The 144179-nt window shown below is 43.0% G+C and overlaps 1 protein-coding gene across 2 annotated transcripts; it reads right to left on the reverse strand.

The window, feature by feature from the left end:
• Nucleotides 1–20538: 20538 nt before the first annotated feature.
• On the reverse strand, nucleotides 20539–104245 carry HAAO (3-hydroxyanthranilate 3,4-dioxygenase). Of its 2 annotated transcripts, XM_073628455.1 has the most exons (10): nucleotides 104014–104241; nucleotides 101395–101473; nucleotides 87880–87963; nucleotides 68283–68389; nucleotides 55619–55708; nucleotides 47703–47746; nucleotides 32816–32958; nucleotides 28397–28465; nucleotides 24952–25034; nucleotides 20539–20797 (listed from the first exon to the last, which is right to left on the reverse strand). In XM_073628455.1, exons 1-10 carry the CDS (start codon nucleotides 104094–104096, stop codon nucleotides 20719–20721), a joined length of 861 nt encoding a protein of 286 aa, XP_073484556.1. In that variant the 5' UTR covers nucleotides 104097–104241; the 3' UTR covers nucleotides 20539–20718. The 2 variants fall into 2 exon arrangements, with proteins under 2 accessions (XP_073484556.1, XP_073484557.1); XM_073628456.1 differs by lacking the exon at nucleotides 55619–55708 and having other exon boundaries at nucleotides 104014–104245.
• Nucleotides 104246–144179: the final 39934 nt, after the last annotated feature.

Raw genomic sequence — 144179 nt, forward strand, 5'->3', positions numbered from 1 at the left:
GCGGAGTGTATGGAGGTGGTAGTATGTACAGGAGAGGAGTGCGGAGTATATGGAGGTGGGTGGTATGTACAGGAGAGGAGTGCGGAGTGCATGGCAGTGGGTAGTATGTACAGGAGAGGAGTGCGGAGTGTATGGAGGTGGTAGTATGTACAGGAGAGGAGTGCGGAGTATATGTAGGTGGGTAGTATGTACATGAGAGGAATGAGGAGTGTATGGAGGTGAGTAGTATGTACAGGAGAGGAGTGCGAAGTGTATGGAGGTGGGTAGTATGTACAGGAGAGGAGTGCGGAGTGTATGGAGGTGGGTAGTATGTACAGGAGAGGAGTGTGGAGTGTATGGAGGTGGGTAGTATGTACAGGAGAGGAGTGCGGCGTATATGGAGGTGGGTAGTTTGTACAGGAGAGGAGTGCGGAGTGTATGGAGGTGGGTAATATGTAGGGATGAGCCGAACACCCCCCTGTTCGTTTCGCACCAGAACTTGCGAACAGGCAAAAAATTTGTTCGAACACCGTTAAAGTCTATGGGACACAAACATGAATAATCAAAAGTGCTAATTTTAAAGGCCTATATGCAAGTTATTGTCATAAAAAGTGTTTGGGGACCTGGGTCCTGCCCCAGGGGACATGGATCAATGCAAAAAAAAGTTTTAAAAATGGCTGCTTTATCGGGAGCAGTGATTTTAATAATGCTTAAGGTGAAACAATAAAAGTGTAATATTCCTTTAAATTTCGTACCTGGGGGGTGTCTATAGTATGCCTGTAAAGGGGCGCATGTTTCCCGTGTTTAGAACAGTCTGACAGCAAAATGACATTTCAAAGGAAAAAAAGTCATTCAAAACTACTCGCGGCTATTAATGAATTGCCAATCCGACAATACACATAAAAGTTCAGTGATAAAAAAGGCATGGGAATTCCTCACAGGGGAACCCCGAACCAAAATTTAAAAAAAAAATTACGTGGGGGTCCCCCTAAATTCCATACCAGGCCCTTCAGGTCTGGTATGGATATTCAGGGGAACCCCGGCCAAATTTTTTTTTAAAAAATGGCGTGGGGTCCCCTTCAAAATCTATACCAGACCCTTTAGGTTTTAAGGGGAACCCCACGCCAAAATTAAAAAAAAATGGCGTGGGGTCCCCCCAAAAATCCATACCAGACCCTTATCCGAGCATGCAACATGGCAGGCCGCAGGAAAAGAGGGGGGATGAGAGAGCGGGGACAAGGGGACAAGGGCCTCATCCCCACAACCCTTGCCCGGTGGTTGTGGGGGTCTGCAGGCCGGGGGCTTATCAGAATCTGGAAGCCCCCTTTAACAAGGGGACCCCCAGATCCCGGCCCTCAAAAATGTTAAAAATGACAAGAGACAGTTTTTGACAATTCCTTTATTTAAATGCTTCTTATTTCTTCTATCTTCTTTCTTCTATCTTCTATCTTCTATCTTCCTTCGGTTTCTTCCTCCATCTTCTCCTTCTTCTGGTTCTTCCTCCGGTGTTCTCATCCGGCATCTTCCTCGGCGGGGCCAGCGTCTTCTTCCCTTCTTCTCCTCGGGCCGCTCCGCATACATGATGGCATGATGGGAGGCTCCTGCTGTGTTTCGCTTCTCCTCTTCTGACGGTTCTTAAATAACGGGGGGCGGGGCCACCCGGTGACCCCGCCCCCCCTCTGACACACGGGGACTTGACAGGGACTTCCCTGTGGCATTCCCCGTGATGTCAGAAGGGTGATCCCGCCCCCCTTGCGGAGGAGAAGAAGGGAAGAAGACGGCGCGGAATAAGATGCAGGACGAGAACACAGGAGGAAGAACCAGAAGAACCAGAAGAAGAAGAAGATGAAGGAAGAAACTCCTCTCCTCTGGCAGTACTAACTTAGCCAGAGCCCCCTTACATCCTCTGTGGTGCGCCCTTACATCCTCCTCCAGAATGCCCTCTTACATCCTCCTCCAGAGTGCCCCCTTACATCCCCCTCCAGAGTGCCCCCTTAATATTACTGTACTAAGGGGCACTCTGGAGAAAGTAAAGAGGCACTCTGGAGAAAGTAAGGGGAGAATGTAAGGGGGCACTCTGGAGGCACACAGATAGTACCTCCAGAGTGCCCCCTGCAGAGAATCCCGAGGAGTGATGGCCATTAATCCATGCCAGGTCAATGTTAGGAAAAGCAGAGCACACCACCCACCTCATGGCTGCCCTATTCCAGCCCTGCTTGCTCTCTCCCTGCCACAGCCTTGACATAAGCTCGGTCCAGCCTGTAGTGTATGTCCCCATGTTATCTGTACCTGAATTACTGCAGTTCCTTGTAGGTGTCACTCACTTCCTGCAGCACATGTCCTCGGGGAGGAGAAGATCAGGAACTGGAGTCTGGACACTGCATGTGATGCTCCTCTTCGGTCAGCCTGACAGACTCTGCCACTGGAGAGTGAAGATCACACCAGACTGAGCGGCGCCGTGTGTTCGGTGGAGAGGGGAGTGGCCGATCCGTGCAGCTAACCCGGCTTTAGAATTGTGGAGAGAAGCCGATTCATTGGCTGCACGGATTGAGCCCCCTCCCCTCTCCACTGAACACAAGGGGAACGATCTAGTGGCGGCGCCGGTGGCCATTTTGTTGGAGCCAGCTGCTGCAGAGCCAAACATTTCCGATTTCCCTGGACAAAAAGGCAAAATCCAGAATCGGGACAGCCTCCGATCGGGACAAGGGTCCCAAAATCGGGATTGTCCCGGGAAAATCGGGACTGTTGGCAACTATGCAGGACCTTAGTCGGAGGCTGTGTCTGCCTCCAGAGTGAAGGGATGCAAGCTCTAGTTGCATTCACCAGAGGTATAGTGATTGATTTTTTGTATTTCCAGAAGGGTCTCCATGTCGGGTGCAGGAGGCGCACCACTGGATTCCCACTTAGGTCCACCAATGTCAAACCATAAAAGAGAACACTGCCAGAAGATATGGGACATTGTACCCATCGTTTGGTTGCAACGCCAGCAAATGTCCGGAACACTGCTATTCATTTTGTGGAGCAAGTGAGGTATGCTGTACCATCTCAATAGAAATTTATACCCCACCTCTTGATAATGGTTAGCTATGGACAATTTGTTATTTTTTTTAAGTATAATTCTTTATTCAAAAGATTTTTCCTTTTATAACAAAACATCTACATAATAACAGAAAAAGGAAATAGACCCATTTTATAATGAAAAATAAATCAAAACCAACCTCACAAAACAAATATAACAGATAGACCAGCAGTGACACATATTAAATTCATGGACACAGATAAAGAATAATACAAATTATAAAATAATACAATAATAATGCGCCACCCTAATAAAAATTAATTATCAAATCTTTTTTTTTTTTTTCTTTTTTTTTTCTTTTTGCCACATCAGCCAAGTACTATTCGTGGGAGAATGTTGTTTCAACTTTCCAGTCAAACTTGTCCCTCAATACTTTCACATCATTGTGGCCTTTTCTTTTTGCACATACTCTTTGAATTCCATATGTAATATAAAAATATTACCTTCTACCATTACTGGTTCTTCAATATAATACTACTATATCCCTCCCCTACCCCCCATTTCCCCCATGATCCCCCTGCCCGCCCATCCCCCCCTCCCCCCCCTTACCTCCCCTGAGAGAGTCCCAACGCAGCCTCTCACTGTCTTCAGTCTATTCCTACTGTTCCTAAATCCTGTTTAGGTACGTGACTCAATTCTAAATTTATATATTTTATTTAAGGTGAGTTGTCTACCTTATCCTCCCACACCTCAGCCGCCTGGTTAGAGGCCTTGAACCTAACCCAATCTCTCCATGTCTCCTCGTATTCCTCCATCTCCAGCCCTTCACTGTATCTTGGATATTTCATACAGTAAATTTCGTCTATTTTATCAAACCACTTCCGCATTGAAGGTCTCCTACTGTCCCGCCAGTGTCTGGGGATGAGACTCTTAGCTGCGTTGAGGAGGTGTGGTAACAAAATTTTCCGATATGGCCCTATAGCCTCAACATATACCTGAAATGTAATATTTACATCAACTATTAGTCTCTAATACATTATATTTATATCGCTGCTTAATATCTTCCTTTATTATTCCTTGGCTTATCTACTTTTATGATAATTAAATAAAACTTTCCTCCAGACCTCAACATTAGGGGCCTGGTGACAAAATCTACTAAAAAGAAAACTGATAAACAAACAAAACCAAACAAAATGAAACAAAAGCATAAAGGGCGAGCTGACTAGCTCAGATTCAGAACTTCATGGCTTCTGACCCCCTTGCCCCCCCCCCCTCGGCTTAACCTGTCAAACCCAGCTTGTAATTATAGGTCTTCATGCCTAACCTAGACAGGGAGGCAATCGACATACTGGGGTGTGCAAGCAAAGGTTGTCCATGCCTGCCAGGTATCCCTACATTCCTCCTCTCTACCATAGAGAAAATGCAGGCATATATTCCATTGTCCTAATTTCATCTATTCTAGAAAACCAATGTATCAAAGAAGGTGTAGTGGTAGACTTCCAGAGATCTGGGACACATGCCCGAACAGCATTCAGCATATGAGCTGTCAGCGACTTTTTATAATGATGGAGAGGCAGCTCATTTAGATGCAGAAGGTATCCCAGAGGATCTGAACCAAGGTCAATTGAAGTGAAATGTTTAATCATGGTCCCCACTTCCTTCCAAAATGATGCAATTAATGGGCACAGCCAAAAAATGTGAAGTAATGTCCCTGTCTCTTTATTGCAGCGCCAGCATAACTTGAAAGTTTGCGGATAAAGTTTATTAAGTAAGGCTGGGACCCTGTACCACCTGACCAGTAACTTATTTCCCTGTTCTTGAAAACGGCTTGCTATAGAGGATTTATGATCCAATTAAATGATCCCGTTAATTTTGGATCTTGTAAAAAGAGTCTGAAGATCCGCCTCCCAGTGACGTATATACGGAGGTATATAACCTTCTGAAGGTTCAATAATGTGTTTATACAGAAGTGATAGCAAATGTGGTACATGATTCCCCTCTGTACATAGGTGCTCAAAGAATGTCAATGGACTAACATATAATACCGCTTCCGATATGGACCTTAAATAATGTGACAATTGAAAACCAGACCAATAACTCAGGGGGGGGGGGCTGTGAAAGGGTAGAATGCTCTTGCATAGTCAGCCCTGCAGGGTGACAAAATGCATGCATCTAGTTATACCCAGTCCTATCAGCCCTCGGAGCTATTTATTATCATGCCTGGTCGTAAATTCTGGATTCTGAATCACCGGTGTTAATGGGAAAGGGTAGGGAAAGAGGCCTTGTGATGAGAGTATGTGAGTAAGGACTGCAATAGTAGCCCCAATTGTAGGGTACCTCTTCAAACCCTGTTAGTATTTATGAGCATCCCAAGGAAGTGCAAACAGAAAGATCGATGGGGCTTGTTGTTCCACTTGAGCCCAAAGTTTGGTCTGCAGGGTGGTGCACCATGACACCATTCTAGACAAGTGTAGAGCTCGATAATATGAGGTCAAATTGGGCAGAACAATAACCCCCTAGAGATTCAGGCAAGCCGAACAACAAGTAGCCAATTCTAGCAACTTTGTTGCTCCAAAGGACTTTAATTAACATTTTCTGACACGAGAGAAAAAAAGCTTGTGGTAATTTAATAGGTATTCCTTGCATTAAATTTAGAATCTGGGGGAGCAATGTCATCTTAAATGCATTACACCTCCCAAACCACGTGAGGGTCTGCCAAAGTTGAAAGTATGATCGCATTTTAGATAATAATGGGCAAAAGTTTATCTCATATAATTAGGCCTTGTCCAGTGTCAATTTAACCCCCAGGTATTTCAAAAAGGACTGAACCCATTTGAACCTGTAGGCTCCTTATAGTTTAGCAATACACTCCATTGGAAGGAGAATACTCATCGCTTCACATTTAGCATTATTTATAGAGAAATTAGAAAGATCCCCATATTGAGCTAAACATTGAAGTAGACATGGTAGTGAAACCTCTGGTTCGTTAAGAAAAAATAAAAGGTCATACTCATATGCGGCAATCTTATGCTCCATGTTTGAGACCTGAAGTCCTCTGATCAAAGGGTCCGATCTTACTTTACAAAGGAAAGGTTCTAGGGTTAACACAAACATTAATGGAGAGAGGGGGCAGCCCTATCTCTTCCCAATAGACAGAGAGAAGTACTCTGATCGAACCCCGTTAACCAGCATGGCAGTTGTTGGGCCAGTGTACAGTGCCTGAATCCAAGATTGCATTCATTCCACCAGGCCAATATGTTGAAAGGTGGATTGTAAAAATTGCCAATCCAACTGGTCAAAAGCCTTTTCTGCGTCTGTTGAAAAAGCAGAAAGGGTTGGCTCTCCGAGTGTGCAATATGTATCAATTCTATCGCCCTTGTGGTATTATCCCTAGCCTCTCTCTGAGGGATAAAGCCTGCCTGGTCTGCATGTACGAGCTGAGGGAGATATGGCAAAAACCTGTTCGCTAGGATTTTTAAAAATAATTTTAAATCAGCATTTAAAAGTGCTATAGGCTGATAGTTCCCAAATTGAGTGTGATCTTTATCCTGCTTGGAGATCACAGTAATGTGGGACCTCAAAAATTGTAGGCCCGTAAATAGTAAGGAGAAAGGATATCCTAAAAAGTTTTGTAGTAAGAAAGATTTAGCCCATCTGGACCCAGAGCCTTCTCTGTTTTAGATAATTCTATCGCCGAGGCCAGTTCTTTATTAGTTATAGGGGCTTCCAAACCCGCAATTACCTCTAACGGAAGTGAGGGCATGCCCAATGATGTCAGGAAAGAAGATATCAGATCTGCCTGGGCAGAGCAATCCAGGTGTTGAGAATTATGAAGATTATAAAGCCAATAAAATTTTTGAAATTCCTGGGCTATAGCCGCTGGGTCTGACAGCTTAATGCCAGACTCAGCCATAATTTGAGCAATATGCGGTTTCGTCTGGGACCCTTTTAGTGCCCTAGCTAGAATAACACCTGGTTTATTTCCGTACTCATAGATAGACTGTTTATGTTGGTGCAATCTCTCCGACACTTCTGTGTTTGCAATTTGATTATACTGCTGACGTAGGGAGAGTAATTCTGAATTGTGTTATTCAAAGACTCCTCAGGAATTATTACCACATCTCCTTTAGTTGTGTACTTCCATCCAACCAATGGCACCAATTATCAAAGAATAAACAGGTAATAGTGCAACACCGTTTTAATAAAAACATTTTTTTTTATAAAACCAAGCAACAGTTGTTATGCTTACATTAAAATGTGCCCTGACCGGCACCAGCCTAATCAGCCTGCATAAATGACCCACCAAATGAGTTCCACCAGTACCCGGATATCCAGGCTATTATGTAGGCTGATTAAGCTGGCGCCGGTCAGGGCACAATTTAATGTAAGCATAGCAATTTTTTTTATTAAAATTGTGTTGCATTATTACCTTGTTATCCTAGGCAAGATGCACCAAGAAAAATAAATAAAACTTAAAATTTTTTAAGGACGATATTATATTAAAAAAAAGGATATTATTTACAGTCCAAGTTCAACTATTGATAGCTATTTGGGGTAACATCCTTAGATCTCAAGGGTTCATGCTAGTGGGGGGGGGGGGGTCCCATCCTCAGCTCATGCTGGGAATTGCAGTCTTCACTTGGAGGGGGGGGGTCTACATCCCCCAGAAGCGATGGACTACAAGTCCCAGCATGAACTCTTGAGATCTGAGGATGTTCCCCCCCCAAAAAGAAGGACTACAAGCCCTAGCATGAATCCTAGAAATCTAAGGTTGAGATCCCTTAGATCTTAGGGGTTAATGCTGGGACTTATAGTCCTTCACTAGTTGGGGGGGTCATGTCCTCAGCTCTGAGGTGTTCATGCTGCTACCTGTAGTTCTTCACTTTTGGGGGATCACATCCCCCAAAAGTGAAGTGCTACATGACTACATGTCCCAGCATGAACCCCTGTTATCTAAGGATGTGACCTCCTCCTCCCATTCCTCCGTGGGTGTCACCTATCCCCCTCCAGCAGTCTCTGCCCGGTTCCCTCATGACATATGGCTCCATTCCCGGTGCGGGGCCTCACCTTAGACTATGTAGACTGAGACTTTCAAATGCAGTTGCCTTCCCTCTGAGCAGGGGTGGGTGAAGCTAAGCAGCCAGCAGGGAGAGGAGAATGTTACATTCTCCTCCTTTCTCCGCTCTGAATGCTGGGGCCTGCATTAGGTGACATCACTGAATGCTGGACGCCTGGCAGTCCTAGCAACCAGGCAGTGGGCAGTAGCGCCCAGCATGGAACTAGCAGAAGGGGACACTAATACTGTGAGTGAAATGGCACTGCAGTGGCATTATTTGGGGGGCAATAGAGCAGCTCGGGGGGGGGGGGGACTTGCCACCCTGCCCCATGGCCCATGGCCCAGTCCGCCCTTGCTTCTGTTCCCCCGTCCCAGCCCTGGGGAAACCAGCGACCATGGCTGCGCTCTAGGCAGCTGCCTAGTTCGCCTAGCGGTAGCGCCGACCCTGGCAAAGGTGCTTCAAGAGCAATAGAAAGCACAAGGAGAATAAGAGATCAATAAAGAAGCAATACGGTGGGATTATAGCTATTGTTTTACCACAGCTCTAAAACCACACTATCCCGGAGGAACAGGAACTGTGAAATTACTACAGAAGAAATATGAAACTACCATCTAGCACACACTAAAGTATATGCTAACCAAAGATATTTTTTTGTTTTGGATGGAGATGGAAAGGGTTTGAATCCCTGTTAATCTTTCATTGCTGTTTGCATCTCTGGGCAGAGATTCATCTTCCATATTTGTCTGATCACCACTGTCATAGAGACTGAAATGGAGAGAAAAGCTTCAATTCTGAGTTGTCACTGGAACAGGAAAAGAAGGAAAATCTTACAATTGAGATACTCGTTCTGGTGATCACTGTTTAGGAGAGGCCTTACCTTACTTTGAAGAGTTTTTCTCCTGCTTCCTATTGTTTCAATGGGACAGGAAGTGAAGTAAAATCTCCCCAGTGAACAACAGACAGCAAGAAATGAAAAACAAATATAGCACCCTCTAGTGTGTGCTACTAGAATGAGTGTAGGAAAAAAAAAAAATTCTGGCCAGGAATAACCTGAGTCATTAAATTGGGTCAGGGTTACTAGAGGCCAGGGCTGGATGACTCATCCTGGCAGCTCTCTGGTACCTCCCCCTGGTATTTGGAAGGTTGGAGAACCTTCTAGAACTAGAGGGTGGGGATTTAGGAGGAGCTGCCATGAATATTTACGGGGCTCCAGCCAATTCCCGGCGGTGGGCTGGCAGGGCACTGGCACAACCCCAAACATAGACATGGGCCATGCCAGCAAGGGAAGTCGGGTGGAAGATGGAGATGGAGTGCTGAGGAGAGACTGTCATTGACCCTTGAGGGAACCCCTCTGGGAGGGGGGTAATACCTCTGGCTGAAGGCCCATAGCTGGCCTAGAAGGATCCCACCATAGGAGGCAGCTGGAGAAGAACCTTCAGGACAGGCAGCAGGACAGAGCAAAAACAGACAGCGAGTAAGAGATTAACACTGAACAGGGCCAACACAAGGGGAGAGACTGTCAGCTACAACAGTGCTCTCTGAAGACAGCAGTGGGCTTAGTCTTCATCTTTGCCTGGGGACCAGCCCAACGTTACCTAAGAACACTGGCCCAGGGGGCAAATGTCCCCTATCCCCTAGTCTGGTCGTACTCTGGACCCTGGCAGTTAGTAATTACTTTGAGACCCACATTTATTAGATAGTTCTGATGATAGTGTCTCTATGTCTTAAAATGCTATATTTGGTGACAAGCTATATACAATACATTATTAAAAACATAGCAATTAATGACATATTCCTTGAAAACACCATATTTTCAGAAAATTTGCAACTAATTTAAATAACACCATCTGATTGTTTACCAGCACATTTCCTCAGTACGTCTGTGGGAACAGGTGTACCATTCAGTGAAGATCAATATGCGTCAACAAGAAGCTGTTTTTAGCATTAAGCATATTATTTCTTCTTTAACCACTTCAGCCCCGGAAGATTTGGCTGCTCAATGACCAGGCCATTTTTTGCAATTCGGCACTGCGTCACTTTAACTGACAATTCAATTTAACTGACAATTGCGCGGTCGTGCGACGCTGTACCCAAACAAAATTTGACATCCCTTTTTCCCCACAAATAGAGCTTTCTTTTGGTGGTATTTGATCACCTCTGCGGTTTTTATTTTTTGCGCTATAAACAAAAGAAGTGCGACAATTTTGAAAAAAACAAAAAAAACAAAACAATAACTTTTACTTTTTGCTGTAATAAATATCCCACATTTAAAAAAAAAAAAAACACACACACACATTTTTTCCTCAGTTTAGGTCAATATGTATTCTTCGACATATTTTTGGTAAAAAAAAAAAAAAAATTGCAATAAGCGTATATTGATTGGTTTGCGCAAAAGTTATAGCGTCTACAAAATAGGGGATAGATTTATGGCATTTTTATTATTATTTATTTTTACTAGTAATGGCGACGATCTGTGATTTTTATTGGGACTGCGATATTGCGGCGGACAAATTGGACACTTTTAACACATTCTTGGGACCAGTGACAATTATACAGCGATCAGTGCTATAAAAATGCACTGATTACTGTATAAATGTCACTGGCAGGGAAGGGGTTAACACTAGGGGGCGATCAAGGGGTTAACTGTGTTCCCTGTGTGTGTTTCTAACTGTAGGGGGAGAGAGAGATTGGTGAGTATGAACACACGATTTGTCTCTACTCCCCTGAAAGAACCGGGATTTGTGTGTTTACAGATCCCGGTTCTCGCTCTGTCACAAGCGATCACGGGTGCCCGGCGGTCATCGTGCCTACCAGGCACTCACATTGGCTCCGGGCACACGCTGCGGGCGCGCGACCCTAGCGGCCAAAAGGAAAAGCGACGTAAGGTAATGCTGATTTGCCAAGTCGAGCCAACCTGTCGCAGTAAAACTGCGGAGGCTGGTCCTGAAGTACTTAAGTACAATATATATATATATATATATATATATATATATATATATATATATATATATATATATATATATATATATATATATATATATATATCATTAATTATGATTGTTTGGATCATTAAATGGGAATAGTTTGAATGCCATCTTTCTTCATTTCCAATGTAATTTTTTTTTTTAAAGCTTATATTAAGATTGAGAGAGTTAATTAGTTCTGTATTAATTACATGGAGCCGTGGGGTATTTGGAATTGAATGTGTAAAGGATTTAAAAACTGCCAAGTACATAAGAGTTGATGCTGACTCATTTCCTGAATATCTTATAAACTGTAATCAACCACTACAGTTGCTTAAAGCCCAACTGCAGACAAACTTTTCTTTTGGATTATGGAAGGTTTATAACTCATGTCCAGAGAAAATATTGCTGTCTGAGTCCCTGTTCAAAGGATTTCCTTTTCCCATTCCCTTTATGTGAGAGAAAGTTTAGAACCTCTGTCAGGGATTTTTTTGTTTTTGTTTCCCCATTGGGTAGATTTTACTATGATAATATGTTATCCATACTATGCGGTTGATTTACTAAAGGCAAATAGACTGTGCACTTTTCAAAGTACAGTTGCACTCTGCAAGAGCAGTTGCTCCAGAGCTTAGTAAATGAGGGGAAGCTCTGCTGACTTCCATCATCCAATCATGTGCAAGCAAAAATGCTGTTTTTTTTTTAATTTTCCTTGCACATGATTGGGTATTCTTTCCAAAGTAAAGCTTTATCTCATTTACTAAGCTCTGGAGCAACTGCATTTGCAGAGTGCAGTTGCACTTTGCAAAGAGCACAGTCGATTTGCCTTTAGTAAATCAACCCCATAGTTTACAGAGCTGATACAAGTAGTTCTTTATCATGTAATCACTGTATGACTAATCACAGTGATCACAAATAAAAACCGTCTACTGTTTACATGGTTGTTCCCTCCCCTTCCTCTTACACCAGAGGAAGGAGGGGAAATAGTAGTAATCCATGAATAGGAAATCATACCTCCCAACTTTTTGAGATTGGAATGAGGGACACCTATCAGCAAAAGTATTCAGGCATAGGACACACCCTCTTAAAGGAGAATTGTACAAAAAAAACAAGATTGGTTAAACCCACAAGTGTTTTTTTTTACCACTACTATTCCTTTATATTGGCTTTTGGAATTTACAAATGCAGCAATTTAGAAATCAGATGAAAGGTCTATACCTCGTACACATGACTGGACTTTTCCAACAACAAGACTGTGGAATTTTGTTTGAAGGGTGTTGGCTCAAACTTGTCTTGCATATACACAGTCACACAAATGTTGGCCAACAATTACGAACATAGTGATGTACTACGTGTTTTCTCAGCTCTTTAGCTCCACACTTTGGGCTCCTTCTGCTAATTTCGTGCTAGTAGAAGTTTGGTGAGTGTTGATGCGCGCTTTTCAGTTTGTTTCTGAACGGCTATTGTCAACCAGACATGTTGCTGAATCAGAGGAGATAACGTGTTATTTATTATTGGCCTTGGAGTTATTGCTTTGACATTATTTTTTGGTTGAATAATGATTTGATTTGGTATTTTCTATATTTTTGGGTGCATAGAATCAACTTTTTGGTTAAGTTCTGTTGGCAGATAGCATGTCTAATTTTATTCATTTTGTTTTTTTAATGCACAATAAAAAAACTTGTGTAGAATAATACTCGGCTATGTGTTTTACGTCAAATGACAGTTTGGGAGTAGGCAGTTACATTTAAAAAAATACAATGTAAAATTGACAAGGGACACCTACATAGTTGTATCTTTGTTCTTAAAAACTACAGGATAATGGTGTTGTGGTAACTTGCACAAATAAAAAAAATGAAAAACCACAATAATAATATTCTTGATATCACTAAAAAAAAAAGCCTTTGAAAATTGGTTTGCAATAACTCCATCAGTATCACCAGCAAAGCAGCTTCATTATTATCCCATTAAAGAAGAAGAGAATTGTGCGCTGAATTTACAGATTTCATAATTTGCCGTGTCATGAGTGTTAATTCTCCATTACGAACGCTAGTTTACAAGACCGACCGCTTCTGCTTCTGAGCATGCGTGTTTGTACTTTGGACTTTTGTCCGATGGACTGGTGTACACACGATCGGAAAACCTGACAACAGACATTTGTTGGCGGAAAATTTGAGAGCAAGCCAGCTAACATTTGTTGGCGTAAATTCCGACAACAAATGTTCGATGGAGTGTACACATGGTCAGACTTACCGCCAACAAGCTCACATCCAACATTTCCCTTCGGAAAATCCAAACGGGTATATGTGGCATTAGGGCTGGAAAACACTTTTTGATAGATAAAAAGTGCATTTTATTATCAACTCCAAAGATTAGACCAAAATGAGGGACAAATGAGGAGGAATAAGGGACAGAGGGACATTGCTCCAAATCAGGGACAGTCCCTCAAAATCAGGGACAGTTGGGAGCTATGGGAAACTAATAAATGGATCAGCAACAGCTGTGACATGGGGGTTGATTTACTAAAGGCAAAAAGACTGTGCACTTTGCAAAGTGCAATTGCTCTCTGCAAGTGCAGTTGCTCCAGAGCTTAGTAAATGAGCAGAAGCTCCGCTGACTTTCATCATCCAATCATGTGCAAGCAAAAATGCAGTTTTTTTTATTCTCCTTGCATGTGATTGGTTATTCTTTGCAAAGTGAAGCCTTAACCCATTTACTAAGCTCTGGAGCAACTGCACTTGCAGAGGGCAACTGCACTTTGCAAAGGGCACAGTCTATTTGCCTTTAGTAAATCAATCCCTGTGTCTGTTCAGACAGCAATTTAATGGGTGCAATGTGTGCACAGGTGCAGGGGCGGACTGACAACTCATGGGGCCCCCGGGCAATAGGAGATCCTGGGGCCCCCTGTCCCAGCTCATGTGTTCCCACCCACACTCAAGCCACACCCACACAAATCCCCACCTACATTTTGCACTGCCCACACTACATGCGTTCGTCACAGAATTACATTAAAGAAAGTGCAACAACAGTAACTTTCCAAAACTAAAGTGATTGTAAAGGCTCGTTTTTTTTTTTTTTTTTTAAATAACAAACATATCATACTTACCTTCACTGTGCAGCTCGTTTCGCACAGAGTGGCCACCAATGTAAGGAACATTCTTCCCACTGATCACCAATGTAAGGAACATTCTTCCCACTGACCACCAATGTAAGGAACATTCTTCTCACTGACCACCAATGTAAGGAACATTCTTCCCACTGACCACCAATGTAAGGAACATTCTTCTCACTGACCACCAATGTAAGGGGCATTCTTCCCACTATTTATTTAATCCATATTGTGCACTATATTTGGCTGCTTCTGCTTGGCACACACGCACAATCACAATCACGCACATGATGATGAAGTCATCATCATGTGCGATTGTGCGTGTTTGCCAGGCCTAAGTAGAAGCAAACAGCCAATCAAATATAGTGCTTAATATGGATTCAATAAATATGCATAGCCATAGATATCATAAATGACTACAGGAGATGACCAAAGACTGCAAATGCAACTACAGGAAATAACCAGAGACTGCGAATGCGACTACAGGAAATAACCAGAGACTGCGAATGCGACTACAGGAAATAACCAGAGACTGCGAATGCGACTACAGGAAATAACCAGAGACTGCGAATGCGACTACAGGAAATAACCAGAGACTGCGAATGCGACTACAGGAGATAACCAGAGACTGGGGATGCGACTACAGGAAATAACCAGAGACTGGGGATGCGACTACAGGAAAAAAACAAACAGACTGCGAACGCGACTATAGGAGATGACCAGACTGCAAATGTGACTACAGGAGATGACCAGAGACTGGGGATGCGACTACAGGAAATAACCAGACTGCGAATGCGACTATAGGAGATGACCAGACTGCGAATGCAACTACAGGAAATAACCAGAGACTGCGAATGCGACTACAGGAAATAACCAGACTGTGAATGCGACTACAGGAAATAACCAGACTGCGAATGTGACTACAGGAAATAACCAGAGACTGCGAATGCGACTACAGGAAATGACCAGACTGCGAATGCGACTACAGGAAATGACCAGACTGCGAATGCGACTACAGGAGATAACCAGACTGCGAATGCGACTACAGGAGATAACCAGAGACTGCGAATGCGACTACAGGAAATAACCAGACTGCGAATGTGACTACAGGAAATAACCAGAGACTGGGGATGCGACTACAGGAGATAAGCAGAGACTGTGAATGCGACTACAGGAGATAACCAGAGACTGCAAATGCGACTACAGGAGATGACCAGAGACTGGGGATGCGACTACAGGAGATAACCAGACTGCAAATGCGACTACAGGAAATAACCAGAGACTGGGGATGCAACTACAGGAGATGACCAGAGACTGCAAATGCGACTACAGGAGATGACCAGAGACTGGGGATGCGACTACAGGAAATAACCAGAGACTGCGAATGCAACTATAGGAAATAACCAGACTGCGAATGCGACTACAGGAAATAACCAGAGACTGGGGATGCGACTACAGGAGATAACCAGAGACTGCGAATGCGACTACAGGAAATAACCAGACTGCGAATGCGACTACAGGAAATAACCAGAGACTGGGGATGCAACTACAGGAGATGACCAGAGACTGCAAATGCGACTACAGGAGATGACCAGAGACTGGGGATGCGACTACAGGAAATAACCAGAGACTGCGAATGCAACTATAGGAAATAACCAGACTGCGAATGCGACTACAGGAAATAACCAGAGACTGGGGATGCGACTACAGGAGATAACCAGAGACTGCGAATGCGACTACAGGAAATAACCAGACTGCGAATGCGACTACAGGAAATAACCAGACTGCGAATGTGACTACAGGAGATAACCAGACTGCGAATGTGACTACAGGAGATAACCAGAGACTGGGGATGCGACTACAGGAGATAACCAGACTGCGAATGCGACTACAGGAAATAACCAGAAACTGGGGATGCGACTACAGGAAATGAACAGACTGCGAATGCGACTACAGGAAATGACCAGACTGCGAATGCGACTACAGGAAATAACCAGAGACTGGGGATGCGACTACAGGAAATGACCAGACTGCGAATGCGACTACAGGAAATGACCAGACTGCGAATGTGACTACAGGAAATAACCAGAGACTGGGGATGCGACTACAGGAAATGACCAGACTGCGAATGCGACTACAGGAGATAACCAGAGACTGGGGATGCGACTACAGGAGATAACCAGAGACTGGGGATGCGACTATAGGAGATAACCAGAGACTGCAAATGCGACTACAGGAGATAACCAGAGACTGGGGATGCGACTACAGGAGATAACCAGAGACTGGGGATGCGACTACAGGAGATAACCAGAGACTGCGAATGCGACTACAGGAAATAACCAGAGACTGGGGATGTGACTACAGGAAATGACCAGACTGCGAATGCGACTACAGGAAATAACCAGAGACTGGGGATGCGACTACAGGAAATGACCAGACTGCGAATGCGACTACAGCAAATGACCAGACTGCGAATGCGACTACAGGAAATGACCAGACTGCGAATGCGACTACAGGAAATGACCAGAGACTGGGGATGCGACTACAGGAAATAACCAGACTGCGAATGTGACTACAAGAGATAACCAGAGACTGCGAATGCGACTACAGGAAATGACCAGACTGCGAATGCGACTACAGGAGATAACCAGAGACTGCGAATGCGACTACAGGAAATAACCAGACTGCGAATGCGACTACAGGAAATAACCAGACTGCAAATGCGACTACAGGAAATAACCAGAGACTGCGAATGCGACTACAGGAAATAACCAGACTGCGAATGCGACTACAGGAAATAACCAGAGACTGGGGATGCGACTACAGGAAATAACCAGACTGCGAATGCGACTACAGGAAATAACCAGACTGCGAATGCGACTACAGGAGACAACCAGAGACTGGGGAAGCGACTACTGGAGATAACCAGAGACTGCGAATGCGACTACAGGAAATAACCAGACTGCGAATGCGACTACAGGAGATGACCAGACTGCGAATGCAACTACAGGAAATAACCAGAGACTGCGAATGCGACTACAAGAAATAACCAGACTGTGAATGCGACTACAGGAAATAACCAGACTGTGAATGCGACTACAGGAAATAACCAGACTGCAAATGCGACTACAGGAAATAACCAGAGACTGCGAATGCGACTACAGGAAATAACCAGACTGCGAATGCGACTACAGGAAATAACCAGAGACTGGGGATGTGACTACAGGAGATAACCAGACACTGCAAATGCGACTACAGGAAATAACCAGAGACTGTGAATGCAACTACAGGAAATAACCAGACTGCGAATGTGACTACAGGAAATAACCAGACTGCGAATGCGACTATAGGAGATGACCAGAGACTGGGGATGCGACTACAGGAGATAACCAGACTGCAAATGCGACTACAGGAGATAACCAGAGACTGCGAATGCGACTACAGGAAATAACCAGACTGTGAATGCGACTATAGGAGATGACCAGACTGCGAATGCGACTACAGGAAATAACCAGAGACTGCGAATGCGACTACAGGAGATAACCAGATTGCGAATGCGACTACAGGAAATAACCAGAGACTGGGGATGCGACTACAGGAAAAAAACAAACAGACTGCGAACGCGACTATAGGAGATGACCAGACTGCAAATGTGACTACAGGAGATGACCAGAGACTGGGGATGCGACTACAGGAAATAACCAGACTGCGAATGCGACTATAGGAGATGACCAGACTGCGAATGCAACTACAGGAAATAACCAGAGACTGCGAATGCGACTACAGGAAATAACCAGACTGTGAATGCGACTACAGGAAATAACCAGACTGCGAATGTGACTACAGGAAATAACCAGAGACTGCGAATGCGACTACAGGAAATGACCAGACTGCGAATGCGACTACAGGAAATGACCAGACTGCGAATGCGACTACAGGAGATAACCAGACTGCGAATGCGACTACAGGAGATAACCAGAGACTGCGAATGCGACTACAGGAAATAACCAGACTGCGAATGTGACTACAGGAAATAACCAGAGACTGGGGATGCGACTACAGGAGATAAGCAGAGACTGTGAATGCGACTACAGGAGATAACCAGAGACTGCAAATGCGACTACAGGAGATGACCAGAGACTGGGGATGCGACTACAGGAGATAACCAGACTGCAAATGCGACTACAGGAAATAACCAGAGACTGGGGATGCAACTACAGGAGATGACCAGAGACTGCAAATGCGACTACAGGAGATGACCAGAGACTGGGGATGCGACTACAGGAAATAACCAGAGACTGCGAATGCAACTATAGGAAATAACCAGACTGCGAATGCGACTACAGGAAATAACCAGAGACTGGGGATGCGACTACAGGAGATAACCAGAGACTGCGAATGCGACTACAGGAAATAACCAGACTGCGAATGCGACTACAGGAAATAACCAGAGACTGGGGATGCAACTACAGGAGATGACCAGAGACTGCAAATGCGACTACAGGAGATGACCAGAGACTGGGGATGCGACTACAGGAAATAACCAGAGACTGCGAATGCAACTATAGGAAATAACCAGACTGCGAATGCGACTACAGGAAATAACCAGAGACTGGGGATGCGACTACAGGAGATAACCAGAGACTGCGAATGCGACTACAGGAAATAACCAGACTGCGAATGCGACTACAGGAAATAACCAGACTGCGAATGTGACTACAGGAAATAACCAGACTGCGAATGTGACTACAGGAGATAACCAGAGACTGGGGATGCGACTACAGGAGATAACCAGACTGCGAATGCGACTACAGGAAATAACCAGAAACTGGGGATGCGACTACAGGAAATGAACAGACTGCGAATGCGACTACAGGAAATGACCAGACTGCGAATGCGACTACAGGAAATAACCAGAGACTGGGGATGCGACTACAGGAAATGACCAGACTGCGAATGCGACTACAGGAAATGACCAGACTGCGAATGTGACTACAGGAAATAACCAGAGACTGGGGATGCGACTACAGGAAATGACCAGACTGCGAATGCGACTACAGGAGATAACCAGAGACTGGGGATGCGACTACAGGAGATAACCAGAGACTGGGGATGCGACTACAGGAGATAACCAGAGACTGGGGATGCGACTACAGGAGATAACCAGAGACTGGGGATGCGACTACAGGAGATAACCAGAGACTGGGGATGCGACTACAGGAGATAACCAGAGACTGGGGATGTGACTACAGGAAATGACCAGACTGCGAATGCGACTACAGCAAATGACCAGACTGCGAATGCGACTACAGGAAATGACCAGACTGCGAATGCGACTACAGGAAATGACCAGAGACTGGGGATGCGACTACAGGAAATAACCAGACTGCGAATGTGACTACAAGAGATAACCAGAGACTGCGAATGCGACTACAGGAAATGACCAGACTGCGAATGCGACTACAGGAGATAACCAGAGACTGCGAATGCGACTACAGGAGATAACCAGAGACTGCGAATGCGACTACAGGAAATAACCAGACTGCGAATGCGACTACAGGAGATAACCAGAGACTGGGGATGCGACTATACGAGATAACCAGGTAGCCAGTTTTAAAATTTAAACTTTCAGCAATGCACAGCTATACAGGGGGGTAAACAACATTTCCAGGGATGGTTTAGGGAAAAAAAGGGCCTACAGGCCGTGTATATACAGTAGGCAGAAGGACCTACCTGACCAGTCGGGCTCACCTCCCGCTCTCAGAGGTCCAGGGGCGGAGCTTTCGTCGGTAGGGGGCGGAGCTCTCGTCGGTAGGGGGCGGAGCTCTCGTCGGTAGGGGGCGGAGCTCTCGTCGGTAGGGGGCGGAGCTCTCGTCGGTAGGGGCGGTGATCTTTGTGGTCCAGAGCGGAGCTCTCAGAAGTGCAGGAGAGACGCTCTAATTAGGAACACACTCAGACTACATGAGGAGGGGAGGGGCAGGGTCAGAGCGTCAGTGGAGCTCCCTGCCCCGCCCTGCTGACAGAGCCTCTCTTTCTCTCCCTAAGCCGAGGTCTGCTCGGGCAGCGGGCTGGCCGCGGCGCCGGGAGCTGTTATAATCCGGGAGGACGGGTTTTCGTGCGGTGCGGCGGGCGGCTTTTTTCCGCTGCTGACTGAGCCGCTCATGGGGCCCCTCCTGACGCCGGGCCCTCGGTCGGCGACCGAGTGACCGAATGGTCAGTCCGCCCCTGCACAGGTGATTCCTCCAGAGGCATTAATAAATGGTGCTGGAGAAACAACAATCCACCACTCCAACATTCATAAATGTATGGCTGTAGTGAAGTGATTAATAGCCCCCAAATATCAACACAAAACATTTGTCAGACAGTATTGTTTGCTCCGTCTTCTCTGTGCAGTATATAGGTTACAATAACAGCTGGGACTTTATCACTTCTTTATTTAGCTAAATAATGTTTCTTTAATCTCCACATACTGAATACAAGCATATTAAGGCAATACATTATCAGTTATCAGATTTATTCATGAGCGGGCTGTACAGCTCCGGTGCCATGATGAAAATGCAGCTGCTCCCTTCTGAAAATACTGTGATCGAATGATTAATTATATTCTTTACTTCGAGCAGGATCCTGGCAAACGCAGAAAGCGATGCACCCCTCTTCTCTCTTCCAGAAAAACCTGTTCCAAGTATCAAGAAAATGTTACTACAACTATTCCCGGATAACGAATGTTACATGAATATTTAGCTTTTTATAAACTCAAGCTCACAGCACATTAACTGTTCCTATACTCGCTGCTAAGCCATGCTACTTCAAGTTTAATTCCACTTTTGCTGAGAAAAAAAATCTCCTCTGGGTGATCAATGCACCTTGCAGGGATTTTAACCACTTGCCGACCATCCGCCGTAGTTGTACTGCGGCAGAATGGTATGGCTGGGCGAAACGACGTTATGTAACGTCGCTTTGCCCTGTGGCCACTAGGGGGCGCTCGCCCCCTGACCCGATGCGAGTGCCCGGCGGTCACTATCACTGCCGGGCACCTGCGATCGCTCAGGGCACGTGGAGAACCTGGATCTCTGAGGGGAGAACAGACAGATCATCTGTTCATACAGAGTATAAACAGCGATCTGTCATCTCTCCTGCACAGTCCCCTCCCCCCTTCAGTTAGAACACAAACTAGGGAACACATTAACCCCTTGATTGCCCCCTAGTGTTAACCCCTTCACTGCCAGTGACATTTTTACAGTATTCATCAATGCATTTTCTATAGCATTGATCGCTGTATTAATGACAGTGGTCCCAAAAATGTGTCAAAATTGTCCGATGTGTTCGTCATAATGTTGCAGTCCCGATAAAAATCGCAAATCGCCGCCATTACTAGTAAAAAAAAAAAATTACTAATAAAATTGCCATAAAACTACGCTATAACTTTTGCTCACACCAATCAATATACGCTTATTGCGATTTTTTTTACCAAAAATATGTAGAAGAATACATATCGGCCTAAACTGAGGAAAAAAATATTTTTTTTATATATTTTTGGGGGGTATTCATTACAGCAAAAAGTAAAAAATAATGCGTTTTTTTCAAAATTGTCACTCTTTTTTTGTTTATAGCGCAAAAAATAAAAACCACAGAGGTGATCAAATACCACCAAAAGAAAGCTCTATTTCTGGGAAAAAAAGGACGTTTTGTTTGGGTGCAACGTCGCACGACCGCGCAATTGTCAGTTAAAGCAAGGCAGTGATCAATTGCAAAAAGTGCTCTGGTCAGGAAGGGGGTAAAATCTTCCGGGGCTGAAGCGTTTAACAAACTTTGTAGCAGTGTCCTACCTTTTATTGCTCTGAAGAAATAGCTATTAGTTTCACCACGTCCTTTGCAGTTTTCTCATTAGACACTCTTGGTGTTATAATGAGAAAACTGCAAAGCCTGCATCCCTTTAGAAGTGTTTAACTCTTGGGAAGTGTCTCACAAACATTTCCTATTATGGAGCTTGCTTTGTGCACTGGTCCAGATAATTTGGTGGATGGGGGATTATGGTGAGGGGTTGTTTTTCAGGTGTTGGGCTTGGCCCCTTATTTCCAGTGAATGAAACTCTTAAGCAATGGCGGCCCGTCCATTAGGGGCGCCGCCCCCTCTATCCACGGCCGCCACCCCCATGCTCTATCCACGACCGCTATTTTGCAGGACACCGCCACCCCCTATTCATGTGTCCGGCCCCTTTCAGGATGCTGGGCGCATGAATTACAGCGGCGGGGGTGTTTTTTTTAAGCACCTGATTAGAGCCAGGGGCTCTAATAGGCTTCAAAATAGGGTGGGCTCATGGCGCAGAGCATTGCACCAGGAGCCCACCCAGGTGTTACAACAGTAAATGAATATTTGCTATTGAAACACTGATCCTCAATCTGGCCAATAAGAATCAGGTCTGAGACACATTTTCCGATTGTCTGAAAAAGGAAAGGTCTCAATTGGCCACCGAGGAGGGAGGAAACGGAAGCCGCCGCGATGCCCATGGAGAGTAGGGGAAGGCAAAGCCACCGAGCAAGGGAAGCGGCTGGTGAAGCCAGGAAGAAGCACTGTCCACCATAGATGAGGTAAGTGCACCAGACCCACAGGACCGACCGGTTCATAAAGACATGGATGAGCGAGTTTGGAGTGGAGGAACTTGACTGGCCTCCTGACCTCAACCTATAATCCATTTCAAATGTATGTGTGCCACATTTCAAAATGTTGCAGTAAATCCAACAATTTCAAAACCCATCATAGAGAAACAAATTGGTTTTGATATAAATGTGATTGCGGGTTTATGGGGCTTTGCATTCTCATTCTAAACTGTTTTCTATGTTCAGGGTTGCTAGACAATAAAAAAAAGATAAAAAAGAGGTGGGGTATATATATATATATATATCTATATATATATATATAGATATATATATATATATATCTATATATATAAAAAAGTGTTGGCATCTTCAAGCTAGGTGTGTGAGGTCACTGCAATATTAAAGCTACTAATGCCCCTTATATAGAGACAATGAGGATCCCCCCTTAAAGGGGTTGTAAAGTTAATTTTTTTTTTTTTTTTAAATAACAAACATGTTATACTTACCTTCACTGTGCAGCTCGTTCTGCACAGAGTGGCCCCGAACCTGGTCTTCTGGGGTCCCTCGGCGGCTGTTTCAGCTCCTCCCCGCAAGCATTTACCACCTTAATGCGAGCTCCCTCGCACGGTGGTGAGTGCTTGTGGGCGCGCTCCCGTGATACAGCCGGCGGCTATAGCCGCTCGCTGTATCACTCGGCCCCGCCCCCCGGCGCGCCGCGTCATCGGATGTGATTGACAGCAGCGCGAGCCAATGGCTGCGCTGCTTTCAATCCATCCACTGCAGCCAATCAGCGACCAGGCTGAGCTGCAATGAAGATGACGAGGACAAGCAGCGAAGATTCGAGGCGTCAGGTAAGTAAAACGGGGGGGCTGGGGGCGGCGGTATTGTCAAAAGTTTTTTCACCTTAATGCATAGAATGCATTAAGGTGAAAAAATTTTTACCTTTACAACCCCTTTAATTTGAGTTCCACTTCTTTACCTTCACAAGGGAACCTTCAATCTTAGAATTAACTTGTAGCACCACCTGCTGGCTAAACTGAAAACGTCCATCCAATACAGCCAACAGCTGGTGTGCAGAGGATTAGAGTTTAGTGAGGTCTTTTGCTCCCGACAAACCCAACAAATTGCAGCTCCTGACAGATCAGCACTTTTAGATACTGATCATTTAATATTTATAGTCACATTTACATACACAGCTTTTTTAAAATGTAAAAAGTATAAAGAAAAAAAATACATTAGGCTTCATGCATCAAACAGCTGTACAGTAATACCTATGTACATATCTTGTAGAATAACATTGCAATTATTGTTTGATACATAAAAATTTGTTAAAGAAAAATTGCATGCAAAACCTGAGCAACAATGGCAAGAGGTAACATCGCATTTGGGTTTACTGTTCATTCTACATGAGAGCCGGATTTAAAGGGTAACTCCGCTTTCAAAGGGAAAAAAATAGCAAAAAAAAATTATAATAATATAGTTTATAAATGTGTAACACAAGTCATATTGTAATTGAATGTTATTAAAAATGATCTTTTCTTTTCAATCTGCAACCTGAAGGTGTTCTGTACCCCCATAAATATCATTTCCTGCTTGTGTGATTGGCTTACTAATTTTAACAGAAGTCTGTACTAAGATACAAGTCAGATTTTGGACATCCTCTGCAACAAAAATGTTTTTGGTGATATATTCCCAAAAGTAAATCATGTCTAAAGGGATGCAGACCCTGCCACTTTCCTCGTTGGAGCTCTGCTGGTCTGTAGTGTAAGAACTGACATTTCCTGTGAAGAAACTACATATCCCACAATCCCTGGGACTCTCAGTCTAGTGCTCTGCAGGTAATAGCTAAACAATAATTAGATCTGACACAGACACAAACAGGTAGATCAATTACAGACACACAGAGAGCTCACCGTGCATGTTTTTTTAGCATTAGCACTTCCACATTTGTAATGCAACATAGAGCGGATGGCATTGCACACTGTTTGACCCTGTGGTTCACATGCGGTGGCCTGCACAAGATGGAGCAGAGACCTTTTCCCTGCATTTTCAGGATGTACGGCAGCCCATTCATATAAATATGAATAAGATGCTGTGTCCCTGCAAAACACAGCTCGCAGAACGCACAGGTATGAACCAGCCCTTAATAGCTCCAAGCCTAACAATTAAAACATGAATAACTTAAAATAGTTTTTTACATTCAGCATCTTTATACTATTTGTGCACTTACTGAGTCTTTTCTGGGACGAGAAGGCTGTCCCCATTGGACAATGGCACAACTTTATCACCAAGAAATATGACAGAGGACCCCTCCTGTAATAATAATACAACATAATAGACTATAATTTTTGGAAATACCTCATCCAAAACATAACATACAAAGGTAAGCCATGCGAGCAAAATGAGATACACTATATTACCAAAAGTATTGGGACACCTGCCTTTACATACACATGAACTTTAATGGCATCCCAGTCTTAGTCCGTAGGGTTTAATATTGCGTTGGCCCACCCTTTGCAGCTATAACATTTCAACTCTTCTGGGAAGGCTGTCCACAAGGTTTAGGAGTGTGTCTATGGGAATGTTTGACCATTCTTCCAGAAGTGCATTTGTGAGGTCAGGCACTGATGTGGACGAGAAGGACTGGCTCGCAGTCTCCGCTCGTGTTCATCCCAAAGGTATTATATCGGGTTGAGGTCAGGACTCTGTGCAGGCCAGTCAAATTCCTTCACCCCAAACTCGCTTATTCATGTCTTTATGGACCTTGTTTGTGGAACTGTTCCCACAAAGTTGGGAGCGTGAAATTGCCCAAAATGTCTTGGTATTCTGATGCCTTAAGAGTTCCCTTCACTGAAACTAAGGGGCAAAGCCCAACCCCTGAAAAACAACCCCACACCATAATCCCCCCTCCACTAAATGATTCAGGACAGAGTCCTGACCTCAACCCGATAGAACACCTTTGGGATGAATTAGAACAGACTGTGAGCCAGGCCTTCTTGTCCACATCAGTGCTTGACTTCACAAATGCACTTTTAGAAGAATGGTCAAACATTCCCATAGACACACTCCTAAACCTTGTGGACAGCCTTCCCAGTAGAGTTGAAGCTGTTATAGCTGCAAAGGGTGGGCCAACTCAATATTGAACCCTACGGACTAAGACTGGGATGGCACTAAAGTTCTTGTGTGTGTAAAGGCAGGCGTACCAATACTTTTGGTAATATAGTATATCTCACTGCCAGAAACAGTTGGTGATATTAGTTTGTCCTCTCCTGCCTCCCAACTGGTTTCTAATTGTGAAATTCTCTTCAGGTTAGCCAATCAGATTCAGATACAGTACACGGAACACTTTGTTTCTCTTTCGCTACAGAAAAATGGAAGATTGGTGCCCACCTGCACAGAGATTTTCCAACATATTGGGTGTGACAACAAGCTTTTCTCACCAGAAGTGTTGCCTCCTAGAGAAGTCCTACAGTGCCACATCCTCACCCCACTCCCACAAGTAAGACGTCATCAGTGGAACTGCTGCATCTCTTGCAAAAATTAGATCAACCTTTATGAGCACATTTAACCTGGAGGAACCCTTGGAAAATATGGGGTCTCGGGGAACTTCAACTCACTATACATTTGTGAAGGTTATCTCTTTAATGTAAAATTTGGGCTTGCTTTGGTGTTCAGCGTGTAAGCAGGTGCTTGTGGGGTGTCATTGAATGTATTTCTGCTGTTGTATTTATTGCACTGTGTAGTTATACAGCCAGTTACAAGTTGCCCAGGATATATAGGGGTTAACTGTGTCTAGATTCTTTCCCAGGCTTCCTGAGTCCTGCCCCCTGATGTAAGCCACAGAAATACCAGGGGAGGGCTCAGAGCAAGCTCTCTCTTTCACATGTGATTTACAGAGGAAGGTCTGCACTATGCAGTCCTACTGGAGCAAGTGGCCCCCTCCTGGATCACCCTGCTGGGATCCTCCCTGGACTAGGAACCTACTATCAGTGGACTCTTGCTGAATGGATTTTGCTTCTCTAAAAAGGTATAAACCTGGGCAGCCTGCATTAGTTAGGGCTTGACTCTGTTTCATGTACAGTATGCTGTTGCACTGTGAATTGCTGAATATTCAGTAAAGCTGTTACCTAAAGCCTGGTCTGAAGTTATTCAAGGGGGTACATTGTGGTTAGTGGCGTATCAGAAGAACAGGGCCTGTAAAGCTATGAAGTAAGGCCACTACAAAGGTTAACTCGGCAGGAGAGTTATGCCCTGTAAACACGATTGGACTTTCTGACAACAAAACCATGGATTTTTGCTCAAAGGTTGTTGGCTCCAACTTGTCTTGCATACACACGGTCACACAAATGTTGGCCAACAATTACAAATGTGGGAACATGGTGACGTACAAGACGTATGACGAGCCGATAAAAAGGAAGTTCAATAGTCATATGATATCTCCATTACGAACGCTAGTTTTACAAGACCATGCGCTTCCGGCTCGTGCTTGATTTCGAGAATGCGTGAACTTTTGTGCGACAGACTTGTGTACACACGATCGGAAAGTCTGACAACAAAGTTTTGTTGGCGAACAATTTGAGAACCTGCTAGCCAACATTTGTTGGCGGAAAGTCCGACAACAAATGTTCGATGGAGCATACACACGGTCAGACTTTCAGCCAACAAGCTCACATCCAACATTTCCCGTTGGAAAATCCGACAGTCTGTACGCAGCATTAGAGCTGAAGAGCAGCTGCTATGGATAGCCATAAACTGGTAAAAAGTGTATAGCAGCCGGTCATAGAGAAGGTGAAGGTGACAGGTCCTTCACCAAGGGGGGCGGTGATCTGGCTCCCTCCCTAGCACTCAGTTCCTCAAACTAACCGGGACTGAACCCGCGGTATGGAGACCCAATAGACCTAGCCACATGGTACGGGAGAGTGAAGGAGTTAAGTGCGAGTACGCATGAGGTCGGCGCTAGTGCTTGTCAGTACCCCATTCTGTCACTGGGAGTGAGGTGGCAGAGGTATGCTAGACTTGTGGAGATGGCTCAGGCTCAGCAGTGTTCCCCCTAAATGCCACATACTTCGAGGAAGTTATGTAGTAACATGGGACAACACTTTATAGAGGGACTCTGAGTAATTAAAGAATATGTTCACCTTTTGTAAAATGTTACACTCATATTTAGGCTACAGATGCACCAGCCCCTGCCCCCCCATCTCCATTTTGACAGTGAGCGGGGGAAATTCTCCCTCTGATTGCTGTCACATTCTGTGAATGTGAAAATGTCTAGTCCATTACCACCATTACATTTTCTTGAATAAGAATATGTTAGTGTACTCACAAAAGTAGTAAGAAATAAGCGCATCATAAGACAACTCCAGGGCTCTGAGGAAGGGGACACGCCCCCGAAACACGTTAGCTTTCAGCCGTGCCATGTGTGGCTGGAGTTGTCTTTTGATGCGCTTGTTTCTTACTACTTTTTTAAGTACAAATATTCTTATTCAACAACATTTAATGGTAGTAATGCACTAGGCGTATTCACCCTCCTGTGTGTCTCTACAGTTTGCTGAAGATTTCCCTATCTGAGGAGGGCTGCATCGAGCAAAGCATTACGGTGACACCATTGGATGTGTGGCTGCTTGAATGCTGGAGTGTTTTTCTTACATATCTCAACATGCTACAGTTAAACACACCAGTTGCCAAATCCATGCATCTGTGTCTGATGCATCATGTTTGTTTTCTCCAGATCCATACATCGCAGCCTGAAACACAAAACACAAGTTTATTATAAAGGAGTTAATAAGAAAACATTATGGGTGGCATGGTGGTTAAGTGCTTAAATATTCTTGCCAGGTGACAACACAACATTTGGCTCCTTGTGCTGCTTATCTGTCCACCTCTTTGAGCCCCTTTGTGCATACAGTGGAGTAGACTCCACGAGGCTGATGCCAAGTCAATTTATATTTCTACACTATATAATGTAGCACACCCCTCATAAGAGCTGCTGAGTTAGGGTCCCCCACTACTGCATGCCAGTCACTTAGCATTTCCTTCATTCACTCCAACACAGAAAACCAGTCTTTGGTTTGTTTTGTTGTTCTATTAGGGGATGATGACTGGTGATGAAGTAGGGGCAGGGCTTTTTTTCAGCAGGAACATGGGGGAATGCAGTTTCGGCACCTCCAGCTCTGAATGTATGTAATCACAAGGGGTGATGAATTGTGCTGGACCGAGTCTATTAATGCTGGCTGCTAGGTGATCTATTGTTGCTGGAGCGGATCTATTTTTGAGTGGCAGGCTATTGTTGCTGGTGGTGGATCCATTGTTGCTTGGGCGCCAATTGTTGCTGGAAGAGATCTACTGTTGAACAAGGGGGTCTATTGTTGCTAGCTGCTGGAGAGTCTATTTATGCTGGCTACTGGGAGATCTTTTGTTGCTTCTGGGTTGGTATTTCTATTTTACTGCTTTTCTTCTTATCATTAACAAATGCCATACTAATGACTTAGCCCTACAAAATGATACTTGGTCCTATATTTAAAAGGGGCGCTACTAGGAGGTGGGGTATTGGGTGGAACCAAGGAAACAGGGGGGAGGTATTTGAGAGCTGTCAGGTTGAGTCATCTAGCCCTGGCCTCTAGTAACCCTGACCCAATTCAATAACTCGGGTCTAACCCAGAGCCAGATATATTTTTCTTACACTGCCACTACTAGTAGCACACACTAGAGGGAGCTACCCTCACCTCCCTCTAAAATCAGCCATGTCCCCATTGGCTGGAAACATTTACAAAAAGATGGCTCCTGCGCAAGGGCATCCCATAAGAAAAAGGGGAAGGAGGAAAATGGAACAAACTTGGATGGGGCTTTATACAAATAAATTAGGTGTATCAAAAATATAAAATGTACAGAATTGTTTGCTATATTTTCCCTAAACTGCCACTACTAGTAGCACACACTAGAGGGTGATACATAATATATACATTTTATTTTACTTTTACATCTGCCTGGAGATCAACTTTAACTGGCATCCATCCAAAACTGGTCCTAGCGTGTGTCTATAAAATTGCAGAGGAGACATAAATCTAGACACTATTTTCAGAGCCAGGACTGATAAAAATGGTCTGTGTCCAATATAAAGCTGGGTAAAATTTGACAGAGCTGTAGAAAGGAATAAAATAAATACTTATTATGTTCCGTATATATGATGGCGGTAAAGGCTACATTTTACTGCATTTCTGCAGTCCACCCACACAGTCTGTGTATACCATGGAAGAAAACATATTTCTGTGTATAAATCCAGGGCTTAGAAGCTGAAGTTCATTTATTCCTTGACATCTAAAGCATTCAATGAGCAGCCATTGTACAGACTTCACTAACACTTTTATGCAGAGTACCCTTGTAATTCTTTTCTTCTTTGTTTTCCAGTCATTGTTGATCATTATTTTATGACAGCCACCTAAATTCGCCTTGACTCTTCGCCCAAAGTCTGAAATAGCTTCACTCCCAGGAAAGCATCAATGCATTTGAATTTACATACCACATCCTTTGGGTAACATTATTTCATAATATTAGCAGGATGTGATTGTTAAAACATTAGTCTTCAATTAAATGTTAATTTGCCATTAGTAAAACAGATCAGTAGGATGGTTTATAATTTCAGCTGCTCAGATCTTTGGGACTCCATCAATGAGGACAACTCTCTGGAGTTCGCTGCTTCATCTCTATTGAATATTTTAATGGGCTTTGAGAACAACAAATTAGCCCCCCTGCAGTTTCTTTTCTCATTTTAGTAAATGTAATAATGCTGTGATGGAAGTCACCCATACATTTGCGACTGGTTTTCCAAAAAGCTAATAACAATCCCTGGCCCACAGGGGTCTTCCCAAAACTGAGACATCACTTGTGCCTGTACAGGGCAAACTTTAGCCTTTAAAAAAGAAGTTGTGGTGTAGTCACATTTACTATACACTTGCTTATTCTTCCATGTGTTGTTCATTGCATTGCACATATAGAACTTTAAAGAGGATCTTTACCCTAGAAAGAAAAAATGAAAAATCAGCAGCTACAAATACTGTAGCTCCCGACTTTTAATAAAAGCATACTTACCTGCCCAGGGATCCATCGCTGTCCTCAGTCGGGTTTTTCACTGGTCTTCAGGTCCCTGTCGCCAACATGCTTACTGTGGAAAACCGAAAATGACTCTTTGTGACTTGACAGCTGGCTTCCCACTGCAGATGCTCGAGATGCGTTGCACTTTGTAAATGGTCTTGAAGCCTCCTGGAACCTGTGACCCGTGACATGTCCCAGAAGAGAGGGGGGGGGGCAAACTTCCTAGGTGATCTGAGTGGAAGTAGAAGCTGATGCCTGTCAAAACCAGGTACCCGCTCCCCCCAAAATGATAATGTGCCAATTGTGGTAGAGGAAGAGGGGAGGAGGACATAAAGTGGAACTTTCCCTTTTGAGTGAAGACCTTCTGGAGGCCAATTGTATATCAGTGGATTTGATTGTATTCACTGTTTACAGGTAAATTATTGGGGCCTTTAGAGCAGCAACTAAAGTCCCCTAAGCAAAAAATCAATAGGAGGTAGAGGTTTTTTTGCCAGAAAAGACATGCAAAATCTATTTGCCAACATACCTTTTCCCAGGATCCTAGAGATTTTTTGGTGTTCTATCTATATAACATGGTACATGCACCATGCCGTGAACATCTTGACTTATTCTTGGGATACTAATACCAGGGACAATGTAAATCGTGTGATCAGGTGTCATGCATCATCAATGGCTTTCCAATGGGTGAATATGATCACTGGGAGACCTAGAAGAAGTGACATTGGAGATGCATTGGTGGTGAAAGAAGCACTGACAAGATCTGTATACCCTTCATCACTGGAGGAGAGCCAATAAGTGTTTCACACTGAGAGCTCTCCCCCACCAACAAAGGTTTAGGTCTACGTTAGCCTCACAAAACAGATCCTGATCCTTACAGCAGACACCCCCAGTTCATCTAAACTGCACTTCATTATATCCCCAAATAGGTGACACAATGTCCTGGTCGTGTTTCTAGCCACCACCCTAGAACCCTCCACACCTTCCTATTGACTAACAAATATGACACGTGGTTTTGTAAGAGACAGGAGCAGTGATGTAGCCATTGAGATTGCTAATGTAATTAAAAAAAAAAAAAAATTCTGTTTTTTCTTTTTAGGTCTGACCACCTATGCAGAGACATGCAGCTCTAACCATACCTGCTAATTGGATGACAGCTCTTTGAGTATATCAAGGGTTGTAATATATATATTGTTGGTGAGTTTGAACCCCTAGGGGAGTGTGACACACGCGGTGTGGATCTTGGTGTATGGTGCACGTTTATATATTAATCACTAGGACTACTGCTTTCTGGACTTTTTACTCACCAAGTGTCACTCATCTATTCCTCATATGATCAAAACATATTAATGCCGGTCATTGTAAGGACTGACAGGAGCGCTGCTATAGTATTGGATGGTGCACTAATTTGTGCTTCTGGACTGGATACTATTATTTTATTAATAGTAAGTCTGTTATGTTTCTGCTTCCTTTAAAGTGATTGTAAACGATCACCTAAAAACAACCCACTCAGTTTGAAATAGAAATGAAAGGCAAAACATTTGCATATAGATTTAAAAACAATTATATATAAATACCTTTTTTTTTCCTTTTTTATATGTGATCACATTCCCTTTGTTCTCAGCTGCATAAGAGCTGAGGGGAGGAGAAATAGCATCACACTGAGCTTCCCAGTAAATGACTGTGCAGGGGGGGGGTCATGTCAGGACAAATCTGATCATTGGAGGGGAGCACAGCTAGGGAACTGATCCTGATGTGCTCTCATGACCTAGAGTGGTCAGTTAGGAAAGCAGAGGGACTGGCAGGAACACCAGGAATTTCACATAAATGAAGCAATATAAAGAGAACAAGATACTTTCTCATACAAGTACATGGTACAGCAGGCACATATCAGGAATATGAAGTGTTGGGGTAACAAACACTTTAACAGATCAAGCTGTCCAGTAATAGTGGCAGTTAGACGGTTAAGACAAAGGGGTTGATATACTAAAGGCAATTAGATACCATACCTCTGTCTCATGATCACCTGCAAATAACTTTAAGTATTTTTTCTGAATGATTTCTGAGCGATGTTTATCTAGCCAACTTTGAAATGAAAATGGTTTCATGACTTTTACAGTGCTAAGAGGAAAAGGGAGTTGTGGTGTCCAATCTGTAAAAAAAAAGAAGAGAATTAAATTATACAAATAAACCATCAGCTGATTTGAAGTTTGTCTTCAGATGTAGTTTGTCTTCATTTGTAGGTTACCCAAATTTTAGAAAGCAAAAAATTCCTTAATAAATGAACCAAACCAAGACGGGGAGTGACGCATGTCAGAGAGAATTATTTGGCATAGAATGCTGTTATATTCTGCTATTTGAAGAGCTTTGTATGTAGATATTTTTTTAAGTGTTTGCAAAGCTCAGACTTTTTTTTTCTAGTCGGATGGGGAAGGATTGGAACTTTTGTGAGGTATTTATTGCTGCTTATGTCCAACTTATGTCCAACTAGAGATCTAATTGCCAACATTCGCTGGATCATGGAGAAAGCAGGGGAGTTCCAGAAGAATGTCTACTTCTGCTTTATTGACTACAGTAAAGCCCTTGATTGTGTGGATCACAACAAGATTTGGCAATTATTGAAATAAATAGGAATACCAGACCACCTCACCTGAATCCGGAAAAACCTGTATGCAAGTCAAGAAGCAACAGTTAGAACAGGACAATTGGAACAACCGACTGAGAAAGGAGTGTGGCAAGGATGTATATTGTCATCCTACTTATTTAACTTATATGCAGAGTACATAATGAGAAATGCCAGGATTGACGAATCACAAGCCGGAATTAGGATCGCAGAGAGAAATATTAACAACCTGAGATATGAAAACGATACCACACTAATGGCAAAGAGTGAAGAAGAACTAAAGAGTCTCTTAATGAAGGTGAAAGAGGAGAGTGCAAAAGCTGGCCTGAAATTGAACATTAAGAAAACTAAGATTATGGCAACCGGCCCCATCACTCCTTCGCAAACAGAAGGAGAAGAAATGGAAACAGTGACAGATTTTATCTTCCTAGGCTCCAAGATCACAGCAGATGGGGACTGTAGCCATGAAATTAGGAGACGCTTGCTACTTGGGAGGAAAGCAGTGGCAAACCTAGACAACACTATAAAAAGCAGAGACATCCCCCTACCAACAAAGTGCCGTATAGTCAAAGCTATGGTATTCCCAGTAGTAACCTATGGCTGTGAAAGTTGGACCATAAGGAATGCTGAAAGTTGAAGAATTGATGCTTTTAAACTATGGTGTTGGAGAGGAAGATCAAACCAATCAATCCTGAAGGATATAAACGCTGATAAATCACTGGAAGGACAGATCCTGAAGCTGAAACTCTAATACTTTGGTCACCTAATGTGAAGAGAGGACTCATTGGAAAAGACCCTAATGCTGGGAAACATGGAGGGAAAAAGGAGAAGAGGATGACAGAAAACAAGATGGATAGATAGCATTATCGAAACAATGAACATGAAGTTAGGCAAGGTCCGGGAGGCAGTGGAGGACAGAAAAGCCTGGCACTCTATGGTCCATGAGGTCACAAAGAGTCGGACACAACTAAATGATTGAACAACAACAGCAACAGCCAACTTAGGCTCCATTCACACCTGGGCGTCTTGAATCACGGGAGGAATCGCGGAAAAATGTGGAACGTGTTTCCAGTGCCGTTATTTCCGGATGGTACCCCAAACACTGTGCGATTTTTCTGCGACTGTGACATGACTTTGTTTGCAAAATCGTGCAAACAAAATTGCAGGACGCGTGTTGCCCAAAGTAAGTTCCCAAAGCTCTGTTGGGTGACGCGCGTTCCGTGATTTTGTTTGAGCAATTTTGCCACTATTTGTTGTGTGAAAATCACACCATGTTTAGGGTGCCAGTGAAAAGTAATGGCAGAGCAAACTCATCCTGTATTTTGTCTTGGTTCAAATTGCCCAGGTGTGAATGGCGCTTTGTCATGGGGACTGGAAGTGAAAAATTCTAAATTATGAGTTGTCAAAACAGGAATAGAGGGAAAACTATCCAATGGGAACACTTGTTCCAGTAGCATTAAATACTAGCTTTTCATTACTTTAGAAAGATATTCTCTTACTTCCTGTTGTGTCTCTGGGACAGGAAATAAAGTCAAATCTCCCCAATGGGACACAGGCAGAAAAAAACAAATATATAAACAAATATATAAACAACAAATAACCTTACAGGGGTTCCAAAATATAAAGGTCCGATTAGAGATACCTTAATATTTTAATGAATTGGATTGCTACACTTTGAATAGATTTTTATGTCTGCTGAGGTTATTAAAGCTGAGGATTGGCTGCCAGGCTGCTGGTCCTGCATTTTAGGTGAAGATGTTGAGTGCAAACTACAGATGGCACAACACTTTGAGGGATGGTTTGCACAGCATGGCAAAGGTCTACCAGAGCAAGGAACAAAGTATTACAGCTTATTCTTCTGCTCTTAGACATAATGAGTATTTAACCCTTGTAGTGTGTGGAGGCCCAACTGCTAGGGTATTTTTTTTTTGCTTCCCAGACTGGGGCTTTAAATAAAAGTGGAAAAAGTGGATGTTGCAGAAAAGAGGAAAACGAGCAAATAGAAGAGCCGCTGGCCAGGGAAAGAACTATAAAGGACTAAAAACTTCCTATGTTTATAGAGGTGCCCTTGAGAGTGAAAATATGAAGGTGGTAAATGTAAGTAGTACATTGCTAAAAAGGGGAACATTGACATTTAATGATAGTTTGTGGAAGTCTAAAGAAGAATGGGCCTTTTAAGGTGCTCAATAATACACTTGCGTTTTGGTCCATTTGAGTTTATTACACACAAAACACAATATGCTGCGGGAAAAAAAGTCCCTGGCCCTTTCTAAAAAAGCAGCTGCTGAAAAATGCATATACGTGAACGTGTACAATAGGAAACCATGTTATAAATGGACTGTCGTGTGTTTCTGCAAACTGCACTAAAAAAACGCATAGGTGTGAACCTAGCCTTGATGTGGGTTTACTAACACTTTAAGAACCCCCCCCCCCCCATAAGGTTTTTATTGCTGTCTATTTTTACATTAGATAGATTCACCCTCTCTATGTGTCCTGTTGATCGTTATTACAGTTATATAAGTGAGAGGAAATTCTAATTATTGGGTTGTCGCCAGAACAGCAATAACATGTTTTGCCTTTAGATATAATTTTATGTTATTCAATTATTTTATTTATTTTTTGTTAAATATTGTCTTATTATTAATGCAGGTTTATTAGTTTAGCATTGCATCGATTCACTTAAAAACATTATATTTCTAAGTATTGTATGAGTGCAGCCCCAGGTTCTACAATAGCTCATAAAGCCTTCCTTATATAATTTTGCAACTGAACACTTTAAAAAATGTTTTTAGGCACCATTATCATGTATAGAATATTTTACATTGTATTAATATTATTTTTATCTTTTACTATGTTATTATGTTTTGTGATTAGGTTGGTGAGGCCCTCCGTACATCTAATGTGGCCCCTTGCTGAAATATATTTCTCACTACAACCCTCTGTCTAATTTGGGTTTGACATGTGTGATTTAAATGCATAGTCTTAAGAGATTACATTGTTCACGGATTATAAATTACAAATCTAAACAGATTGCCACTGGCAGCTCCAGAAAATGTTTTTTAGGCTGGAGTTCCTCTTTAAATTTTGACTGATGTAGGATTCCTCCTCAGATAGCGGAGATGAGATTTAACATCAGAATTCTCATTATTTCACCAGAAATAAAATAATACAGTAGTTACATCTCAGGCCTATTGCTTATTCTGCCCAATCTGTATTTCTGTGATTTATTGGCCTAATAACATCTTATATCGTAAAAAAATAATAAATGCCTCTGTCAGTGCATTACGTCTGCAGCTAATGCATATTACACTGCCTGATCTGTATTTCAGCATGGTACTAGAAGTTAGACAAGTCTCGCAACGCTTCTCCCAAACTACTTCAGTGTTTGGAATTCACAAGGGGACACATTGATTGAAGTTTCATCATTTCCAGAAGACATTAAGGGACATTCACTGATGCAAATGAGTTCTAAGTTAACAAAATTACTAAAATGATTTCTGGAAAGTGACATTTACAAACTGTGAGACTCGGGAGACTTGGGTTTGATCAGTGGTTCCTATTTAGTAAAAGAATGTAGAAGTAGCTGCAATTTTAATGGATGCCCGCTTACATTTTAAAGGTGACCTATAATCCAGAAGTGAATAATCAATCATTAAAGAACTACTCCAAAAAAAAACAAATTGAATTACTATTTTCTAGGATCCCGGCAGGAACGTATCATCTAACTACAGTTTGACTGGGGCAAGTATTTTACTGTTGCCACTAGCCTGAGTTTTCCATGTATTCCTATGGGGAGGCTACTGGACAAACAATTGTATTTCTTTCCATTTAGTGGGTTCTGCATTGGTATATAAGGAAAACTGGTGTTGGCAACCTGCCACCACCATGTTTGGAGCCACAGTTCCAAACCACTAATAAAAAAAACATGGGGCAATGGATGGAGGGGATGTCTATAAATGCCCAACTGTGATCATTTATAGAAGCCTGAGGAGCATGCCCCAGTACCCACGAGGGAGGAGCGCAAAGAGTATGCTTTTTGATGGAAAATGGGCTATTAAAGAGGAAGTAAACTTTCCTCTTATGTTTGTACCTATAGGTAAGCCTATAATAAGGCTTACCTATAGGTACTGTAAGTACAGTTGTGCTCACAAGTTTACATACCCTGGCAGAGATTATGATTTGTTGGCCATTTTTCAGAGAATATGAATGATAACACAAAACCTTTTCTTTCACACATGGTTAGTGTTTGGCTGAAGCCATTTATTATCAAACAACTGTGTTTACTCTTTTTAAATCACAATGACAACAGAAACTACCCAAATGACCCTGATCAAAAGTGTACATACCTCAGTTCTTAATACTGTGTATTACCCCCTTTAACATCAATGGCAGCTTGAAGTCTTTTGTGGTATTTGTGAATGAGGCTCTTTATCTTCTCAGATGGTAAAGCTGCCTATTCCTCTTGGCAAAAAGCCTCCAGTTCCTGTAAATTCTTGGGCTGTCTTCCATGAACTGCATGTTTGAGATCTCCCCAGAATGGCTCAATGATATTGAGGTCAGGAGACTGAGATGGCCACTCCAGAACCTTCACTTTATTCTGCTGTAGCCAGTGACAGGTCAACTTGACCTTGTGTTTTGGATCATTGTCATGTTGGAATGTCCAAGTACGTCCCATGCGCAGCTTCCTGGCTGATGAATGCAAATGTTCCTCCAGTATTTTTTGATAACATACTGCATTCATCTTGCCATCAATTTTGACCAAATTTCCTGTGCCTTTGTAGCTCACACATCCCCAAAACATCAGCGATCCACCTCCGTGTTTCACAGTAGGCCAATTTTGGTCTCATCACTCCAAATGACTTTGTGCCAGAAGGTTTGAGGCTTGCCACTGTGCTGTTTGGCATATTGTAAGCAGGATACTTTGTGGCATTTGCGTAGTAATGGCTTTCTTCTGGCGACTCGACCATGCAGCCCATCTTTCTTCAAGAGCCTCCTTATTGTGGATCTTGAAACAGCCACACCATGTTTTCAGAGAGTCCTGTATTTCATCTGAAGTTATTTGTGGGTTTTTCTTTGCATCCTGAACAATTTTCCTAGCAGTTGTGGCTGAAATTTTAGTTGGTCTACCTGACCGTGGTTTGGTTTCAACAGAACCCCTCATTTTCCACTTCTTGATTAGAGTTTGAACACTGCTGGTATTCTCAATTCCTTGGATCTTTTTATATCCCTTTCCTGTTTTATACAGTTCAACTACCTTTTCCCGCAGATCCTTTGACAATTATTTTGCTTTCCCCATGACTCAGAATCCAGAAACTTCAGTGTAGAACTGGATGAAAGATGTAAGGGTCTGTCAGGAGTCCATTTATACACACACTACTTACAAGCAAACAGATCACAGGTGAGGATGGTTACCTTTAATAGCCATTCAAACCCCTTTGTGTCAACTTGTGTGCACGTTATCAGGCCAAAATCACCAGGACATGTAAACTTTTGATCAGGGTCATTTGGGTAGTTTCTGTTGTCATTATGATTTAAAAAGAGTAAACACAGTTGACTGACAATAAATGGCTTCAGCCAAATGCTAACCATGAGTGAAAGAAATGTTTTTGTGTTATTCATATTCTCTGAAAAATGGCCAGAAAATCATAAATTCTGCCAGGGTATGTAAACTTATGAGCACAACTGTATCTCCTAAACTTGGGCCGTTTAGGAGATATTTACTGTATACTGATGATGATAATGTCATTGGCGCATGCGCTCTGAAGGAATGGCTGTCCGTGCCGTTTCTTCAGAAGCCTGTGCCGTGACCAGCGGCTCCCGCTCCACAGACCGCAAGGGAAGACGGGTGAAGATGCATGTGGCCTCGAGTGGGGATGGCAAGGGCTTTATTGGCAGGTAAGTTTCACATAATATGCTAGTATGCGATGCATACTAGCACATTATGCCTTTACTTTGCAGGTAAAGAAAAAGCTAAAGAAAAAAAAAAGAAGACTTTAATTCAGCTTTAACAGCTTTAACGTTACTAATGAATATTTCTCTGCCACCAATACATGATAGAACATTCATACAGACATGAAATTAGCTGAGTTTGCAGATTATACATACATTACTAGTGTTATTATATAGGATTTATATAGCACCAAGCATTTGCACAGCACTTTACAATATAAAGGGGGACAGTACAATTACAGCACAGTTTATTACAGAAGGAATAGGATGGCCCTGCTCATGGAGCTTACAATCTACAGCAGGGGTCTCCAACTTTCTAAACAAAGGGCCTGTTTATTGTCCTTCAGACTTTAGGGGGGGCAGGCGGAGTGGAAATTTTCCTGGTATCAATGGGAGAAAATATCACCACATTTGGTATTATAGGGAGAAATAGTGCCCCATCGTTGGTATCAGTGGGAGAAATTGTGCCCCATTGTTGATGTCAGTTGGGAGAATAGTGTCTGGGAGGAATAATGCACCAGGGGCCAGATAAAAGCAAGCAGAGGGCCACATCCGGCCCCTAGGTCACAGTTTGAAGACCACTGATCTAAAGGAAGGGGGAGATGGTACAAAGGGAAATAGCTGCAGGGGATGATCTGATGGAGGTGACTCAAGTACAGCTTTTTAGGTGGAGGTGGGGTAGGCTTCCCTGAATAAATTATTTTTTAAGGATCGCCTAAAGGTGGACTGGGCAGGGACTAATCGAACATCTTGGGGTAGGGCGTTCCAGAGGATGGGAGAGGTTCTGGAAAAGTCCTGGAGGCAAACATGGGAGGAGGTAACAAGGGAGCTAGAGAGCAAGATGTCTTGAGAGAAGCTGATTGGATGATTTGGGTGATATCTGCAGATGAGGTTGGTAATGTAGCTGGGAGCCATGTTGTGGATGGCCTTGTATGTCGTGGTTGGTATTTTGAATTTATACATTGGGGTATTGGATACCAGTGAAGGGATTGGCAGAGAGGGACAGCAATCATGAATTGGTTAGTAAGGTGTATAGGTCTAGCAGCAGCATTCATAATAGACTGAAGGGGATAGCCTGTGTAAAGGTAGACCTGTAATGAGAGAGTTGCAGTACAGTACTCAAGGTGGGATATAACCAAGGAATAATTTGTAGTGTCGTTGGTCAGGAAGGGGCAAATTCTGGAAATGTTAAGCAGGTAGAGGTGGCAAGATTTAGCTAGTGATTGGATGTGGGCCTAAAGGAGGGGTCAGAGTCTAGGATTACACCCAGCACCCTGGCATGTGCAGAGGGACCAATGGTTGTGCTGTTGATCTCAATGGTAAGTTCATGGGGGGGGGGGTGATCGGGGAGGAGGAAATATTAAAAGCTCAGTTTTAGAACAACTGAGTTTGAGGAACTGGTGTGACATCCTTACTGATATGTCACTCAGTATATTTGTGATACATGAGATCGAGGGGGTGAGCTGGGGAGTGGAGAAATAGATATGGGTGTTGTCAGTGTAGAGGTGGTATTGGAAGCCCTGAGAGGTTATCAACCAGCCCAGGGAAGAGGTGTAGAGAGGGAATAGGAGGGGCCCAAGGACAGAGCTTTGGAGCACCCCAACAGAAAGATGAAGAGGAGCAAAGGAGATGGTGTTGTATGTGACCTTAAAGAGTGCTGAGAGGGAAACTAGGAAAGAGCAGAGTCACAGAAGCCAAGGGAGTGGAGTTTATTGAGGAGGAGTGGGTTGTCAACTGTGTCGGCAGTGAAAATGTCTAAGAGTATGAGAATAGAGTAATGGAGGTTGGCTTTAGCAGTTAGTTGGTCATTAGTGAGTTTTTTTTTTTAACAAAAAAGTTTATTCATATTTTCACAAAAGAAACAATTCACTTCGAATTAGATTTGAATACAGATGACATTCATAGAACAGTTACATGACTTAGTATGAGTAAGGTTCAATTATCACATTAGTTATCCATTTCAGAAGAAGATACTAATATACTCATTAAGGATATTAATATAGAGTGTGAGTGTAAGGGATCTCACATTTCAACCTGGGGCATTCTCTCCCACTCGTATATAGTTTTGAAGGGTCCTGGGGGCCTACAGCCGAAAAGGGGGGGGGGGACCCAAGTCAACGCCAATCCCAATGGGCCCAGACCCAACATTTCATTGCCTTCACCCACGCTGCCCAAATTTTCTCAAATTTTTTTGGACAATTTCTTCCCATATATGTCATTTTATATAATGGTAGTGCCTTATTTATCAGAGATTGCCAGAGTTGTTTGGTGGGCGGTTGGGACTGATTGCACTGCAGTAGGATTGCTTTTCTAGCATATAATGTGGTATAGAAGATGAATAATTTCTTTCCCCATGTGACTTCTAGAAAGTCACAGATAAATAGAAGAGGTATTGGGCTATATGGGACTTGCAGTCCCCCTATAGAGTTGATATCAGCAAGTATACTATTCCAGAATTCCACCACTCCAGGGCAGGACCAGACCACATGAAAAAAATCGGCCTCCCCAGCCCCACATCTAGGGCACCTCGCTGTTCTATCAGGGTATATTTTTGCCAGGCGTATTGGAGAGTAATAGGCCCTATGTAAGAATTTCAGCTGCATAAATCTATCCCTTGCTGAAATTGTCAAGGGTAAATATTGCTGAATTCCCTCTTCCCAGTCCCCATCCGTCAACTCCGGCACATCCACCCTCCACCGCTCACATAGCTGGGAGACTTTAGATGTATCTCGAGTCACAAGCAAATTATAGACGGCGGACAGTGTTCTTCCGCCATCTTGGTTTTTTAATACACTTTCTATCGGTGTCTCCTCCAGAGTCAGCGGACTGGGGAACTGGGACCGGAGCGCATACCTCACTTGGAGGAACCTGAAGAACATATGATTGGGTAGATCCTTTTCTCTTTTTAAAGCATCAAAGGTAATTAGTTGTCCCTGGGTAACTATATCCCCCAGGGTCGTTACTCCATATCTGGCCCATACAACCGGGTCGGGGATGGAGTGAAAATGAGGCAGGCGGGGGTTACCCCATAGGGGAGTTGCTGGGGACCAATTACTAGGTCCCATAAATTGCGCATTAACAGTGTCCCATACCTTAAGGATTGTTTTCATGGGACAGGTCACATCTGGATTGGATCTAGGGCCTCTATGCACCAAATTCCTCAACTCCGCATAGGAGCCGAGCAGCGCCGCCTCCACGGAAGCAGCAGGGTTGGCCGGTTCTTCTGAAAACCACCATTTTACTGTTACCAATACCGCTGCCCAATAGTATTTTAAGAAGCAGGGCAAGGCCAGACCCCCCAGGGTCCCTGGTAGTTGCAATGTTGCCCTGGCTATTCTAGGAGTTTTCCCATTCCAAATGAATGAGGTAATAATGCTAACTAAGTGTCGAAAGAAGGTCATTGGTATAGGGATCGGGGTTTGTCTGAATAGGTATGTAAATTTAGGTAGAATTGACATTTTGATTAAGTTGACACGGCCAACCGGGGTTAGTGGTAGAGATCTCCATGTGTTACATCTTTGGGATAGGTAGTTGACCACAGGGTTTAAGTTAAGGTTGATATACTTTTTTAAGTCTTGATGTATTTCTACCCCTAGGTATCTAGCCTTCTCTGCGTCAAGGGAGGCCACAATTTCATCTCGAGCATCCTCCTCCCCAGAGGACAGGACAGCACACAACCTGCGAATGTTTATGTCCGTGCCCTTTCCAGGCATGAAACCTGATTGATCTTCATGAATTAGAGTGAGTATTATTTTGTTTAACAGCTGGGCCAAAATTTTGGTTAAAATCTTCGCGTCAGAATTAAGTAAAGATATAGGTCTATATGAGGGGCATAATTGGGGGTCTTTTCCCGGCTTTGGCAGGACCACTATAATGGCTTGTGACATGGATAGTGGTATCTCCCCAGTTCGTAGGGTCTCTGTAAACATTGTATGCATCCTAGACGCCACCTCGCCCATATACTGTTTATAAAATTCAGGGGGCAGGCCATCCAGTCCCGGTGTCTTCCCTGTTTGTAAGGAGCTTAGAGCCCGTTGGACCTCTTCCAGGGTTATTGGAGCCTCAAGGCCCTATCGTGCTGCAGCCGTGAGGGTCGGAAGCGTTATTTCGTCTAGGAAGTCCGAGAGTTCCTTCGCTGAGTATTGTGCCCTAGAGGAGTATAGGGACGAGTAATACTCAGCAAAGCAAGCGTTAATTTTCGCAGGGTCTGATACTAGGGTCCCGTCATTCTTTCGGATACGAGCTATTGTGGACACTGGGGATTGCTCCTTGGCCAACCAGGCCAAAAGCCTACCTGTTTTATCCCCTTGCTCAAATATTCTTTGAGTTTGGGCCAATTGGCGTTTGTTCACCTTGGCTACCCTCAGTAGCATTACCTCCCGATAGGCAACCTTCATGTCCTGTGCTATAATAGGGTTGGCCGTAAGGGTGTATCTGGTCTCTAAGTCCTGGGCTTTGGTCTCTGCCTCTTCCAACAGCATCCTATTATTCCTGCGCTCTGTAGCTATGGATGACATATAGCAGCCTCTAATGTAGGCTTTAAAAGTGTCCCATACCATCCCCGGAGTGGAGGAACCAGCGTTAGCCAACCAGAATTGTTTTATCTCTTTTTCTATCTCAATTTCTATAGTAGGGTGTTCAATCCAGAATCGGGAAAGTCGCCAAATTCTGTCCGCCTGTGGAGTGGAAGTCTGCAATGTCATTAGTGAGTTTTAGTAGGGCAGTTCAGTGGAATGTTGTGGGTGGAAGCCAAACTGTAGGGGATCGAGAAGGTTGTTGTCAGTAAGGTAGCAACCTTATGGTTGTGGACCATGCATTAAAGAATTTTAGAGGCAAACTGGAGCGGGGAGATGGGTCTTAAGTTAAACAAGTGGGGTCCAGTGAGGGTTTTTTTTAAGTATGGGGGTAATCAGCGCATGTTTGATTGGAGAGGGAAAGGTGCCAGAGGAGAGGGAGAGGTTGAAGATGTGGGTAAGAGAGTTTAGGACAGAACAGGAAGGTGGCCATAGTAATTGTGAGGCGACAGGGTCCAAGGGAAAGGTGGTGAGGTGGGCCTCAGAAAGGAGTTTGGCAACTCAGCACTCAGCAAAGCAAGCGTTAATTTTCGCAGGGTCTGATACTAGGGTCCCGTCATTCTTTCGGATACGAGATATTGTGGACACTGGGGATTGCTCCTTGGCCAACCAGGCCAAAAGCCTACCTGTTTTATCCCCTTGCTCAAATATTCTTTGAGTTTGGGCCAATTGGCGTTTGTTCACCTTGGCTACCCTCAGTAGCATTACCTCCCGATAGGCAACCTTCATGTCCTGTGCTATAATAGGGTTGGCCGTAAGGGTGTATCTGGTCTCTAAGTCCTGGGCTTTGGTCTCTGCCTCTTCCAACAGCATCCTATTATTCCTGCGCTCTGTAGCTATGGATGACATATAGCAGCCTCTAATGTAGGCTTTAAAAGTGTCCCATACCATCCCCGGAGTGGAGGAACCAGCGTTAGCCAACCAGAATTGTTTTATCTCTTTTTCTATCTCAATTTCTATAGTAGGGTGTTCAATCCAGAATCGGGAAAGTCGCCAAATTCTGTCCGCCTGTGGAGTGGAAGTCTGCAATGTCATTAGTGAGTTTTAGTAGGGCAGTTCAGTGGAATGTTGTGGGTGGAAGCCAAACTGTAGGGGATCGAGAAGGTTGTTGTCAGTAAGGTAGCAACCTTATGGTTGTGGACCATGCATTAAAGAATTTTAGAGGCAAACTGGAGCGGGGAGATGGGTCTTAAGTTAAACAGGTGGGGTCCAGTGAGGGTTTTTTTTAAGTATGGGGGTAATCAGCGCATGTTTGATTGGAGAGGGAAAGGTGCCAGAGGAGAGGGAGAGGTTGAAGATGTGGGTAAGAGAGTTTAGGACAGAACAGGAAGGTGGCCATAGTAATTGTGAGGCGACAGGGTCCAAGGGAAAGGTGGTGAGGTGGGCCTCAGAAAGGAGTTTGGCAACTCAGCACTCAGCAAAGCAAGCGTTAATTTTCGCAGGGTCTGATACTAGGGTCCCGTCATTCTTTCGGATACGAGCTATTGTGGACACTGGGGATTGCTCCTTGGCCAACCAGGCCAAAAGCCTACCTGTTTTATCCCCTTGCTCAAATATTCTTTGAGTTTGGGCCAATTGGCGTTTGTTCACCTTGGCTACCCTCAGTAGCATTACCTCCCGATAGGCAACCTTCATGTCCTGTGCTATAATAGGGTTGGCCGTAAGGGTGTATCTGGTCTCTAAGTCCTGGGCTTTGGTCTCTGCCTCTTCCAACAGCATCCTATTATTCCTGCGCTCTGTAGCTATGGATGACATATAGCAGCCTCTAATGTAGGCTTTAAAAGTGTCCCATACCATCCCCGGAGTGGAGGAACCAGCGTTAGCCAACCAGAATTGTTTTATCTCTTTTTCTATCTCAATTTCTATAGTAGGGTGTTCAATCCAGAATCGGGAAAGTCGCCAAATTCTGTCTGCCTGTGGAGTGGAAGTCTGCAATGTCATTAGTGAGTTTTAGTAGGGCAGTTCAGTGGAATGTTGTGGGTGGAAGCCAAACTGTAGGGGATCGAGAAGGTTGTTGTCAGTAAGGTAGCAACCCATATGGTTGTGGACCATGCATTAAAGAATTTTAGAGGCAAACTGGAGCGGGGAGATGGGTCTTAAGTTAAACAGGTGGGGTCCAGTGAGGGTTTTTTTTAAGTATGGGGGTAATCAGTGCATGTTTGATTGGAGAGGGAAAGGTGCCAGAGGAGAGGGAGAGGTTGAAGATGTGGGTAAGAGAGTTTAGGACAGAACAGGAAGGTGGCCATAGTAATTGTGAGGCGACAGGGTCCAAGGGAAAGGTGGTGAGGTGGGCCTCAGAAAGGAGTTTGGCAACTTCCTCAGTGGTAACAGGGTCAAATGAGGAAAGTATTGAGTATGATGTTGGACCTGGTATGTTGGTTGGAGGAGAATGCTGGACCCTGGAGATCTCATCACAAATTGTATCTATCTTGTTTTTGAAATGACTGGCAATCTTCTGTACCGTAAGTAAGTTGGTGGGTGACGGCAGTAGGGGGTGAAGTAGGGAATTAAGGTTAGAAAAGAGTTGACAAGGATTGGATGAGGGGGTTTTGATGAGAGTGCCATAATAGGTTTATTTAGCGCTGCAGAGACATGAGTTGTATTTAAGAAGGGCAGATTTGTGGAGGGTGAAGTTTTGCAGTGGTTGAGACTTTTGGTGTCGTCCATTTGCCAGGGTTGTAGCAAGTGAGGCGTAGTTATGCGTGTAAAGAGAGGAGAAAGTGTATAAGGGGGATTGTAGTAAGCTGTTGTAGAAGGAGGTGGTCAGGCCTGGACATGATAGGGGTATGATTTTGTCATAAAGGCAGTCAATAGCAGAATCAAGAAGGGAAAGGTTGAGGTGGAGAAGGTTTCTACGGGTAACTGTTTGCTGGTTGGAGGCATGGGAGTTTGGAGACTGGGAGAGTTTAAAACTGATAAGGTTGTGATCAGAGAGAGGAAAAGGGTTGTTAGAGGTGTTGCTGGGAGTGCAGAGGTGGGAGAATACAAGGTTGAGGGTGTTGTTATTGAAGTGAATGGTGGTTTGTGTTCATTATTTTAGGTTGAAGGAGGAGGTAAGGTTGAGTAGTTAAGAAGTGGCTGAGGTGTAAACATTGACTGGAATGTTAAAGTCACCAAGGATGATGCCAGGTACTTCAGAGGAAAAAAAGGGTAGCCAAGCAAAGAAGTCATCGAGAAAGCCAGGAGGTAGATAGATGACAAATTGAATGCACTATTAAAAAAGAGCAGAGGAACAGAAAGGGAGCGGTAGGAAAAACCTGGAAGGTGTTTTGTGGGAAAAGGAGAAGTTCAACTCCACCTCCTTTTGGTCCGCTGGGTCTGGGTGAGTCCAGAAGAGGCCACCATAGGAGAGGCCAGCTGGAAAGGCAGAACTGGATTCCTGGAGCCAGGTTTCAGTAACAGCAAGTAGGCATTCCATAAGGGCACTATGTATGAGGGGTGAGCTGGCTCATGGAAGCAGGGGAATTGAAATAGGAGCGCGAGGGTTGCGGCTGTGGGAGACTGCAAGTTCTGGGGGTTAGAGTTTGATGGTGGAGGGCCAGGGTTTGGGGCGATACAAGTTAAGAGTAGTAGGAGGGTGAGGAAATATTATTTATATCTATCTGATCTGTTTTACATGTATTAGTAGTTGTACAAGTTTGTTGAATTTAATAAGGGTTGGATAAAAAGTTCTGCAGTCTATGTCCAGCTTAACGAAAGAGCAAAATTTTAACAAATAAATGTTCCTTGTACTGACAGTTTTTATGTTACCTGGGTCTGGCTTTCCAGTTTTATATTGTTTCGAGTTGAAAAATCTGAAATGAAATATTGATATGTTTATTAGTTATTTATTTATTTATTTTATTATCGAAGTCTAGGAAATCCTGAAATTATTTTCACAGTTTTTCACATAAACGTGCATTCTAATATAGCCTAGGCATGCTTGTTTATGTGAACAGAGAAAAGTTGAATGTGTGCAGACTGATACTTTCAGCTCTTATTTTATTTTCACCTTGTGATTCTGCCATTTACCCTCTTATGCCCTGTACACACGGTCGGATTTTCTGATGGAAAAAGTGCGATCGGATTGTGTTGTCGGAAATTCCGATCGTGTGTGGGCTCCATCGGACTTTTGAGAGTTTGAGAGCAGGATATAAAATTTTCCGACAACAAAATCCAATCGTTTAAATTCCGATCGTGTGTACACAAAAAAGTGCCACGCATGCTCAGAATAAATTAAGAGACGAAAGCTATTGGCTACCGCCCTGTTTATAGTCCCGACATACGTGTTTTACGTCACCGTGTTCAGAACGATCGGATTTTCCGACAAGTTGGCCCAAAATCCGTCAGAAAAAATCCGATGGATTTTGTTGTCAGAATGTCCGATCAATGTCCGATCGTGTGTACAGGGCACTACTGTCCTCGGGTGACAACAACATTCACTGTACTGTATTTATTGAGTAGCAGCATTGTCAATCTAGAACAAAAAGTGCTTTAGGACTACAGAACACTCCCCCATCTTCTCTTCTACATAACTAGGGGGAAAACACCTGTTTGTGCTGCCACTTAATATTCAATAAACATGCAAATTAAGTGAAACAAATGTCAATGTAAAAAAGAGACAAATAATTCCACAGTGGGGCACTAATTAATCTACAAATCTCCTAAATATTAGCATTGTGAAATGATCAACATAAAACACCCATACATAATGAAAAGTGTCCATATGGCATATCCAAAAAATATATATACAGTATGCTCCAACATATGCAAATCAATATGGTAATACATTCCAACTTAAAGTGATGAAAAGATAGTGAAACAAAATCTCGTTAATCCACTAAAATCCTTCACCAAAATGATTTGTGCCAATTCCACTCCCTTAAGAATAAAGCTCAAAAGATGTTGTTGCCAATCACTCTTGTGTCTGGCAAATATCGCCTTATTAGATGTCATTGAATTATACATTCCAATCTCCAGCCTGATTAATAAAGACACTCTCCACATGTGGGGATAGAAATTGACACAAAGTCTCCAATAGTGTAAAAACACCTTAAGGTAATCGCTTTATTAAAAGTAATGCACTTATATCATAAAAGATTCAAAATTGCCTTGTTAAAGTTCCAAACATGCCAGGTGACTCAGTGCTGGGATCTCCTCATAGCTTCCTTCGTACACGTGGAGTCACAGTCTCAGCGTTGCCATGTAGCCACGTCCCGGCGCGTTTCGTCACTTCCGACTTCGTCACAAGGGGCGATGACACGGCAACAAAGCTTAAGTATCCCCCTTATAGACATCGACCACCACAATATTGTCCATCTGTCCAATTAACCCGCCTTCTGCCAGTTGAAATCGGTATTGTAAATTATAAAATATTAACAACCGGCTAGATGGTTAAACGCAGCATGCACATTACTGTGTCTCACCATACTCAACTAATATAACACACTACTCATGTGGGAATTAAAATGGACTGACCTGATCATCCAACTGTTCCATTAACCCCACATTGACTAAGAGTTTGAAATAATTTTTAAATCCTGCAGGAGGAGACTAATAGTTTCTCCAATTCTAAAATCCGCATCATGGAATATATATATAATGGTAAATACAGAATCTCAGATTAATTGCCACTACCATTTAAGGTTTGGAGGAGTGAGTCTATATAAAATATCCCTAAATTATATATAGATATAAATATCTTTATCTCATCTCCAAAAATAAAGAATAAAAATTAAAATAAGGTATATCCTCAATAAGTTCTCAAAATATTCAGTTAGAACCAGACTAATAAGTATTAACCACTTAACCCCTTCCCGACCAGCTTCGCCTTTTGACCACTAGCGGGTTCGCCGCCGGAGCCGATGCAAGTGCCCGGCAGGCAGGAAGACTGCCATTACTAGCCATCACCGCCAATACTAGTAAAAAAATAACAATAATAATAAAAATGCCATAAATCTATCCCCTATTTTGTAGACGCTATAACTTTTGCGCAAACCAATCAGTAAAAGCTTATTGTGATTTTTTTTTTTACCAAAAATATGTAGAAGAATATATATTGGCCTAAACTGAGGAAAAATTTAGTTTTTAAAAAAAAAAAACTTGGGATATTTATTATAGCAAAAAGTAAAAGATATTGTGTTTTTCTCAAAATTGTCGCTTTTCTTTTGTTTATAGCGCAAAAAATAAAAACCACAGAGGTGATCAAATACCACCAAAAGAAAGCTCTATTTGTGGGAAAAAAAAGGACGTCAATTTTGTTTGGGAACAGTGTTGCATGACCGCGCAATTTTCAGTTAAAAGGATGCAGTGCCGTATCGCAAAAAATGTCTGGTCATTGAGCAGCCAAATCTTCCGGGACTGAAGTGGTTAAGGACCGAGCCTCTTTCTGAGATTTGATTTTTACAAGTTAAAAACTTACTTACTTAGAACCCCCAAACATTATATTTCACATTTTTCTCCATGCCTAATAGGACACAGGACCCGATCGCCTCCGTCGCTACCGACAGCTCCGGTAAGTGGTGGAGGGCACCGGAGCACAGCGGGAAGGGGGCTCTCTCCCGCCGCCGATAAAAGTGATCTTGCAGAGAATCCGCCGTAGGAGACCACTTTTATCTGAAAGCGGACCGCCCGCTGAAGAGGATACCGGGGTTATAGCAGCTAGCTCCTGCCATAACAACGATATTGCTCTTCAAAGTAGCGAAGTAAAATGACAGCGGGCAGTCTGTAAATGGTTAATCATTAATAATCACTGATGAAGCAGTTAATGTCCAGTTCGATGCTTAACCCCTCAAGGCTTATCATCTGTAATAAATAAATACACTTAGTTTCCCTTCTGGAGAGGTCTCTAACTCTATTAGAGCCTCTCCATGCAGGGAGGACCCTATCCACACCCCAAAATTGGAGAGAAGAGGGGTCTTTTGCATGATAACGCCTGTAGTGTTCTGAGATGCTATATTTATATCCTTTTAATATATTGGTTATGTGTTCACCTACTCTTATTTTTGTGTATAAGCAGCTCTTCAATAACATCTAATAAGGCGATATTTGCCATACACGAGAGTGAATGGCAACACCATCTGGTGAGCTTTATTCTTAACCACTACAATACAGGGCACTTATACACCTTCCTGCCCAGACCAATTTTCAGCTTTCAGTGCTGTCGCAGTTTGAATGACAATTGCGCGGCCATCCATCACTGTACCCAAACTAAATTTTTATCATTTTGTTCCCGCAAATAGAGCTTTCTTTTGGTGGTATTTGATCACCTCTGCAGTTTTTATTTTTTGCTAAACAAATAAAAAAAGACTGAAAATTTTGAAAAAAATAAAAATGTTGCTTTTGTTTATATTATAAAATTTTGTAAATAAGTAAGTTTTCTCTTTCACTGATGGGCACTGATAAGGCGGCACTGACAGGCACTGATAAGGCGGCACCAATGAGGTGACACCAATGAGCGGGCACTGACGATGGGCACTGATATGCGGCACTGATGGGAACTGGTAGGTGGCACTGATGGGTGGCAATGATATGGGCATTGATAGGCACTGATGGGCATTGATAGGCGGCACTGATGGGCACTCATGGGTGGCACTGGTGTAACGTGACAAAATGTGGAACATTTTTCAAGGCTCTGTAGGTAGGCAGGATTGGGTCTGTAGCTGGAGTGGAGTCAGAGTATAGATTGGGGGATGTAGGATAGAGTAGGGAGAGTTGTGTGTGGTTTAGAGCTCTGGTTGAGCCCTTGTGGGAAAGTTAGAGCCTCAACTTAGATGATAGAAGTGTCTGTTATGTAGCTTTCCCCTTAGGGAGAATGACATCTACTCTCTCCCAAATGTCACCACCAGGGTAGCTGAAAATTAATAAAAGCAAAACAAAACGCCATTTGGTACGCGAGAAAAAAATTGGACATGGCCAGCCATGCAATTTGGAATAATGTTTGCCTATGGACTGTTGTTATCCAGGTTAAATCTCCAAATACGGAAAGGTTTCTTCACAGTAAGAGGTGTGAAAATGTGGAAAAGACTTCCTCAAGAGCTGGTCCTGTCCAGTTCAGTAGATATGCTTTAAAAAAGGGCCTGGATTCTTTCTCAAATGTGCATAATATAAGTGGATATATCTGATTGACTCTTGGAGGATCAGGAAGGAATTTTCCTGTCTATATAGGATTGTATAATTTTTTATTGGACCTAAATGGACTTGTGTCTTTTTTTCAAACAGACTTACTATGTAACTATGTTCCCATGGTGTAAAGAGGAGTTAAAGGAGGATGTAGACTGAGTCTCTTTATTCCTATGGGACAGAGGGCAAGATTATATCTGGGGAACAAATACATAGATTGGCTCAGTTTGGAAATGGGTGGTGGCCTACAGAGATGGCAAGTCAACTAACTTGGCAGTGGTGAGATGGGCTCCCACTCACAAATATGGTGGATTTTGTTGTCTGAGTGTTTGGCATGTAGCCAGGCGCTGGCTAGTCTCTTTGTGTTATCATGGGACATTCTTTAACAAGGGCTGCCTTAAGTTTGTTTTCCTCTAGTGTTCAGCCTGAACATAGTAACATCATTTCCTGAAAGCAGAGAGAGAGAGAGAGAGAGAGAGAGAGAGAGAGAGAGAGAGAGACCACTACTGAAAGCTGGGGATCATGGGGCATGTGATCTGGAGAGCCAGGATTTCCATGGAACCAGTCCTGCTGCAGACTACAAGTTCCAGCCAGCTAGAGAGAGATGAATGCTGGGTGAGGACATAAATAGCCTGGTCCAGGGAGGAGCTCTTCCTCTTGGGACCACAGCCTTCAGCAGAGAGCAGAGACCCAGCTGCTCTGGGGAATGCGAGCAGGAGCCACAGCCTGGACCATATGGAGAGTCTTCAAAGAGTAAGCCATACACCTGCAGGCAGATCCACCATTGCTAGCTCCCTGTTGGCCGAGTGACAGTTGGGGGTCACTCTCATCATCACTGTTACAGACCCAGCTGAATCCCAGCGTTGGCAGGTGCACGGCCAGGCACCATTCACTAGTTGCAGATTCTTCAAGAGCCTGTTCCAGGACATCCTATTCCCTTGAGCCTTGGTATCATCAGGAATGATAATGGGTAGAAGCCCACCCTCTGTACACCCTACAAAAAAGACACTGCATGCACACACCTTTACCCCGTCTCTTTATAAAAAAGCTTCTAACAGAAAACACTTTGCCCATACTATTGCTGCTCGCCATTACACCGCAGTCCCTCTGGGCCCTTGTTGAGCTAGCTGAAGATTCTGAATACCTTCACTACAAGGACTTCTCTTCTCTTAAGCCCCCGCATCATAACATCTGTGCTTTTTAAAGTGAACTCTTACTCAGAATTTATTTATTGCATTGCATTGTTCACATATTGTGTTCTTAAAAAAATGTGCTGTTTGCTTTCTGGGCCTGTGGCATCAGAAAGCAGAAAGATCAGATCACAGAAAGATCATTCTCTTCCCTTTCATACCTGGGGTCATAGGTTCTTCCGGGGCCTACTGGTTATTACCGTTTGATTTACTGTGATCTTTCTTTGCATTGCATATGTCTTGTATACTTGCTACGACTAAAGTTTGAGATTGAAAGATATATGCATTAACATTCCTTTCTCTTTGCTGCCTTAAGAATCCTTAGTAAAATACTCATTTACTTTGCTACAGCTCAGTGTCTTTAACATTGCATTCTTTCTTTGAATTATGTCCGATCCCAAGGTGTCGGGAGGCTTGCAAGGTCAGGGCAACCTTTAGGGACCTTCATCTTCCAGCGGCCCTTATGGGGGGGTGGCACTACAGGCATGACCCCAATGGTTGAGGCCTGTAACCAATGGAATCTGAAGGCCCCCCCGTACATAAATGAAGGTGTGTTTACTGAAGTGGCCTTTGAGCCAAAGAGTGTAGAGCTGGAGAAATGAAACCAGGGTTTTGGATTTTCCACTGCTAGAAACATTTGTACAGGAGGCCCCGACATGGGTTTTACAACCTGGATGTTGGATTATGCCCCCACACATGACTTCTCCTCATGTCTATAGGCAACCTTTACACCTGAACTCCAGTGAGCCATATAAAGATGCTGTTCCACCTTCCAGAGGATTTGTAATATTCTGCAGCTAACACGTTCCAGACCTCACAGGCAGGTTCTACATTTGCCCTCCACTGCAGAAGTACAGTGAAAGCTGGGATCACACCCTCAGAAACCTTTCTGCTTTCATTACATACCTTATTTTAGACCCAGTGATGTCATCAGTGGGTCTCTGTGCTTTTCAGGACTCCTCTTATGAGCCCTCAGCCCTGATGTAAGCATAGGGCTGGCGTTTGGGAGTTATACAAATATGAAAATGCTTTTATCGGTGAATGTCAGTCCAGTGGACTGGGTGTTCTTAGAAATGCATTTGCATACAGGCTACCATATGTAATGCCCACATGTGATGCTGAGCCTCCAGCATCGAAAGAACTGAAATCCAATTAAAAAAAAAAAGGGCAAGGAAGACTAGGGAAGAAAAGGCTAGATGAGACAGGCTGTATCTGACTTACTGCAGCTTCTACATCACTCTACAAAAAGGGTAAGAAATGTCAGTACAGGAGTCTAGCTTTAAAAGGAGAGGGTAACCCAAGTTGCCTGTAAGTTGATGCCTCCTCCCCATTTTTTTTTCTCTAAAACTTAAATAAAAGGATAAACATATAAAAGGAAAGGGTAAAGGGCAGGGGCGGACTGACCACTTAGCCACTCGGGCACTGCCCGAGGGCCCTGGGCCACTAGGGGGTCCCATCAGGGTTGCCAGCCTCAGTAAAACCAGGGACAGTGTGTATAAATCTGTGTTTTTTTTTTACATGTCTGTGTATACTGTGTGTACATGTATGTGTAAACTGTGTGATTGTATACTGTGTGTGTGTATACTGTGTGCCCCCATAATCTCTGATTGCCTGGGGGCCCCTTAATCTCCTATTGCCCGGGGGCCCCATGAGTTATCAGTCCATCCCTGGTAAAGGCTCATTTACACCAGAAACTACACATAACTGTGCGTTTTTGACTGTATGTTTATATTCATCTGAAGTGTGCTTGACACGCGTTTTGCATGCATTTTGTACTGCGTCTGCAGTGCATTTTTCTATACATTTTTGGGCTTGGCTTTCTTGGTTTAAAGGGGCACGGTGTGGTGCAGTGCACTTGAAGCGTGTTTGTAGCACGTTCACTGCATTTGCAGTGCAGAAAAATGCAGCATGCTCTACTTTTTTTTAACTGCTCTGTACTGCACTGCAATGATATGAAATATGCCCATAGGATTACCTTGACTTTTGGCTGTCTATGCAGTTAGAGTGCAGTTCAAAATGCATCCAACTTTAACCAACTTTAGCCAACTGCGTTCGGTGTGAAAGGGCCCTAAAATACCTAAACTGACTTCCTGTCCAGTAATCCCATTACTCTAATTTTGATGTCTTATTCCAACATGGCAGCTGATGCAAAGGCCGCACAAAAATAGAATACAAAGCAGTTATCAAAACTTATGTAAAGATATGGGTATTTTTACATTTTTACATTTTTATATATATGTATATATATATATATATATATATATATATATATATATATATATATATATATATATATATATATATATATATATATATATTAATATACACACATTTGCCCTTGCAATACTTCAATTGGACAGTAGGTGTCAAACTTACTCATTAATAACTGGAGCCAGCTGCCTTCCCAGGTCTTCACAGTAAAACCACCTCTCAAATAAAACCTCTGTGGAGTTGCCAACGTAATACCTTTTGGAATAATATAAAAAAAGCCATTTTTTTTTTTTGCACAATATAGTTTTAGTCTTGTAAGGTAAAACTATCTATCTATCTATCTATCTATCTATCTATCTATCTATCTATCTATCTATCTATCTATCTATCTATCTCTGCTGTACTCAGTGGAGTAGCAATCTGTTTTGTTGGTCTGGTCAAGTTTTACCTAGGTTTGGTGGTTGATCACTCCTACCTGCTTATGGAAGAAGCTTCCAGAAAGCAGAGTAGGAGGGTTATGAATATTTATCAGATCTCAGCCAATCGCTGTAAAGGGGCGTCCAGATGGTGGCTGGGGAAACTATAAACGTTTGGGAGGTCTGTTCAGAGGGTTCCTGTCCTGCAGCTGCTGCCTCTGGGATGCAGCCTGTGTACCTGGGAGCTGATGTTGAACCTCAGCCTGTGCTTGCTGTGTGTCTGAGGAAATCTGGATTGAGTGATACTTGCTGGAGGGCATCACCTGGGTAGGCCGACCTAAGGAGGGATCCTGGAATCACAGGGGAACATTGCATGGAAGCTAGCAGGCAACTGCTATCCTTGAACATTGTTAGTAGGTTCTCTGCTAAAGACTCTCGTTGTACATGTGATTGGGGAAGTAAGTGCCACAGATTGCTGTAAGGACTGGGACTGCTTGCATCCCAGATAGCAAGTAATTGTGCTGAAAGTTTGAAAATGACTTGCTAAGCTATTGCTAGACTTGCCAGACTTCACAAGTTTGTTGAACAATTGCAGCAAGTCCGCATTGCATGACTCCAGATCAACATTTTTTGCAAACATTCTGCAAGTTCTGGTTCAGTTATGTTGTGCAATAGTCATCCCACCACAGGGGTCACTGTGGCTGAATTTTCATGCTATAGACTTGCAGAGCTCTTGCTGTAGACTTACCACTGCAACTTTGCTCATGCTAGAGACTTGCCACGCAAATTTGCTACAAATTGGAAAAGTGTCAACTAGAACTTGTGCTTCAAGTGCTCTTCAAGTGTACAACTTGCCAGTGAAAATGTGCAGGAAGTTAACAGATCTACAATTTAACACTGCCACAAATTTGTGGCAAGTTATCCTTGCTATCTGGGATAGAGTCTCAGCTTAGCTGGCACTTCCCGCTTACCCCCAACAAATGCTGCTACAAGAGAATTCTGTCAGAAGTTGTCCTCTTGTTCATTTGGCCATTTTGGAGTGTCCTGCACCCCTATCCCTCACCTGTTAAAGTTTTTGCAATAAACCCACAGAAAAGACATTCTCTAGACTGAGCCAGGGAACTGTACCTGGGTCGGGCAGCCTTTGAACTACTAACGGAGACCAGGGCTATGTCCAGTGGCCCCATTCAGAGGGTGAGTGCTAGATGTATAATCTTTGTGCTCCGATATAGCAAACAACCATCCAGTAACTGCTGTGCACAGCCCTCTAACCACTGCAAGATCTGTAGACGTTATTAACAGCCAAGTTGAGCTGCAATAGCAGAAAGATGCTCTCCTAGAAGCCACACGTATACTTTCCATAAAGTAAAGTACACTTACCACCTGACAATGCAAGGTCAGTAAGGTCAGAAGTCAATGCAAGGTCAGAACCAAAATGTGACAACAGCAGGGTCTCCAACCTGCTGCCATCACCAGTATGTGATTATAAAAATCTCAACACTACAAACATATGGCAACTGCCCCAACCTATAACTGGCCTTAAAGAGGAGCTCCAGGCCCCTTCAGAATAAATTAAAAGTCAGCAGCTACAAATACTGTAGCTGCTGACTTTTAATATTAGGGCACTTACCTGTCCAGGAGTCCAGCGGTGTCCTCACCCATGCCAATTTTTCAATCGGCTATCTGGTTCTGGTGCTGCCATCTTGCCTAAGGAAAACCATCAGTGAAGCCTTGTGGCTTCATAGCAGGCTCAATACTGTGCATGCGCGAAGTGCGCTGCACTTTGTGAATGGGCCGGCTCCCGGGGAAGGAGAGAGGCCACCCCCCAAAAAGAGGCAGGGTGGCGTGGAGCTCCACTTTAACAGCAAGGAGCACATGGAAGGGTGATGTATGTCAAATAAAAACAAAGAAGTTATTATATGTGTTCCTACTATGGAGGCTCTCAACATTTATAGAGTTAGGACTGCAGATACTACTGGGATGCCTTGTCGCAGCCTTTGCAGCTTATGCATGTATTTGCAAATGTGTGTTTAACTGTTTTTAACGTGAATTATATAAATCTCAGTCCAACAAAGATTTTCCTGCCCCAGGACAATTATTTATGAGTCAGCAGAATGAGAGTGATGGTCACTGAAGTCCATACACACAAGGACTATATTATCTGCTATAACATTTCTGACTTCGAAATAAATGTTTGTAATTCATATATGCTGTCACATCAGACAGGGTTTTCACAAAGGTTGAAAATAACAGCTTTGAAGAGCAGTAATATATTAACAGCTAAGGAATTATTTATATTCTGGTTTAGCATATTAGAGATAGGGCTTAACAATTTGAAAATATCATTTATTTAACGAAAAGGAAAAACGGTGCTAGCAAAAATGTTTACAAAATAGACAATAGTAGTAACATCAAAATAAATGGGAAAAGAAAATGTACTTAAAAGATAAGTGGGAGCCCGCTGGGCTGTGGAGGGGGCGGGAGAGGCTGTCTCATGCTCTCAGTGGCTCACTAAGAGGCTGTGCCAGCTGCCAGTCCAGGTATTGGGGTGGATCCTGACCATATGGTTGGAATCTTTACTGAGTCTGGACCGGCTCTGTGACGTCAGCTGACAACGGGTCACAGGAGTGCAGAACGAACTGCACTCCTGTGATCCATAGATATACAGCCAAAAAGCTATACTTGTCCTTTAACCCGGGTGTGCAGACCTGCTAATCCACATTTAGATAATCCACTTGTATTCAGGTAAGTGGTTAATGCTAGTGGGAGTATCCTTCGCGCTATTGGTGAGTAATAGTGAAAATGTGTAAAAACTGACACATGAATGAATGAGAATGTGTGTGTGTCACCGGCGCAAAACCACTACTTTTCAAAAAATATGTGTGTCAAAGTTGCTGCATTCAAAAAAAACCCTCACTGAGGTGGGCTGAAAATGCTAATGTATACATGTGAATGTGCTACTTTCAAATTACCACCACTTGTATTATTCCCTTTTTCAAAACAACCACTTATAAATATTATCATGTGTTTTAAATCAAACCAAAATTAAACATCCAATACATAAAAAGTCCTTTAAACATGCTCCAAAATCCTTCAACGATTATTGTGACTGCCGTGCTCCTATGTTCCTTTAATAATCATGTGTGACTTAGTGAGACACCTCCACCATCCAGATTGGCCACTCACCAGATGCTTATATAAAGATGCGCCTTTGGTTCAATTCAAGGGATAATCACTCCACCTATGTAACACTCCTCACCGGCTAACCTTGGACTCTAGTATTCCTCATATAGAAGCATAGGGACAAAAAGCGATCATAGCGCAATATGTTTAAACTATTTATTTTAAAATCCAAAGAAAGAGTATCCACTCACATTTAAAAGTGCCCTCGAGCCGGCACGAAGCTTATCCAGCAGTTACGGGCGGGTGTCTGGCTGTTTGCATGGTCCGCCTGTTGATAATGTGCGGTCTCCACGCTTGGCTTGCACCTCAAGCCTCGTTCCCATTCCCGTTCCTGTCCGGTCACGTGATGCAAAAAAATCTCCCAGCAGCCTCTACGCGTTTCGCATCATAAAATGCGTCATCAGGAAGCTGCCTTTTGATTGGTGTATGTGCTATTTATGTTGCGTCTGGCCGGAAATGGATGTTCCGCCATCTTAACTAAGGTTATGTTCCCTTTCTCATTTCTTCTATGTCTTCCTTCCTGGTGTTGCCATTTTAACTAAGGGCCTTTGCCCACTTTATGTATCCTAGGTGTGCATACCCACTTCCACTTGTTGTCATTACTTAGATTGTATTTGGATGTATTTATATTCAAAATTTTGACCCATCTATAACTGCTGGAGAGGCTTTTACATATATTAAACATATCAACCATATAAAGACATTATACACATTTTTCCCATTCCGCCGTGAATCCTAATACATGGGCAATATGGGACAGCAAAAAGCTTATCCTTCAATATGCCTGTTTTAAAAAAACAAAAATTTCATATTTATATAACCCCTATTTTCCCTTTTCACATCCCGTTCTTAATGATTTTTTGTAAATGAATGAAAAAAATATAAAAAATATAAAATAAAATAAAATAAAATGAAAAATATATGAAAAGTGAAAAAAATAAAATAAAAAAGTAAAAAAATAAAAAAGTAAAAAAATAAAAAAGTAAAAAAATATAAAAATAAAAAAATACATAAAGAGATAAGAAAATATATATAAAAAAGGAGAAGAAAAATATGACAAAAATGAAAACTATAACAAAAATGAAAATAAATTAAAAAAATATATATGAAATAAAAATAAAATGAAATAAAGTATATAATGCAATAGATAATAATAACTGAAAATATTTTACTATTAGTAATTTTCCAAATAGCAGTTGATGAAGAAGCTGGAGGAAGTATAAATCCAAGAGAAAAAGAGGCTGTAGAGGGGGAGGCAAAAAGGAAAAGAGAAAATTAGGGGAGGGTATTTTTAATTTAACGGACATAACATTTACCCATGAGGAATTGTTAGTACTAGAGAGTGGAATTAAATATGCACCTAGTACAACTTTTAACCAGTTTGAAGTATTCATTGACTTGCAGAAGTTTATTAGAAAATTAAATTTAAAAAAACATTTTTTAGAGAAAGAAGAACCCCAACATCAACCCAATGAAACAGGATATACACATAGTCAGTTGAGGAACAGATCCACGTTCAACCCCAGGTCTAGTACCAACCAACATATAGAAGTGTTCAAAAGGATAGTGGAAAAGGAAATGAGAAATATCAAACCGGTAAAGTGCAATAAAGATAGAATATGGCAAGGTCTAAAAAAATTGGAAAAAAGGAAAAATATAGTAATTCGACCAGCGGATAAGGGGGGAGGGGTAGTGGTCCTAACTAAACAGGACTACTACACAGAGTTGGAAAGACTAGTTAAAGATATTAGTACTTACCAACCCCTGAAAAAGAATCCCAATAGAGAACTTAAAAAGAAATGAAAAGAATACTTGAACAAGGGTATAGCAGATAAAATCATCAATAAAAAAGAAGGCAGATACTTGTTGACAGAGGCACCGAGAATACCAGTAATATACCAGGTTCCAAAAATCCACAAAAATAGAACTAGACCACCAGGGAGGCCCATAATTAGCGGCATCGAATCAGTATACTCCAGATTGGGGGAATATTTGGACGTATTCCTCCAACCAATAGCAGGAGAGGGTAAGGCATTCCTTAACCACTTCCCTACCCGCCCATAGTCATATGACGTCCACAGATGGGATCTCCCATCCTGGGTGGACGTCATATGACGTCCTGGGATTCCCGGCCGTCTAGGGGGCGCGCGCGCGCCGCCGCGTTCCTCGGGACCCGGTGCGTGTGCCCGGCGGCCGCGATGTCCGCCGGGCATCCGCGATTGCCCGTTAACCGGGCCGGCATGTGGATCTGCGTGTGTAAACACACAGATCCACAGCCTGTCAGCTCTGAGGAGAGCGATCTGTGTTCCCAGAACGGAGGAACACTGATCGGTCTCCTCCCCTAGTGCGTCCCCTCCCCTTTCAGTTAGAATCATTCCCTAGGAAACATATTAACCCCTCCCCGCCCCCTAGTGGTTAACCCCTTCACTGCCTGTCACATTTACACAGTAATCAATGCAATTTTATAGCATTGATCGCTGTATAAATGTGATTGGTCCCAAAAATGTGTCAAAAGCGTCCGATGTGTCCGCCATAATGTCGCAGTCACCAAAAAAAATCGCGATCGCCGCTAAAAAAAAATTAAAAAAATTTTTTTTTTTAAAAATGCCATAAATCTATCCTGTATTTTGTAGACGCTATAACTTTTGCGCAAACCAATCAATATACGGTTATTGCGATTTTTTTTTACCAAAAATATGTAGAAGAATACGTATCGGCCAAAACTGAGGAAAAAATTTGTTTTTAAAAAAAAAAATTGGGATATTTATTATAGCAAAAAGTAAAAAATATTGTGTTTTTTTCAAAATTGTCGCTCTTCTTTTGTTTATAGCGCAAAAAATAAAAACCGCAGAGGCGATCAAATACCACCAAAAAAAAGCTCTATTTGTGGTGAAAAAAAGGACGTCAATTTCTTTTGGGTACAACGTCGCACGACCGCGCAATTGACGTTTAAAGTGCGACAGCGCTGAAAACTAAAAATTGCCCTGGGAAGGAAGGGGGTGAAATTGCCCGGTATTGAACCGGTTAAGGATAGCAAAGACGTAATTAACAATTTAAAGGGTATAAAAGTGGACGACTCCACACTATTGGTAACACTGGATGTGGAGTCGTTGTACACCAATATAAAACAAACGGATGCCTTGGCAGCCGTAGCATGGGGAATGAAGAACCTATCAAATTTGAAATTAAAACAAAGAAGGTTTATACTGGAAGGACTAAGGATGGCTATGGGAAACAATTTTTTCTGGCACAATCATAACTACTATAAACAAATAAAAGGAGTAGGAATGGGCAACAAGTATGCACCGAGTGTGGCCAACATCTTCCTGAGCAAATGGGAGGAGGAAGAGATTTTTGGGGGATGCTGGCCACACTTGCTGTTATACAAACGCTTCATTGATGATATCCTAATAGTGTGGAAGGGAAGCCAAGAACAACTGGAAACATTTATTCAACATATCAGCTGCAATAAATATGATATTAAATTTACAGCTACAGTACACCAACAAAAGATAAACTTCTTGGATCTAGAAATCTATAAAAATAAAAATAAACTTGGGACTAGGACACATTTTAAAGAAACGGATCGGAACGGATATATACCGATGGGGAGCTGTCATCACCCCCATTGGAAAAAAGCAATCCCAAAAAGCCAGTTTATCAGGATTAGAAGAAATTGTGACCAAATAGAGGACTATTTTCAGCAGACCGATACCTTAATAGAGAGATTTATAGACAAGGGCTACAAAAGAAATACACTGGAGGCCACACGCCTAAAAATAGCCAATATGGATAGAGAACTAACATTAATTAATAAAAGCAGGAACCTAAACAAGAACGATAAAATACCATTTATAACAAGATTTAATAAACAATATAGAACATTAGAGAATATTATAAAGAAACATTGGCCCATAATCAGTAATGATCCACAATTAAGTAAAGTTCTACCAAAAAAAACAGCATTTGTTTATAGAAGAGCAAGTAGAATCCGCGATAAAATAGTAAAGAATGTGCCAGACCCCCCTAAAACTATGTCAACTTTTTTCAGCCAGAAGGGTTTCTTTAGATGTGGGAAATGTAAGGCGTGTAGATCTACTGACAAAAAAGATAGAAAGATAAAGAATTTTACGTCGAATAGTAACGAGCAAACCTATAAAATTGATAAACTTATAACATGCTGTAGCACACATGTCACCTACGTACTGGAGTGCAGTTGTGGACTGCAGTACGTAGGTAGAACAACTAGGGCCCTGTCAGTAAGAATAGGAGAACATGTTAGAAATATTAAAAAAGGATTCAAACATCACAGTGTATCCAAACACTTTAGGGACATGCATGGTAGGAACCCCCAATATCTAAAGTTCTATGGAATAGATAGAATAGAAAAAGACTGGAGAAACACTAATATGAGAAGAGAGGTGTCAAGGAATGAAACCCATTGGATATTTAAAATGGACACAATGAGGCCAAAGGGGTTGAACGTGGAACTCGCATCAACTGCTATTTGGAAAATTACTAATAGTAAAATATTTTCAGTTATTATTATCTATTGCATTATATACTTTATTTCATTTTATTTTTATTTCATATATATTTTTTTTAATTTATTTTCATTTTTGTTATAGTTTTCATTTTTGTCATATTTTTCTTCTCCTTTTTAATATATATTTTCTTATCTCTTTATGTATTTTTTTATTTTTATATTTTTTTACTTTTTTATTTTTTTACTTTTTTATTTTTTTACTTTTTTATTTTATTTTTTTCACTTTTCATATATTTTTCATTTTATTTTATTTTATTTAATATTTTTTATATTTTTTTCATTCATTTACAAAAAATCATTGAGAACGGGATGTGAAAAGGGAAAATAGGGGTTATATAAATATGACATTTTTGTTTTTTTAAAACAGGCATATTGAAGGATAGGCTTTTTGCTGTCCCATATTGCCCATGTATTAGGATTCACGGCGGAATGGGAAAAATGTGTATAATGTCTTTATATGGTTGATATTTTTAATATATGTAAAAGCCTCTCCAGCAGTTATAGATGGGTCTTTTTGCTGTCCCATATTGCCCATGTATTAGGATTCACGGCGGAATGGGAAAAATGTGTATAATGTCTTTATATGGTTGATATTTTTAATATATGTAAAAGCCTCTCCAGCAGTTATAGATGGGTCAAAATTTTGAATATAAATACATCCAAATACAATCTAAGTAATGACAACAAGTGGAAGTGGGTATGCACACCTAGGATACATAAAGTGGGCAAAGGCCCTTAGTTAAAATGGCAACACCAGGAAGGAAGACATAGAAGAAATGAGAAAGGGAACATAACCTTAGTTAAGATGGCGGAACATCCATTTCCGGCCAGACGCAACATAAATAGCACATACACCAATCAAAAGGCAGCTTCCTGATGATGCATTTTATGATGCGAAACGCGTAGAGGCTGCTGGGAGATTTTTTTGCATCACGTGACCGGACAGGAACAGGAACGGGAACGAGGCTTGAGGTGCAAGCCAAGCGTGGAGACCGCACATTATCAACAGGCGGACCATGCAAACAGCCAGACACCTGCCCGTAACTGCTGGATAAGCTTTGTGTCGGCTCGAGGGCACTTTTAAATGTGAGTGGATACTCTTTCTTTGGATTTTAAAATAAATAGTTTAAACATATTGCGCTATGCTCGCTTTTTGTCCCTATGCTTCTATATGAGGAATACTAGAGTCCAAGGTTAGCCGGTGAGGAGTGTTACATAGGTGGAGTGGTTATCCCTTGAATGAACCAAAGGCGCATCTTTATATAAGCATCTGGTGAGTGGCCAATCTGGATGGTGGAGGTGTCTCACTATCTCACTAAGTCACACATGATTATTAAAGGAACATAGGAGCACGGCAGTCACAATAATCGTTGAAGGATTTTGGAGCATGTTTAAAGGACTTTTTATGTATTGGATGTTAAATTTTGGTTTGATTTAAAACACATGATAATATTTATAAGTGGTTGTTTTGAAAAAGGGAATAATACAAGTGGTGGTAATTTGAAAGTAGCGCATTCACACGTATACATTAACATGAATGAATGAAATTGATGTAAAAATATATAAATATGCGTGGTGACGTCTAAAACAGATAGCAGCAAAATCTAAAAGTGTTCACACTACACTTCAAATGGAAATGGTAAATGAAAGTGATCTCGCGCATTCCATTCTATTCACACATAGTGTTAAATTACATATAAGATGATATAAATCATGACAATCAAATAAAAATAAAAATAAATAAATAGTGAATTCTCTTTATTTGATTGTCATGATTTATATCATGTTATATGTAATTTAACACTATGTGTGAATAGAATGGAATGCACGAGATCACTTTCATTTACCATTTCCATTTGAAGTGTAGTGTGAACACTTTTTTTTATATGGTGATACCGGAAGTGTTGTAGCGGCCATTTTCTTGTGGTCAGCTGATATGTACCAGCGTGGCCATCTTTTTGGTGGTGGATAAATATAAATGGCGGCCATTACCTTGTGGATCGGGCTCGTACTGTCGTCAATGATGATATATGACGGTGGAGTAAAATATGTGTTATAATTCAAAGTGATGTAACGCGTAGGGAGTGGCGGAGAGCAGACGTAAACCGGAAGTCAAGTAAATTTTACTTTAACCACCTAACGTACTACACTATTGGAGGCTTTCTTTTTCTCCCTCTCTCCCCCACCGGGCCGCTGTGCCTCGGTGGTATATTCTTTACTAGGCTAGTGTGCTGCATTAAGAGTGGAGAGGAAAGAAACAAAGCCGGGATGAACGGATGAGAATGTTTTGGGGATTACAGTGATGTGATATACAGATCCAGGAACAGATACCTCATTATGATGCCTATTCTAGTTATTATTGAGGTGAGAGTTCTGAGAGCCTAATGCTATCTGGAAATTTTCCATCAGGTGGCCAATCTGTCTATTCATTTCAACACTGAGTCACTTTATTATCCTGCATGGCCAGGATAGAGCCAGTCACCTGTTCACTTTATGAACCTGTACCCTCATTGCACTAATATTGAGCACTTGATATTTTGATTATTCACTCTTCAATTCACTATTTATTTATTTTTATTTTTATTTTTATTTGATTGTCATGATTTATATCATCTTATATGTAATTTTACACTATGTGTGAAGTGGTTAATGCTGCCCCAATAGGGAAAGTTGGGGTTAATTGTGCTTCCTGTTTTTTTTTGGTGGTTTATCTTGTGTCCATCGCCTGGTCCTGTGTATAAAAGGGTTGGAGCTCCCGACCCAGAGAGAGGGGTGAGGAAACAGAGAGAGAAAGGAAAGTACCTCTTACTATAGAAGAGACTGGGTCTTGCCCACTCTCCATCGTTGCCAGAGTTTGGATTTCCAGTGCTATGCCGAGGTCAGACTTCCCGTTACCAAAGGGGGATGCTGAGAGCTGCAGTCCACCCTGAAGATACCACCACTATGGACTTTCCTGATCATGGACTTTGCCAGTAGTTAACTCTTGTGCAGGTATGCTGGGGCAGCCACAAGACTGAAGTTAGGGACTTTTATTTTTGACTGTTATTTGTATATGTGGGGTTTAATGCAAGTAACCGTCACACGATACCAGAGTTTATACAGTGTGAAGATACAGTGGTTACCAAAGGTTTCTCTAGCGGCCTGTTATAAAGCATGTACATGTGACATGCGATAGCCTCTTGCAGTGAGGGAGATGTTGTCGGCACTCCTTCTGCAGTGATCCATCTCCCATAGCAAGATCTGCACCACCGATGCTCATCCTGTACACAACTAGGGAAGAGAAACTGATAAGTGAAGTGCATGCATGGAGTCAGCACTAGGTGCACCGCAGCGCTCCAGAGCAGCCATGGGAGTGAGGTAGTGGTGATACGCTGGACAGGTGGAGAGGGCGTTGGCTCTTCATGATCCTTCTAAATGCAAAAGTAAACATGATGTACATTACATGTAGAGTTTAATAGAGGTCCTGTACCCCATGTGTGAAGCAGCAACCCTGCACAATGTGCCTAGCGTAGCCAAGAAGAACCCACCCAGGGTAGGCCTCCTATGTGACCCACACTCGGCGTCCATCGAGGAGGGGAACATGGAGGAAGAAGTGTCACCTGTCTATTCCCCCACTTACAACACACTGCCCTACATAGCTGTCTCAATGGAATTTATGATCCTGCCAGGATTTACAATCTTCTCCAAAGAAAGTTTAATTTATTATAACCTGCCTGCATCCAAAGCTGAGCTGTTCAATCTTTTTTGATTTCTTATTATGAATTTTGAGTGTGACATCCCATTCCCCACTCAGTTTAAGGGGTTCCTCACACCTCATTATCCTCACAGACTAAGCATCCATCATATTTTCTGATATTAATTGCATGTATACTAAGTAATGCGTAAGTGTAAGGCTATCTCTACACTAGATTTCTCTAGTTCAGTCCTCTAGGTTGAACATGAGAAACCAAATACTAAACAGCATGGATGGGGGAAATCTTCCCTGCCGGCTATTGTATTCTGACATCCACTACTGAAACACATTCCTAAGGGCAGCTTCAAGCAGAAAACTGAGATAAGCATCTTATTCTACTCAATGAATCCTTAAGCCTGCACTCAAACCGGGAGCATGCTAATTCAAGGGAGGGCATATAAACTTTAAAAGTGGTAATAAACCGCTAGGTGTTTTTTTTTTTTTTTTTTTAAACTGAAAAGGTATTGTCATATTGTGTTAGTATGCATCGCATACTACTACATTATGCTAAACTTACCAGAAAACAAAGCCCTTCCAGCGCCACGCTGTCACCACTGCAGGCGCTCCCATCTTCACCCGGTCTTCCTTCCAGGTTCGCGGACTCCGGCTGTGTGACTGGCCAGAGCCACGATGATGCCACTCCTACACATGCGCGTGGAAGCCCCCGTTTACAACACAGGATACTGAAGGAATGGCCTAGGTGACCATTCCTTCAGAGCACATGCGCCAGTGACGTCACCTACTGAATGTATAATATAGATTTCCTAAAAAGTGCACATTTAGGAGATATTTACAGTACCCATACAGTACCCATAGATAAGCCTTATTATAGGCATACCTATAAGGTAAAAGTCAGAGATGGAAGTTTACTCCCACTTGAAAACATGAGAACAGGTTATCTATTTTGGTTTCAAAAATATTTTATTTACTATAGAGCAAATTATGTCTTACCGTAGGCCATCTGTTTCAGTTTTCAATCTTCTCCTCTCAAGCACAAGGCCCACGGTGTTTGAGAACCTTTGCGGAGAGTGCGGAATTCGAGCAGGAAGCAGAAACATCTGTGGAGACAGAACTTGTTATTGTGGAATGGTTTGGAGAAAATTCATGTAAATACAACATTATGTTCCTGCTGTGAGCCGTAATTAAGCCTCACACATGACAATTCTCGAATCAAAGTCACCAATAACGAAATAATTCGCAAAGGCAGACTAGTTCACAGATGTCCTTGGGAAGGCCAAGTCATACAGACGTTTCATTATCAGCTTTATCTCTAGTCATGCTTGTGTTTTGTTACCATTACATTTATCCCTGCAGAGATACAGCTTGTGTGGAATTCAGTTTACCTATGGGTCAGCGGCCAATCAGGACAGGAAGCAGGTCCTGAGACCAGATTTGGCCAGGAGGAGAAGCGACGGGATTGGCCGGGAGGAGAAGCTGGGGAAGCCCCCGAAGCTGTCCGGGTCCTGGATGGTGTAAGTGCCGAGCAGGCTTGCGAGCAAGCAGGGATGGCGAGCGGGCTTGCGAGCAGGGCTGCTGAGTGGGCGAGCGGGGCTAAAGGGGCAAACAAAACCCCCAACTACCACAACCACCCCACCCACCCAAAAAAGGGAGCATAAGCCGCCACTGCTACTGGTCATCTAGGTTATCTAAGGTTTTGCTTTTTTTCCCCACATACATGTAATAAGCTTCACCTTTTTGTTGCCAGTGATGTTCTTGCTTTTTTTTGCACACATTAAAATGCACATTTTATGCCTGAAGATGACAAAACCCCCCCATTGGTAGTTACAGTTCTTTATTCCGTGTGTTTACCAAACCCATATTCTTAGCAAAAAATCCACTAAACCTAACAATATATATATATATTTTTTAATAAAATATAATGGATGAGGTTGTGTTGAATAAATAGGATATTAAAAGTGGTTCCTTTGGGCTCATTATTGGAGGAACCTGTTAATCACTGCAGGAAGGATTTCACATATTGGATGTCACAGAGGAATATTTGGGACTATGCACTTTAATTTCCACTATATGGATTTCACTTGTGTTTTATTTTAGTTTGAATTTGCGCTTGGTTTTAGAAGGTGCAGATCTTTATTTCTTTTTGAGCACATTAATATACCTCACAGTGTATATTATGTAGCACCCTCCTAGGTAGGTGCTAGAAGAAAGTATAGTTTTTGGTCTTTCTGCTTACCAGGAAGATGTTCAGGTAAAACTTAGAGTGCTATCTGCCTACCAGATACAGGATCTATTGGTTAGGTTTTCTCATTGTACTCAGGCTCAGCTTGTTTGACTGTCCCTCACTGGTCCAATAGGGAGGCATATTGGACAGTGGGCAGGGACCTGACAAGTGAGTGGCAATTGGCAGAGGAAAAGTGCTTAATTGCATGTTGGGATACTGAATAAAAGCACAGGGTACATGTGTTCAGAGTTAGTTGAGCCGGGAAACATAGTCCAGGAGGGAGGGGGCAGTTGCCCTCTCCTCCGCGGAGGTGGTCGTCTGTCCTTGGGTGGTCGACCCAAGGGCCTAGAAAGAGAGAAGCTGAACCCAGAGGTCCTACAGAGCTGACTGGAGGGGAGACACCAGGAAGGATCTGTTCCTGCCTACTGTGAGTACAGATCTGTGTCTTTGGGGCCTGTCACGTGAGGGCCACTCCTTCAGCTAGAAGTGTCAGTGAACGGGTGTCAGTAAAGGAGATGCTAGAGAGTATCCTGAAGATAATGTAGTGCATAAAGTCTGCTGCTAGTGAGAACAAGAAGACTTAATTCCTCCATACCTGTGGCTCTATGGTTAAAGCAGTGTTCTTATGGACTGCTTCCATAAATGATCTGTGAGGCCAAATGAGAGTTTTCCTTATCCATTGTGAATAGTTCCAGTTGGAGTATCCCACTAATCCCTTCTCCCATCCAAGTTCCAAAATAAAATACAAAAAAAAAAACCCAAACCCAAAAAAATATTTTATTTTACATGTGTTTGCCCTTCCAGTGCTCTTTGCTGTGAAGACCAGTTATAGGTGGGGGCAGTAACCTTTTTTTGTATTGTTGACATATTGGTCAGGCAACGCACTGACACCTTTGCTGCCATTGTGCAATGTGCTGGATGTTCAGTTTACTCCTGCACCTTTAAGGAGGGTTGGGCTCCCTCCAGTCATCTGCCCTTCATCTATCCATTAGAATACATGTGCTCTTGTAATAGACCTGGGACACTTTTGGTAGCCTGAAAGAGAGTAGTAATGGGGCGCATAGCTCGCCGCAGCAAACAGTGCACGTGGCTGACTTGTGAGTTTTCTGCATGGAATGCAGGAGTCAGATATGCCCTGGGGGGAGGGCTAGTGCTAGCAGGGGGGTGATGAGAGTTAGATATGTGCTGGGGAGCAGTGGCAGCTGGTGCTCAAATTTTTTTGGGGGGTTGCAAACAAACCAGAAAAAAACATCAATTGCAGCCTCACTGTTCCCCAAAAAATGCAGCCACCGTGCCCCATCAAATGCAGCCACTGTGCTCATCATATGCAGCCACCGTACCCATCACATGCAGCCTTTGTGCCCATCACATGCAGCCTCTGTGCCCATCATATGCAGCCTCTGTGCCCATCTAATGCAGCCTCTGTGCCCATCATATGCAGCCTCTGTGCCCATCATATGCAGCCTCTGTGCCCATCGCTTTTGTGCCCATTATATGCAGCCTCTGTGCCTATCACCTCTGTGCCCATCATATGCAGCCTCTGTGCCCATCATATGTAGCCTGTGCCCATCATACAGCCTCTGTGCCAATCCTATAGCCTCTGTGCCCATCATATGCAGCCTGTGCCCATCATTCAGCCACTGTGTCCATCATATGCAGCCTCTGTGCCCATCATACAGCCACTGTGCCCATCATATGCAGCCTTTGTGCCAATCATACAACCACTGTGCCCATCATATGCAGCCTCTGTGCCCATCACTTTTGTGCCCATTATATGCAGCCTCTGTGCCTATCACCTCTGTGCCCATCATATGCAGCCTCTGTGCCCATCACATGTAGCCTGTGCCCATCATACAGCCTCTGTGCCAATCCTATAGCCTCTGTGCCCATCATATGCAGCATGTGCCCATCATTCAGCCACTGTGTCCATCATATGCAGCCTCTGTGCCCATCATACAGCCACTGTGCCCATCATATGCAGCCTTTGTGCCAATCATACAACCACTGTGCCCATCATATGCAGCCTCTGTTCCCATCATGCAGCCACTGTGCCCATCATATGCAGCCTCTGTGCCCATCATACAGCCACTGTGCCCAACTTATGCAACCTCTGTGCCAATCATACAGCTTCTGTGCCCATCATATACAGCCTCTGTGCCAATCATACAGCCTCTGTGCCCATGAATGAATGAATGAATGAATGAATGATTTATAAAGCGCTGCAAATGCGAACTGAATCGCCTCAAGGCGCTGGATGCATTCTCTGATGTCCACTTCTCAGAAAAGGAAGGTCTTTAGTTTTTTTCTGAAGGCCTGGTGGTTTTCTTCCATGCGGATGTTGGTAGGAAGAGCGTTCCATAGTCGAGGTCCTTGGACTGCGAATCTTCGTTCTCCCTTTGCTTTGTAGCGGTATTTGGGAATGGTAAGGAGGTTTTGGTTAGCTGATCGAAGACTGCGATTCGGTGTATAGTGTTTTATTTTCTCGCAGAGATATGGTGGGGCGTTTCCTTGTACGCATTTGTGGGTGAGGCAGAGGGTCTTGAATGTGATCCGTTTCTTCACCGTTAGCCAGTGTAGGCTCTTTAGGGAGGGGGAGATGGATTCCCAGGGTTTTTTTCCTGTTAACAGTCTTGCCGCCGTGTTTTGGATGAGTTGTAAGCGCGCAAGCTGATATTGGGGTAGTCCTACGTAGAGCGAATTTACGTAGTCGAGTCGGGAATTGATGATTGTTCCCACAACTGCCGCTTTGTCCTCTTCTGGGATGAAGGGGATGAGTCTACGTAGTTGGCGGAGGAGATGGTGGGATCCGCTCACCACTGATCCTATTTGTGCATCCATTGTCATTCCTGAGTCAAAAATGACTCCGAGACTCTTGGCTTTGGTACTTGGGGAGATGGTCTGTCCAAGGATGGTGGGAGGTGTCCATGTAGTCTTTATTTTGGAATTTTTGTTAGCTTGTAGAAGAAGAAGTTCTGTTTTTGATCCGTTGAGTTTGAGGGAGCTAGTGGTCATCCAGTCGTCTATTAAGGAGAGGCATTTCTGTAATTGCTGATGAAGGTCTTTTTGTCCGTTGATACGAAGGTAGAGTTGGGTGTCGTCAGCGTATGAATGGAAACAAAGATCAGTTTTCCTGATGATATTGACATATGCAGCCTGTGCCCATATGTGCTGGGGGCACTTGGGGGGTCAGATATGTGCTGGGGGGGCGCTTTGTGAGAGAAGAGGGCTAGTGTAAGGGTGAGGGGTAGGATATGTGCTGGAGGGGTCCTTTGGGAAGGAAGAGAGATGGTGCTAGGGGAGGTTGCCAGATTTCATATCCAATTCACACTTCTAGCATGTCTTCCCCCTGACAAAGCCCCTTCAGCACATATCCTTCTAATCCCTCGATCACTCCACATGTTTTCTACCTTGTCCTCCTTTCCAGCCGCTCTCTCCCACTCCCTCCTCCATCTACAGAGCATAATAAAAATTTTCTACAGACCTGATATCAGCACGTCCCTGCTCCCCCTTCCTCCTTGTGTGTGTACAGAACAGAGAAGGAGGAGGAGGAGGGGAGGAGCTTTGATTCACTGACACTGTGCTCTGCTGAACCAAGCTGCTGTCAGGGAGAGGGGAGACTCATCACTGTCGGTGCAGTCCATGTGAATGATGTGTCCGGGTCTGGGGCAGAAGTAAACCCGAACACATCATTCAAAAAACGGACTGTCCGGGAGAAAACCGTACAGGTGGCAACCCTAGTGTACACACACATATAAACTTAAAGTGCTAAATGCTTTTTTTGTGCATGCAAATAGTAGCATTAAGTAGTTGCAAATTTGCTATTTTTTCTTCCAGGATGAAGAACTCCCAGTATGAGGGAAGGGTCTCAAATTTATCTATAGCATCATGTAAGGTGTTTAGAAAAGTAAGAAGACTTTTATTGTTAGATCATATACGGAAGCAAGGGTTTTTTGCAGTGAAAACTAAACTTAAAGTGTTAGCTAAATTAAGACACACAAGAGAGAAAGAACTGCCATGAATAAAAAAGGGTGGTTGCTAAAAATAGAAAAGCAAGTAGACATTAGGAAAACATTTTAATAAAGAAACAGTCTCTTGCAGTGGAGAGTTCTGATCAGTTCATAGAAGAAGTTCAAGGTGGTTCAGAAGTTAATCAATTAGTGAAGGGTAAAATTAATTAATGAAGGAAAAACTGAAAGATATAATACAGAGTAAAATGAATGCCCTTTTGAATACAATAGGGGATTTCCTTGCCCAGTGTGATGAGTACTTACAGATATTGGAAGCCCTCAAACTCAGTACAATTACAAATGTATGCCAGGCTAGGACTCCCATGATCCCAGGGTTGGTGAGTATTGCCATAGATGAATGCGAGGTGGGATATACGGGGTGTGTCCCACTTGAGCTAAGGATGCCAAAAGCTATTCTTGAAGAGCTTCTGGAGACTAAGGCCCCGTTACAATTTTCTGTTTGTCGAGGATAATTTGAAGGGAGTACAGGAGTGCATTTAGGGATATGTGAATCTGGGTAGAGCAGAAGCAGCAGGAGGAAAAATATTAATAGCAGGGGAAAAAAATTATGAAAGAGACAGTTGTAAATGGAGAAATGGAAAAGGTACCGTTATCACGGTGCAGATCTGGGATAAACTTTAGTTAGTGTACTAAAGATAGGAAAATAAATTCCATGTGTCCATATTTACAGTATGCTTTTGTTACATGTTATAATTGTGTCTGAGTTTGTGGTTTCAACTAGTGTTGGCTTTTATGGAACGTGTTGAGCTCATATTATTAAGCCTATGCCAATGGCATTCTTGGACCGAGCCTCTTTCTGAGATATGGTGTATACAAGTTAAAAACATTTTTTTTTTTTTTGCTAAAAAATTACTTAGAACCCCCAAACAATATATCTTTTGAGTGAATAAAATGGCAGTCATTGCAATACTTTCTGTCACACTGTATTTGTGCAGCGGTCTTACAAGCGCACTTTTTTTTTTAAAAATACACTTTTTTTAAATAAAAAATAAGACAACAGTCAAGTTAGCCCAAATTTTTTCTATATTGTGAAAGATAATGTTACGCAGAGTAAATTCATACCCAACATGACACGCTTCAAAATTGCACCCGCTCGTGGAATGGCGACAAACTTTTACCCTTAAAAATCTCCATAGGCGACGTTTAAAAAATTCTACAGTTTGCATGTTTTGAGTTACAGAGGAGGTCTAGTGCTAGAATTATTGCTCTTACGCTAACGATCGCGGCAATACCTCACATGTGTGGGTTTTTTTACACTGTTCTTTAAAAAAATAAAATAAAATTGTGTCACTTTTATTCCTATTACAAGGAATGTAAACATCCCTTGTAATAGAAAAAAAGCATGACAGGACCTCTTAAATATCTGATATATATATATCAAAAAGACCTCAGATCCCAGATTTACACTAAAATTCAATAAAATATAAATAAAAAAAATGAAATGTCATTTGAAAAAAACAAAATGTCTCTTTAAGAGCTATGGGCGGATGTGACGTTTTGACGTCGCTTCCACCCTGCAATGGTATGGAGATGGGTGGGGGCCATCTTCCCCTCAATCATCTCCATACCACACACGGAAGAGGACCCGATCACCTTCGCCGCTACCGACAGCTCCGGTAAGCGGCGGAAGGTACTGGAGCGACTGGTAAAAGAGATCTTGCAGTGAATCCGCTGCAGAGACCACTTTTATCTGATAGCAGACCGCATGCTGAAGAAGAGGATACCGGGGTTATGGCAGCTAGCTGCTGCCATAACAACGATACCCCTCTTCAAAACACCAACGTATAATGAGGGCGGGCAGTCCATAAGTGGTTAATTGGACCATGTGGGTAATGTAAAGTCACTACTAAATTATACAGTATCTCACAAAAGTGAGTACACCCCTCACATTTTTGGAAATATTTTATTCTATCTTTTCATGTGACAACACTGAAGAAATGACACTTAGTTACAATGTAAAGTAGTGAGTGTACAGCTTGTATAACAGTGTAAATTTGCTGTCCCCTCAAAATAACTCAACACACAGCCATTAATATCTAAACTGCTGGCAACAAAAGTGAGTACACCCCTAAGTAAAAATGTCCAAATTGGGCCCAATTAGCCTTAGCACGGCAGAGAAGCCCGGAGTGGGACGCAGGCTTAATGGAGGGCTGGCATGACATGGGAGTGAATGGGAGGGGATAGACTTTAGGAAGGGGGTGGTTAGGTTTAATGGTCCCGGAGGGGGTAGGAGGAGCCAAGGGCCATGGTTCAGTCTCTTGCCACCTGATCAGGAAGCAGCTCCCACCTTCCCGTCCTTTTTTTAAGTCTTTTAGGTTTGTTGCAGGTTGTTCTTTTGTATATGCAATATGTTTGTGTGGCGGTTGGGGATCTTTGGAGGATGGAAATTATGAATAAAGTGATGGAAGTTGGGAACCATTATCGGTATGGTATCCTTTGTTAATGCCAGTTAACTAAGGTTTAGCTGCCATTGGGAGATGGGTATCAGCGGGTAGGTTTGAGTAATGTCGTTTGAGTCTGAGCGGCCGCGACTGACGGCCGCGTTTGGACACGCTGATACGATAAAATGTGGTCAGTGCCTCCAGGGATCCCTGACAATGGTTTAAAATGTTTTCTGATGGAATATGGTGTATTTACCTAAAATAAGTCGTGGTTAAATAATGTTTAATAAAGTGGCCAGGTGTGGCCAATTTACTCCAAAAAGGGTGGTCTGGTTATTTTTAGAGGTTAAGTATGGTATTAGGTATTTTAAAGTTTAAGATAGGTTTGGTATAGGCCATACCATAGTCATGTTGTCCCAGAAGCAATCCTCTTCTAAAGACGATGCAGAAGAAGGCCCGCAAACAGTTTGCTGAAGACAAACAGACTAAAGACATGGATTACTGGAACCATGTCCTGTGGTCAGATGAGACCAAGATAAACTTATTTGGTTCAGATGGTGTAAAGCGTGTGTGGCGGCAACCAGGTGAGGAGTACAAAGATATGTGTGTCTTGCCTTCAGTCAAGCATGGTGGTGGGAGTGTCATGGTCTGGGGCTGCATGAGTGTTGCCGGTACTGGGGAGCTACAGTTCATTGAGGGAACCATGAATGCCAACATGTACTGTGACATACTGAAGCAGAGCATGATCCTCTCCCTTCAGAGACTGGGCCGCAGGGCAGTATTCCAACATGATAATGACCCCAAACACACTTCCAAGATGACCACTGCCTTTCTAAAGAAGCTGAGGGTAAAGGTGATGGACTGGCCAAGCATGTCTCCAGACCTAAACCCTATTGAGTGTCTGTGGGGCATTCTCAAACAGAAGATGGAGGAGCACAAGGTCTCTAACATCCACCAGCTCTGTGATGTCGTCATGGAGAAGTGGAAGAGGACTCCAGTGGCAACCTGTGAAGCTCTGGTGAACTCCATGCCCAAGAGGATTAAGGCAATGCTGGAAAATAATGGCGGCAACACAAAATATTGACACTTTGGGCCCAATTTGGACATTTTCACTTAGGGGTGTACTCATTTTGTTGCCAGCGGTTTAGACATTAATGGCTGTGTGTTGAGTTATTTTGAGGGGACAGCAAATTTACGCTGTTATAAAAGCTGTACACTCACTACTTTACATTGTAGCAAAGTCATTTCTTCAGTGTTGTCACATGAAAAGATATAATAAAATATTTACAAAAATGTTAGGGGTGTACTCACTTTTGTGAGATAATGTATGTATTAAATGGTACCAAAAAAAATCCTCTTCTAGGGAATCAAATCAGATAGTCAGATAGATTAAATGGTGTAAAGAGAATTGAACTTCTGCAAGGGTTTGCCTGTGACTATTTCCATGGGCTTCCTATTACAGATTTTGGGAGTTAAATTATAAGAGTAAATAATAAATGTTTTCTCGTCTTCAATTGTATGATAAGTTTTTGTGCTTTCACTAAGAAGTCTCGGCTAAATGAAAATCACGACTATAGATATCTATAGATATCTATAGATATATATATACAGTGGGGACGGAAAGTATTCAGACCCCCTTAAATTTTTCACTCTTTAGATATATATATATATATATCTATAGATATGAACTGGTGGACACTGATGAGGCGGCACTTATGGGCATTGATTAGGTTGCACTGATGAGGAGACACTAATATGCCGCACTTGTGGGCACTGATAGGTGGCATTGATGAGCTCTGATAGTGCCCATCAGTGCCACCTAACAGTGCCGCCTAATAATAATGATCAGTGCCCTGATTACATGTGTAGATGTCCCCCTGCGAGGAGATGCCGCTGATCGGCTTTCCTCGCCACACACTTTGTCCAGTTACCAGCATCTCCGTGTTTACATGTGACCGGCTGTGATTGGACACAGCCAATCACATGGTTAAAGAGCTGCGGACGTGGGTCGCGCCATGTCCTAGCAACACGGAGGAGGGGCGCCAGAGCGGGGGCCGCTGTTCTGTCATAATCTCCAACCAATCAAAAACTCCTACCTCTTGTACTGCGCATGCTCGAGCGTGGGCACGAGAAGGGCTTTCTTCTGCATGTCAGATTGCGACATTAAAAGCCATCAACTACACCAACTCCTCTTGCCGCCACACTGTGCGGTCTTCGTGTAACACACGAAAATCATTCCATCAAATTCTCCAACTGTTATGGCAGCAGTGCGCATGCGTGGGAACACTAACATCCTCTGTCACATCTTCCAACCGTCTCACACACATAAACCAAAGGAGATACACGGACAGTTAAGCAAAAATACAGTTTTATCATACGAGATCCAAAGCAATGAACATGATGAACTGGGAAGACAATGTACGGAACAATGTATTTGCAGAACTATGTTCACACTCGCATACATATCCACACATTGTTCTGTACATTATCTTGCCAGTTCAGGGGAAGTGAGTCTTCTCGGGCAATCTGAACGTAAGATTGTCACATAAAAGGCATCAAATACACCAACTGCTCTAGCTGCCGCAGCGCGCCTGTGTGTCCTGCCATCAAATACTCCAACTGCTGCGTTTTTTCTGCACTCTCCATCTATCTCCTTTGCTTTATGTGTGAAAGAGATGATCGGAAGATCAGACAGGGGATGTCAGTCTTCACGCGCAGGAGCACTAATGCGATTTCAGTTGGAGTATTTGATAGGATTCTTTTAGCCTGTGATATGAAGGCCACTAAAGTTCTAAAAAAATCCTCGACTTATGCGAAGCCTTGACCGCGTCACTTCTGTTGAGGCTACGTCAGAAAACAGCTGTTCTCCCGGCTTCACCGCGCATGCTCATAATGTTTTTTCGGATCCAGAAAAATTATAGACTCAAGCAGCGTGCCAGCTGATATATGACATCAGCAGGAGTACTGCGTCCAGTCCCGCCCCCGCCACTAACACACCCCTAGGCTGCTCTGGAGGGGGGGGGGGGGGCCTGTGCAAAGCCATGTATGTGTCACTGGAGCTTGGATTGACAGAGCGGTGCCATGGGGGGGGGGGGCTGAATAGCTGTCAGAATGTTGATCCCTGTGCCCAAGAGCTTGCAATCTATGACAATGACCTACAGTTTGGTTGCTAATATAAGAAGAGCTGTGTCTATTCTGATCTCTGTCACTCTTTGTTATTTTGACATTGGTGCAAGTCTTGAGGGCATTCTGTGCTTCAGATTGATATCATTGTCCTAGACTGGCTCCAATGTATAGATGTAATATTGCCAACTTTGTACGGGTACCTTCAATATTAGAGGTTATATAAGTAAAGTAGTCGATAGCTTTAAGTAAATGCTTGTGAATTATATGTGCACTTTAACATACAGTTTTGTAGGTTGCCTAATCCTATAAAGGCAATTATCTGTTTCTATCATCTACCTATATATATATATATATGTATATATACATATTCAATAGCAGCACCAGAAGTATCATGTGGTTATGGTTACTATTATGCCTGTGTTATGGCTATATTATAGCATTTATTTGGTTTGCGCTATCATCAATGCTCCAGAAAGGATATTGAAAAGTGCAAATGGGGAGTGTTGAGACAAGTGTGAGTTGTTGAGAATTTTTAGTTAAGAGAAATCATATATTTGAAATAAGTGTTTCTAAATGTTTTACTTTCACTTTTTGGTTAGAAGCTTAGTCTAGCATTTGAAATACGCCAGTAACACAGTAATATTACAATCACGAAATGGATAAAGTTTATAAGATTAATAAAATATAAATTATTCTTGCTATAAGGGAAAGAAAAGGGGGCATAAGGCTTAGTACTGACATAGTGTAATTTATGAATTAATTCAATATTGAAGAAATATGGAAGAACACAGGGGAATATATAATGCCCCGTACACACGGTCGGATTTTCCGATGGAAAATGTCCGATCGGAGCGTGTTGTCGGAAATTCCGACCGTGTGTGGGCTCCATCGGACATTTTCCATCGGATTTAGCGACACACAAAGTTGGAGAGCAGGAGATAAAATTTTCCGACAACAAAATCCGTTGTCGGAATTTCCGATCGTGTGTACACAAATCCGACAGACAAAGTGCCACGCATGCTCAGAATAAATAAAGAGATGAAAGCTATTGGCCACTGCCCCGTTTATAGTCCCGACGTACGTGTTTTACGTCACCGCGTTCAGAACGATCGGATTTTCCGACAACTTTGTGTGACCGTGTGTATGCAAGACAGGTTTGAGCCAACATCCGTCAGAAAAAATCCTAGGATTTTGTGGTCGGAATGTCCGAACAAAGTCCAACCGTGTGTACGCCCTATAAGAGTGTCTCGGATGAATGAAGTAAAATGGATGGCCAATCAATGAACAAATGAAGGTGTTTCAGTATGTTAAGAAAAGTTTGGGTTATGCACAGGGTTTACCATTTGATCAGAAAAATACCTAATGCAAGGGTTTTTGTTTATGACTTAAAATGTACACAAAACAAAATGTTTATCTCATGAAATATTTAGGGTTATTTACGAAAGGCAACTCCACTTTGCACTACAAGTGCAAACTACAAGTGCAACGTGCACTTGAAATTGCACTGAATGTGCACTTGGAAGTGCAGTCCTGTAGATCCGAGGGGGACATGCAAGAAAAATAAAAAACAGCATCTTGCACATGATTGGATGATAAAATCTTTTCAAATGCACTTTGCACTTATAGTTTGCACTTGTAGTGCAAAGTGGAATTGCCTTTTGTAAATAAACCCCATTGTGTTCACATACTTTGGGAGTAAAGTTTGCCAAGCCCCTGTCACTTATGAGGGAAACGAATATTAAGCCTAATATCAATATATGCATTTACAAAAGTTTTCCCTAAGGGTTAGAGTTAAAAATAAAGTTTAGTAATAGGTTGTGGCATAGATGTGCGCAGCCTAATGCATTAGTGTGTGCACCTCAAAGCTCAAACACACATTTATGTGTGTGTGTGCGCCCGTGCGTGTGTATATATTTATATTATATATTACACACACACACACAGTTGTGCTCATAAGTTTACATACCCTGGCAGAATTTATGATTTCTTGGCCATGTTTTAGAGAATATGAATGATCACAAAAAACATTTCTTTCACTCATGGTTAGTGTTAAGCTGAAGCCATTTTTTTTATCAATCAACTGTGTTTACTCTTTTTAAATCAACAGAAACTATCCAAATGACCCTGATCAAAAGTTTACATACTTACATGGTGATTTTGGCCTGATAACATGCACACAAGTTGACACAAAGGGGTTTGAATGGCTATTAAAGGTAGCCATCCTCACCTGTGATCTGTTTGCTTGCAATTAGTGTGTGTGTGTATAAAAGGTCAATGAGTTTCTGGACTCCTGACAGACCCTTGCATCATTCATTCAGTGCTGCACTGACATTTCTGGATTCTGAGTCCTGGGGAAATCAAAAGAATTGTCAAAGGATCTGCGGGAAAAGGTAATTGAACTGTAAAAAACAGGAAAGGGATATAAAAAGATATCCAGGGAATTGAGAATGCCAATCAGCAGTGTTTAAACTCTAATCAAGAAGTGGAAAATGAGGGGTTCTGTTGAAACCAAACCACGGTCAGGTAGACCAAGTGAAATTTCAGCCACAACTGCCAGGAACATTGTTCAGGATGCAAAAAAAAAACCCCACAAATAAATACAGGTGAAATATAGGACTCTCTGAAAACATGTGGTGTGGCTATTTCAAGATGCACAATAAGGAGGCACTTGAAGAAAGATGGGCTGCATGGTGGAGTCGCCAGAAGAAAGCCATTACTACGCAAATGCCACAAAGTATCCTGCATACTATACTCCAAACAGCACAGAGACAAGCCTCAAACCTTCTGGCACAAAGTCATTTGGAGTGATGAGACCAAAATTGAGCTTTTTGGCCACAAAAATGCTACATAAATGCTACATTTGGAGAGGAGCCAACAAGGCCTATGATGAAAGGTACACCATTCCTACTGTGAAACACCGAGATGGACCGCTGATGTTTTGGGGATGTGTGAGCTACAAAGGCACAGGAAATTTGGTCACAATTGATGGCAAGATGAATGCAGTATGTTATCAAAAAATACTGGAGGAACATTTGCATTCATCAACCAGGAAGCTGCTCATGGGACGTACTTGGACATTCCAACATGACAATGATCCAAAACACAAGGCCAAGTCGACCTGTCATTGGCTACAGAAGAATAAAGTGAAGGTTCTGGAGTGGCCATCTCAGACTCCTGACCTCAATATCATTGAGCCACTCTGGGGAGATCTCAAATATGCAGTTCATGCAAAACAGCCCAAGAATTTACAGGAACTGGAGGCTTTTTGCCAAGAAGAGTGGGCAGCTTTACCATCTGAGAAGATAGAGAGCCTCATCCACAAATACCACAAAAGACTTCAAGCTGTCATTGGTGTTAAAAGGGGCAATACACGGTATTAAGAACTGGGGTATGTAAACTTTTGATCAGGGTCATTTGGGTAGTTTCTGTTGCCATCATGATTTAAAAAGAGCAAACACAGTTGATTGATAATAAATGGCTTCAGCCAAACACTAACCATGAGTGAAAGAAAAGTTTTTGTGTTATCATTCATATTCTCTGGAAAATGGCCAAAAAATCATAAATTCAGCCAGGGTATGTAAACTTATGAACACAACTGTTTATATACTGTATTAGGCAGTAGAGCAGTGGACGATGTCAGCAGGGCAGAGGTAGGTGTAAGTAGTTTTTACTTTTATTATAACTTTTTTTTTTTACAATTTTTTTTACAATAATTAATTATTATTATTAATATTATTATTATTATTATTATTATTAACGTTTTTATTTTTTTTTTATTTATTTTTTTTACATTTTTTAGGAGCCCAACTGGGGGGCTTTGGTGAAATATCAGGGGCCTAAACAGACCTCTGATGTCTCACTTTTGAGTCCCTTTCTCTGTAGCCAAGCAGCAAGGGGAATCTGCGCAGCAATAGGGGATTAGGGTGTGCCCAGGCACATCTGGCATGCCCTGTGCGCACGCCTATGGGTTCTTGTAAAAATTTGCAAATATTACATACTAAGGTTTTAGCTGGGAAAAGTAAGTTGAAAGTGTGGAAAAGTACTTTGTTTACAGTCTTAAAGAGACTAAAGCCTCGTACACACGGGAAATGTGTGATGACAGGCTGTTGGGGGAAAATTCGACCGTGTGTACGCTCCATCAGACAATTGTCAGATATTCACGGACAAATGTTGGCTAGCATGTTTTAAAATTTTCCACAAACAAATGTCTGTTGTCGGATTTTCTGAGTGTGTGTACACAAGTCCGTCGGACAAAAATCCAAAGTACAAACACGCATGCTCGGAAGCAAGGACGAGCCAGAAGCGGTCGGTCTTGTAAACTAGCTTTCGTAATGGAGAATTAACATTCGTGACGTGGCAAATTATGAAATCTTGAAATGCAGTGCACAATTCTCTTCTTCTTTAATGGGATAATAATGAAGATGCTTTGCTGGTGATACTGAGGAGTTATTGCAAACTAATTTTCAAAGGCTTTTTTTTTTTCTAGTGATTTCAAGAATAATATTATTTTTTATTATTATTATTATTTGGGCAAGTTACCACAACACCATTATCCCGTAGTTTTTAAGATCAAAGATACAACTATGTTGGTGTCCCTTGTTAATTTTACATTGTATTTTTTTAAATGTAACTGCCTACTCCCAAACTGTCATTTGAAGTAAAACACATAGCCAAGTATTATTCTCCACAATTTTTTTATTGTACATTAAAAAAAGAAAACAAATAAAATTAGACATGCTATCTGCCAATAGAACTTAACCGAAAAGTGCATTCTATGCATCCAAAAATATAGAAAATATACCAAATTTAAATCATTATTCAACCAAAAAAATAATGTCAAAGCAATAACTCCAAGGCCAATAATAAATAACACGTTATCTCCTCCGATTCCGCAACATGTCTGGTTGATGAACGGCCGTTCAGAAATGAACTGGAAAGCGCAAAATGAAAAGTGCAAAACGAAAAGCAAGAAACAACACTCACCAAACTTCTACTAACACGAAATTAACAGAAGGAGCACAAAGGGTGGCACTAAAGAGCTGAAAAACAACGTAATATGTCACTATGTTCGTATTTGTTGGCGAACAATTCCTTGCGGTTTGTATGCAAGACAAGTTTGGGCCAACGCCGGTTTTGTTGACCAACAATCCGATCGTGTGTACGAGGCTTAAAAGTGGAAAAGTAAGTTAAATACAGTCTTAAAAGTGACTTCAAATGGAAAAGTGAGTTGAAGTCAGTCTTAAAGTGATTACTTATTTTGAGTTTGTTCAAATGTTTTATTTGAGTTGGGAGGCTGGGTTCTGAGACAAAATATGTGCTCAAGTAGGGTATTCTATTCTGGAACTTCACTACTGCTGCAATATTAGGTTTGAGAAAGATGTTTAGCTGGATATGTGTATATTTAACCTATATATGTTTAGTAATGGAAACTGCTGCTAGGAAACTTTTTATTTCTAGGCTCAATGGAGTTACGAACTTATGTTTGAATTAATGAAAGATCATTATTTTTGACACCACCAAAGTAAAATAAAAAAACACTTTATCTAGTAGAATAAAATAAGTGATTCTATTCATGTTGGCTGGAGAGTATCGTATCCAAATCCCCCCCCCCCCCCCCATTTATGCCTCTATCCAGATGCCCAATATATGAAGAAATGATTACATCTTTTGCTAGGAAATCTTTTTTGTTCTAGCCAAAGAAGATCCTGGGATGAGTCCAGAAGGTCTGCCATGCTATCATCCTCGAATGACATGCTCTACTCTTCATTGAAGGTTGAAAGTCACTCCTGTAAACGTCCTGGGATACTAAGAGGTGGAGCCATAGCCATGATGCTAAGCCACGGCCTGAGAGTTCCAGTGAACACCACGAGAGAGATCTGAGGTGCCAGCTCGAAGACCTAGTCAAGATGATGACTTCTTTGCTTATGTGCAACATCATTTCCAGTCTGTGGAAGTTTGTTCTTATGTTCCTATTGAGAGGCAAGCCTTTATGGGGTGGTGGGTGCTGTACCCCCTGGGGGAATGAGTGGCTACAGAATAAAAGAGGAGGTATAGGAGATGAACTTCTGAATATCCATTAACATTTGCAAGTCATACAAGAGAGACTTTTTTTTTTCCATTTTCTATTTTTTTTTTCTGAAGACTATTCTATTTTCATAAAGACTGTTATGCCCCCTTCCTCTTGGTTTTTATGGACTGTCATGCCCCTTCATCTCCTCCTTTATTTTTTACATGGACAATAGCTGTACAGCTGAGATTTTGAGATCTACTGATTCTGATGTGTTTATTGTTCTTTATTTTATACATACTTAAGATAAGTAAAACACTTATGGGGAAAATAATTTAGGTTAATGAGCGGGGCAACAGGGTTTGAAGTTGTTACATATATCTTATGTGTCCTTTTGTATACAGAAGAATCTGAACAAAAAGGAGGAACTGATAAGTTGACTTAAACATGGAGATATTATATTTAGAATATATTGTTTTAAAATTTATATTCCATGATATTTGTTCAAGAGTTCTTCTGTATCAAGGAATAAAAATATATAATGATGTAGCTTTTACCAAATATCCATCATCATATATAACATGTGTCTTTCTGAATTCTTGAACTGTGTTCCCTGAGTACTTGGAATTAGGGGTGTTCAGCTGTCAATGATCCAATTTGGCATTAGAAGTTATGTTCCGAGAAATATTGCTTAAAAGATATGTGATTTGGGAAATTTCAAAGGTCATTGTTGACACTTATTTGATAATGTTCCGTAATAAGATATTTTGATTGATTGTTTACATAAACAAATAGTTGGCTAAGAAATAAGTGATGAGAACATCCTAACAGTTGATATAGTCCAGATGATTGTGAAAGATGTAATAGGAAAATTCCATCTATCTTGTAATATGTTCATGGTGTAGCATGCCAGCATTATGTGTATAAATATGCAAGTTGTGAATCTGTACACCACCACACTTCATTAAGCTGTGGTCTGATGACATCGTATATATTGAATAAACCAGATACAGATAATGAAGGCTGATTGGCGTTGATGTCCTTCCTTGAAAGGCCAACTTAACAGAGCTAAAGGCCAACACAGGGCTCCCTACTCCCCTATATTGGCCTCTTACTCTCTGTGGCCTTCACTGGCAGTATTTTATGCTTTTTTTGTGATTTTATTCTCTTTTCTGAAGTCTTCGGCATGATCACATGATGCTCCAATGTTCTCTTCACCTTTGCCTCTTGTCTGGGCTGGGTGGTCCTAACTGAGGCAGAATCCGTCACTGATACGATGACATCAGTGCTACTCTGCACCATCACCCACGTGGTAAGCGTGGCCATGATGCCCTGTGGTGTAAAAGAGGTACTGCAGGGGACAGCTCTGGGTTGAAGGTGTTGCAAATGCAGTTGCATTTTTTTTTTAACACAGTCTAGGCTTTTTTTTTTTTTTTGAGCAAAAATATTAGCCCCACAGTCGGGCTTCATTACAAATAATCTTATCAGTGTGTGTGCTTATTCTGCATATAGGTCATAGCTATATATGGGGTAAATATTGGCAGCCATAGTCAGTTATTATATATACATGCAAGGTTTTGGCTAGAGATACACTATAATGAATCACAAAGAAAAGAACAAGTATGCAGCCAAAGTAGCATTAGGACACCTGATATGCACACACAGTACTTGCTTTAGGTCAGTGAATCTACAATTAGAAAAGGATTAGCATGACAGCCCCCATGAAAAAAGTCCCCCATAACAGCTTCCACATTCTAATTGTGACAGGTTCCTCTCAACCATCAAGAGGGTCAGAAGAAACAGCAAAAGAAGACAGAAGAAGAAAAAAGGAGAGAGCAGGGTGACAGAGAGATGAGCTCATCAGTCTCCTGCTTCTCCTTCACTTTCCAGTCACATGCTGGGGGGTACAAAGCCTGTAAGTGTCACCTAACTGCAGCAGAGAGAAAAATCAGACCTTCTGCCTAGCCAGACACTGTGAGGCAGAGCTGTGTAAATCTCAGAACGGAATCCTTTGGTGGGTAAAACAGCTCCCTTATATGTATTTTATCTGTATATTTAGCCGTTTGCCTGGAGTTCAGCTCCATACAACTCCATATTTTTTGCTAAAAAAGAGTAGAAAATAATCAGAAATCCCTGAGTAAAATGTCTCCTTGCCCTCATTTCAGATTAATTTTTTCTAGCAAATTGCATTGTTGTGGGACACATTACTCTACTGTTATTTTCAAAGCCACATAAGGGAGGAATGCCAAAATGGCACTTGCCTTACCAAGGGAAATTTGTTATAATTAAGGAATATTAGAGATCTGTTTAATCTTAATTGCAGTTAGCAGAGGTAGAGGGTATTTATTTTTCTTGTTTGAAATTAGTTTGAATGGAAAATAAAAATAATCCAGTAATCCAGAAAAATAAAAAGGCAGATACGGTAAAGGAACACTCTGGTCAGTCCCTGGTTCTTTTGTTGCAATATAGTGGCCTTATGGTGGCCTTATTCTGACCTATCATACTCACTTTTCAGTTCTGAACTCTGCCTGAATAAAATTGCTTGAAAAACATGATTTATTGCAGTAATACACATTAAAACATGTGTTTTAATGTGCAACATCATGTGCATACAGATCTATGCACAGGTTTTTGGAATGTGAAATATATATATGGGTAGATTGATATATTTTACCCAGTTTTCATTGTTCTCTGTTGATTGTGATATAAAGCTATGAGCTATCCCAAAAACATTTTTTTTTATTGGAGGGGGGAAAGGGGATGCCTTTAAATATAACATATTTCCTGTCTAAAATAGGTCAAATTGTTGTGTCATCTGCTGTACCTCTCCTTCTCTGATGTGGATATCTCTGTGTTCTCCGTTTTCAATGATCTTCAGACACATGTCCCCTTCCAGCTGGTAAAATAACTAGAAAACAGGAAAATGGAAAATTCAGATTAACTTCAGAGTTTCCAGCCATGTTTGGTAACTTTATGTGCTTTAATCAGTCACAAGGATTGAAGCATAAAGGCAGTCTTCATTATCAGGCTCACTGTAGTATAATTTGCAATCACCGTGTAAGGACGACTATATGAAGAAAGTTGTGTAGCACCCTCCTAGTTAGGCTGCTAGGTTTGGCTAGGCAAATTTAGTCCTTTGGCTCTCCTGTAACCAGCCGAGCAGTGTGTGATTGTTTTAGCCTGCTCTGGATTCTGCGGGCTTGATTGCTTCCCCCTGGTTTCTGGAGACTCCCAGAATATAGTGGGTGGAAGCGTCAAACAGGTAGCCTGAATATTTATGTAGTTCCAGCCAATCTCTGGGGAGGTGTGCCCAGATGATGGCTTGGGAGTGCATAAATGGTTTGGAACCACAGAGAGAGGGGTTCTTTTCCCAGAAGGAAAGGTTCCCATCCAGAAGAGCTGCCTGCACTTCCTGGCTATCCAGCGGATGGTGTAGCCAGTCTCATTGAGGCCCCAGCTACCTGAGCTGGTGAGCCTATCCTGCTACAAGTTCTTCATGACCTCAAGAGGGGGAGCCACTGAGGATCTGATCTGAGAGATTTACAGAGGAGTCTGCCTGCCGGAGTCTGGAGGAGACTTCTAAGCCTTGTGGACATTGAATACAGACCCAAGGGGTTAAGGATCTAAGTGACTGTTGCTATTGTTAACCATTGTTGCATTGAAACAAAAGCTTTCCTGGCCTGGGATGTTGCTAAAGGTGCCCCAGTTCTGTACATGTTATGCAGGGCCGCTGATAAGCCAGTACAACTGGCCCTGTTGTACCGGGCCCGGACAGCAGGGGGGCCCGAGCAACATAAACAGTGAATGAAAGAAGTAATAAAAAAAAAGTGTTTCCTTCCCCTTCTCCAGCCGCTCACATTTGACTGTAAACAGTGCTGGAGTGGGGCTGAATGGGGGAGCAAGGAGGGAGACACATGGAGGTATGACTACAGCAGCAATACAAGTTCTGCAGTACACACAGCTGTGGCTGAATGGAAACAACAGGATCGTCGGGCGCATAGTAACATGTTCATGCCGGAAAAAAAAAAAAAAACATGTTGCTGGCCGACTGCAGTGTCTTCCAAATTTCTATGTGATCAGGCAGTGTACAGGTTACTGATCAGCCTCCCCTGCCTCTTGTCTTGCTGGTTACTTTTTTTCTTTTTCATCTGTCTAACCTGACCTGCACATTGCCTGGATCAGGCTAGAAACTTCACAGCCCCATTAACTGGTTACTGTCCTCCACTAATCCTGACCACTTCACTGTTTGTAAGAAAATTTGTATTTTGGAAATTGGATGTGATGCTGTCTTCTGTCACTTGGTTTTACTTTCAAAGGAAAATCACTGACTTGATCTTGCAGAGCTGGTTTAAATAAAGTGGATCAGCCCTGTGATACTATATACTTGTACACTGGGTTCAGCCATAAATGCAGTCTCCAACCAGCTTCTGAATCAATCATGTCTGCGATCCCTAACCATCTTCTGTACCATGTCTGCAGTCTCTGACCATGTCCTGTACTATGTCTGCAGTCTCTGACTATCTCCTGTACTATGTCTGCAGTCTCTGACCATCTCCTGTACTATGTCTGCAGTCTCTGACCATCTCCTGTACTATGTCTGCAGTCTCTGACCATCTCCTGTATCATGTCTGCAGTCTCTGATCATCTCCTGTACTGTCTGCAGTCTCTGACCATCTCCTGTATCATGTCTGCAGTCTCTGATCATCTCCTGTACCATGTCTGCAGTCTCTGATCATCTTCTGTACCATGTCTGCAGTCTCTGACCGTCTCCTGTACTATGTCTGCAGTCTCTGGCCTTCTGGGGAGGGGCCAGGGGTGGGACTGAAGGAGGGACCATGGCATGAAGAGGGGCGGGGCCAGGGTGGGGCTGGAGGAGGGTTCAGGGGCAGGACCAGGGTGGGGTTGAAGGGGGCCCCATCAGGTAGGCTATACGGGGCCCCATGATTTCTATCAACAACCCTGATGTTATGCCCTACTACTTAAGAAACTGTGTCCAGAATCTATTACAAAGGGAAGAGTGTCCTCATATGACCTATTGCAGTTTTGAAGTATCTCACAGTTTCCTAATCCTATCCAAAATGATCTGCATATAAAATATTAAAAAAGGCAACCCCTAGAGACTGTTTCCGAGCCAGAGGAGTGAAAGTTGCACTAGCGAGAGGAGAACTTGGGACACAAAGTAGCGGCCTTTGCGGGGCGAGCGCTACAGTTGCATGCTAATATATCAGTATGTGGTTAAAGTGTATAAAACCTTAGTGCTTTCTTAGTACATGTTAAATCTGATATGCCATGTATTTGATTTTCTATATTTGAAAAATGAGAAAAATACTTGGTGATCCTGCAAGTTTTTAGCTCTTTTTAGCACTTTCTAGGTTTGGCTGACAACACTAATCACAGGCTGCAAATCCCGTAGTAGCATTGGCACACAATGCCATGCTCACTCCTGCACTGAATGAACAAGGCCTATCTCCAGTCCTAGATACAATTATGTCACCAGCACTGGCCAGATGCTGTGGCTTTAAAAATGGCCTCAGCCCATGCGCTGAATTATTTTCACATGCCTCGATTTATATTTTTTTACCACTTTTAAATACTAAACAAGCTGTCATGCAAAAGTGACAGTTGGAACAAACCATATAACACAGCTGAGCTGTTGTAACAACAATTTTAATTTCAAAAGATTTAGCGCAAAAAAAAATAAAAAATTCAAAGTTAAGATTTAAAAAAAAGCTTTGTCTTCAAAAGTTTGCATGTACATGTAGAACTCTGGTGTTTAGGCAACGTTGCCCACAAATTTAGTTTGCCAGATAGTAAATGTTCTGGCTAATTTTTAGAAGACCCACTGATCCCTTTCCAATTCTGGAGTTTCTGCACCTTTTCTCTTCTGTCATTGGGTGGCACTGTGGCCGGTGACATTAGATTGACAAGGGCATAGCAAGGTCAGATTATGAATGGATGGGGTGTCTAAAGCCAATTGGCAGGGATTTCTTTAGTCCCTTGGCCTGCTGGAAGAGCCTATTTATTTGGGTGGAGACAGGTGATCGGTGTTCTGTGCCACCTGGATGGCTGTCTGGGTGGACGTGTGTTATGTCGTCCTGGGTTGCTAGGCCAGAAGTGTCAGATCACCTAAGTCCAGGTGACAGATGCACCCCGTTGGGGTCTGGAGTGCACCGCAAGGCAGTGGACCCTACGGCCGACTGCTGCGGATGGAGCTCTAGGTGATACAGGAGAGCAGGTACTCTGTAGTACCAACATGGATGACACTGGGAGCTAGAGCATGAGATTTCCCAGAGCGCGGAATCTAAGAGCCAGCGGCTGTTTACCAGAGGCCCCTTGTGGTGGGGATGGATTTAGCTGTAGTCTGGCTCCAGGTCGCGACCCCTAGGGCCTCCCAGCTCAAGCTCACAGTAGACTACAGGAAGGTAGAGAGGAAGCAGCAAACTGCAACAACAAAGGATAGTCAGGAGATAGCCAAAGGTCGGGGTAACAAGCAGGTAAGGATAGTCAAGAACAAGCCAAGATCGGTAACTGGAATCAGATGTAGAAGACACAGCAATCACACACGAAAGCCAATATTGATCAGCAGAGCTGGCTTGCAGTACACAGGTTAATATAGTGTTCCCTGATAGGGGCTGGGGCGGAGCCATGCTTAGAGTAGAGATTACTTAAGCAGCCAGGTGAGAGTGGCTGGCCTCTTAAGCAGAACACATGGAGAGGTAAGCTGACAGACAAACATTACTGCATATCCATGACAAGAAGCCTGTGGCCTATCCCAGGGACACCTGGCTGCTAGGCTGCCTTAGGCCTATCCAGGAGCAGGAGAAGCAGTGTAGGGTTGGGACTGCAGGACTGGAGTCCAACCGAGTTACAGAGGTTCAGCTGGACGGGGAACCAGTCATGGTCGGAGGTAATAGGGACCATCCACCTTGTTACCAGAGACTACTGTGAGTAAGCCTGAAGAAGTACCAGAGCAGTCTTCTCACCAGCCGGGGACAGTGAAAAAGTGGGAAAAAGTGGGAAAGCTTCAGTAAGTGCCAAGCCAGGGTTAGCGGGGGGTGACGCTTGAGGAGTATACAGCGGGTTAGCTGTGCAAGTGCTCAGGGAATCCAGCGGGCGGCTGAGATCTGGAAGTCTAGTGGGAGACTGGGAGCTCAGTGATTGAAGACCTACAGTGGGAAACTCTGACATAAGAGAAGAACCATACTCTCTTGCCAAGATCTATGTGTGAAATCTTTGGAAACTGTTAAAATCTTAGTTTCCATAGGAGACAGTGGTCCTGCCAATACAGAAGTTGCATCCGGCTGTAGGCTTTGAACTGTATAGCTGTCTGCCTATTGTGTCTCGGAATCTGCTAATTGTCATTGCATCTACCTAAGGGTGTCCTGGCCCTAACCCCCTCTCCCACAGTTCTGTTAAGAGACAATAAATCTTTTTTTGCATTCAAAAAGTGACTAGCGCCCATCATTTCATCTTGCATTACACCCACATTGCCTGGTAAACCACTCTACAAAGATGGATGTCAGGTCTCCCTAATTATTTCTAACAATACCTCAAACCACCATACTGAACAGCATTCATAACTAGCCCTGGTGAAGGATGGTTGCATGGCTTGCAAAATCCAACAATTAATTAAAAACCAGCACAGTAGAAGTAGATTGCAAAGCAGGATTTAATAAAGTCTCATATAAGTAAAAAGGTTACACCAATGTTCAACAGCACAATGGCCCTCTTTTTCAAGGTGTCTGTCACTTTCAAAAAGTTGTCCTGGTGTCTCTCTTAAAATCCAAACCAGAGTCTCAAACAGAAAAGAAAAAAATCGGTATAGATTTTTACTTCATTTGCACTGTTTTCCCTTTTTAAAATTATCACCAGTCCCTTATCCTAGATAATGGTCTGGTTTCAATTTTAAGGGGGGCATGGGCTCACCCCCAAATCCATTATGAAACCCTTATCAAGCATGGATAATCCTAGATATCCTAGATTGTAAGCTCTAACGAGTAGGGCCCTCTGAATCCTCCTGTATTGAATTTTATTGCAATTGTACTGTCTTTCCTAATGTTGTAAAGCACTGCGCATACTGTCGGCACGATATAAATCCTGTATAATAATAATAAAAATAATCAAAGATGTATGGTGTCTTTATTAAGTTTGCAATTTTTTATGAATGAGTAACCCTTACTCAAAACAAAAGACCAAAGCATGAAGTGACAAAATATCTGTCGCTTCCAGTTTAGTATACCATAGAGATGATCAGGGGGTGTTCTGGTCCCCTCAATAAGCTCTATGGTAACCCAGCGAAAGCACCACCTTTAGTGCCAGGTGAGACCGGAGATTTTGGAAAGGATCACTTGATCCAGTGGATAATTACCGCTCAAAACCAAATAGAGAATCGCCTGCAGATTACAAAAATAAATAATACTAGAGCTGATGCCTGTAGCTGCAGGTATCAGACCAGTATAAGCTTCCGAACCGACAAACTATATGTATGTAAGCCGGTCCAGAAGTGGATAAACAAAATTCTAATTTTTAGACTCAGAATTCAGATTTTACCAATTTTAATACATTTTGAAGGATGGCCCCAGGGCTCTTCCGTATAGTTTCTGAAAGCAAGGATCCTGGAGAACAAAAGAGTAGTAGGTAATTTTTTATGTCACACGATATTTGTGGTTTATCAAACACAAATTTTCAGTAAAAAATTCATTTTAGGACACAACTGTGTGACTTTGAATCTCAGAATTCTGACTTTGACACTCAGAATTCTGGCTTTTAATCACAGAATTCTAACTTTAAAAGTCAGAATTTTACCTTCGGAAGGACCCACCATGAGCAGGTAATAAAAAATAAATAAATAAAAAGCTATTGCGATGACTCCTTTTTCTTCCCTCCCCTTCTTCCTCCTTTCCCATCCTTCCCTTCCTATAGAGTATTCTTATGACCCTTTCAACAACATACAAATTGTTACGATTTATTGAACGATTAAGAGATGCATATCTGACGAAATAATAATGCTAGATAAAGAATGACTACTGTCTTTAAACATAGCATCAATATCCATGAATAACTGTCTGAAAGAAATGATGCATACTACGACTTTCAACTTTGAAATTGTGTACCTCTTTATTCTGTATTGCAAATACAAACAATAATAAAATGATATTTGACAAAAAAGTCAGAATTTTGTTTTGTAAATTTCTTTTAGTAAGGCACCAGGGCTCATCCATAAAAATATGTTTGGGAATTTAAACTAATCTTCAGCCCTAAAATGATTTTTACAAACGTATGCAAAAAAAAAAAAAAAAAATGCAAAAATCGTAGTAAATGAATTAAGCACAGCTGCGCTATTTTCCGGAGAGTATTTCAAGTTCACTGGTTGATCTTACTTGTCAGCTGGAATAGATCTTAAATCTCTGTTCATTTTTTAGCACACAAGAACCATTTAGCCAAAATATGAAGATGACATTTTCGGTCTTAATCAACTGATTAATGGATAATTTAATTAGTCGATTATTCTTCATTTTTATTCTCCTGAAATCCAGCGTCAGGGCAAACTTAATTATTGAAATGTGTAAGTTATCAGTCCCAAGATGTAAAAATCTTTATGCCTGTCTTACCCAGTTTCAGATAAATTACTAATTTGTAGTTCTGCATTTATTTAGCGACTTGTATTACATTTGCTGAAAAGTTTTACTTTAACTCTAGTGGTCAGTGGCACTGGAAGATCTCAGTCATTAAATAATCAGGACCCTCTTGGTGGTCCCTAACCTACCACCACCTTACTGCACTGCTATAAACTCACCCTCATGATCCAGAATATTGTTTCTCAAACTTTTATCAGTCAAGGCACCCTTTAAAATTCTACACAATCTTGTGGCACAACACAAAAAAAAAAAAGAAAAAATGTTTTACATAATTCAGAAACAACCCAGCGTTAGAGGTGATTTATTCTTCCAAAGCAAATATACCTTTGCATTCTGGTGCTGATATTTGCATTCTGACTAATATTCCAATGTTTCTCTTCTCCCTCAGTTTTTCACCTTCACTCAGCTAATGTGACCCCAGTGCAGACGGAGAGAATGAGGATGTCCTTGTTTGCCCCTACCAGGTGCCTGATGTCCACCTTATCAACCTATGACATCATTGATTATTAGGCCGCTGGTACTCAAGGTTGTAAAGCTGCACAATAAAAACTTGTGGCTTTGTGTAACAAAATAGCAGGTTTGATCCACCCATGCACTTGTTGACATTTTTTGGGCACATTTTTTGTCATTCTGCCAAGGCTACCCCCAAGAACCCAGACGGCACCCAAGGGGGCCATGGCATCCTGCTTGAAAAAGACTGACATATTGCAACACAAGAAATTAATTTTGTTCTTTATAGGCATTACCTTGCCTGGAATATAGTGTCTCTCCTTGAAAACAGAGTTTCTTTATTTATAACCCTGTACGCTTTCCCAGAAAAAATGTTTTAGACAATTTGGGGAAATTTTTAGGGATTTTGCCAAGGCACAATTGAAGAATCCAGAAGACAACCCAAGCTGATCCAGAGTGTGCTAAGCAGATTTTCTAAAAGGTAGCACTACCGAGAAAATCTACAGGCAGGGCACAGTGAGGCTCCCCACGTCTCCTGCACTCTATGATATTAGATCACAAATACAAATGGAAACATTCTTGTGCCTAGCCTCTGGGCAGTTCTGCCTCTTCTAGTTTAATTAGTGTTAGTTTTAAAATAACTGGCAATAAAAAAGGGAAAAAAAAATATTCTGTGATTTGTGCTATTTATGACACTTATGCCCCGTACACAGGGTCGGACTTTCCGACATAAAATGTGCGATCGGAGCTTGTTGTCTGAAATTCCGACCGTATGTAGGCTCCATCGGACAGTTTCCGTCGGAATTTCCGTCGCACAAAATTTGAGATCTGGTTCTCAAATTTTTTGACAACAAAATCCATTCGCGCAAATTCCGATCATGTGTACACAATTCCGACGTACAAAATGCCACGCATGCTCGGAATCAAGCAGAAGAGCCGCACTGGCTATTGAACTTCATTTTTCTCGGCTCGTCGTACGTTTTGTACGTCACCGCGTTCTCGACGTTCGGAAATTCCAACAACTTTGTGTGACTGTGTGTATGCAAGACAAGTTTGGGCCAACATCCGTCGGAAAAAAATCCATGGATTTTGTTGTCGGAATGCCCGATCAATGTCCGATTGTGTGTACGGGGCATAAAAGTGTGTTTTATTGAAAAGTCATTTTCAAATAAAATAATTTTAGGTATTTTTTTTAATGCAACACTGCAGAAACAAACACATCTAAAACAATCTACAAAAACCTTACACATGGTAAAAACAAATAACAAATAAAATCATAGCTAAGGAAAGATGGGTAGGAGGAGGTTATTAGCTCTATTTTGGGTTAAAAGAAAAGTTCAGGATTTGAAAAAACAAACTAACATTTATACTCACTTAGGTGGATGCAGCATTGGATCTGCAGGCTCTGTAGTGAGAACTAAGCAATCAAACACTGCTGATCACTCATTTCTCCTCCTCCGTGACTGCCAGTCATCGGCTCTCTCCTCCAGTGCTTTCTGGAGCGGCGGGCTGTGGAGAGGACGAGAAAGGCTAGCTCAGGCTCTCAGCGGTTTGCTGAGAGGCTGAGACAGTTGCGGATCCAGGCTTCTGAGTGGATACCGACCATATAGTCGAGATCTTTTCAGAACCTGGGCCGGCTCTGTGACATCAGCCAACAGTGGGCTCATAGGAGAAGTATGATCAAAATAGTTTTGCCCATACTTCTTCTTTTAATAATAAAGGTGTTAAACTAAAACATTTTTATATATAAAAAAAGAACACTTCTGACATAGAGCAGAACCTAGTTGTGAAACTGACAGCAGCAGAGAAAGCACACAAGGCATGCCCAAAGTATTTTGAAAAAATGTATTTTGGGTGTCATACACCAACAGTATTTAGATGAAAAGGTCTGAAGGTCTTCAATAGTTAAAGTACACATAAAATAAAATAATGAATAGACGATAATACCAAAAAAAAAAAATCATCTCATCCTCCCCTCCGGCCTAAAGAAACATACACATGACTGCAATACCATAGAAAAAAATGATGAATCAATAGGCCCATGACCAAGAACGTTTCTCTGGTTGATAGGAGACATACATCCCCCTGTCACTAGATAAATTAAAAAGAAGTGCAGTGCTAGACCTACCCAAATTAATAAATAAACTAAAATAATGTGCAAAATACAAAGTGTGCATATAAATTAGTAACTACTGCAAACAATCACAGTGACAAACACCAGGATTCAAAATCCACGCACGTGTCTTCTTTCTTTAATTAATGTTCATTATCAATGCACAAGTGACATTTTTAATTGTTATCTCAATTCAATGTGAAGGTCACTATTCTCTAGTATTTCTACTTCACCCTCAAACTAGGGCTGAGCTGCCTGTCTAACCTGAATTTTGCTTAGTTGTCAAATGGCCAAACTAAATTGGTGTTCAGCTGAATCAAACCTCCGATGTCAGCATTGATACATTACTGCATTATAGTAACACTACTCAATGTGACAGCTTCTCCTCTGGATGGTTGTTAATAAACCATCAGCCTTCAAAAGGAGGCCAGAAGTCACAGCCCCCATACCTTTCTCGTGACAAAGTCGCGTGAAGTAGTTAATATCAAACTTCTGGAAAACAAATACTGTTCTTCAAGGTTCGTCTAGCTTCACCATAGATGCTGATATAAGGGTCATGCTACTTTCCTTTATCTGGAAGGCTAGCAAAGGAAGAGGCAAATAATGGACAGATGTAATTGTCTTCTCCTTTAATTTTATTCTTTGTTTTTCTTACTTTTCTTTATTTCTTTCTTTCCCTAGAGAACGCTGTAACTTATAAAATGTTTAATTTATGCATTTTTTTGCACGCAATTAAAAAGACCATAAAAACAAAAACACTTGTACGGTCTCCCAGGACTTTTAATTGACAGCTACCAGCAGGGAAGTTTTAATTTCTTTATCGTAGCTATAGTAAGTAAGTAAACCTGATTTCATTTAGAGAAATTAAAAGAGAAGTCCGGGTTTAAAACAAAAATTAAGATTTATACTCCCCTGCCAGCTCTAAGACCAAGAACTGAACGATCAAAGACTGCTGAGCACTCAGCTCTCGGTCTGTCAGTCACCAGCTCTCTGCTCTGCTCCTCCAGCACTCTCTGAAGTGCTGGGCTGTGGAGGGGGTGGGAGCGGCAGGCTCAGGCTCTCAGCAGCTCGCTCTCTTAGGGATCTTGCAGTGCACTCCTGTGATCCCCAGGATAGCTTTGGCTGAATTCTCCTTTAATGACATTTAAGCCGGCCATACATGGATTGAATTTCAAACTTCGGATGGTTCAGCAGGGACTGGAATCAATCCATGTAAGGGCAGGCTGACTGTATTGTAAGTTGATCCTTTGATTGACTTGGGTACAACCAGCCTGTCACATTTTTACATAGATTATTGCCAGCCAGCAGTAATCATTGTGTTTTCCTGGCTGAGAAGGCTCCCCATGCCCCCCCCCACGTACAAAGTGCAGAGTTGAGAGGTGCGGTATGTACCGAGTGCAGGATTGAGGGGTGCGCTATGTGCCGAGTGCAGGGTTGAGGGATGTGCTACATACCGAGTGCAGGGTTGAGGGATGTGCTGTGTACCCCCAAGTTCTTAAAGGTTTTTCCCTTCCAAGTAGCAGGTCTAGAGCCACATATGGAACAGCGGGGCCAGGAACCCCGGTATCTGGATACAACACCCTCTATGACCAAATTTAAATTCAGTATAGCAGACTGGGCTCTGTATTTGTGTTTCTGCAAAAATATGTGCATTTATTATTTTTCCAAAAGGACTATTTAGCTTTTAATGCAAAACTGGTATAAGGATCTGCTGCCCCCTACTGTCTGTAATTGTAAGTGGTTTTGCTTCAATTTATGTGCATCACTTCCTGTCCCTGTTAGCTTGGTCAGACACCCCATATTGGAGGACTTTGATATATTCATAAAGGAGAGTTTTCAGTAAGTAGACTGAGAAAGAACTAAGCCACTTGCCCTGTCCATGGAGTTGCTGCTGTTGTATTTTTCCCCAGACCAGAAAAGACTAGTATGCAAGTATTACTATAATGTAATAGTTTAACTGCAGCTGCTATACATGTCCCCGTGACAGACAGATACTGCATCTCATCCCTGTCTTTGTTATTACTTCACATGCACAGTGACAGATAGCTAGGTATGTGCTTTTGTATATATGTAGTGGTCAATTTGCTGTATAGTAGTAAGTGAACCTGTTTATTGCAATAGAGTTTACATATCACTCTTGTTATTTTAGAAATTACTAGGGAGGAACTAAAGTGCAAAGTAGGTAGACGGACTGTGAGTTCCAGTTGTAGGATCCCCCCTGTGATCGCTGATCCTGTCTTCAGGTCTCCAACACAAAGACAGATGCCACATCATCCTCAGGGACTCCTGCAGTGGGACTGTCACGTACCTTGTGGCTGAGCCTGTCATGCAAATTGAGGCCTCTCATACGGCACCAGTTCGGGGACCACCAGAGTTGGCCAAACAGCTAAAACAGAAGATGGCAACAGGAACAGCAGACCCTTGGCTGGTAGACAGCAGGCAGCTGTAGACAGCAGCTGATTGCAGGTGCAGGAAGACTGGCGGCCCACAGCAGGAGAAGCACCAACAGGAACTTGACATTGTACAAGCAGGACAGATGAACAACTGGATGCAAGGTCGGACAAGCCAGGTCAGCAACAGACGGTCAGGTACAGGCATGGAAGGCAGGCAGAGAATCTTCAGTACAGGCAGAGGTCAGCAACACAAGATCAGGCAGATGAGCAGAAGGCAAAGCAAAAGTCCAGAGTCAAGTCAAATTCGGGGCAGGTAGCTTTCAAGCGTGGTCAGAAGCAAGCAGAGTCAAACACAGAAGTCAGCAAAATCAGATACAGGAACATGGGTACAGCTGCAGATCAAACAGCAATAAACTAGTGCAGCTGCTGCACTTATATAGGTCACTTGGCACCAGTATCAATGGTGAATTCGCCCACGTACAGCAAAATGGACATTTGCAGGGCCCCGCCTGCGCATTTGCGTGCACCTCAGAACTTCTGCTATAGCCAGCGCATTCCTGACAGGGACTTTGCTGCAACATTCAAAGGTATCTCTAGAAATAACTATATATACACCAGGGTATATGTGCGCAATTCCACCAGGACTCCTATAAGGCCCTTTGATGATAATACCTGTTTGTACATCTGATGTATGTACTATTATTAATATCTTCTTATATAAAGCTTGTATTATTTCTATATGGTTATATCGGGTAAAGTAGTTCTTCTCCCAATTACTTTGATTATATTCCTAATTAATTTCCCAGGAAGGGAATCACAGAGGCCTGTCCTGGGTGGAGGTGCTGCCAACTGTTATCGAACCCAATCTTCCACTTAGTAAAGGTGATTCTGTTCCTGTTTACATACAGGTTTAGTCCAGTATCCTGTTTGGGAAGGGCCACTTCTCATACACCCCCCTCCCCCCCAAACAAAAAAAGGGTCACACTGGTTTTCAACTAAAAAATGTATACACTTAAAAAACAATTTAAATACACCGTAATTATTGGCGTATAACACGCACCTTTATTTTAAGAGGGAAGTTTCCAGAAATAAACCTAATTTTTAAATAAAGAACTTTGAAGCAAAATAAGGGTCAGTGCCCATCTCTAAACTGATCAGTGCCCATCTACAGCCTCACTATTGCTCATCAATGCAGCGCGATCAGTGCCCACCTGCAGCCTCACCATTGCCCATTAATGCAGCTCGACCAGTGCCCACCTGCAGCCTCACCAGTGCCCATTAATGCAACCTGATCAGTGTCCGTCTGCAGCCTCACCATTACCCATCAATGCAGCCTGAGAACAGGGATCCCCTGTTTACTCGGAGGCCACTGTAATACGAAGTCCCGCCTCCTGGACCATCTCCTATGATAGACAGAACACTGGTCCAATTCCGGGACATGTGACGTCTATCACAGGATCCGGTCCAGGAGGTGGGACTTCGAATTACAGTGGCCGCCGAGTAAACAGGAGATCTCCGTTCTGTGTAATCCGGTGGTGCTTGGCCCCCTCTGAGGCAACCCAGGTAAAATATCGGCGTATAACACGCACACATGATTTTCAAGGGGAAAAAATGTGTGTTATAAGCCGATAAATACGATAATTGATCCAAAGCCATTATAGTTTCCTTTTAAAACAAACATATTATATTTAATACAATATATTATGACAATACACTACTGTATAAGAGTAAAGATGTAATATTACCTCTTCTCCTTCCTCAATGTGATAATCTTTCCTTTGGTTTGGACCTCCGACAAACATTACCTTCAGCTGATCATTGTGCCTTCAAAACAAATATAAAAATGTAATGCAAAAAATATGAGCCGAGGAATGCTCTTCTAATTAGCAATGTTCCTTCTCTCCCCAGCAGTTAATTGTTAGGCTAAAGTTGTATTCTCTATTGCTGCTGTCTTACCTTCATTGTGCTCATACCCAAATGACATCTTGAGATACTCAGATACATCAGGCATAAATTATAACCAAGATGATAGGAAAAACTGCATCCAGACCATTATAATAACATAATTCTCAACTATCGATTAGGACTGTCCCCATTTTGAGCTAAAATAGGACTGTGTTTCACCAAATGTGATAGATATCTAGTACTAGTATGATGATCTATATAACACTGTATATATAACAATGTTTAATCATTCTCAACACGAAAACATTCAATATACATCTCTCCAATACCTGCACATTCCCCTTTGTTTTGTCTTTGTAGCGCTAACCCCCAAAGGAGCCACTTGATGTGTCGGATCCCCTGTTCCTGTGCCCACACCTCTGCGAACAGCACTACTCACACTGACACACCTGGCTGGGTGGGGAATTTTTTATTGTGGATAGCTGTATATACACCCCTAAAGGCTCAAGGTGTATAGACACAGCAACTGATTAAGTAAGTCTTGCTTGCGTAAGTAAGCTTGTATATGCGTTTTTTTAAATCTGTGTGAAAGAGGCCTTAGACAGAATACAGAAAACCAGGATCAGGTATATATATAGACAGTAAGTAAATTCTGCACTTTTGCCTACAGGGGGCGCATGCACGCCTCTGGCGGGACGCTTCTGCTGTGATTATTTACAGCAGAGGTCAATCTGCGGGTGCTGGGCACTGGATGTCTGCCGGCAACTGCCGATCGTCAGGCAGAGGCACAGGTCAGAGATCTGCCTATGTAAACAAGCCATATCTCCGTTCTGACAAGGGGGAAGGAATGGATTCTGTGTCGATGCAAAACAGGGAATAAAATCCATCTCTTCCCCTGGTAAAAGCAGCATATACAATACACAAAAACACTGGCTAGGCACACAGTTAACCCTTTGATTTTTTGAGTACAGTGACAGTGCATATTTTGTAGCATTGATCACTATATTAGTGTCACTGGTTGCCGCAAAGTGTCATGGAAAGTGTATGTGTGGTGCTCAGGCTCAGCAAAGAGGGGGTATGTAGACGGTACATCCGCAGTTACTGTAATGCCCTGTACACACGGTCGGATTTTCCGACGGAAAATGTGTGATAGGACCTTGTTGTTGGAAATTCCGACCGTGCGTGGGCTCCATCACACATTTTCCATCGGAATTTCCGACACACAAAGTTTGAGAGCAGGCTATAAAATTTTCGGAAATTCCAATCGTGTGTACACAAATCCGACGCACAAAGTGCCACGCATGCTCAGAATAAATTAAGAGACGAAAGCTATTGGTTACTGCCCCGTTTATAGTCCCGATGTACGTGTTTTACGTCACCACGCTCAGAATGTTCCCACAACTTTGTGTGACCGTGTGTATGCATTTATACAGCGATCAGAGCTAAAAATAGCCACTGATTACTGTATAAAGTAAGGGGGGGGGGGCGATCAAGAGGTTAAGTGCTGGACTGACTGGAGGAGGAGAGAGATCGCTGTTCCTGATCACTATGCCCCACAGCTACTCCCCTTTGTTCCACTTGACCCTCCCTTCTAGATTGTAAGCTCTAATGATCCCTCCTGTATTGAATTGTATTGTAATTGTACTGTCTTACCCGATGTTGTAAAGCGCTGCACAAACTGTTGGCGCTATATAAATCCCGTATAATAATAATAATAATATTGTCTCTCTAACTTCCTTGTCAGAATGGGGATCTGTCTGTTTACATTGACAGATCTCCGTTCTGGCTCTTGTTCCTGCGATCGCGGGTGGCCAGCGGACATCTCAGCCGCCCACATCAGGTCCCCCGCCGTACAGCCGGCACGCGCCCTCTACGGCTTCTTAAGAAGCTTGATGTACACAGTGATTTGTGGGAACGTGCCAACCTGCCACTGTATAACGACAGTGGCTGGTCGGCAAGTGGTTAAATTGTTGGGCTTTTTTTGTTTATTTATAAAAAAAAAAAAAATAAAACACAGAGGTGATCAAATACCACCATGAAAGCTCTATTTGTGGGGAAAGAAGGACACAATTTTTATTTAGGTACAGCGCTGCATGACCGCGTAATTGTCAGTTAAAGTAGTGCAGTGCCATATAGCAAACAATGGCCTGGTCAGGAAGGGGGGGGGGCGGGTAAATCTTTCGAAGTGGTAATGTATGTAAACTGCATAAAAAGGAATGTCTAAATGAGCACTAAAACTACATAAAATCCATGCAAAATCACATGTACAAAGGGCAAATACTTTAGTTTCACTTTACAAACATTCCATGCCATAAAACATGGACTGTTGATAGACACAACACACACATACATAAAACTGGTATTATGTGTGTCAATTTTATTCTTTGTACACAGAATCCATTTTCACGCACAAATTCAAAACCTTCATTCTTATTGATGTCGGAAATCGATGTACTTACATGAGTTTGTTGCACACAGGTGGTAAGAAATCAGCTTTGTTCTTTTCTATCCATTTGGTTACATTAATTGGCTGGAATTCCATGACCGCAGGCAGAACTCCTTATAGCTCAGTTTTGACTCACAGATTGGACAGGCAGTGTGGAATCTGGTCACTGATCCTGGAATTGTAAAGACCACTGCATGTTTACTGAACAAAGTTCAAAAGAGGCAAAGGTAAAAGGCAGACAGAAACAGAAAACTTGCAGCATAAAAAGACCGAGTGCTCCATTGAGTCCGCCCCTTTTTTATTTTTTGTATTTCTTCATATTTTTGTCTGAAGATAAATCGTTGTTTGTCCAAAGCATGTCTATATTCACTTACTATAACATCTGCTGGACGTCTGTCCCAAGGATCCACTACTCTTTCTTTAAAAAAAATACTTTCTAGGCTCAGGTTTTAATTTTTCCTCCTGCTACATTGAGATCACGTGCCCGTGTTCTTGATTTTAGCTGCCGGTTGATAATACTGTCCTCCTGAACCTTATTCACACCCTTAAGCTGGATACACACATAGCATGGTCTTCTTGCGGACTGCTTGGTGGGGATGAGCTTCGAGTCGAACATTGGCCGTTCGACTCTTTCGTCGAATTGTGAACATTATGAGCCGTTGGAGCCAAATTCGAGTGGCGCGCCACGGCCCATAATTCACTGCGGCATCGCAGTGCATTGCTGGCTGATGATTGGCCAAGCATGCACTATGACCCGCATGCTTTGGCCAATCACAGCGCTGTAAGAATGGAGAGCCATAATTGGCCAAAGGCAGGGTGGCTTTGGCCAATTATGCCTCAGGGGATTTAGTACACGCCCCACACTATATAAGGCCGCCTGCACGTCGGCCCTGTGTAGTGTGTTCCGGCGTGCTGAGAGAGAGAGAGACAGTGTCATTTCATTTGAGTTAGATAGAGTAGGCAGGCGAGTCAGTTAGCTGTAGTCAGTGTATTGTGTATATATATGCATCCCAGGTGTTGTGTGTGTATATATATATATATATATATATATATATATATATATACTGTATTCAGTTTAGCTAGATCCGTTCCTGTTATTCTCTTCCTAATATACTTACAGGCAGGCAGCTTCAGCATTTTCAGTCAGTGTACTGTATCCTGTGCAGTGTGCAACTAAAGCTAACTGCAGACAATTGCTGGTGTTCTCTTCCTAGTAATACCTCAGGCAGGCAGTTGATTCAGCTAGCTGCAGTATATTAGTGTACTGTATACTGGGCACAGTGTGCAACTAAAGCTAACTGCAGCCAATTGCTGGTGTTCCCTTCCGAATATACTTACAGACAGGCAGCTGCAGTATTTTCAGTCAGTGTACTGTATCCTGTGCACAGTTTGAAATTAAAGCTAACTGCAGACAATTGCTGGTGTTCTCTTCCTAATAATACCATAGGCAGGCAACTGCAGTATTTTCAGTCAGTGTACTGTATCCTGTGAACAGTGTGCAACCAAAGCTAACTGCAGCCAATTGCTGGTGTTCTCTTCCTAATATACTTACAGGCAGGCAGCTGCAGTATTTTCAGTCAGTGTACTGTATCCTGCGCACAGTGTGCAACTAAAGCTAACTGCAGCCAATTGCTAGTGTTCTCTTCCTAATATACTTACAGGCAGGCAGCTGCAGTCTTTTCAGTCAGTGTACTGTATCCTGCGCACAGTGTGCAACTAAAGCTAACTGCAGACAATTGCTGGTGTTCTCTTCCTAATAATACCTCAGGCAGGCAGTTGATTCAGCTAGCTACAGTATATTAGTGTACTGTAGGGATGAGCTTCGAACATCGGCTGTTCGCCAGTTCACCGAAGAGCGAACAGTTTGGGGTGTTCGCGGCAAATTCAAAAGCCGCGGAACACCCTTTAAAAGTCTATGGGAGAAATCAAAAGTGCTAATTTTAAAGGCTTATGTGCATGGTATTGTCATAAAAAGTGTTTGCGGACCTGGGTCCTGCCCCAGGAGACATGGATCAATGCAAAAAAAAGTTTTAAAAACGGACGTTTTTTCGGGAGCAGTGATTTTAAAAATGCTTAAAGTGAAACAATAAAAGTGTAATATTCCTTTCAATTTCGTACCTGGGGGGTGTCTATATCATGCATGTAAAGGGGCGCATGTTTCCTGTGTTTAGAACAGTCTAACAGCAAAATGACATTTCAAAGGAAAAAAAGTAATTTAAAACTACTCGTGGCTATTAATGAATTGTCGGTCCGACAATACACATAAAAGTTCATTGATAAAAACGGCATGGGATTTCCCCACAGGGGAACCCCGAACCAAAATTTAAATGGCGTGGGGGTCCCCCTAAATTCCATACTAGGCCCTTCAGGTCTGGTATGGATATTAAGGGGAATCCGGGCCAAAATTAAAAAAAAAAAAAATGACGTGGGGGTCCCCCTCAAAATGTATACCAGACCCTTCAGGTAACATAACGGGTGACTCCGCCCCCCTCTGACGTCACGGGGAATGCCACAGGGAAGTCCCCGACAAGTCCCCGTGCGTCGGGGGGCAGGGTGACCGGGTGGCCCCGCCCTCCATTATTTAAGAACTGCCAGAAGACCGTCACACAGCGGGAGCCTCCCTTCATGGATGCGGAGCGGCCCGAGAAGAAGAAGGGAAGAAGATGCCACGGAGGAAGATGCCGGATGAGAACACTGGAGGAAGAACCAGAAGAACCAGAAGAACCAGAAGAAGAAGATGGAGGAAGAAACCGAAGGAAGATAGGAGAAAGAAGAGAGAAGAAAGAAGATGGAAAAAAGAAGACTTTAAATAAAGGAATTGTCAAAAACTGTCTCTTGTCATTTTTAACATTTTTGACAGTTTTTTTGTGAAATGGTAGGGGTGTTTTTGTACCCCCTTACCATTTCACACAGGGGGGGCGGGATCTGGGGGTCCCCTTGTTAAAGGGGGCTTCCAGATTCCGATAAGCCCCCTGTCCGCAGACCCCCACAACCACCGGGCAAGGGTTGTGGGGATGAGGACCTTGTCCCCATCAACATGGGGAGAAGGTGCTTTGGGGGGCTACCCCAAAGCACCCTCCCAATGTTGAGGGCATGTGGCCTGGTACGGTTCAGGGGGGGGCGCTCTCTCGTCCCCCCCTCTTTTCCTGCGGCCTGCCAGATTGCATGCTCGGATAAGGGTCTGGTATGGATTTTTGGGGGGACTCCACGCCATTTTTAAAAAAAATTTTGGCGCGGGGTTCCCCTTAAAATCCATACCAGACCTGAAGGGCCTGGTATGGAATTTAGGGGGACCCCCACGCCATTTTTTTTTTAAATTTTGGTTCGGGGTTCCCCTGTGGGGAATTCTCATGCCGTTTTTACGATGAACTTTTATGTGTATTGTCATACCGACAATTCATTAATACCTGCGAGTAGTTTTAAATGACTTTTTTTCCTTTGAAATGTCATTTTGCTGTCAGACTGTTCTAAACACGGGAAACATGCGCCCCTTTACAGGCATACTATAGACACCCCCAGGTACAAAATTTAAAGGAATATTACACTTTTATTATTTCACTTTTAGCATTACTAAAATCACTGCTCCCGAAAAAACTGCAGTTTTTAAAACTTTTTTTTGCATTGATCCATGTCCCCTGGGGCAGGACCCAGGTCCCCAAACACTTTTTATGACAATAACTTGCATATAAGCCTTTAAAATTAGCACTTTTGAATAATCATGTTCGAGTCCCATAGACTTTAACGGTGTTCAAACAAATTTTTTGCCTGTTCGCATGTTCTGGTGCGAACCGAACAGGGGAGTGTTCGGCTCATCCCTAGTGTACTGTATACTGGGTACAGTGTGCAACTAATGCTAACTGCAGCCGATTGCTGGTGTTCTCTTCCTAATATACTTACAGACAGGCAGCTGCAGTACTTTCAGTCAGTGTACTGTATCCTGTGCACAGTGTGCAACTAAAGCTAACTGCAGCCAATTGCTGGTGTTCTCTTTCTAATATTACCTCAGGCAGGCAGCTGCAGTATTTTCAGTCAGTGTACTGTATCCTGTGCAGTGTGCAACTAAAGCTAACTACAGACAATTGCTGGTGTCCTCTTCCTAATAACACCTCAGGCAGACAGTTGATTCAGCTAGCTGCAGACAATTGCTGGTGTTCTCTTTCTAATAGTACTACAGGCAGGCAGGCGATTCAGCTAGCTGCAGTATAATCAGTATATATATATACATCCCAGCTTTGTGCGGCTACATCATTTCGTTTAATTGTATAAACTGCTCATTTTTCTGTTTCTTTTAACTTGTAGCACTTTGAGATCTTTATGATGAAAAGGGCACTTTAAATAAAATGTATTATTATTATTATTATTATTACATCTCACTGCAGGCCATTTCTTGTGTACCTATTCCAATACATCAAAGACAGTATGTCTGGAAGGCCAACAAAGAGAGGCAGACAGTCACAGGCCAATAAAAGAGGACAAGCAGGCTCTGTGTCTAGAGGCAACAGTGCTGGTCATGGACACGGTGCATCCTCATTAGTACGTGGCCGTGGGGCATGCTTGTCCTTTTTCTCTGCAGCTGGCCGTGTTGAGCCACAACATGCTGAAGAGTTATTAGAGTGGATGACCAAGCCTCATCCTCCTCATCCTCCTCATCCTCTGTCACCCAGGCTACCTTGGCTGCCAATGCAGGTGCCAAAGTGGCCTATTCCTTGGACTCAAGGTCATCATCAGTTACTCCTTCCCTAGCCCCACCGGAGGAGTCCCCCGAACTGTTCGACCACAGTGTCAGGTACATTCTGCAGGAGGATGCGCGGCGTTTTGAAGGCTCTGAAGATGGTACCCAGCTTGAGAAAGGCAGTAACATGAGCCCAGAGAGAGAGGTTGCCCAAGAAGGACAACAAACTGGCAGTCATGTTCCCCCAGCTGCAGCATACTGAAAGTTTGGTCCAGTGACGAGGAGGGAGGGGATGATGAGCTCACATACTCTACGTGGGTGCCTGATAGGAGAGAGAAGGAGGAGGCGGAGGAGGAGGAGGCACATCTCCAACGAAGAAGGATGCTCTCCAGGGGTCAGTTTAAGGGCAGCCAACCGACTGCATCACACCGCAGAGCTCTGCAAGTGCAGGGTGCTGGTGACTCTGCTCGTTATTCCAAAAGTTCTTCGGTGTGGGCCTTTTTTGAGACGTGTGCAGCAGATCGCACCGTTGCTATTTGCAACATATGTCTGAAGCGTATCAAGCGTGGACTAGACAGCAAGCGCTTGGGCACCACATGCTTAATCAGACATATGTCGAGCTCCCATGCAGCCCGTTGGCGACACTACCTAAAAGACCCACACCAAAGAACAAGCTGACCTCTTCTTGCTCCTCCTTATCAGCTGGGATCTCCAACCCAACTATACCTTGAGTCCTCTCAGAAACCTGCACTGAGAGGAATGAAGGTGTAGAATTAGGTGTGCCACTGCCAAGTACTTGCGGGAAATCTGCTATCGGTACACCAACGTCCGATTCTAGCAGGCAGATTTCCCTACCCCAGTTGCTCCACCGGCGAAAGAAGTTCATGCCCAGCGGTTGAATGCTAGCTTGGCTAAATTGCTAGCACTTCAACTGCTGCCTTTTCAGTTGGTAGATTCTACCCCCTTCCGTGAGTTTGTGGAATGTGCGGTACCTCAGTGGCAGATTCCCAAACGCCACTTTTTTTCACGGAAGGCGATTCCGGCTCTCTACCTGCATGTGGAAGGCAATGTCCATGCCTCGCTGGACAGAGCGGTCAGCGGTAAGGTGCATATTACCAAAGCCTGCGGAAGGATCCTCATATTCGTGGTATCAAGGAGAAGGACCAATACTGGCTGGCAACCCTCCTTGATCCATGTTACAAGGGTAAGGTTGCGGACCTTATCTTGCCGTCTCAGAGGGAGCAGAGGATGAAACATCTTTTCGGAGGCCTTGCAGAAAGGTTTGTGCAACTCGTTTCCAGAGCCTGGGAGGTTACAATTTCCTGGTCCTCCTGGACAACGTGTTACTGAGGCATCGGTCAGTCACAGAAGGAGCGGTGGAGAAGGTGGCTGTCTGACCGATGTGTTCAGACAATTTTTTAGTCCGCAGCCCCAAGGTATGATCGGTTCCAGCAACCATCGCCAGAGTCTGATTCACATGGTGCAAGAATACCTAGGGGCAAGATCAGACTTGGACACATTTCCCACCGAAAATCCTCTGGGTTACTGGGTCTTGAGGATGGATCACTGGCCAGAGCTTGCACAGTATGCAATTGAGCTACTGGCCTGTCCTGCATCCAGCGTTCTTTCGGAACGCACATTCAGTGCTGCTGGAGGCTTTGTAATCGGTCACAGGGTGCGTCTGTCCACTGAATCGGTCGATCGGCTGACCTTCATAAAAATGAATCAGTCTTGGATCACCAACTACCAAGCACCTGATGCTGATGTAACCGAATAATTTTTTTTTTAATGTGAGATCCCTTCAAGACTGCCTATGCTGATGCTGAGTGACTATCCTGCTATGCTGAGTGACAATCCTCTTCCTCCTCAATGTTCATGCTGATAGCTTTTAAGAACATGTTTGGTTCAGTGGCTAAGGCCCAATTTTTCTGCCTCTGTTTAACAGGGATGTGTAATTACAATTTTTGATGCAATACTTTGCAGCAGGGCTCATTCTTGCGCTCCAACTAGAGTATCTGTGAGGGGTTGCAGTGTTGTGGCACCAGCACCAGTGCCCAAGGCCCAATTTTTCTGCCTTTGTTTAACAGGGCCGTGTAATTACAATTTTTGATGCAATACTTTTCAGCAGGGCTCATTCCTGCGCTCCAACTAGAGTATCTGTGAGGGGTTGCAGTGTTGTGGCAACAGCACCAGTGCCCAAGGCCCAATTTTTCTGCCCCTGTTTGAAAGGGGCGTGTAATTACAATTTTTGATCTAATATTTCACAGCAGGGCCCGTTCCTGCGCCCACCAAGAGTAACTGTGATTCCTTACAGTGTTGTGGCAACACCATCACACCGTCCACCACCAAAGGCCCAATTTTTCTGATCCTGTTCAAGAGGGGCATGTAATTACAATTCTTGATCTAATATTTCACAGCAGGGCCCATTCCTGTGCCCACCAAGAGTAACTGTGATACCTTACAGGGTTGTGGCAAGACCAAAACACCGTCCACCACCAAAGGCCCAATTTTTCTGACTCTGTTCAACAGGGGCATGTAATTACTATTCTTGATCTAATATTTAACAGCAGGGCCCGTTCCTGCACCCACCAAGAGTAACTGTGAGGGCTTACAGTGTTGTGGCAACACCAACACCTAAGGCCCAAATTTCTGCAGAGTATATAGGGCAGGCCCCTACTTTCAAACATCCAACTTACAAACGACTCCTACTTGCAAACGGAAGGAGACAACAGGAAGTGAGAGGAAATCTACCCCTAGGAAGGGAAATTCTCTCCTGTAAGAGTTCCTTGTTTCACTAAAAACCCCAAAGTTTCAAAATACAATTGTCATTGGGAAAGAAAGTGAGGTGAAATCTTCTGAACAGGTGCACAGACAGCAAAACAAATGTTACAGGGGTGATAATCCTTCCCCATGTTTTCCAAAAAGCTTAAAAATAGATTTTTTGGCTGGAGCTACTCGTAAAGAATGTACCAGTTCAAAATTAGAAACAGATTCTACTTAAGAACAAACCTACAGTCCCTGTCTTGTTTGCACTGCCTGTATACTGCTGTTCAGAGTATATAGGGCCTGGGGGCCCAACGTCTTTCCTTTTTTTTTATTTGGGTGCGGGGTTCCCCTTAATATCCATACAAGACCCAAAGGGGCTGGTAATGGGCTGGGGGGGTTCTCAATGATTTTCATCTATATTGCCAGGACCAGACATGACATTAAAGCCGCAAGCAGTTTTAAATGACTTTTTTCCTTTAGAAATGTCATTTTGAGCAGGGACTGTTCTAAACACGGGAAACACGCGCCACTTTACAGGCATACTATAGACACCCCCCTGGCACGATATTTAAAGGAATATTTCACTTTTATTTTTTCACTTTAAGCATCATTAAAATCACTGCTCCCGAAAAAACGTCCGTTTTTAAAACTTTTTTTGCAATGATACATGTCTCCTGGGGCAGGACCCAGGTCCCCAAACCCTTTTAAGGACAATAACTTGCATATTGGCCTTTAAAATTCGCACTTTTCATTTCTCACGTTCAAATCCCATAGACTTTAACGGGGTTCGAAAGTTTGCGTGAACTTTCGGTCCGTTCGAATGTTCTGATGCGAACCAAACCAGGGGGTGTTCGGCTCATCCCTACTGCTTGGATTTACCTGCTCATCAGCATCACCATGACCCTGTGAACCTTACAACCAGTGGCGGCCCGTCCATAGGGGGCGCATGAGTGCCGCCCCCCCCCCCCCCCAAAGCTATTCACACAAAAAAGGTCACTTTAAGAGTGACCAGGCGCCGGACACAACAGTCTATGGGAAGCTTCCCAGCTTGCAATCAGCTGATTGCAAGCTGGAAAGCTGATTTGCCCGTGTTCAGAGCATGTGCAGGGTGCAAGCATTGCGCCCGCAAACACTCCCACTCTTCAATGATTAGTTTCTGCCATTTTTTTCTTTATTGGCGGGGACCGGAGGACGATGGGCGGCCCTTTTCCGGAGTCACTTCCGGTTTCCCGGCTCGCTGTGCTGTGGACTGGGCATCTAGTAGAAACATGGAAACATTAGAAACATGCTGGAGTTTCTACTCCTTTACCTCCCTGGGACTCGCTACTCTGGGCGCATAGGACCCTTCACAGCATGGGACTGAATTCCCCTGGAGCAGCCGGCAGCAGAGATGGAAGTCACGATGACGATCACACAGTAAGTGTCTGGAAGGGGGAACGGCCAGCCTCTGCTCTACTGAGAAGATTGTCAGGTGAGGGATCAGGGAACAAGTGCATTGTCTATAGAGAGGTGAGAAATGAAGCCAGCAGTGAGTGTGCAGCTGGTTACTCACTTTCTCCACTTCCCCCTCTCCCTAACCTGCCTGCTTGGAATGCCATGGCCATGCTGGAACAATCACACCTGGCTGTGAGGGGACCACGAGAGTGTTTAGGAGGGGAGGGGTTAACCTGTCAGTGTGTTTGTACATGTCTACTGCCTGTGTGTGCATACCTCCCAACTTTTTGAGATGGGAATGAGGGACACCTATCAGCAAAAGTATGCAGGCATAGGACACACCCCTTGCCACACCCCTTAAAGATGACCCTTTTTCCCCACAAATAGAGCTTTCTTTTGGTGGTATTTGATCATCTCTGCAGTTTTTATTTTTTTCATCATAAACAAAAAAAAGAGCGACAATTTTGAAAAAAAAAAAAACAAACAATATTTTTTACTTTCTGGTATAAAACATCCAGTAAAAAAATTGAAAAAAAAAACAAATAAAACAAACAAAACATAAATTTAGTCCAATATTTATTTTGCTACATTTTTTGGTACATCCCAATTTTTTTTATTATTTTTTTGTGAATAGCTTGGGAGGGAGGGGGGGGGGCAGCCCCTGTGGACGGGTCGCCACTGCCAAGGACACTCCACTTCATTCCAGGGACACAGGGACACTCCACTTCATTCCAGGGACACAGGGACACTCCACTTCATTCCAGGGACGCTCCACTTCATTCCAGGGACATAGGGACACTCCACTTTATTCCAGGGACACAGGGACACTCCACATCATTCCAGGGACACTCCACATCATTCCAGGGACACTCCACATCATTCCAGGGACGCTCCACATCATTCCAGGGACACTCCACATCATTCCAGGGACGCTCCACTTCATTCCAGGAAAACTCCACTTCATTCTAGGGACACACCACTTCATTCCAGGGATGCTCCACTTCATTCCAGGGACACATCACTTCAGGTGTGAATGGGTGTGTCACGCTAAAATGTGCTTTTTGACATGGTTTTTCATGCGACAAACGTGCCCAAAAAATCAGGGTATCAGGGGAGCAGTGACAGCCCAGGCTGGAGGCTCCTTTTGCAGGTAAGGACCTGGAGAGGTTTGTTTGCGCCCCCCCCAACCCACTTCCAACCCACCTGACACTCTGGGTTCAGACATCTTTCCACAAGCACTTTTAAATGACATGTCACACAAGTCAATATATTTACATTATATCAGCTTTTACTGAAGTAAGAAAAGTAGTATTACTTTACAAAAGGGAGGCAATAGATCAACCGAGTTCTGGATAACAGCCCAGAACTTAGGAATTCCCCCAAAGACAGCTTAAGAACAGTTTACCAGTGGGAGAATTCAATACACATGCATGTACAATGAGATACCACCTGAAGCATGACCTGTAGGACAGTAAAGGGTTAAGTGTTTAATGCAAGTAGTTAGACTCTAATGCCCCGTACACACGTTGGACATTGATCGGACATTCCGACAACAAAATCCATGGATTTTTTCCGACGGATGTTGGCTCAAACTTGTTTTGCGTACACACGGTCGCACAAAGTTGTCGGAATTTCCGATCGCCAAGAACGCGGTGACGCACACCACGTACGACGAGATTAGAAAAGGCCATTTCAGAACCAAGCGCGGCACCCTTTGGGCACCTTTTGCTAATCTCGTGTTAGTAAAAGTTTGGTGAGAGACGATTCGCGCTTTTTCAGACTCGTGGTTTTCAGATCGTTTTCTGCTGTTCAGTTTGTGCTTGTGGGTTTGTATCTGCTCTTCAGTGCGTGCAGTCAGTTCGTATTGTACTATTCAGTGCGATCTTGTCCGCTCGTTACTGTTTTTCAGGCCGCTCTTCACAGGCCTTGCTGTTCTTCAGTGCGTTCTGTTAATTCGTTCTGAGCAGCCGACCGTTTTCTAGCCATGTTGCGTATACGTACTCCTCGAAAATTTCTTGCTGGTGTTGGGGTCCTGACCTTGACACAAGCCCAGTCCACGAACAGGGTGGGGAGGAGTTCATGGACCAAGAATTGGTTGCTTCAGCGTGACCAGTTCTGTCACATGCCTTTGCTCCGTGAGCTCCGTGAGAATAATCCTGATGATTTCAGGAACTTTCTCCGGATGACGGACCCCGTATTTCACCGTTTGTTGGCTTTGCTGACTCCCTATATCAGCAGGCAGGATACCTGCATGAGGCAAGCCATCACTCCGGAGCAGAGGCCCGTCGCCACCCCGCGTTACTTAGCGACTAGGAGAAGCCTGCAGGACTTGAAATTCTCGACAGGCATCTCCCCCCAGGCTCTGGGGATCATTATCCCAGAGACCTGTTCTGCCATCATACAGGTCCTGCAGAAGGAGTATATTAAGGTAAGATTTTTATCCTTTAACATCACATTTTATTGTATTTAATGTTTGCTAATATATTGTATTTCTTACCTCATTCCCTAATTACCACGATTGTAATATGCTGTGAATGTCCCCTTTGTCCTCATGCATGCTGGATTTTTATGTAATTATTTTTTGTCCTTCATACATATTTGTCTTCACTTACCTCCCCAGCATACTCTCCTGGCCCTATATTTACCTCATGTAGCCACTTAACAATGTATTTTATCAGCTCCATAGTAGTGCTTTACCCCAAACACCCCTAAAATGTTTTGAAATGTGATTGGTGCTTAACCACTTGCCGACCGCCTCACGCATATATACGTGAGCAGGTCGGCACGGGCAGGCAAAATCACGTACCTGATACGTGATGCCTTCCCGCGGGCGGGGGGTCCGATCGGACCCCCCCCCCGGTGCCCTGAGTGGTCGGCTCTTGTTCGCGGGCGATTAGGGGTCAGGGGGAGGCCATCCATTGATGGCCACCCCCTCCCGATCGCTCCCACGAATCAAATGCTTCCTCTCCCTCTGTAATGTAAACAGAGGGAGAGGAAGTGATGTAATCTCTCCTGGAGCCGGTCTTTTTGATCCGACGCCGAGGAGAGAAGACATCCAAGTAAGTGCACCAACACCACACGCTCAGTAGAACACGCAGGCACACTTTTCACCCTCCTGTCACCCCCCGATCACCCCCCGATCACCCCCCTGTACCCCCTGTCACTCTGACACCAATAGCAGTGTTTTTTTTTTTTTTTGCATTGGTGTCAGTTTGTCAGTTATAAGTGTTAGGGCAGTTAGGTTAGCCCCCTTTAGGTCTAGGGTACCCCCCCTTAGGTCCAGGGTACCCCCTAACCCCTTGATTACCCCCCGTCACCAGTGTCGCTAAGCGATCGTTTTTCTGATCGCTGTATTAGTGACACAGGTGACGCTAGTTTAGGGAGGTAAGTATATAGGTTCGCTGTCAGTGTTTTATAGCGACAGGGACCCCCATATACTACCTGCTAAAGGTTTTAACCCCCTGATTGCCCCCTAGTTAACCCTTTCACCAGCAATCACCGTATAAGTGTTACGGGTGACGCTGGTTAGATAGTTTGTTTTTTGTAGTTTATTACAGTTTATTACAGTTTATTATAGTTTTAGGGCACCCGCCGTTTATTACCTTATAAAGGTTTAACCCCCTAATTGCCCGGCGGTGATAGAAGTTAAGTTTTTAGGATCAGATAAGGTCTGCGTCGCCCCAGGCAGCGTCAGGTTAGCGCCAGTACCGCTAAAACCCACGCACGCAGCATACACCTCCCTTAGTGCTATAGTATCTGAACGGATCGATATCTGATCCGATCAGATCTATACTCCCCAGCAGTTTAGGGTTCCCTGAAACGCAGTGTTAGCGGGATCAGCCCAGATACCTGCTAGCACCTGCGTTTTGCTCCTCGGCCCAGCCCAGCCCAGCCCACCCAAGTGCAGTATCGATCGATTACTGACACTTACAAAACACTAAGCACACATAACTGCAGCGGTCGCAGAGTCAGGCCTGATCCCTGCGATCGCTAACAGTTTTTTGGTAGCGTTTTGAATCAGTCGCTGACAGTCGGGAGCTTTTTTGCCTGTGAGTCTCACTAGTGTACCCCTAAATTTAGAGGCCAAAATGGCAAATCGAAGGTACACTAGTGAAGAGGCCTACAGGATTCTGAGCATGACAGATAGTGAAGAGGAAGTCACTCATCTGTCAAGTTCAGGCTCAGAATACGATCCTGTAGAGGACAGCGGCTCCATGACAGATAGCTCTGACGACGGAGTTGTGGTCCCTGCTAAGGTCAGGCGTACCAGACCCCGAACTTATGCTGTCCTTGAAGTGCAAGAACCGCAGGGCTCTCGTATGGAGCAGAGAGGTACTAGCGCCGCTACTCCTTCTGGTGAACTGGCAAGCACCAGCGGCCTAGTACACCCTGGTCGTACATCCAGCACTGCAGTATCACGTGGTGACGTGGCGAGTCCCATAAGTGCAGTTCAAGCTGGCGAGGTGGCAAGCACTAGTAGTGTCCCGCTGCCACCAAGAAGACGAACACAGGCCCGTCGTGCCCATAGTGCCCTTCCTGCTGCATTGGCCAATCCGAATTGGGTACCCACCACTTCTGCAGCACCCGTACTTCCCCCTTTCACTGGCCAACCCGGAATTCAGGTGGAAACAGTTGACTTTACGCCACTGGATTTTTATTCGCTGTTTTTCACCGAAGATCTCTATAGATCTATTGTGGACCAAAGCAATTTATACGCTGGTCAATACATCGCCACTATGCCCCAGTCCACCCTTGCCAGAGATTGGAGACCAATTACGGTCTCCGAATTTAAGATCTTTCTGGGCCTTTCCCTCCTCATGGGGTTGAATAAAAAGAGTGAGTTGCGGTCATATTGGTCCACTGACCCAATTTACCATTCACCCTTGTTCTCTGCTTCCATGGCCAGGGCACGATACGAGCAGATTTTGCGGTTCATGCACTTCAACGACAATGAACTCTGTCGTCCTCGTGGAGACCCTGAATACGATCGGCTCTACAAAATTCGGCCCCTCGTAAACCACTTCAACCAACGTTTTGCAGACTTGTTTACCCCCCATCAAGTTGTCTGCGTTGATGAGTCCCTGGTTAAATTTTCTGGCCGCTTGTCATTCAAACAGTACCTTCCCAGCAAGCGTGCCAGATACGGGGTCAAGATGTATAAGCTCTGTGACAGGGCCACAGGCTATACATGTAGATTTATGGTTTACGAGGGAAAAGATAGTCACGTAGAGCCGACAAACTGCCCTGACTACATAGGAAGCGCTGGCAAGATAGTGTGGGACTTGGTGTCACCCTTATTCGGAAAGGGGTACCACTTGTACGTGGACAATTATTATACGAGCGTGCCACTTTTTAGCCACCTTTTTGATCATCAGATTGGAGCATGTGGCACCGTGCGACCTAATCGCCGGGGCTTTCCCCAGCGGCTTGTAGATTCCCGTCTTAGGCTGGGGGAGAGAGCCTGCTTGAAGTATAATAATTTGCTCGCTATGAAGTGGAGGGATAAGAAGAATGTTTTCGTTCTCACCTCCCTTCATGCAGACACGATGGTCCAAATTCCTACGGCGACTGGTGTTGTGGAGAAACCCCTCTGTGTCCACGAATATAACCTTAATATGGGAGGGGTGGACCTCAACGACCAGTTGTTGGCGCCGTACCTAATTGCCCGTAAGGCCAGACGCTGGTACAAAAAAGTGTCTGTTTATTTATTTCAATTGGCTTTGCTGAATGCTTATGTGCTATACAGAGCTTCAGGACGGACTGGATCCTTCCTTAAATTCCAGGAAGAGATCGTCAGAGCCCTTCTGTATCCAGACGGTGCTCCACCTCACCAACCCCAACCAAATGCAGTAAGCCGGCTGCATGAGAGGCATTTTCTTTATGCCCTCCCGAGTACCCCTACCCAACGAACCCCCCAAAAAAGATGTCGTGTCTGCAGCAAGCGCGGATTTAGGCGTGACACCCGGTATTGTTGTCCCCTCTGTCCTGGCAATCCTGGTCTTTGCATTGGTGAATGTTTTGAACGCTACCATACACTAGTGGAGTATTAGCGTAGGGTACAGCACTGCACAGACTAGGCACACTTCCACAGGGTCTCCCAAGATGCTGTCGCATTTTGAGAGACCCAAACCTGGTACCAGTTAAAAAAGTTAAAGTTACAAAAAAAAGTGTAAAAAAAACAAAAAAAAGTAAAAAAAAGAAAAAAACACAAAAAAAATATAAAATAAAAAAACCAAAAATAGTTGTTGTTTTATTGTTCTCTCTCTATTCTCTCTCTATTCTCTCTCTATTGTTCTGCATTCTATACTGCAATGTTTTATTGTTATGTTTTTATCATGTTTGCTTTATAGGTATGCAATTTTTTTATACTTTGTTTTTTTTATTGTTAACCACCTTTGTGTTTTCAGGTACGCCATTCAGCTGCAGAGCGGATTTATTTATCTTGACAGCAACAGCGTTTGCTCCCACGATACATAAAGCCGCGACTCCAGCGCTGTCGGAGGTGATTTCACCACCACAGTTACATACTTCAGCATATATGCCGAAGCGTGGGGGCAGCAGTGGGTGGAGGAGCGATTTGCTCCTGCCTTTTGCGGGAGGATGCCCCCATGCTTCGGCATATATATTTTTTAGGTAGGCACAGGTTGCGTTAAATGTTTTATTTTTTACTATGTTTTTTTTGTATTTTGCTTTGCAGGTATGGTAAGTATTACTGTTATACTGTAATGTTACTTTGTTTTTTTGTTAACCATCATTTGCTTAGCAGGTACGCCATTCAGCTGCAGAGCGGATTTATTTATCTTGACAGCAACAGCGTTTGCTCCCACGATACATAAAGCCGCGACTCCAGCGCTGTCGGAGGTGATTTCACCACCACAGTTACATACTTCAGCATATATGCCGAAGCGTGGGGGCAGCAGTGGGTGGAGGAGCGATTTGCTCCTGCCTTTTGCGGGAGGATGCCCCCATGCTTCGGCATATATATTTTTTAGGTAGGCACAGGTTGCGTTAAATGTTTTATTTTTTACTATGTTTTTTTTGTATTTTGCTTTGCAGGTATGGTAAGTATTACTGTTATACTGTAATGTTACTTTGTTTTTTTGTTAACCATCATTTGCTTAGCAGGTACGCCATTCAGCTGCAGAGCGGATTTATTTATCTTGACAGCAACAGCGTTTGCTCCCACGATACATAAAGCCGCGACTCCAGCGCTGTCGGAGGTGATTTCACCACCACAGTTACATACTTCAGCATATATGCCGAAGCGTGGGGGCAGCAGTGGGTGGAGGAGCGATTTGCTCCTGCCTTTTGCGGGAGGATGCCCCCATGCTTCGGCATATATATACGGTGCATGTATGCCCATCATTAGAAGTGGGTGGATGAAGGGAGGTATTCTAATGGTGGGCATACCCACCGATCAATATCTTTTTTTCGTTCAGCCCACAGGCTGCATGAAAAAAAAGTTTACAATGTATGCCCAACAAGGACCAGCAACGTACTGGTATGTTGCTGGACTTTGAGTGGTTATACCAGAATGATGCCTGCAGGTTTAGGTATCATCTTGGTATCATTCTTTTCAGCCAGTGGTCGGCTTTCTTGTAAAAGCAATCCTAGCGGCTAATTAGCTTCTAGACTGCTTTTACAAGCAGTGGGAGGGAATGCCCCCCCCCCCACACCGTCGTCCATGTTTTTCTCTGGCTCTCCTGTCCCAACAGGGAACTTGAGAATGCAGCCGGTGATTCAGCCAGCTGACCATAGAGCTGATCAGAGACCAGAATGGCTCCAAACATCTCTATGGCCTAAGAAACTGGAAGCTACAAGCATTTCATGACTTAGATTTCGCCGGATGTAAACAGCGCCATTGGGAAATTGGGAAAGCATTTTATCACACCGATCTTGGTGTGGTCAGATGCTTTGAGGGCAGAGGAGAGATCTAGGGTCTAATAGACCCCAATTTTTTCTAAAAAGAGTACCTGTCACTACCTATTGCTATCATGGGGGATATTTACATTCCCTGAGATAACAATAAAAATGATAAAAAAAAATAAAAATGAAAGGAACAGTTTAAAAATAAGATAAAAAAGCAAAAAAAATAATAAAAAAAAAAAAAAAAAAAAAAGCACCCCTGCCCCCCCCCTGCTCTCGCACAAAGGCGAACGCAAGCGTCGGTCTGGCGTCAAATGTAAACAGCAATTGCACCATGCATGTGAGGTATCACCGCGAAGGTCAGATCGAGGGCAGTAATTTTAGCAGTAGACCTCCTCTGTAAATCTAAAGTGGTAACCTGTAAAGGCTTTTAAGGGCTTTTAAAAATGTATTTAGTTTGTCGCCACTGCACGTTTGTGCGCAATTTTAAAGCATGTCATGTTTGGTATCCATGTACTCGGCCTAAGATCATCTTTTTTATTTCATCAAACATTTTGACAAAATAGTGTGTTTTAGTGTATTAAAATTTAAAAAAGTGTGTTTTTTCCCCAAAAAATGCGTTTGAAAAATCGCTGCGCAAATACTGTGTGAAAAAAAAAAATGAAACACCCACCATTTTAATCTGTAGGGCATTTGCTTTAAAAAAATATATAATGTCTGAGGGTTCAAAGTAATTTTTTTGCAAAAAAAAATAATTTTTTCATGTAAACAATAAGTGTCAGAAAGGGCTTTGTCTTCAAGTGGTTAGAAGAGTGGTCGATGTGTGACATAAGCTTCTAAATGTTGTGCATAAAATGCCAGGACAGTTCAAAACCCCCCCAAATGACCCCATTTTGGAAAGTAGACACCCCAAGCTATTTGCTGAGAGGCATGTCGAGTCCATTGAATATTTTATATTGTGACACAAGTTGCGGGAAAAAGACAAATTTTTTTTTTTTTTGCACAAAGTTGTCACTAAATGATATATTGCTCAAACATGCCATGGGAATATGTGAAATTGCACCCCAAAATACATTCTGTTGCTTCTCCTGAGTACGGGGATACCACATGTGTGAGACTTTTTGGGAGCCTAGCCACGTACGGGACCCCGAAAACCAAGCCCCGCCTTCAGGCTTTCTAAGGGCGTAAATTTTTGATTTCACTCTTCACTGCCTATCACAGTTTCGGAGGCCATGGAATGCCCAGATGGCACAACCCCCCCCCAAATGACCCCATTTTGGAAAATAGACACCCAAAGCTATTTGCTGAGAGGTATAGTGAGTATTTTGCAGACCTCACTTTTTGTCACAAAGTTTTGAAAATTGAAAAAAGAAAAAAAAAATACGTTTTTCTTGCCTTTCTTCATTTTCAAAAACAAATGAGAGCTGCAAAATACTCACCATGCCTCTCAGCAAATAGCTTGGGGTGTCTACTTTCCAAAATGGGGTCATTTGGGGGGGTTTTGTGCCATCTTGGCATTTTATGGCCTTCAAAAGTGTGATAGGTAGTGAGGAGTAAAATCAAAAATGTATGCCCTTAGAAATCCTGAAGGCGGTGCTTGGTTTTCGGGGCCCCGTACGCGGCTAGGCTCCCAAAAAGTCCCACACATGTGGTATCCCCGTACTCAGGAGAAGCAGCAGAATATATTTTGGGGTGTAATTCCACATATGCCCATGGCATGTTTGAACAATATATCATTTAGTGACAACTTTGTGCAAAAAAAAATTAAAAAAAAAAAAATTGTCACTTTCCCGCAACTTGTGTCAAAATATAAAATATTCCATGGACTCAACATGCCTCTCAGCAAATAGCTTGGGGTGTCTACTTTCCAAAATGGGGTCAATTGGGGGGGGGGTTTGTGCCATCTGGGCATTTTATGGCCTTCAAAAATGTGATAGGTAGTGGGGAGTGAAATTACAACTTTACACCCTTAGAAATCCTGAAGGCGGTGCTGGGTTTTCGGGGCCCCGTACGCAGCTAGGCTCCCAAAAAGTCCCACACATGTGGTATCCCCGTACTCAGGAGAATCAGCAGAATGTATTTTGGGGTGCAATTCCACATATGCCCATGGCCTGTGTGAGCAATATATCATTTAGTGACAACTTTGTGCAAAAAAAAAAAAAAAATTCTCACATTCCCGCAACTTGTGTCAAAAAATAAAATATTCCATGGACTCAACATGCCTCTCAGCAAATAGCTTGGGGTGTCTACTTTCCAAAATGGGGTCATTTGGGGGGCTTTTGTGCCATCTTGGCATTTTATGGCCTTCAAAACTGTGATAGGTAGTGAGAAGTGAAATCAAAAATTTATGCCCTTAGAAATCCTGAAGGCGGTGCTTGGTTTTCGGGGCCCCGTACGCGGCTAGGCTCCCAAAAAGTCCCACACATGTGGTATCCCCGTACTCAGGAGAAGCAGCAGAATATATTTTGGGGTGCAATTCCACATATGCCCATGGCATGTTTGAGCAATATATCATTTAGTGACAACTTTGTGCAAAAAAAAAAAAAAAAAAAATTGTCACTTTCCAGCAACTTGTGTCAAAATACAAAATATTCCATGGACTCAACATGCCTCTCAGCAAATAGCTTGGGGTGTCTACTTTCCAAAATGGGGTCATTTGGGGGGGTTTTGTGCCATCTTGGCATTTTATGGCCTTCAAAACTCTGATAGGTAGTGAGGAGTGAAATGAAAAATTTATGCCCTTAGAAATCCTAAAGGCGGTGATTGGTTTTCGGGGCCCCGTACGCGGCTAGGCTCCCAAAAAGTCCCACACATGTGGTATCCCCATACTCAGGAGAAGCAGCTAAATGTATTTTGGGGTACAATTCCACATATGCCCATGGCCTGTGTGAGCAATATATCATTTAGTGACAACTTTGTGCAAAAAAAAAAAAAATTGTCACATTCCCACAACTTGTGTCAAAAAATAAAATATTCCATGGACTCAACATACCTCTCAGCAAATAGCTTGGGGTGTCTACTTTCCAAAATGGGGTCATTTGGGGGTGTTTTGTGCCATCTTGGCATTTTATGGCCTTCAAAACTGTGATAGGTAGTGAGGAGTGTAATCAAAAATCTATGCCCTTAGAAATCCTGAAGGCGGTGCTTGGTTTTCGGGGCCCCATACGCGGCTAGGCTCCCAAAAAGTCCCACACATGTGGTATCCCCATACTCAGGAGAAGCAGCTGAATGTATTTTGGGGTGCAATTCCACATATGCCCATGGCCTGTGTGAGCAATATATCATTTAGTGACAACTTTTTGTAAATTTTTTTTTTTTTTTTTTTTTTGTCATTATTCAATCACCTGGGACAAAAAAAATAAATATTCAATGGGTTCAACATGCCTCTCAGCAATTTCCTTGGGGTGTCTACTTTCCAAAATGGGGTCATTTGGGGGGGTTTTGTACTGCCCTGCCATTTTAGCACCTCAAGAAATGACATAGGCAGTCATAAACTAAAAGCTGTGTAAATTCCAGAAAATGTACCCTAGTTTGTAGGCGCTATAACTTTTGCGCAAACCAATAAATATACGCTTATTGACTTTTTTTTTACCAAAGACATGTGGCCGAATACATTTTGGCCTAAATGTATGACTAAAATTGAGTTTATTGGATTTTTTTTATAACAAAAAGTAGAAAATATCATTTTTTTTCAAAATTTTCGGTCTTTTTCCGTTTATAGCGCAAAAAATAAAAATGGCAGAGGTGATCAAATACCATCAAAAGAAAGCTCTATTTGTGGGAAGAAAAGGACGCAAATTTCGTTTGGGTACACCATTGCATGACCGCGCAATTAGCAGTTAAAGCGACGCAGTGCCAAATTGTAAAAAGTGCTCTGGTCAGGAAGGGGGTAAATCCTTCCGGGGCTGAAGTGGTTAAAATTCAGGCAGAGTGCCAGAGGCTTTTTTTGGGGGTTCCCCAAATCATTTGGAACCCTCCCTCCCCCAACTATTAAGTCAGCCGATACCAATTCTCTATCTATTCTCAGTCATCTATCTGCTGACTTTGCCAAAACCATACACACTATACCCATCTCTTTTGTGCTCAGATTTATGGATGAATTCCCCAAAGCATGTAGTGCATGGGCCTGCCTGTATACTTTCAAATGGTACTGTTTCAAGTTTTTGTATAATATTATTATCTTGATAGGTAATAGCAGAATGTAAAAATGTTCTAAAATGGGTACAATGTGTATTTCTATCTTTGTATTATGACACTTCTTACCTGTCCAGTGGGCTGTCAATAGTGTAACTAAGGAGGGTCTGTTCAAAGTAATACACATTATATAGGCTTTCATCTCTCAATGAAGTGGAGAGGGTTACCTGTCCAAGAGTCCTCCCCTATAATGTTACAAATGGCCCATGAGAGGGGGGGTTGAATCTAATAGGTGTACCTTATACTTTGGTCTTTAAAACTTCCCATAAATAAATGGTATCTTGATGTTGGCCAAGAATGTTTGTGTCTAATCTGCTTTCCATGTTTATGTGCAAAAATACTATTTTTTTGGTTTTACTCCACAGTTTCCTTCCACGCCACAGGAATGGCAGACTGTGGCCTCCCCCTTTGCCCAGCGGTGGGACTTTCCTAACTGTGGAGGGGCAATTGATGGGAAACACGTCCACATCATCCCACCACCCAACTCGGGGTCGTACTATTATAATTATAAGGGGTTCAATAGTATTGTGATGTTGGCGGCGGTGTCGGCTACTTATGACAGAATGGCAGCTTGGACTTGCCACCTCCAGAGGACAATGTGGAAGGACTCCCATTCGTCTTCGTTGCGGATGAAGCTTTTGCGCTGGGGGACCATCTTATGCGGCCATTCCCTATGAGGACCCTCACCCCGGACCAGAGGGTTTTTAATTACCGGCTGGCCAGAGCCAGAAGAGTGGTGGAGAACATGTTTGGAATCATGGCCAGCCGGTTCCGCCTAATTCTTACACCCATAAACATGGCGGAGTACAAACTGAATCACATTATCCTGGCGTGCTGTGTTGTACACAACTTTTTACGGCAACATTCTGCCAACTATGCTGGCTCAGTTGGGCCTGAGGCTGGAATTCAAAATGAACCAACCCTGACGGCGCTTGAAAGTGGCCGTCCTGGCTTGCCCCCCTGAGTGCCGTGAAGTGCGGCTAAGATACCTTGAATTCTTTGCGGGTAGGGGGGCTATCAATATGCCAGACAATGTGTAAAACCTTTTTCAAATTAAAAAAAAATAAGCAAATCTTTGTTGACATTTACTGCTTGTGTTTGTTTTAGCTGACCCTGACAGAAATGTGGTGAGTCCTGAAAATGGCGTGATTGTGTAACCTTACAAAGCACTGTTGGGTGTTATTTACTAAAGGCAAAGACACTTTGCACTACAAGTGCAGTTGAAACTGCACTTGTAGTGCAAAGTGGATTTGCCCTTAGGAAATAACACCCATTGTCACAGAAAACAGCAATTAGAGCACCACAAAAGTGTTGTAGTGTTGAGACAATAATCCACACATTCTTGATTAACAATCTTTTTAATACCAGAACAATCACATGTGCATTTAGAAAAGGTTTTTAAAACAAACCAACATGTTTGTTGTCTAACATTTTTTGGGCTCACATAGAAAAAGTAGAAATGTCCATTTAAGATAAAACAGGCATGTTTAAAACCAACAAGAAAGACACAAATCTTGAACTTACAAAGTTCACATTTGGTAATATCAGACATGAGTATTTAGAAACTCTCTTTGATATTGCGTTCAGATGGGGTGAAGTCACCCCCGGAAAAGCCAAATTTTGAAGATGCATACAAATAGCCGAATGTCAACATGTGCGACCTGCCATCACGGGGGATCAAAGGATGTGTTTTGGGGGTGCAGCCCCTTCCTCTCAGCTACTTTATTATTGAGGAAGGGGTTGCACCCCCAAAACGCGTCCATTGATCTCCCGTGATGGCAGATAGCACATGTTGACACACGGTGTGCCTCTTCAAAATTTGGCTTTTCTCCAATTTGACAAAAAAAGTTACAAAATTGTAGCACACCAAAAAACAAAGGGATTTGGAGGGGTTTTAAACTCTCCCCAAAACATCAATGATGTTCTTATATTTTTGAAGAACATCATTGATGTTTTTCTTGATGTTTTCCAAGTCCCTATTACACCCCATGATCTCCCCGATCAGGATCTGTGCACTGTGAAAGGATCTGGATCCACAACATCACGATCACCTAAAAAGATAGAAACCAAAAAAAAACATGTATTATAAATATGCCGGCATCCATCTCTTACCTGAGCCTGTGGTCGCAGACACTCACCTGTTGTGGTGCCAATTTCCACCACGTCTTCCTCCTCCTGCTCTGTTTGTCTTGGGTGGATTTCCCCTTCTTCCAGAGGTGGGGGGTCTCTGGTATCCTCGGATGAGGGGTGTCCTCCGAGTCTTTTCTCCCCTATGTAAAAAAAAATTATATACTTAGCACACAGATATTTGATGGCAGAACTATAAATATGAAACATTGTTTGGAAATGGGGTACAGTTTTTTTTGTGGCCAGAGTTCCAAGATGTAGCATTTTTCTTGTCCTTTGTCAAGCTTGAATACTTTACCTGTCTTGTACAAGCTTCACAGATGGAGACACCCCTATAGTATACACTGGAGCACCTGTGTGGGCCCCCTAATAAAAAGGGTGTTCTTGTGTCCCACACTAGTGCTCCAGCGTCCAGATGTGAAAACTGCTGCTGAGTGTCCTCTCCTTACACAGAATCTAGTTTGCATTTCATTCTAGTTACAAACCCATCTACCCAACCAAATTAGTTTCAGACAAGTAGGCCCTAAAAAATGTGGCCAAATGCATATGGACAAAACCATGGTGTTCTAGGCCGAACGAACAATGTTTGATACGAATGAATAATGTGCCCATGAACATGAAAGTTGCCATTTTAAACAGGACAACAGTTAAGAAAAGCACATGGAGCAGCACGAACGTAATAAACATAAAAAGAATAGGAACACAGCACAATTACTTACTTTTTTGCAGCACTCTCTCTTTCTGTACTGCTCGTGCTCCCTTAATTTGAGGTCCTTCCTGAGCTGATCTTTCGATCGTCGTACCCCGAAATTCCGGTGCAGACTCTTGACCACTTTCGCCATGATCTTGGCCTTTCTGACATTGGGGTTGGGGTAAGGTCCATACTTCCCGTCACAGTCGTCCCTCTTCAGGATGTCGACCATCTCCAACATCTCCCCAAAGGACATATTTGATGCCTTAAATCGTCTCCTTCTGGATCGGGACGTTTCAGGCTCCGGACTTTCCTCCTCCTCGTTGGTGTAATTATCTGACACCTGCTGTGTCTCCGCCATGTGCTCTTCCCCCACTGCGATGAACAAGAGGGGGGGGGAATAGACTAGAAAGAACATCAGGGGCAGGCGGAGTTTCACGCATGCGCAGTGTCTATAAAGCGGAACACGCATGCGTAGTACGTACGATCTGTGAGCGGAGGAAGGAGTAACGGAGGCGCCAATCGTGATAGCGAAGGTAAGATTTAACATTGGGCCTATACTGCTTCTAGATAGAGGCCTGTATTTGCACAAGTTTAGTAGACTTTAGGCTGACATGTGTTGTGTCTTGCAGTGAAAATGGATATCTTGAAAGATAAGGACTTTATGCCAATCTTCATTGATATGTTCAGGGAGCTGCCCTGTCTGTGGCAGATAAACCACCCTGAATATAAGAACCAAACAAAGAGGAAGGCAGCGCTGGATAATTTGTTGGAATTTGTGAAGACGGTGATCCCCACAGCAGACATCATCTATTTGAAGGTTCTAATTGGTGGCCTGAGGAGCACTTATCTAAGGGAGCACAAGAAGGTCCAGGATTCCCAGAGATCAGGAGCAGCAGATGCCATTTATGTCCCCAGGCTGTGGTACTATGACAGGCTGCATTTTCTGGCAGATCAGACTGAACCCAGGCCAGCACTCTCCACTCTTCCTTCCAGGCTTCCTTCCCCCCCAGCTGAGGCTTCTGACGCCCAACCTGGGCCTTCCAGGCAGCAACATGTGGAAGAGCCCAGCTTGAGCCAGGTATAGCATTCTTCTAAATATTGCTGGTTGTCCAATCAATGATGTTAACTAGATGTTAGTTAGGAGTACTAATTTATGATTGTGATTGATGAAGCAAAAACTAAAATCATGTCCCTTTTTCATACACAGGGAAGTCTCAGCCAGGAGGTGGCCGGGCCAAGCAGGCTGCCTGATATCCAGGTCCCTCCCCTACACCTTCAAAGACAAAGTGCCAGGAAGAGGAGTAACCTGGAGGAGGCTGCTATAGACCTCTTTTGGAAGGCTACAGAGGCCCTGAGAACCCCCCACACTGTGGAGGAGGACTTTACTGGCATAACTGCCTGCAAAATGATGCAGATGGAGGAGGGCTAACGACTCCTGTGTGAGTTCCTAATTTTGGAAGCTCTCAATAAGGGGTTGAGGGGCCAAATAACATGTGCTACCCACATTTGTGACCTCACACATGGTCCTCCTCCTCCTCCTACTCCTCCTCCTCCTCCTCCACCTCCTCCTCCTCCTCCACCTCCTCCTCCTCCTCCTCCTCCAGGTCCTACTCCTCCTCCTGCCACATCTCCAACACCACAGCCACAGTGTGGAAGGAAGCGTCTAAGGAAGACCAGAGAGTGATGGCCCTGGGTTCAGTCTGGTCTGGCAAAATATGCAGCCTCTTGTAGTACCACAAACTGGAGACAATACATGTCATCTGCTGCTTTCCGGATCTCTGGGACTTCTGGACCAGACTGCACTCCCTTAGATATGGCCTCCTCAGGCCACCAATTTTGCTGAAAAAGAATTGATGTGTGCCCCGGGGGCCAAAGGCTTTGCCAATTTCAGCTATTTCTCCAACGTTGCCTCCCTCTTTGTTTGGTTCTGAACCCTTAATAAAGGAATTTTTGTTTCAATTATACTCTCCTACGGAGGAGGAGGCAGATACATTTCAAAAATACAATGTGAAATTAACAAGGGACACCAACACCAAGCAATCTACTTGAGATTAAATAATACAAGATAATAATGGTGTTGTGGTAACTTGACACACAAAACACACACAGAAATATTCTGGAGTAAAAACCAAAAAAAGAAAAAAAAAACAGCCTTAAAAAAAATACAAACCCAAAAGAAAAATTAAACAGCCTTGAAAAAAATACAAACCCAAAAAAAAAAAATTAAACAGCCTTGAAAAAATTTTTTAAAAAATTAAAAACAACCAAAAAAAAAATTTGTTCAGATGTGACAAATCAAAATATATTGAGGGAATCCCGATAAAGAATAAAGAAAGACGTTTGTGAGAAGTCTGTGTGAATATGAGCAGCAAAACTACTTCATTTTTCTCACATAATAAAGATGAACAGAGTGCGCTAACTATTTAAAACATTGCAGCGTGGCGAAAGTGCTGTATCCATTCCGAACGCTAATTTTACCAGACCGAGGTCTTCTGAGCATGCGTGGCACTTTGTGTGTCAGAACTGGCCACTCACGGTCGGAATTGACGCGATCGGATTTTGTTGTCGGAAAATTTTATAGCCTGCTCTCAAACTTTGTGTGCCGAAAAATCCCAGGGAGCCCACACACGGTCGGTATTTCCGACAACACGCTCTGATCGCACATTTTCCGTCGGAAAATCCGACCATGTGTACGGGCATGAAGGGGAACCCTGGGCCCGCCTATTTAACCTTTGAATCCTAATGAGAGATCAGATAGAATAGGGATAGAATAGGGTCCTTTAAATAGTAACAACAGTAATGCCCAAGGTGCAGGCCTGGTAGTCTTCACCAGCAGTTGGAGCTCATTAGATTATATCCAATAAGGCACAGTGATGCATTAACAGACTGGCTGGCTTAACCACTTAAGGACTGAGCCTCTTTCTGAGATTTGCTGTTTACAAGTTAAAACTGTTATTTTTGCTAGAAAATTACTTAGAAACCCCAAACATTATCCTTACAAATTTTTTCTAACACCCTAGAGAATAAAATGGCGGTTGTTGCAATACTTTTTGTCACACCGTATTTGCGCAACGGTCTTCCAAGCGTGCTTTTTTTGGAAAAAACTGGCACAGTCCCTACCATAGAGAGAGAAGGGTGTGGTCAAGCCCCAAGAGGCTCAAAGAGGTATTGAACCTATGACTGCCTGTTTAGTGCCTCTGTTACTTTGCCTCTGAGCCATGCCTCAGTTCCTTTCAGCCTGCTTTCCAGCTTTGCCTAGTTCTGCAAGAAATACTAGGGCCATACTCTGGATCTTGTTGCAATTAGTACCTGTCACTCCTGGTTCAGCTGAGGCAGTTTATCCAATCAGCTGGGTATAAAACACTGCCTCAGTCTGAGTGCTTTGTCAGTTCATTGTCTCCTGTTTTGCCTAAGGTTCCTGTGTTCCTGTGTTCCTGTGTTCCTGTGTTCCTGTGTTCCTGTGTTCCTGTGTTCCTGTGTTCCTGTGTTCCTGTGACAGCGTTCCAAGACTGACTCCGGCTTCTGACCCTGGCTCTGCTTATCGTTTATTCTGACTTCTGGAATCCCTGACTATGGCTTTACCTCAACTATCCTTTGGCAAATTCCTGTCAAGCCCCCGTGCATAGATTCACAGCCCAGGTAGCTTATTACCCTGTTACTGTGGGCTGTGTGTATTTGCAAGGGTGAGCATACAGTACATCTCTGCACCATGGACTCCAACCTAGGTAAATCCTTACATAATGTATTCCGCAGAGATGTACAGAATGCTTACCTCCCTTGCTCTGCAAGTCTCCAGCCTGGGCCAGACCTTTGCTGAGTTGCAGCAAGAAGTCTGCTTGTTTAAAGGCACAGTACGGCCAACCCTGGAACCTGCATGTCCGGAACCCTTTTTTGAGATGCCTTAGAAGTTTGATGGGAATCGTGCATAATTCTTGAACTTTAGGATGGATTGCAAGCTGGTGTCAGGTCCTAGGCTTAAGAGCAATGCCTCTGACTTTATAAAGGTTCGGGCATCCATCAATCTGCTCACTGGTCTAATCAAGATATGGGCTTTTCAGCTATTACAGGAGAAGAGTCCAGTCTTGGACAGCTGGGAAGCTTTCATGTTTGCTCTGGACTCTTATATTACAGTTTCTAAGAAAACCAGTGTCCCCAAGTTTGCCCTTAGTTCACAAGGCCTACGGGTATCCAGGGACAGGTATACCCTGTACAGATACGACTCCAAGCCATCCCAGTCTGTGCCAAGTTATGAAGCCCTAACCTGTCAAAGCCTAGACGCTCCTGAGGTTTTACCCACTCTTACCCTGGATGAGGTGGAACCCATTGAGATGGGGGTCCATCCGGTCCAAGCTGTCTAAGGGAGAGAGAGAGCGGAGGAGAGGCTGTGGACTCTGTTTCTATTGTGGAGTAAGAGGGCACCTTATCTCTCTCTGCCCAACTCATCCACCCCGGCCAAAGTTTCAGCAAGTGGTTACTACTAGGATCCTTCCTGCCACCCCTGAATCTTTGCCTGCTATCCAGCTTGAAGTGCCTGTGCCTGTGCCCCCGCTCTGTGTGCCGGTGTCTCTGCTTGAAGTTCCTGTGCTGGTGTCCCCGCTACCTCCTGACTGTACTTATGCCTCGAATGGCACCATAGTCTGTAAGCAGGACCTGAAGAGCTTTGCGAGCGAGGAAAGTCTCCCCAGCTGGAACTTCTAAAACAAAGAAAGCCCAAAGGAAATAGGCTGTTCCATGCTCTGAGGGCATTCCTAAGGGGAGGGAACTGTCACGGTCCCTACCGTGCCATGCAGATGGCCAGGCATGGTCACGCCCCAAGTGGCTCAAAAAGGTATTGAACCTATGACTGCCTGTTTAGTGCTCCTGTTACTTTGCCTCTGAGCCACACCTCAGTTCCTTTCCACCTGCTTTCCAGCTTTGCCTAGTTCTGCATGAAATACTAGGGCCATGCTCTGGATCTTGTTGCAATTAGTACCTGTCACTCCTGGTTCAGCTGAGGCAGTTTATCCAATCAGCTGGGTATAAAACACTGCCTCACTCTGAGGGCTTTGTCAGTTCATTGTCTCCTGTTTTGCCTAAGGTTCCAGTGTTCCATGACTGACTCCGGCTTCTGACCCTGGCTTTACCTTGAATATCCTTTTGCAAATTCCTGTCAAGCCCCCGTGCACAGATTCACAGCCCAGGTAGCTTATTACCTTGTTACCGTGGGCTGTGTGTATTTGCAAGGGTGAGCATACATCTCTGCACCATGGACTCCAACCTAGGTAAGCCCTTACAAAAATACACTTTTTTGAATTAAAAAATTAATACAACAGTAAAGTTAGCCCAATTTTTTTTTTATATTGTGAAAGATAATGTTACACCGAGTAAATTGATTCCCAACATGTCACTCTTCAAAATTGCGCCCGCTCGTGGAATGGCGACAAACTTCTACCCTTAAAAATCTCCATAGGCGACATTTTAAAAATTCTACAGGTTGCATGTTTTGAGTTGCAGAGGAGGTCTAGGGCTAGAATTATTGCTCTCACTCTACCGATTGTGGCAAAACCTCACGTGTGTGGTTTGAACACCATTTTCATATGCAGGCGCTACTCACGTATGTGTTCGCTTCTGCACGCGAGCTTGGTGGGACGGGGCGCATTTGAAAATTTTTTTTTTTTTTTTTTTTTTTTGTTTTATTATTTATTTTGCCTTTTTTATTTTTACACTGTTCTTTTTAAAAAAAAAAAAAAAAAAAAAAAAGTGTCACTTTTATTCCTATTACAAGGAATGTAACCATCCCTTGAAATAGAAAAAAAAGCATGACAGGACCTCTTAAATATGAGATCTGGGGTCAAAAAGACCTCAGATCTCATATTTACACTAAAATGCAATTAAAAATGGCCACTCATTAAAATTAGAAAAAAAGTGGTTTAACCTTAAACTACGTACAGGGTTCTTTACTGTAATGCCCCGTACACACGGTCGGACTTTGTTCGGACATTCCGACAACAAAATCCTAGGATTTTTTCCGACGGATGTTGGCTCAAACTTGTCTTGCATACACACGGTCACACAAAGTTGTCGGAAAATCCGATCGTTTTAAACGCGGTGACGTAAAACATGTACGTCGGGACTATAAACGGGGCAGTGGCCAATAGCTTTCATCTCTTTATTTATTCTGAGCATGCGTGGCACTTTGTCCGTCGGATTTGTGTACACACGATCGGAATTTCCGACAACGGATTTTGTTGTCGGAAAATTTTATCTCCTGCTCTCCAACTTTGTGTGTCGGAAAATCCGATGGAAAATGTCCGATGGAGCCCACACACGGTTGGAATTTCCGACAACACGCTCCGATCGGACATTTTCCATCGGAAAATCCGACCGTGTGTACGGGGCATAAGAGCGGCAAGGATGTGGAATTCCCTTCCACAGACTTACTGGCAGGAATACCAGGTGAAAATAAAGGAAAGAAAGCAAAAACTAATTTGGCCATCATATCTAAGAATTGGTACGCTGCAATTTAATAAATGTTTGTTTTATTAGATATTAATAACAATGAGTTTTTCTGAGTGATAGAGATGTTGCTGCCATCTAGTGTCCCTTTTATATATCATGTTTAGCAGTAGTAGAGATTCTGTATGTCCCATTTATCTATCACATTTAGCAGTAGTAGATACAGTATATTGTGTGTTTGCTGCCTAGGTGCCACAGTGTATATGTTGTTAAAGGATTGTTGGCCATTGTTTTAATTATGTGTATACGTACAAAGATATATTATTGTTGTGATGACATTTATAAGATTTATTTCTATTAAGTTTTGATTTTAATTGTGTGGGTTTTTTTTTTTACTTTGCATATTATTCAATAAGTGTATTGTACACATATATGGGAAATTACATTACCCGCTTGCCGACCAGCCGCTGTATAGGCAGGTCGGCACGGTTGCGTGAATTGCCGTAGCAGTACGTCGGCCACTGTAAGAGCTCTAGGGGGCGCGAGTCGCCAGGCCCGATGCGCGTGGCAGGCAGCCGTGATGTCCGCCTGCAACACGCGATCGTTCCAGAGAGAGAGAGAATGGGGATCTGTCAATCTAAACAGACAGATCCCCGTTCTGTCAGGGAAGTAGGGAGAGATCTGCTGTTCCTAATGATTAAGAACAGTGATCTCTCTCTCTACTCCCTGTCAGTCCCATCCCCCCACAGTTAGAAACACCTCCCTAGGGAACACTTAACCCCTTGATCGCCCCCATAGTGTAAATCCTTTCCATGCCAGTGACATTTATACAGTAATCAGTGGCTATTTTTAGCACTGATTTAGCACTGAGACACTGGAAGTGATGTGGGCGAGCTCACTGCTCGTTTTTACTGTTGCCTGTTAGGTACTCACATTAAGATGTATCAGTTTTACTTTGCTGTCATCAAATAAATATTATCAAAATTACTACACTATAAAGCATCCCTCCTGTTCCTTACATCCTCCCCCCCCCCCCCCATACTCTATTGCGAGGTTCACCTGATCCAGACATACCAGGGACATAAAGGGGATGCTGATTGCAGATAAGAGTTACATACCAGCAGAGCCAGGGACGCCAGACTGGGACGATTGCCAGGGGACACATTGGTTCCATAACAAAGATATACCCACATGTTGTTACCTTACAGCGATAAGGCTGTGGGGTGTTTCGGGGGTGCCGTGGCACCGGGCGTGACATTTAGGGGGGCGCTATTTCGTGCCAGTAGTGTCACTACTGGCTGCCTCCTCCTAAATTAAATTTCCTGTGTCCCCCGCGCTCCGGCCGTCATGTTCAGTGTCCGGCGCCCTGTGATTGGGCGTATGGGGCTCATGTGGGGCTGGTCTGTCCGCAATCGCGGTTGCTCCTGAAGTCCCGCCTCCGCACATGACCCCCATACGCCCAATCATAGTGCACTGGGAAACACTGAACATGGCGGCCGGAGCGCGGGGGAGACAAGCACTGGAAAGTGTGAGCCGCCGGGGCTGCTGTCTTCTCCTCCTCCGGAGTCTGGACCGATGCAGGACAAGAAGGTGAGGGATGGATGGGTGGGGGAGGAGGCGCCGTATATGTAGTGTCAGTATAGGAAGACTAGGCAGAACAGTATAGTGGTTAGTGTAGCAGTCAGTACAGTGGACAGTGTAGTGGTGTGGACAGTGTAGTGGTCAGTATAGTGTAGTGGTGTGGACAGTCTAGTGGTCAGTGTAGTGGACAGTATAGTGTAAGGGACAGTATAGTATAGTGGTCAGTGTGTTGTGTAATGGTCAGTAAAGGAATCAGGTTGGTCGGTGTTGAAATCAAGTAGGTTAGTGTAGTGGTCAGTATAGGAATCAGGTAGGTCAGTACTATTGTATTGGAAGGGACTCGAGGAGTGCTAAAAGTCCGCAGGTTAGGGGGCGCAAATTATTTGCCTTGCCCCAGGTGCTGACAACCCATGCTACGCCACTGCTATAAGGTAAGGGGACATCCACATATTACGCTGCACAGAAGACAAGAAGCCATCTATCACCAGCACTTCTTTGCAGAGAGTGATCACCAGCACCAGCACTTTACTCCTGTCTACTGATACTATTATACAGTCACTATACATCCTGCACTTTAAGTTTTTAAAAAAGACTTTCCATGGACACAGTTATTTTATTTACTTATAAAAAGAATTTTTATTTTATTATATTTATTTCATCACGGTATTTTATCACTGTTTTTTTTTTTTACTTGAAGAGGAATAAAAGTAACATGTGATACGTTTATTATATTTATACATCTAAGTAGGGATGTACCGAATGGGTTTTTTGGTGCCGAAACCGATATCGAAAACTGAAACCGATACCGAAACTGAAATAGGCTTTTTTGGGATATACAAAATTGTGTTTACATTTGTATTCATTATATTATCTATATTCAACTTAATCGTTAATTTTATGAAGAAAAGAATACTACAATCCAGTAATGTCAAAAAGTACTTTAATAAAAAGTAACCCACATAAAATTGGACAGTGAACACAGAAGATAAAAAAAAAATAAGACTGCAGTCAGTGCACATTGCACCACCATACCAAATAAAACAGGCATAAAAAAAATAAAATAAATAATATATAATTATAATATAAAAATGCCAAAGACTGACTTTTTTTTATATTTTATTAATTTCCAACTTACATCAGAACTAGTAATTCAGTTCTTTCTCCCTAAGGTGTCAGAGGCTGGGTGTGCGATAAGTGTATGTATGTAGCTGCGGGTTACATACATAGTCATACAGTAGACAGCACTGTGTTCCAGCCCGGGTATGGGCGGAGGCCAGGGCTTTTTTTCTCAAACAATAGGTGCTGGAACTCAACCACGACCCCCCCCCCCCAAAACCCCTCCTCCCACACACACCCTCCAAATCACATCAAATAGTGGGTGTGGTCAGTCAAATTTCACGAACAGTAGGAGGGTTTAAAGGGGCATTAAATACCAGGATTGCATTACATACAGAGTGCAGAGTTCAGGGGTGTTACACACAGAGTCCAGAGCTTACACTTGTAAACACAGAAACAGGACTTCTGTGTTTACAAGTGATTGTGGTGAGCACCCCCCCCCCACCCCCCAAGGGTCTGAGCCAGAGGTGTTCCACCAAGTTCCCCCTGGAAAAAAGCCCTGGCGGAGACATCCTGGAACACAGACTAGTCTACAGCAGCGGTGCTCAGCCAATCCCAGCAAGCAATGTAGACTAGTCTGTGTTTATGGAAGTCTCCGTCCATACCCGGGACACAGTGCGGTATAGTGTATATAGTACTGTATGTAGACAGATACAGAACATACAGTTTTGCACATGCAGCGGGCTGACAGCTTAGGGAGAGACAATGACATAGTTTGGCCCAACAACAGAACAAACTATGTATAAGTACTTTAAAGAACAACTGTCTCAACTAACCATAACAGAAATATGGCAGAAGGCCGTTATTCTGTTTCACAGTTTCTGTAAATATAACATAGTACAGTGCTATGCTATAATAAAATTTTTATTTTATTATTTCTTTCAACTTAAATGAGAACTAGTCGTTTTTTTTTCCCCAAGTTCTCTCCCTAAGGTGTCAGCGGCTGGATGTGCAATATAAAAGTGTATGTAGCTGCGGGTTAGATACATAGTCATACAGTAGACCGCACTGTATTCCAGCCCCGGGTATGGGCGGAGACATACTGGAAGTGGAACACAGACTAGTCTACAGCAGCGGTGCTCAGCCAATCACAGCAAGCAATGTAGACTAGTCTGTGTTTATGGAAGTCACCGCCCATATCCGGAACACAGTGCGGTACTGTAGTATGTAGACAGCCACAGACACAGAACATACAGTTTTGCATTTGCACATTCAGCGGGCTGACAGCTTAGGAGGAGATATAGTTTGGCCCAACAGCAACAAACTATGGTACAGTAGTTCAAAGTGCAAAAAAACTGTAGAAGAACTACAACGAACAACCAACAAATGGCACAACTAGACAATTGGAACATACTAGGTAGTCATACTATGTTGTATGTTCCAATTGTCCAATAGCACAGTCCAATACCAATTAATTTACTATGTTCAACATGGTAAATGAATTGGTCTATGCTACGGATTTTTAAATCTATTTCCGTAAAAGTGGCAGATTTCGCTTTAAGAACAAAAGCTGTTCAGCTTTCTCACAGGAGAGATGGTTTCTCTTCTCATCAAGAATATGAGATGCTCGACTGAATAGTCACTCACTCTCTGTACTGGTGCTTGGGGCAGATAAATATCTGCGTGCAATCAAGGGAAAACATTCTTTGTTGATGCGTAAATACTCAAGGGGATTGTCGCTTCTGGCGATAGGCTGTTCAGCTAAATAAATGTCCAGCTGTTAGGTAGCTGCACTTGTTGTGGCACCGCTATGGATTGGGGTGCATTCGTGTAAAATTTCTTCAAACATATCAGATATGGAGGGAGTGTGTTCCTCTTCACTTGTATGCAACTGTTTCTCACTTTCTTCTTTGCGACACCTCGAAACTCCTTCACTAGATGCTTCCACCACCTCCATTTGTGCCAGTATCATTTCCCGTGCACGCTGCTTTTTCTCCACATTAAAATAATGCTCTTTAAATTGAGGATCTAAAACTGTTGCAATGCAGTATAGAGGGTTGGACAGTGTCTTGAAACCGGTTGGTAACGGCCTCCAGTAGAGTGGTTTTAGCCGTTTTTATGCCATGGTCTGTTTCTACCTCTTTTCCAAGCAGACACTTCAGTGCAGCAATCAAGGGGATAACTTCATCAATGGAAGCATTAGTTGAGCTTATTTCTTTTGTTAAATGTTCAAATGGAGATAGAGACAAACTAACATCCACTGATGTGCACTCCGTGTGGCTGGCAGCTCGTAATCTGCAATGTATGCAGCTAAAACACACTTTTGTTCAAAAGGACTTTGTAGCATATATTAGCTGCTGTTCCAACGAGTGGCTACATCTTGCTGCAGTCGTTTCAGTGCCATTCCAAACTGCATCTGCAAAGCTTGTATTCTGGAATAAGCAAGTGGAGAATGCTTAAAGTGACCCACAATTTTTCTTCCTTTTTGATATGATATAAGATATGGTGCGCTGACTTAGCAATCCTTCTCACAGCCAATTGTAGCGTGTGTGCCATGCACAGTATGCTTTGAAGTTCACTGTCCTCCATTGCCTTTGCCTTGTTCCACACATTATCTCAGACAATCAAATGCACTTTAGACTTCTCAATGTGTCAAGCATGGTTTTTAAAGCATCAGATATTGCTGCTGCAGTATGTGATCCAACAAACTAACGTGCGTTAAGTAGGATGTTTTGCAATTGAAATTTGTCATCTATCCACTGCGCTGTCAAGCTGAGCATGCTCGTTGGACTGACATCTGAACCCCAAATGTCGGTAGTAAAAATGATTGCTGTGATGTCGGTAGTCATCAAGTGGTATATCAAACCTGTTGAAAAATTCTTTGGCACTGTACCCCCTCTTGAAATTTCTGTTGAGCAAAGAGTACAGATTGCAAATTTGGGGTCTTTATCAGAAACTTTAAATTATTTCCAAACTGCAGACATAGTCCACCTTTGCTGGTAACGTAGAATAATATCACAGAATGATTTATAGTGGGAGTGAAATCTGAGGGGGGGAGGGGAAAAAAGGACGAAATCAATTTTAAAAGCTAAACCTCAGGAGGCAGCTTTAAAAAAATAAAAACTAACCTTTTTTTTTTTTTTTTTTTTTTTTTAATATGGTGCTGCTCTTGGCATTAAAGGAAGTTATGTCTGCATTGCAGTACATCTGACTTGTACCAAAAAAATATAATTGAACTGAATAAATTTGATTTGAAATGGAATGGATTGCTTTCAAATTGCAATTGCATGCTATTTTATTTTTTTGAGCTACTCTGTAGTATACTTCATGCGCCTTGTTGCCTGTGAATAAAATTTGTCACTTTGTCTCAGAGTAGCATTCATTTTTTAAACATGACAGTATGCAATAAATATAATTATTAATATATTATATATTAAATATAATATATATTTATTGCATACTGTCATGTTTAAAAAATTCATGCGCGTGCTGTCATGTCATTACTGTAAAACTTGTACTACACTGTCAAAGTGACACATTCAATAACAGCAAGCGCATGAATTTTATACTGTATACTATATACTGTATGCAGATGTGCTGCAGTGCAGACAGTCATTTTAAATAGTCAGTACTATAATAAAATAATCAAGAAATAAAATTACTAGTTTGTTTCTGTCAGTTTAAGAAGGCAAAAGCGGCACTGCTCACCGGCGAATAGTAATGGTGGCCATCCAGGAGTGACAGTGCCCACTCTTGTACTTGAGTATGCTATGTGCAGCCCTCTATGAAGCCATCTCTCGCTTCCCAGTACCGTCTCTCGCTTCCCAGCAGCTTCTCACAAGCACGAGGAGCGTCAGCGGGGAAGGTGCCAACGTCTCAGCTGGGAACGTGCTTACGAGTGCAGCGTTGTGGCGTCTTAACCGTAAAGGAACGTGCACGCCGCCCACACAATGAGTGACATCACTCGCTGGTTCTTCCGCCTCTACTGCGCATGCGCGAATTTCGGCGCCAGTATTGGCAAGAATTCTCTTTCGACTTTTTGCCGAAAGGGCTATTTTCGGCCGATATGTTTCGGTAGCCGAAATTTTGGTGCATCCCTACATTTAAGGATTTGTATATATGTTTTTTTTATACCACAAGAATTGCCTCTCTTTAGTGTTTCTATTACAGAGCACTTTTGCACTTTTATTCTATATATTCTGCACATTATTTACAGTACAACGCAGCACTATCTTCATTTTATATATTCTACTTGGGTTCTGATATTTCCTTCAGTGTTTGCAGCAGTATTTATCGCATTTATTTGGTTGGCGCAGGGATATTATTTTATTATATTTGCAGTTGTCATATTGCTGAACATGTGATCTATTATGACACACAAGCCATTTGATGGCTTTAACAGTTCAGTTGATAGCACAAGCAACTGTAACAGTTATCATTCACGGCATACCTTGAATATAACCATTTTGGGAAACAGTTAAATTCATGGGTTTAGCCCCACTTTAAGGCACCCTCAAGTATTTTGGGATATGTGTAATTTCAATGTTGCCATTGAATCTGCATGAAAAAACCCTCTCCCAGTTCTACAGCGTTTTTAGAACTTTTTTGTTTTAATTGATACATGTCCCCCCCAAACAAGTGCCCAGCTTCACTTGCCTTTTTTCTGGCGAGAATTTTACATGATTCACCCTCCATAGACTTCAGTGGGATTCACTTATAAATTCAGGTTCACCATATTTCAAACAAGATTCACCAAACCCTTGGGCAAATCTGATTTGGTTAATTTCTCTATCATTGGTTACCACAGAACACAGCTCATCAGTACAGGTCTACAGGCCCAAAATGCAAAAACAACTGCTTGTTTGGGCATTACAGGTACTCCTTATGAGATCTGCTTTACCTAAGTATGTAGACAATCTTCTTATCTTTTCTCTGTAGAGAGAGAGGAGAATGTTAAACCTGTAATGTTCCACATGTAGCGCTTACCCCTGAAAGGGCCCATTTGTTCCAGGTTCCCTTCCCAGATTCGTGCAATTGCAGCCAGGCACACAGTAACTGTTCTGGCTCAATAGTCTAGAGGTTGCCTTTTTTTTAAATGTATTGCTGAATACCTTGGATAAGACAGAAGGGCCTGTGGGATACTCCATGAAATCATAGGTAGGTGCTAAAAAAGAGTATAGTTTGTGGGTCTTTCTGCTTACCAGGAAGGCTGATATAAATTTAGATGCTTTCTGCCTACAAGGTAGCAAGGATCTATTGATGGGGTCTGCTCATGGTGCTCAGATGCTGCTCATGTTGTCTGAATGTTTCACACTGGTCCAATAGGAGGACATATTGGACAGTGGGAAGAAACCTGACAAGTGAGAGCATAGGCATAGTTACAGCCCTGGCGATTCGCAGAGAAAAGTACATGCTGAATGACTTTATATATGCCAAGGGCACATGAGCTCAGGCTCTTCAGCTGGAGAGCGGGGTCCCAGAGGCTGCCATGCGGCCTCAGGTGATCGACCTGAGGGCCTGAATCAGAGTGAAGCTCCAACCCAGATGTCCTGTAAAGCTGACTGGAAGGGACACACCAGCAAGGATCTGTTTCTGCTTACTGTGAGTACAGATCCGTGTCATGGACCATCCCTTCGGGTAGTAGAGTCAGTGGATGGGTGTCTGCCAAGGGGGATGCTAGAGTTTCCTGAAGATAAAATTGTTTCATCAAGTCTGCTGCCAGAGCAAGCAAAGGACTTATTTTTCACATACAAGTGCAGTATGTTATAGCAGAGAGTCTGCTACCACATTCAACCTAGTGAGGCCGAGTGAGAGTTGAACTTGTCTGTAAGTAGTTCCAGTTGGAGTATCCCACTATTCCCTTCTCCCATCCAAGCTCCAACAATAAATACCAAAAAAAACAAACACCCTGGATCGATTATTGGATAACAAGCGGATGAGAATACGGCTGGTCATGTGAAAACGCCTAGTAACTGGCTGCAAGAAATAAGAGGGAGGCCCAGGGAAGTCTACACACAGCAATGCGTACGGGGGCAGTGCTACACAAAGAGTTTTGTGCTTTGCCTGTAGAAGCAGTATAATGTTCTCATATGTTTCCATGTACATTAGGACAATTGGAGCCATATTTTGAGCTCAGCATGTAGAGGTAGGAAATAACCCTTCCTGGTTTGCATTTTCTGGCAGAAAAACAAATTGCTTTTTTTTTTTTTTTTTTTAGACCCAGTGTGCATTGAGCCTTACTCTAGCAAAGACCCAAAAAAGAAGTGGACAGCACTGAGACACCTTCAGAAATGTCCCAGGCCAGGCAAACACTAATATTGACATGCCAGGGATAGCAGCAGCAACAATCACTAGGATCCTACACTCAGGTCTGTACTCACAATGTCACTGAATGCTTGGATGTCCCCTCCAATACCAGACGGACAATTCCTCAGTAAATCTTCCAGACCAGATCCTCCATGAAATCCCTTTTTTAGCTTCAGAGATTTTAGCAGAACAGGCCCCCCAGCTCTGACACAGCTGGGACCTCGATGAGCACAGGTAAAACTTTCAGCAGAGCTGCCAAGAATGGCAACAGCCCTTAAGGCTGGGAACCTCTCCTCCTGGTCTAGACCCCAGCTGCCTCAAGCCCCAGACTATTTATGCACTCTCCAGCCACCTACTGGGCATCTGCCCCCGGGGATTAGCTGAGACAACATAAATATTCAGACTGCTGATTTGCCACCTCCCAACCCACTTTATTCTGGAATCCTCCAGAAGACAGGGGGAAGCAATCAAGCCTGCAGTGCCCAGAACAGCCTAAAGCAATCACAAGCTACTCCCTGGTTACAGTGGGGCCAACAAGAACTAAATTTACCTAGCTTTCCCAGCAACCTATTCAGGAGAGAGTGCTACACACATTAACACAAAACAGTTGGCAGACAGTAGTGTTTGTCTTCTCTGCACAGTTTATAGGTTACAATAGCAACTGTAACTTTATCACATCTGTAATTAGCTAAATAATGTTTATTTAATCTCCATATAATGAATACAATAATATTAAGGTAATACATTATAAGTTATCAGATTTATTCATGAGCTGGCTGTATAGCTCCAGTGCCATGATGAAAATGCAGCTGCTCCCTTCTGAAAACACTGAACAAATGCCTAATTATATCCTTTTCTTTTGAACAGGATCCTGGCAAATGCAGAAGACAATGCACCCTCTTCTCTCTTCCAGAAAAACTTGTTTCAAGTATCAAGCAAAATGTCAATATAACATATCCTGGATTACAAATGTTACACGAATATTTAGCTTCTTGTAAACTCAGGCTCATAGCTTACTGTCTGTTCTATGCTCACCGCTAATACTGGC

This window comes from Aquarana catesbeiana, linkage group LG04, assembly GCF_042186555.1.
Source record: "Aquarana catesbeiana isolate 2022-GZ linkage group LG04, ASM4218655v1, whole genome shotgun sequence".
Classification (NCBI taxonomy): domain Eukaryota; kingdom Metazoa; phylum Chordata; class Amphibia; order Anura; family Ranidae; genus Aquarana; species Aquarana catesbeiana.

What these genes read in the sequence shown, in the direction of transcription:
- HAAO (XM_073628455.1), bottom strand. Translation starts at nt 104,096, where the DNA reads ATGGAATTCCAGCCAATTAATGTAACCAAATGGATAGAAAAGAACAAA. An exon ending in ATGCATGGATTTGGCAACTG is followed by an intron (nt 25,035 to 28,396) that starts GTGTGTTTAACT and finishes TTATTATTACAG; the next exon opens with GAGGGGTCCTCTGTCATATT. An exon ending in CTCGTCCCAGAAAAGACTCA is followed by an intron (nt 20,798 to 24,951) that starts GTAAGTGCACAA and finishes TACTTGGAACAG; the next exon opens with GTTTTTCTGGAAGAGAGAAG.